The 138,053-nt window shown below is 35.8% G+C and overlaps 2 protein-coding genes and 1 pseudogene across 2 annotated transcripts in view; all 3 read left to right on the top strand.

Moving 5' to 3' along the window:
- The first annotated feature begins 16,075 nt into the window (after positions 1 to 16,075).
- Positions 16,076 to 47,751, top strand: LOC142866374 (uncharacterized; annotated as a pseudogene).
- A 27,778-nt stretch (positions 47,752 to 75,529) lies between these two features.
- On the top strand, positions 75,530 to 115,110 carry LOC142866373 (uncharacterized). Its single transcript, XM_075999746.1, is given in 2 exon segments — positions 75,530 to 76,968; positions 115,086 to 115,110. Coding segments are annotated over 2 exon segments (1,464 nt in total).
- Positions 115,111 to 136,970: 21,860 nt separating this feature from the next.
- Positions 136,971 to 138,053, top strand: part of LOC142866372 (uncharacterized) — a 5,492-nt gene continuing 4,409 nt past the window's right edge. The window contains 1 exon segment of the mRNA XM_075999745.1: positions 136,971 to 137,020. Coding sequence (XP_075855860.1) covers positions 136,971 to 137,020 — 50 coding nt within the window.

Genomic DNA, 138,053 nt, shown 5'->3' with positions numbered 1-138,053 from the left:
GAAAAGGAGTATTAATACATATAGGTGTAATTGATTCAGCTTATTCGAAAGAAATTTTAGTTATCAAGGAAAATAGCTCCCTATCCCACAATTTCCATCTGAAGATGGGATCCAAAGTTGAGTGAGTACCTAGCTTTAAGTTGCAAAATTATCTCCTCCTGTTTTAACTTCAGAAGCTTGTTTTTTATTGGAATTTAACCAATTATCAAAAAAAGAGAGTCTCACTAATTACCCAGTACGTTTATGGTGCACTGTTTAGGACAAATAGGGCTGTCTAGACTTCTTTCTTCAAAGCTAATTATTATTCATCTAGATAACATTTATGTAAAAGTTAGGATATGCTTAGTTATGTACAGGAACGACTTTATGTGTCCCTTTGCAATCTCTCAGTGTATTGGCACTGTGCACATCACATTGTGATTTGAGTAATAAAAGGGTTTCTTTTAATTCTCTTTTACCTTTGTGGAGTGGTTTTCTTAGTTGGATACTCTTTACTATTAATACTTCCTGAACACTTTCCAGAATTAAAACTGCAACATAAACATAAAATATGCCCACCACTTCTAAATTAGAAGGGCTTTGAACACTAGATTCCTTCTTGAGCTTCCAGTCTGTAACCAGCAAGTCTGAAGCAGAGAGCTTCACTGTCCCCACATCTGAACACAGTGAGTTCTCTAGACCTCTTTGGTGTCTACTGTTCCTCCGGAGTATAGTTAGACCAGATTCCTGTGAATACACTCCCATAGGATAATAATTAGTAGTTCTATCCTTTCTGTAAATGCATCTCACATTTTTAGAACTTATATGGATTCAGATACCATCGGCCTCAAACACAAATGGGAATAATATTATGCACACTGAATTGGACACATAAACTCCCTTTCTGCCTTCAATTCTTGCCCAAATGCAAGGAAATGGGCAGTGAGCCCTACTGAATTCATGCCTCTCTAGAGACCTAAATCTGCAGCTCTGAACTCTGAATCCAAGGTCTCAGTTTCCTCAGGATGCATTAGAGCAGCTTCCAAAGAGGAATTTCTCTTCCTGTTTTCCTTCCCCCTCTGTAAAAGCGAAGAATACACAAATTTGATCCAAACTAAACCTGGCCTCAACCTGGAATTTGCAAGACAGGGACACGCTTTGGACTGAGGATGGATCAAAATATCCGGGGAGAAATATGCTGCAGTGTAAGAGATCAACATGGACTTGTAAGCAGACATTGAAAAGACCTATTAGGGATAAGTGTAAACAATCTTCCAGATCTTGTGTAGTGTCATATTATAGTTGCAGGAGAAGAAAAGAAAGGCTGCCACCACATCTAAATGTTTCTGTAAATTATTGAACACTTATTACTCACCTTTTCTTGTATAATGAGGATTAAATCACACAATGTAAAGGCTTCTTCACAGTGCAACAAACCATACTTCTGAGCACATAGCACATGCTCAGTAGACATTGCATTATGCTGCTCTTCATATGGATATTAAGTATATGTTGTGATGAGTGTTGGGCAAAAGGCAGTATGCATGCTGTGCTTGCTGTCTCAACTGAGTGCTACCAATAATGGATCTATGTTGAGCAACAGCAGCACTAAAAGGGACATGGCTAAGAACCCAATTAATGTGCCCCTTCCACCCCAGCAGACCACAATTCGTAGAGTGAGGCCTACAGTACCACATGATTTATATTCACATTGATGTTTCAGACACAAATTTAAGGTAATTACCTTTCAGCTAGGCTTTCAATTAGGATAACCTGGCTAGATTGAAGAAACACCATCACCTGCCTGTTGGGCTGGATGGGAACATCCATGTGGTTTTAATTGTGCCCCAACTAATTCTAATTTGATAACAGGTCAAGCATTAGGATTCCTGCATATATTCATGAGAATTGGGTTTAGCTTTTGTTGTAGAGGAAAGTCACAGGTTCTGCTCTCTTGGGCTTGTTAGAGGCAGATCACTGTGGTCAGATTCCCATTCCTGTAGCAGAAACTCCTGGCACCTGTAGCAGGGGAAGGTAACCAGAATAAAAAACAGGAGAATCTCACATTTTGGTCTCCATGAATGAGCTTATCATAGCTGACTCTTTACTGTGAGCAAGAGTAATTGAGTGTAGCCCTTCTGCATTTTATGTTCCTCCTGCTTGTGAATGTGGTGGAAACAAGGGATGAAATTGTGCTCACTGCTTTAAGCGCAGTCTCAACATTTACTTCTAATTGTTCTACAAAATCTCAGCTGAAAAGAAATTTCAGAGTAGAAGAAGAGGAAGAAGAAATGGCTGGTTTTCAGGTAAGTGTGTCCCAGATTAGAGGTTGTGTCCACTGTTTCTCCTAGAAAGTCATGTAGAACTTCAGTTTTTTGAACTTGTAAACCTTTAATTTTTACTTTTGTTGTGTATGCCTAAGAAGTTTGTAAGTACATTTTTTTTTCTTTCTTCTTATTATAGTCAAGAAGCTCTGGAAAATCCTTCCTTCCTATATAACAGAGCCTGCTCTACATTCTCGCCCAGAAGCTTCCTAATACAATAACCAAATTTTATAAGAACTGTATGATATGTAATATGAAAATGTGCCCATTGTGACAGGTCAAGATAGAATAGTGTGGATGTCTGAAATTCCTGTTGGGCATTGGATATAGTCTTTGAATTTGAGTGAAGAGGGGAAACATGTACTCTCAAAGATTTATCTGGTTGCTTTATCAGCTATAAATAAAATATCATTAGGAGAATTCAGGAAGAGGATAGCATTGATTGTGTAGGATAACCAGAAAATTATGTAAAATAAAGAAAATAGAAGACTTGCTCTGTGTGATGCTAAAGTATTTACATACATTATTAAAGACAACAGAACATGGGAAACATCTGTGTCTGAAATGTGCATACAACTGATGATTTTTCATGGTTACATATTGTTGGCCACTACTATCCCAGCAGTGATTTTGTATTCTACTCTTTGCAATGATGCCTAACAACAATTTGTCCCACTACAATGATATTAATTACACTTACTTGCTTAAGATGCTGTCTGAGAGATTGTTCCCATATAAAGTTAATTGTTTTTTCCTCTTTATCATTAAGTGTCTCATGGAGATTTACTGAGTGATGTGCAGGAAGGATCATATTTAATCTGGAAGCTCCCCTTTCTTCTTATAGCTTGCTTTGAAAAATGAGGGCTATCATCTGTGTTCTGTTCTGATGAACTGAGATAAATTCTACCTTTTACTGGATGTTGACAACATACTCTTCTTAGGCAAGAAGCATTGATATCAGTCGTTATATCATGTGACATGCAGATATTCAGACCCCACCCCAGATCTCCTGAATCAGAATCTGTATTTTAACAAAATCTCTAGTTCTTCATTGTACTCGTAAAAATTAGGTGATACCTTCTAACTCACTATGTTTCTCTATGTGAGAAATATGCACAATTTATCAATGTTTTGTAAACATAACACCCATAAATTTATATTACTGTTGTAAGGCTCTTAATTTTGTATTCAGTGATTTATCATCCAAAGCATAATCATATGCACACTTTTTCATACATCTTTTGTGATCCTCATTCCAGCGGATAAGAGAATATGTTCAAGAATATCAATGTGCTAAAAATTATCTTATTGGACAATTGCAGTCACTCATATGTCAGAAACAGTTCTCATAACTCATTTCGCTTGCAGTCAAATTAAGAACTCTCTCTATGACCACTTGGGAAATATGTGTCTTTTTAAAGGAGCTGGTGACATTCAGGGATGTGGCTGTAGAATTCTCTCCAGAAGAGTGGGCATGCCTTGACAATGCTCAGCGGAATTTGTATAGGGATGTGATGTTAGAGAACTATGGAAACCTGGTCTCCCTTGGTGAGGATCACTTATGTACAGAATTCCTGTTTCACATTAAGGCTATTATTATTTTATTGATAGTTTCTTAAAGGTTTCTACTTTACATGAATGAATTTTATTTTTTTTTATTTTTATTTTAGTGTATTATGGGGGTACAAGTGTTAAGGTTACTTATATTGCCCATGCCCCCCTGCCCCCTTGAGTAAGAGCTTCAAGCATGTCCATCCCCCAAACATTGCACATCTTACCCCTTGCGGTTGTATACACCCATCCCCTCCTCCTCCCTCCCACCCTCCTGACACCTGAAAAATGTTACTCATATGTGTCCCCTTAGGTGTTGATCCGTTAATACTAATTTGCTGGTGAGTATATGTGGTGCTGGTTTTTCCATTCTTGAGATACTTCACTTAGTAGAATGGGTTCCAGCTGTTTCCAGGAATATATGAGAGGTGCTATATCACCATTGTTTCTTAAAGCTGAGTAGTATCCCATGGTATACATATACCACATTTTATTAATCCACTCATGAATTAATGGGATCTTGGGTTCTTTCCATAGCTTCACAATTGTGAATTGTGCTGCTATAAACATTGGAGTGCAGATGTCTTTTTCATAAAGTGACTTTTGATCTTATGGGTACATGCCCAGTAGTGGGATTGCTGGATCCAATGGTAGATCTACTTGTATCTCTTTGAGGTATCTCCATATTGCTTTCTACAGAGGCTGAACCAGTTTGCAGTCCCAATAGCAGTGTAGAAGTGTTCCTATCTCTCCACATCTGTGCCAATATTTATTGTTAGGGGACTTTTTACTGGAAGGTCATTCTTACTGGAGATAAGTGATATCTCATTGCAGTATGTTCAACATCTCTGATCATCAGGGAAATGCAAATTATTTTATTCTTTCTGTATTTTTAATTTCTGATCTGTTCTATGTCTATTTGGTATAATATTAGAATCCAAGGTTCAGAATAACATGGCAGCATTTTAATTTCTCTACATTCTCAACATATGTATGTATGTATGTATGTATATATATATTTACTTATTTAAAAGTTCTCAATGTAATCAAAAAGTCCCCAAACAGCAAATGCTGGCATGGATGCAGAGACAGAGGAACACTCCTACACTGCTGGTGGGACTGCAAGCTAGTTCAACCTCTGTGGAAAGCAACATGAATGAATTTTATATCCATGCTTTTAAAGAAAATTTGAAGATTTTGGTCCATAAAATAAAATCATTAGATGTCTCATGTTATCTTAAAACTTTCCCTTTTTTGGGATTTCACACTAGATCAGTGGTTACTCTAAATATCAGGGTATGTAATTGTTGTCTGCACCTTGGAATAGAATTTCCCACTCTTATTTATTGGTGCTAGTGGGAATTCGTGCTTTAGTCACAAATTAGAACAACTTTTTATCATTCTAAAGGGTCTGTGAGAAAGCAATATGTTGCAAAGGAATTTTCTACATTCTTCTCTAATGTTCTCTCTACTAAGGATAGTACTGCATTAGTAATTGGAAAGTCTTCCACAAGAGTCATGTGAAAGTTTTCTAATGAAACAGGTCTTGCTGAGTCAAAGCCAGAGCTGATCACATGCCTGGAGCAAAGTATGGAACCCTGGATTATGAAGAAAGAGGAAGCAACAGCTAAATATCCAGGTAGGTGAGATTCACTGAAGCAGATTAACAGATGTTAGAGAGCCAAAACTGAAGGAGGAAGGCAGATATTAAAAAGTGCGTTTGAATATTCTGCTCTTTAGTAAATGATTTTTAGAAGCCTGTGTCTCACAGAATTCTTTATCTCACAGAAGGACATCTTCTGTCCCACGCTCTTAAACTTTCTAAGAACTCTACCCATGCAGTGATCTTCCTTAGAATTCAGTGAGAGCCAAACTTCTTGTCATGGCTTATAAGGGACTACATTATCTATTAGCATTTCTATTGGTTAGGAGTTATGGGACTGTCTGTGCATATTTTGAAGACCATGACATTAAACCATCATTTGACAGCCTTTCGCTCTCCTGCCCTTTCTGGGGTACAGTAGCTGATCATAGCTCACTGCAACCTCAAATATAGGGGCTCCAGGGATCCTACTACCTCTGTCTTCCAAGTAGCTAGAACTATGGGCATGAGCTACCATGGCCAACCATTTTTTTATTATTATTATTTTCTTGTAAAAATGGAGTCTCCTTATGTTACTAGGGCTGGTATAAGATCCTGGCCTCAAGTGATCCTTCTTGCTTGGCCTCCAAAATTGCTGGGATTATAGGTGTGCTCCTCCATGCCCTGCTCCCTGTTTTAAGTTCCTATTGATGCCTCATTTCTTAAATGTATAAAGGGGAACAGTGGAGATATTTGGATTTTTTTCAGTAATACCAGAAACACTAGGGACAGATAGTCATATTTTATGCATCATGATTTCCAATTCTAAGTTTTCAGAGGCAATTCTACAGAAAGTCAGGCTCATTAATTTTGTACAAATGCATAGCCTCTGCCTAAATGTAAGAAAATCTAATGTTATTTCACTTCTAAGGAATCTTTTTCTAGTATAGAATAAGAGTAAATTTTCAACTTTGTTATACCGAAATACCAAAATTATAATATAGTTTATTTTCCCTGCTCACCTTATAGAAATCCTAAATATACTGTCTCATTCAGTGCTTCACATACATGAATATATTTATACTCCCAATTGATTAATAACATTTTGATAACTTATATTCCATAATTTACCCTATTTGGTAGCATCAGAATCATGTCATTTATATGTGTGTATGTGTGCATATATTTCTGTATGGGGGGTGTTTAATGGGTGGAAGTTTCCACAAATAAGAATTGTATCACTGTATATATTTATTGTATACACTGTAGTGATCTGATATGTGTATAAATGGTAAAACAATATAATTAAAGAAATAAACTGTTCCATCATCTCACATATTTACCATATAATTATAGTGAGAACATTTATTAATAGTGAGGTCTATGGTCTTAACCAATTTTAAGCATATACAATATTATTAATAACCCTAATCATGTTGCCATACAACAGATTTCCAAGATCTATTCATCTTATAACTAAAAGATTTTACCCTTAAACATCTCCTCATTTTTCCTGACTCTACACCCTGGTAACCACTGTTGTACTCTTTATTTTTGTAAATTCAACTCTTTAAAAATAATTATCCATAGCAATATTTATCTTTCTGGGAATGGCTGATTTTACTTAGCATAATGCCTACTATGTCCATCCATGTTGTTGAAATGGCAGGATATTTATCATTTTCATGGCTTAGTATTATTCTATGGTATATGTTTCTGCAGTCATTTTTTAATCTATTCATCAAATCAGGCATTTAGTTTGTTTCCATTTTCTTGGCAAATGTGCATAATGCTGCAATATATATGGCTGTGCAGAATCTTCTTAAGATACTGATTTTACATGGATATACTCATAGGTAGAATTGGTGAATGATTCACCAGTTGTGTTATTTATATTTTTAACAAATCTGTATGATGTCACTATCCATTTACAATCAATAACAGTGTACAGGGATTGCTTTCCTGCACACTCTTGTCCACACTTGTTATGTCTCTTCTTTTGGACATTAGCCATTTTAACAGTTGGGAGGTGAAACCTTACACTTTTCATTTATATTTACATGATGTTTTGGTGATGCTGAGTTACTCTTTGTGTTTCCTGTTGTAAACTGGTATGTTGTCTTTGAAAATAATCTCCATAAAATTTGCTTATTTTTAAGTGGGTGAAGACATTGTTTTGCATTTGAAAAATATGAGTTTCCTACATATTTTGTGTGTTAACGTATTATACAATATGAAATTGAAAATATTTTCTCCCATGCTATATGTTTTCTTATTTTGTTTTTCCCTTGCTGTGCAGAGGATTTTAAGTTTGATGCAGGCCAAATTGTTTATATTTTGTTCCAGTGCTTATTTAGTCATATAAAAAAAAAAAAGAAAAAAGAATATTGCCAGTCATATGTCAAGGTTTTCCCATATTTCTTCTTTTCTTTATACTTTTATGGTTTTTTTAGAAATATTACAGTTTTATGTCTCCCATTAAAATCTTTATTACATCTAGAGTTAGTTTTTGGGTATCATATAAGAAAAAATAGTCTGCTTTTATTCATTTGTTTTTAGGTATTTAGTTTTCCAGCACCAAGCATTTAAGAGCCAAACTTTCTGTATTGTGCATTGCTAGTGCCTAGATAAATGTTACTTGACCTTATATGTTTCGGTTTATTTCTGATGTCTCCATTATCTTCCACTGTTATTTCTTTTGGTTTTTAGGCACATATTTTGCTGTTTTTATTACTCCCGCCTTAAAATTTAGTTTGAAATCTGAATGTGTGATGCTGGTTTTCTTCTTTCTCATTATTGCATAGGGCTCCTCAAAGATATTTCTGATATCATAGAAATATTAGGAATTTTTTGGTTAATACTGTCAAGTAATGCCCATGGAATATTTATAGGAATTGCATTGAATTTATATATTGAAAGATATATTGCATAATATCTCTCTATTTACTCATGTCATCTTCAATTTCTTTTATTAAAATCTTATAGTACTCAGTGTAGAGTTTTGTTTTTTTTTTAACCTTTGGTTAAATTTTTTTCTTAGAAATCTGTTATCTTGATGGTATTGTACATGAGAATGTTTTCCTTTTTTATTGTTCACTTTATTGGTGTATAGAAAAGCAACTGATATCTGTATGTAAATTTTACATCCTGTGACTTAACTGGGGGGTTTTATTTCTTTATAAATCTTTCTTACTATCTTCTTTATGGGTTTTGATATATAAGATAATGTCATCTGCAAATGGTGTTATTTTTCCTTTTTGCTTTCTAATTTGAGTGGATCTTTTCATGTCCTTGCCAAACTTTTCTGCTTAGGTCTTGTAGTAATATGATAAAATAGTAGTATTTTCAGTGGTTGCACACTATGCTTATGGTGGTATGTGTGCATATGAAGGATTAAATACCTTTCTCAGTTTTTATATACTGGTTTAGAAAGGTAAAGACTTTTTTCTTTTGAGTACTTGGGCTAAAGGTATCTCTACAGAGTTTTCAATGAAGTTTCCGTAGCTAGGTCACAAGACTGCCGCTTGCTCTGCAGTGGAGTCTGCATCTGGTGGGCCAGTTCCAAAGGGCTTGGGTGGTTTTCAATCCTCTCTTGTTTCTGAGTAAACTGGTTGCCTTCAGGGTTTGGATGTGTATGACACATACTAGGGCATGGTTGTTCATTTCAGTCTGCATATTTTAGGGCCAATACCATAAGTGTGGGTGGGCGTGTCTCCCAATGAGTACCTTGGAAGTGTCCCTGCAGGTCACTGTGTGGATCTATGCCCTAAAAGAACTGGATATGGACTGTAGTTCAGACTGCTTTAGCAGAGTCCCACTCTGCTTTACAGATGATAGCAAGATCAAGTTATTCAGGTCTGCCTCCATGGCTGCAGATAGCTGTGTCTCTCCCAAAGTCTCTGGATGAGCAGCACCACTCCCACTTTGCCACAGGGAACCACTGGAGCCTCTGTGTATCCAAGATGGTTGACCCTAAGTTTGTCACCTAGATGGGAGCCTGAATATTCTAAATGACCTTTCCAGGTCTATGGTTCCACTAGAGTTTAATGCCCTCCATTTAAGTCTTCAAATTCAGATAATTGTAATTTTCCTTGGATGCCTGCCAAATTTTTGTTGCTCTTTGGGAAAGAAAAAAAAAAAACAAGTGGATCCTTCCCCTCCCACCATATAGCTGATTTGTTCTCCTTATATATTTTAAATTTGTGATCTATTATAATTTAATTTTTATAATTTTTAGAATCAAAAGTTCAGAATAACATAACAGCATTTCACTTTCTCTACATTCTCACCATATGTATGTGACGGCATATGGTTTTATTTATTTAAAAGTTCTCAATGTAATGAATATGAGGTGATATCTCATTGTGATTTTTTTTTTGCATTTTTCTAAAGATTAACAATTTTTATGATGCTTTCATTTTATGTTTGGCCATTAGTATATCTTATTTTAAGAAATGCCAGATCGGAGGGGGGCAGAGCAAGATGGCAGACGAATAACACCGCCAGACAGAGTGTCTCTGCAGAAAAGACAGATTCTAGCAGAAATTAGAGGAAAGAAGCAAGAAGACGAGCATACAGTGGACAAGGGCCAGAAGGAGGGGTACCTGAGAACCCGGGAGACTCCAAGGGTGGAGGCTGCGGAGGAGAACTGGAGGCTGAGACCACCGGAGCAGCCCGGAGACCAGCGGCAAGGGTAGGTGGATTTGCTGTTTCACCTCCCCTGCATTCGGGACTGCTGGTGGGCTCCCCAGCGGGTGGAGAGACCTGCGGACATGAGCCCAGAGACCACCGCCGCCTGCCAATGGTGAGCCTGTAGCAGACGTGGCACCAGGTTCCCAACTTCCTCCGGGCACCTGCGTGTGCACAGACCCGAGCCGCGTGTCAGGCGCCATATTGCCTCCTCCTCCCCTCCGCCAACCTTGGCTGCCCAGAGAGACAATACAGCCACCAGCCGGAGGCACCTCCAGGGAACGGGACCTTCCCGTTTGGGACCCCGCCCGCCCTCCCAGGTGCTGCTGGCACCGTGTTCCCAGGAATCGTGTTCCTAGGAAAACGGTGCTGACTCAGAGGCTGAGAGACATAGACCCAGCTTGGGCTTCCTGTGGGTGAATTAGGACCGGAAATCCTCTCCCTGGTGGGAATACAGTTTGAACTCTGGGACCCAGAGGTCGGACCTGCAGACCAGATCCCCTGCACCGAGGGCTAGCATTGCCCGGGGCACAGAAGGGTTATACGTGAACAGCCTACTGAGGGCTGTGTGCCTCCAGGGGTGGATCGGCGTCCTAGTGGGCAACCCTACTCCCAGGAGGAGGCCGTGCACCCAACCCAGGTGGCGTTCCTGTGCAGGGAACCTCCCCGCCGGAATCACAGTTCGGGGAGGCCTGGTGGCTTGTGGTCTGGCCTGCTGGCAGAGGCCCAGGAGTAGCTGCGGAGTTGGGTATGGTGGAAAGAAGCGAGGCCCACACCAGACTGCGGGTCTCAGACAGCCCCACCCCCACACACAGACTTTCTGGCTGAGTGGGACCATTCCAGCCCTGCCCTGACAGCTTTCCCTGGAAGCAGAGAAGAGAACTTTGACCCTTGCTAACGGCCTGAGGGCAGGCCTACCCAACCCAGCTCCGCCCAGAAAGAGAGCTGATAACAGGACTCAAAATCAACACCATAGCCTGTTCCTCCAAGCAAACACCACCTACTGACAGGGACGGCATCTTGCACAGCCTTTCCACAGCACCCACTGACTCAATATACAGGGAGTGGTCCAATTTCACCCACAGGCACCACCTAACGCCTCAGAAACTAAACAAGGTGTGTGAATACCCAAACAATAACTTAAGGAAAGAAACAACAACTGATCGACATGGGAAGAAATCAGCGAAAGAACTCAGGAAATATGAAGAACCAAATGGAAAACACACCCCCAAAGAGGAGCACCAGCCCCCTAGAAATGGACACCAACCAAAATCAGGCAACCAATATGATAGAAGAGGAATTTTGCATGTGGATCATAAGAACACTCACCCAGCTGCAACAACAACTCAATAACCAACACAACGAAACCACAAAAAGTCTCCAGGATATGGGAAAAGAAATAGACACATTGAAGAAAAGTGTAACTGAACTCCTGGAAATGAAGAATCAATTCAAGGAACTACAAAATACAGTGGAAAGTCTGAAGAACAGGGTAGATGAAACAGAAGAAAGAATCTCAGAGCTTGAAGATAACACCCTCCAATTAAATAAATCAGTCACAGAAATAGAGCAGAGAAACAAGAGAAAAGAGCAAAGCCTACAAGAGCTGTGGGAATAAAACTAGAAATCAACCCTAACAGAAACTCACATTTCTACACAAAAACATGGAAATTAAACAACCTCCTACTAAATGATTACTTCGTAAATGAAGAAATCAAGACGGAAATAAAAAAGTTCTATGAAGAAAACGACAATGGAGAGACAAGTTATCAACTCCTCTGGGACACAGCTAAAGCATTTCTGAGAGGAAAGTTTATCTCCATAAATGCCTATAACCAAAAGACAAGAAGATCACAAATAGACAATCTAATGAAATGACTCAAAGAGCTGGAAAAAGAAGAACAGACCAACCCCAAACCCAGCAGAAGAAGTGAAATCAACAAGATCAAATCAGAACTAAATGAAATTGAAAACAGGAAAGCTATTCAGGAGATTAATAAAACAAAAAGTTGGTTCTTTGAAAAAATAAACAAAATTGACACACCATTGGCTAAGCTAACGAAAAGCAGAAAAGAGAAATCTCTAATAAGCTCCACCAGGAATAAAAAAGGAGATATCACAACTGATCCCAAAGAGATACAAGATACAATTTATGAATACTACAAAAATCTTCATGCACACAAACTGGAAAATGTGGAGGAAATGGACAAATTTCTAGAAACACACAGCCTCCCTAGGCTCAACCAGGAAGAAATAGATTCCCTGAACAGACCAATCTCAACAGCTGAAATAGAAACAGCAATTAAAAATCTCCCTAAAAAGAAAAGTCCCGGTCCAGATGGCTTCACACCTGAATTTTACCATACTTACAAAGAAGAACTAATACCTATCATGCAGAAAGTATTCCACAACATCGAGAAGGACGGAAACCTCCCCGACACCTTTTATGAAGAGAATATTACTCTGATACGAAAACCAGGAAAAGATGCAACAAAAAAAGAAAACTACAGACCAATATCCCTAATGAATATAGATGCAAAAATTTTCAACAAAATCTTAGCTAACCGAATCCAGCCACTTAGCAAAAAAGTAATCCACCACGACCAAGTGGGCTTCATCCCAGGGATGCAGGGATGGTTCAACATATGTAAATCTATAAATGCAATTCACCACATAAACAGAAGCAAAAACAAAGACCACATGATTCTTTCAATAGATGCAGAAAAAGCTTTTGACAAAATTCAACACCCTTTCATGATACGAACACTTAAGAAAATAGGCATAGAAGGGACATACCTAAAAATGATACAAGCCATATATGACAGACCCATAGCCAACATCATACTGAATGGGGAAAAATTGAAATCATTCCCACTTAGAACTGGAACCAGACAAGGCTGCCCACTATCTCCACTTCTGTTCAACATAGTACTGGAAGTCTTGGCTACAGCAATCAGACAGGAAAATGGAATCAAAGGTATCCAAATAGGGGCAGAAGAGATCAAACTTTCACTGTTTGCTGATGATATGATATTGTATCTAGAAAACCCCAAGGATTCAACCAAGAAACTCCTGGAACTGATCAATGAATTTAGTAAAGTCTCAGGATACAAAATCAATACACAGAAATCAGAGGCATTCATATACGCCAACAACAATCTAATTGAGAACCAAATCAAAGACTCAATTCCCTTCACAATAGCAACAAAGAAATTAAAGTACCTAGGAATTTACTTAACAAAGGAGGTAAAAGACCTCTACAGGGAGAACTATGAAATACCGAGGAAGGAAATAGCAGAGGATGCAAACAGATGGAAATCCATACCATGCTCGTGGATCGGCAGACTCAATATCATCAAAATGTCTATACTACCCAAACTGATCTACAGATTCAATGCAATACCTATTAAAATCCCATCAGCATTCTTCACAGATATAGAAAAAATACTTTTACGCTTCGTATGGAACCAAAGAAGACCCCGAATATCAAGAGCAATTCTAGGCAACAAAAACAAAATGGGAGGCATTAATATGCCAGATATCAAACTATACTACAAAGCTGTAATAATTAAAACAATATGGTATTGGCACAAAAACAGGAATATTGACCAGTGGAACAGATGTGAGAATCCTGATATAAAACCATCCTCATATAGCCATCTAATCTTTGACAAAGCAGACAAAAACATATGCTGGGGATACGAATCCCTCTTCAATAAATGGTGCTGGGAAAACTGAATAGCCACCTGTAGAAGACTAAAACAGGACCCACACCTTTCACCTCTCACAAAAACCAACTCATGCTGGATAACAGACTTAAATCTAAGGTATGAAACTTATAGAACTCTAGAGGAAAAAGTTGGAAACACTCTCCTAGACATTGGCCTGGGCAAAGAGTTTATGAAGAAGTCCCCAAAGGCAATCACAGCAGCAACAAAAATAAATAAATGGACATGATCAAACTACAAAGCTTCTGCACAGCCAAAGAAATAGTCATGAAAGTAAACAGACAACCTACAGAATGGGAGAAAATTTTTGCATCCTATGCATCCGATAAGGGACTGATAACTAGAATATACTTAGAACTCACGAAAATTAGGAAGAAAAAATCAAATAACCCCATTAAAAAGTGGGCAAAGGACTTGAACAGAAATTTTTCTAAAGAAGACAGAAGAATGGCCAACAAACATATGAAGAAATGCTCAACATCTCTAATCATCAGGGAAATGCAAATCAAAACCACAATGAGATATCACTTAACCCCAGTGAGAATGGCCTTTATCAAAAAATCTCCAAACAATAAATGCTGGTGTGGTTGCGGAGAGAGAGGAACACTCCTACACTGCTGGTGGGACTGCAAACTAGTTCAACCTCTGTGGAAAGCAATATGGAGATACCTTAAAGTGATACAAGTGAATCTACCATTTGATCCAGCAATCCCATTGCTGGGTATCTACCCAAATCATCCAGTGACACTCTACAAAAAATACACCTGCACTCGAATGTTTATAGCAGCACAATTCATAATTGCAAGGACATCTTCACAACATTAGGTCTTCTTCCCTTGAAGAAGAACGTATTCAAGAGCGTGTTGTTTATTTTCCTATATTTGTGAATTTTTCTGTGTTTCTTCTATTATTTATTTTCAGTTTCATTCCATTCTAGTCAAAAATTAAAGTTAGTAAAATTTCAATTTTCTAAAATTGGTTAAGACTTGTGGCTGAACAGGTAGTTTTTTAGGAAGAACGTTTTATGAGCTATCAAGGAGATTGTGTATTCTACTATTATTCTGTAGAGTGTTTCCAATATATCTGTTAGATCTAACTGCTATGTAGTGTTTTCAAATCTTTTGTTTTCTTATTAATAATTTGACTGGTTTTATTATTATTGAAAGTGGAATAGAATATCAAAGTATCATATTATTTTGATGTCCATTTCTTGCTTCATTTCTGTCAATGCTTTTTAAAAATATATTTGAGAACCTTGATGTGAGATAAAGATAGATATTATATAAATGTATTATTTTCAAGGCCCTCCGTGAATGACCACTTTTTATATTTATTGCCCTTTTTGTCTCTTGTGAGAGTCTTGACTTAAAGTATATTTTAAAAATTATAATGTTTTTCACTTTAAAATAATGTGCCTAATATAATTTTGAACTCCACTGCTCTTTGATGCTATATGTTTTTCTGATATATCTTGCTATATCCTGCCAGTTGTAGACTATTGTTCTCACCAGGTATGAAGTCAAGTCACTTTAGATAGAATATAGTTGGATTTTTTTTAACTCTTTACTTAACTGTGCCTTCTGACTAGAAACAGTAGTACATAAATATTTCCATAATTTTCTCAAAGGAAGGACTCACAATTTCTCTTATGTTAATTATTTTATATAACTTTTTTCACTGTCTTTTCTTTCTTTCCTCTCCTTCTGTCCTGCATTGTGCCTCACTGATTTTTAGTGACATATTTTGTTTCTTTGCCTAGCTTTCTTTTTTCTCTATAAACCTTTTTTTCTGATGTTCACTGTGAGAACTATATAAAACCTTTTGAACTTGCAACTTATGTTAAATGAATAACTACTTCAGTTGCATATAAAAATTCTTAATCTTTACATCTGCCCTCACCTTTATGATATCGATGTCAATAATTATGTCTTTTTATATTGTATAGAAATTAACACATGGCAATGATCTTTTATTTATTTTGCCTTTCAAATTTTATAGCATAATTAAATATTTTGTACGATCATTATGATAATGCAGAATTTTATTCTTAATATGTGCATATTTTACTCAGAGAGTTATGTAGTTGTCAAGGGAGGTGGAAACCAGCCTTTGGAAAGGCCATAAAAAGCACATGTGTGGACATGTGCCCATAGTTTCATTCTCTTTTGAAAGGGAATCCAGGAGATGGGATTTTACTACTAAAGTGATAACTTAGTATCAGCATGAGCAAGGGCTTTGGTGGGTAAATGCAACAAAGTTTCCTTCCCCTTCCTGTAGTTCTTGGGGTTTTTCTCAGTTGGGGTGCTATGAACTATTACCAATTATGATTTCTAAAAAAATCATGGTTGCAAGTATATTTTTAAGGTCATACATCTAAGACCATGCTATTCTATTGTGCTTTCTTGCTAATGTGCTTTGTATAGTTTTATATATTCAAATTTTGAAGTATATTCACCTGAGTCTGGTTAGTGAGATACTTTGTTATTTTCATTTCTTTCAGAACTATCCCACTATTGCACCAAAGAATTATTACCAGAGCAGGGCACAAAAGACTCCTTTCAGAAATCAATAACGAGACTATATGGAAGCTGTGACCTTGAAAATATATACTTAAGAAGAGATGGGGAGTGTGTGGGTGAGTGTAAGAAGCAGAAAGTATGTTCTGATGGTCTTACCCAATGTTTGTCAACTTGCCGGAGAAAAATCTTCAAAAGTGACAAATGTATAAAAGTCTTTAGAAAATCATCAAATCTAAATAGACACAAGACAAGACATACTGGAGAGAAAAGTTTCAAACTTAAAGAATGTAGCAAAACATTTAACCACAGCTCTAATGTTTCTGGACATAGAAAAATTCATACCACACAGAAATCCTACAAGTGTGAAGAATGTGGAAAACCCTTTAACTGTTGCTCAAACCTTATTATACATAGGAGAATTCACACTGGAGAGAAACCCTACAAATGTGAAGAATGTGGTAAAGCCTTTACCCAGTCCATACACCTTACTCAACATAAAAGAATCCATACTGGAGAGAAACCCTACAAATGTGAAGAATGTGACAAAGCCTTTATCCAGTTCTCAATCCTTAGTCAACATAAAAGAATCCATACTGGAGAGAAACCTTACAAATGTGAAGAATGTGGCAAATCGTTTACCTGGTGTACAAGCCTTATTGTACATAAAAGAATTCATATAGGAGAGAAACCATACGAATGTGAAGAATGTGGCAAAGCTTTTACCCAGGTCACACACCTTACTCGACATAAAAGAATTCATACAGGAGAGAAACCCTACAAATGTGAGGAATGTGGTAAAGCCTTTACCCAGGTCACACACCTTACTCGACATAAAGGAATTCATACAGGAGAGAAACCCTACAAATGTGAAGAATGTGGCAAGGCCTTTACTCTGTGCACACACCTTACTCGACATAAAAGAATTCATACTGAAGAGAAACTCTAAAAATGTGTAGAATGTGGCAAAGCCATTATCCCGTTCAGAGACCTCACTCAACATAAATGAATCCATACAGGAGAGAAACCATACACATGTGAGGAATGTGGCAAAGCATTTTCCCAGTGCTCACACATTAATCTACATAAAAGAATTCATATCAGAGAAAAATTCTATGAATGTGAAAATTGTGACATAGTCTTTAATAACTGTTTACATCTTATTCTACATCAAAGAAATCAGACTAGATAAAAGTGAGATAAATGTAATGAGTATGTAAGTGCTTTACCAAAGGATTAGCCTTAAAATGCACAACAGTACTTATACTTAAAGCAAAACCAATAATGTAGACTGCTGACAATACCATTAGTTATAACAGATCTTATCGGACATGGGAGAACTTACACTGAAAATAATGCTCCAATATTTTCTCAAACATTGCTCATCATCACAAAAATTTAAGGAATAGAAACCTTACAAATATATGAAAAAATATTTATGCAAAAGATATACCTTAGAGAACAATGAACAATTGATACTTAAAATACTTTAATAAATTTCAGAATGCAATTAATCTAGAATCAAGTCTAAACATATATCAGAGGGCTCACTGTGCAATACAATAATGCACTAACACATTCACTCATTTCTTTAAACCAGGTTGTTGATTATAGAGAATGACCCAGTTAAAATATTTAGTTGATTTAATTGTATGTCAGCTTTAAAAAAGAGAGAGATTTTGTGAGAGTTATAATAACATGTAAAATATACTTTCTGGTCCGTGTGGGGTGAAAATGTAATAAAGTATAAATTTTTGCTATTTTTGGCAAGCAAGTACTGATATTATTCAACTTTAAATACCGTAATTAGCATGCCTTCATTCTTAGCGTGTATGTGAATGTGTGTTTAATGATAGCTACATCACATTTATTAGAAGTGTTTCTGTATTAAGCAGGCATTATTCATGTACTTTTCCATGGAAAATTAAAAACACTGAAATGTAAGATTTATGAAATGGATAGGTACTAAGGATTTTTCTTATAATAAACAGTATTTTAAGTGATATATGATGTAACTATACAAACTAATGTTCTTCTCATTATAATCAGAATGTAAAAATTATAATATTAAAAATAACTTGTTTTACTACTGCACGTTACGATAATAAAATAGAATATAATTTGGAATATTTTTAGATTACATGTAAACTTAATTTGTTTCATTAAATTAAAAATGTTTTTACTGTTTCCAACATGTTGTAGATTGAATAAAGTGTTATTATGCCACCAACATTAACCTATCCCATGTTACTCAAAGTTAATGGAAATCGATTGTAAAAATGTACTGTGGGGCTACACAATACAAAGACCTAATTTGTGATCCATTTTATCAGTGGCTGTACTTTAAAGAGTAAGTTTCTCAAAGATTTTTTTCATTATGTTTGTAATTACATTGTTACTGTAGTGCTTATAATAAAGATTTTGCACTTAATGAAAGCCATACATTTCTGAACACAGAATGACTAGATGTTACATTCTATCCTACAGTTTTCTTTCAACATGCAACCTGCCGGGCCAGTGAAACAGAAATAAGCATATGTTTTATTTATATTGAATCAGATATACAAATACATCATGGTTAACTTGAACTATAGTTGTAGTATATTTACAGACTAAGGAATTATATTTGTGTGAATGTGGATGTATGCCTATTTTGAACAGAAAAGAAATATTAGAAATAATGGGTAATTTCAAGTGTCGAGAATTTACTAGCAAACTAGAAACTTCAAAGATTCTGAAAGGAAATATTTTGTTTGCTTCATGTTTAATTAATTGTTTTAAACCCTAAAGCTTTTGAATGGGAACCTGCCCATTCCAATCCTCTGTTCTTACATACTTATTGCTCTTGATAGGCCTACTATGTTATTTTATTATTTCAAAGTTCATTACATATTGTTTATATGACCTGATCTGCAATTCCAACAAGGATTGTTATAAAACTTAATGGTGCTCATAAAATTATCTGAATGTATTAGTAATTGCACAGTGTGGTAATATCATTTCACTTAGTACATTCTATCTTTTCATTCTAATTTGGGAAGCATATTGAAAGCACTTTTTGGTTACTCCTTTTTTTACTTTTGGTCATCGAACTAATTGATTTATTGACTTTATCAGGCTACTTTGTTCAGGTAAACACTAAGAAGGATTTATAAATTATGGAGTTGATTTTATATTTAAATAGAAGAAATAAGTACAGGACAGTGTTAGATATGCAATAGATGCTTTATAATTGCCAGTTGATATTTCTGTGGAAGTGAACTTGTGGCTCCAGAGAAAAGATTGAAAATGCCTAGGGTAAAAAGTCACTGATTTTGCATGTAGAGCGAAGGAACTGGCAGAACAACCAACTCTTGGAATTTATAAGTGGAAATTCTGCTTCTTTCATTGCATAATTATCTCCAGTTTTTTGCCATTTTTTATCTTCATTCCGTTCTACAACTGTATTTAAGCCAGTCTTCTTTCCGCCTGTGCTTGGGCTACAATATTCTCACTGTCGTACTCAATGCATGTAATTCTACATATAAGATATACCATATAATAAGATGTTATTAATAGGAAGAAATATAAAAGAAACAGAATGTATTCTTGTTAAAATATATATCTTTGTATAATTCATGGGTTATTTAAAGAAAAATATGTAAGATATCAAAGAATTTAAAGTTTTATTTAGAAAGGTTAAAGAAAAGATAATGTAAAGAAAGGATCTTGCATAGAATTTTTTATCCTAAAATGATTCATTATGTAGGAAAAAGGAATTTTAGGACAAAACACAAAGTTTTATGGAAAGTGTTATAGATGCTGTGTGATATATGCATGATGAGATAAAGTTTATGAAAGGAAATTTATTAAGAAATTTTGACTAAAACAAAGATTTTGGTTAATATTAATATACTCTTAATAAAATGGCATAATATACTTATCCTAATTCTTTAACATGTTTGGTTTTTAATTTTAAAATTATGACTACATAAGGTTTTTCTTTAATTTTGGTAAATAACCTACAAAAACAGTAACAGACTAGAACAACTGAGTGGCCAAGATCCTGAATAAAGTATTATTCCCCTTATAATTCACAAGTTCAAAAGGCTCATCAGCAAAATCTGGATTGGCAATCACATATATCTGATTTTATAGAAACAATTGATAATCATTATCCAAAAAATAAATTATTCCAGTTTCTACATTTAACTCAATAGATATTACCTAAAATAGTAAAAAACATACTCATCAAGCCTTAAAATATGTTATTTAAACAAAAAGGGGAGGTATATGTTCCCCTAGAATAGAAAAAATTAAGCCTTATTTACTTTAAATTTTTTTGAGTTATCATAAAAAAGATGATTTAACAGCAGTAGAGAAGTATTGGAAAGGGAGCCATCCACCAGATCCTTTCCCTCACCAGCCTATCTGGTGGAAAGATGATATAGAAGAATAAATGGAAAGAAGGATGGGCAAAGGCGTGGGGGAGAGGCTTTTCCTTGTCTTTTGAGAGCTGATGGACAAATAGTCTGGATTCCAAGCAGAAGAATCAAACCCAGAGTGGAAACAGGAGGGGAAAAAATGGAGGAGACCACCAGAAGGGTACGAGACCCTGGTTGAGGGTTTTAAAATGATGAAAATAAAGAATAGGAAGTGCTGAAGCAAGAAAACGTGCCAGCCATTGATCCTGACATGTGGACAGCTGAAGAGGACCTATGAAGAAGCAGACAGAATAATGAAGTGGATGTCTGTATGTAAATCATCTGTAAACCTCTGTCTTGCCATGATCTGCATAGTGAGCATGGCCGTAAGAATGTCTGATAACCAGACTTATAATCACTGGGCCTATATTCCCAATTCACCTTTAAATAAGATTGTCAATTGGGCTGACTTTCCTTTCTTACTATTTAATAATGATTCTAATTGGTTACCAGGACCTAACAATTATTGTGGTCCAATGAAACTCAACAAGGAGGACACTATAATTAATAAATATGAAGTTGAAACAGAAGGCCCTCCCATATGTATTGGTGAAGGTATTCATTGTTTAAAACCTGGTACTCAAATCTGACTAGTCACCTGCAACTCTACCTGTGATAAAACTAAAGCCTGGTTATTTCTTTTAAATTGTCTCCTTTTTTTCTGCTTCTGGACATACTAAATTTGCACCTACAGATGTACTCATCTGTAAGGAGGTAGTAATTTCTGACCCTAAAACCTGGGCACAATGGAAAAATTGTAAAAGTCACATGGGACGCATTCTTACTGGGTCACCTTCTTGTGGTTATCTATTAGCCTGGAGTCCCCACGGACATCCTACCTCATGTTATAAACCTAAAAATCTTCGTTGGAACAAACTTGCCACCTCGATGTCTCTAAAAGACACTAACATTGAAAGTCATATTACATGGCTCAATTATGATATGAATGCTCTAGCTCCTCATATTTTAGAGGAGCAATCATGAGCAACTGTGGAAATTACTGCCTACTTTACACCCTTGCAGGCCTGGATTAGTACAGGCACATTGGATATAAACAGCATCAGAGAGTGGAATTTTTATCTAAAGTCTACTCATTATATTCCAGCTTGTGTAAAATTGCCTGACTTATTCATAATTGTACATTTTATCTATGCTGAACCTTCCTTCCTAATGACTTGTAACAATTGTTCTTATCATAGCAGTATTGATGATCTTATAAAATTCAATCGTCATAAAGAAACACTTTATATTCTTGAAGCCGGAACAGGGTTGTGGTTACCTGTTAAAATGAATAGAATTTGGCAGGAAACTCCAGCAATGTTTGTTTTAGATGAACTACTTACCCACATTCTTAAATGTACAAAAAGATTTATTGGTCTATTAATAGCAGCTATTTGGGGAATTATTGCTGTCACTGAATCTGCTGCCATGGCTGGTGTAGCATTACACCAAACAGCTCAAACTACTGAATTTGTTCAAAATTTGCATCACAAATCAATTATGGTCCACTCAGAATCAAATTGACAACAAATTGGCTACTTAACTGTCTGACTTACAACAAACAGATACCTTACTAGGAGACCAGGTCATAAGTCTGGAAAGAAACTTAGGCTCTGTTGTGATTGGAATATCACTCAATTTGTATTACTCCATATATATATATACATATATACACACACATATATATATATATACACACATAATCAAACTGTATTTCCTTGAGAAAACATTAAAAAAGATCTTTCCATCAAGAACGTCTGACTGAAGAGATAGGAAATTTACAACAAAAAATATTAAATACCCTCAGTCACAAACTGAATTTGCTCTCAAGGATAACATTTTTTATGGCATCTCATCTGGTTTGCAGTCAACTGATCCACTTTTTCATCTTAAAATCTATAAAAATTCTACCATAATAACTTTTGACATTATTTTAATCATTTACTTGTGCTTATTTATAGATTGTCAAAAATTAAAAAAAAAAAAAAAAATCAGAAGACCAACACATCACCATGATAGACATACAACTGCATCAACTCATTTCTAATAAAAATAAAAAGGGGGAATTTGTTGGAAAATTATGATTGAGGAATTAATGAGATGTAGCTAATAAGAACATGATTTTATTGTAATACCCTATGTTACTGTATTAAAGACAGAAACAGAAAGGTGCACCATTTTTCCCTGATGGAATGTGTGGACTCAATGGTTCACCTGTCAGAATCTGCTATCAAGGGAGGGCTCTCATGGCTCTGGTAGGGATGTTTTCCAGAAAGGCTTCCTGGTATCTCAAAACCTGAGAGCTTCCCTGTTTCCTTAAAAGACAAGTCAGGGCAAATATGACTCACAGGATGGGAGCCAGAGACAATGAGTGGCCTTTGCCCAGAGACATGCCCCTGTGTTCTAAACAACATTTTTAGAGAGATCAGTGACTTGCTCTCTCCTGACTGTCTCCCTTTAAGTCCACGACAACTAGATCAAAAAAATATGGGGTCATTGGTTATACCTATACATCTTTGGTTATACCTTTGTTAAGTGATGACTACTTCTTAGAACTTAGAAATTAGCCCTTGAAAGACTTTGTACCTATTTGTTCACCTAGATAGAATCGAAACTCTTTGAGAAGAATTTTCACCCCAACCCACTGCATGTCTCCCATAGTAACTGTGTCCCTGATATTTAAATATGTTACCCTGAAGACTGGTAATTGATATCTGTGATTATAAAAACCTATGTAAATCTAACCATATTGTTAGACATTCATGGGGATATGCCTTGTCTCCTGAGTAAGCCCACTGTTATGTGACCTTTTTATATAAAACTATAAAATATACCTTAGTCTCTGTATATTCTTTTATTCTATCTTCTATCAATTTTCTTATCCTCTGTGGTGATCCTTATCTAAGGGACCACACTTGGTGAAGAAAAGCAACTGATCGCATCACAGCTCTGCCTCAACTCTCCCCTATACTCTATTCCACCTGGGATATGAATCATCCCTTTGTCCAGCCTGTCCCCATTGTATATGCCACTTTTTTTATTAGTCACTGACTTGCTATCTCAGATATCAGATTGACTATTGTGGTACCGATGTCTGTGTTTTTAAGTAACACTTATTTTACATAATAATGAGCACAGAACACAACAGTAATAATGTTGGTATATTTCTGTAATTACTCTATTTTAATGTTAATTATTGTTAACATCTTACTGTGTGCGATTTATAAATTAAAATTTATAAAATGTATGTACATATAGAAAAAATTCAAAGTATACATGGGGTTTGGTATATATCTCCGGGTTCAATCATGCACTGAGAGTCTTAAAATATATCTCCCATGGAGAAAGGGGGACTCCAATACATGTTTAATAGGTGAACTAATAAGGTCATTGAACCCAGAGTGCTATACTCTAGAAAATGTTGTTACTGTCAAATTTGATTTTTATTTTTTTTTTTTATTATTTTTTTTTTGAGACAGAGTCTCACTTTGTTGCCCAGGCTAGAGTGAGTGCCGTGGCATTAGCCTGGCTCACAGCAACCTCAATCTCCGGGGCTCAGCGATCCTACTGCCTCAGCCTCCCGAGTAGCTGGGACTACAGGCATGCGCCACCATGCCCGGCTAATTTTTTGTATATATATTTTTAGTTGGTCAATTGATTTATTTCTATTTTTGGTAGAGACGGGGTCTTGCTCAGGCTGGTTTCGAACTCCTGACCTTGAGCAATCCGCCCGCCTCGGCCTCCAAAGTGCTAGGATTACAGGCGTGAGCCACCACGCCCGGCCTAAATTTGATTTTTAAACAATATAGAAGGCTATGCAGGTTTTCTATTTCTTGTTTTATGATTTCTGAAAATCTATATCTTTATGGAACTTATCCATTTGTCTTAAGCTGTCAAATTTATTGATGAGATTTTTATTTCCTGATAATAAATTTAAATCCATATGATTTTTAATGTTATTCCACCTTTATTCGTTATATTGGTCATTTGTGTTTTCTCTTTTTTTTTTTTTATCCGCTAGATTAATCTAGCTAGAAGTTTATCCAGGTTTTTGATATTTTCAATAAACCAGCCTTGACTTGATTGGTCTGTGTAGTCCTTGCTAGACAAAGAAACTCAGGTATGAGTTCCTGATATAACTCAGCCAGCATGTGATGAAATCTTTTTGTTTCTAAGTGATGCAATGGTTTATGTAATGATATAACCAAAATAATAAAAGTACAGTGCTGACTTATCACACACACAGTCAGCCAGTAAAAATTTACCCAACACACAGATATCCATACTGTGCCAGGCATTAGAAATGCAGAGATTGATTATATATATTTGTTGATTTTAAGTAACTTACATATAAAAATACATTTATAAAAATAATGTAAAAATACATTAATGTACCTATAGATTTCAGGTACAGCATAGCACAAATAAACATAAAACTGTGGGCCATAGAATCTGAAAAAAATTGTAAAAGATTACATGTAGCTCACTATAAATATTTGGTATATGTTGCCCAGACATATGGTTAAAATAGGAGGCACGAAGCCATCCAGGTCAAAGAGCAGGAGGTAATAAGAAAGAAATTACAGAATAGCCTGCTGGTCTCTGAAAACTGCAGAAATGTCTACAGAACTCATATGTTCAACACTAAGTTTTTCAGTCCTAGACACATTGTAGAACATATTGCTTCCTGAATGAAAGAATGAATGAATGAATAAAATATACAGTGGGGAAAATCATAGGCCTTAAAGTCAGTGTTTAGGTACTTCCTAAAACCAGGAGAGGCTTTATTTTCTCTGCTGGAGATACTTTTGTTTTTGTCTTTAGAAAAGAAACTACTATACAAAGTATCTAGAAGAATCAAATTCATAGAAACAAAAAGTAAAATGGTGGTGTCAGGGACTGGAAGAATGGAGAAATGGAGCTATGTTTACTGGGTATAAAAAAGTTCTGGAAATTTCTTTGAAATAGTGTGAATATACTTAACACTACTGTACTATATACCTAACAATGGGTAAGACGGTAAATAGTATATTGGGTGTAGTTTATCACAATTTCAAATTTTAAATTACCCATATAGTCACCAAGTGATTTATAATAGGACAGGGTTATTCTGTCTATATTATCACATTGGTGATATTGGCCACATTGGCCAGAATGTTTTCTCAGTCATGAACCCCCATTTTTGTTTTCATTTTTGCCTTTTGTCACATAGTCCTAGAGGGTTTTGATTCTATATACATGCTTAAATGTGGGAGAGGTTTTAGACCTTTTCCAAATCATCTTCAGAAAATACATATCCAAGCTGAGGTCCAATATTATGTCCATTACCTTGCTGGTTTGCCCTACACAGCAAGCCCTTTCCTGGCAGTATTCATTGGCAGTTCTAGTAACAAGGCAGGTCCTCAGAAACCAGGACATGTGAGTGGAGCAAGAAGAGTGTGGGGCATGAAATAAGATCCTGTGAGGTGAGAACATGGTGGAAGGGGTGTAGACAGGAAAATGGGCTACCTGAGTGAGATCTACCCCAGCAGGGGAGTAGCACAGGAATGATTTGTCTCAGGACGGCAGAAGACCCTGGACCAGGTCAGCTGCCAGAGAGTTCTGAGAGAGCCCTGGACTGGATCAAGCAGTGGCAAGGCCACCATGACGCACAAGAGGGAGAAGGTGATCTAAGATGATATTCATCAGAACTAAATTGATCACGTGTCGGGCGGAAAAGTGGGTGGAGCTGGAGACGTGTATATACACACCTAGTGGTTCCAGTGCTCACCATCTGGGGGATGGACATACTTGTAGGTCTGACTCAGGTGGGGCAAAGGCCATATACATAACCTAAACATTTTTATCCCTGTAATATGTTGAAATAAAAAAAATTTAAAAAGAACTAAATCTTGTGGAAAAGTACCACACGAAGATACCAACCTAGAAACTCTATACTCAGCATTACAGGAATCTTCTCCAAAAGTGAGAGATGTGGTGATTGCTACAATGGGCAAGAGTGGGGAGGGCACCCTAGGAAGGAGGAGTCAGGGGCTGAAGGATGGGGGTTGTGGGTGCCAGTGAAAGAGAAGATGCATTTTCACACACCCCAATCTCTTTCATGGACTTCAAGAATAATAAATTTGGAAGGGCTCTCATCCAACATTACATTAGACATATTAGCTATATTCCAATGTATCCACATCATGATTCAGTAATTTTGTTGTAGGAAAAGATCAGAATGGCTTTTAAGAATATTTATTTGGAAATAATTATATTTTGCAAGATTTTTATGTTTTGTGTGGTTTTTTTTTTTTTTTTTTTGTATTTTTCTTGTTTATAACCACTTCAGTATGGTGCTCACTGGCCCCGAAACCTTTCCCACAGCCAGCATGCATAGTCTGCATGACAGTTTGTGCTTTGCATTGACAATGAATCCATTTTGCTCCTGTATGATGAGGAAAGATTTAAAGCACTGAAATCTTGATTTACATTACAGGCAGCTTTAATTATAATGTAAATCAGACTAGGTAACATATACATATATGTTTTCATTAGGTTATTTTTAAATGTCCACAATTTTATTTTGATAAATGAAAAATTAGAGAAGTCATGTCACGGCTGTTGGTTTAGTTGATGCTTAGCTGTGCGCCTTCCTATCACGGCTGGTGGCTAAAGTCTCTGTGCATGTTCACCTGTAGCTATCGACTATCGTCGATGCTCAGCTGTGAGCGTTCATCTGTGGCTATCAACTATAGTTAACACTCATACCAAAGTGGTTAATAAGCTAGAGATTATATATCAGCCTTCTGATGTTGTCTTAGATCTTTCAAAGTTCAGAGATAGTAGCCTCTAATGCTGTGTTTGTCCCCTGATAAAACAACCTTACCCTCCACTCTTCACTGTGCACATGCCTTAAGCAGTTTTCCCTCATCCTGTCACATCAGCACCCCTAAATGCTACAAGTGCTAAAATGCAGCTTCAGATCCACACACCAAAGCACCTCTCAGCTGCCTGCCCTGGGCAACCCATAGGAAACTCACACTTACCAGGTAGAAAGCTAGGCTCACTCTGCAGCCTCTTTCACAACCCCCTGTGGTACTTCAGAACATACTGTCACAGCAAAAGACAGCACAATAATTCACCCTCTCAATTTGGAAGCCTAAGTGCCATTGTCAAGGCTTATCCTTCACTCCATATTCTTAAGTAGGCATAAGTCCCATGGATTCCTTAACATTTTTCTTACCTGACCCATCTGTTCCTACATCAGAAAAAGACACCATTGTGCACATGATCTCACCTCTAATATTACCTGAATCTACCTCTTTCCTTCCTCAATACCAAACCCTCAGCAGGGTTCTAGTCTGTGCCAGGTTGATTGGTCTGATGGGTTCCCAACTGTTCATTTTCCCTGCAAGTTGGCCCCTCCAACTCATCCCCTAAAACTCTACTAGCTAGAGGATTTCCAAAATGCCAGGCAATTTTATCACCTCAATTCCTCCATAAACTTCTTCAGAGGCCCTGGCAGTTTCTGGGCTATCAGAATCAGTGTATAAAGCTCATTTGGATCGGGCTCTGATTCCTGCATAGTATCCTCCCATGCTCCCCCCATCCCTCCACCTGTGTTATTTTCATAAATGTTTAAGTATCTATGATGCACCAGCCACTGCTGAAGGATCCTACACATGTCCCATTCTCTCTCACCATTTACAAATAAATGGATTTCCTATATGCACCATGCCATTTTCTACTACTTTACATATACAAACATTGGCTTTTTTTCTTCCTGAAATCTTTCCCCAGCTCCTGTGCCTAATAAACCACAGTCCATAGAAGCCTGTCCACAGAGATAAAATGTATGGTGTTTTCTTTACTTATAACTTACCTGGTGTTCCTTAGGAGCCCCCAGTCATTAAATTAAGGAAAACATTAAGTCCAATTCCCATTTAACAAATGAGAAATGTGAGAATCAGTAAGCATAACGAACTTGTTCAAAGTTGACCGGCAAGTAAAGGAGCTAGATTTACCCAAATGTGGTACTTATAACCATGCTATACAGCTTATTTCCAAATGGATCGGTTATGGATGTTTTTGAACTGCTTACAGGGGCTTTCTGCTGTGAAGAAGCTTTGCTATATGCTGAATAGCAAAAATTTGGTCCATGCAACCAATTTAATTAATCCCTTCTGGCAACTTTAAGACTTTATAAGGAAGCACAATCGCTCACTTAATGTCCCTTTGGCAAATAATACATTGGGTTAAAGTGAGAGAATAGTAGAACTTGTATTGATGTTTACTTTTATCCTTAAATGGAGTGATGATGCTTTGCTAATATACTGATACTAGTAAATAAAGATTCTCTATATGCATGAATTAGGGGTGCATGTCCCAAAAGTGTTTACTGGTAGGAGTGTGACAGAAACGGTATAGGGACCCCTGTTCTCTACTGACCTCTGCTCCTTTCTTTCTACTCTCCACACAGATCACTCCACTTGAGCCATAACTCACCAAGCTCACACTCAGGTTCTTCCCACATATCCTCACTCAGTGCACTCACTACCTTCATCCAGGCCCCTGATCAAATGGATCTCCCTAGGGGGACAACACCCACACCGCACCCCAGCATCAACTCATTCTCCACTTATCCTGCTTTACTACTCTCCATCATAGTTACATTGACCTGACATTATATATTTGTGTCCATCACCACAAACAGAATGAAAGTTCAGGTAGCCTGGGAGCCTTCTCTGTTTGGGTTTCAGCCTTTTCCCCAGTGCAGTAGGAATTATGACCTGAATGGATGATTGTAGATTTTGCTCTTGTGTTACCATGTACACTCCTCAGTGTAGATCATCCTTTGGTTAAGCTTGTTTGGCGTCCTTATGGGTTTGTCTTATGTATAGGCCAGTACTGTCTCTACCCGTGGCTGGTTTCTGCTTGGCATCCAAGAGATCACTCTTCAATACTGAAAATATTTGATATCTGTGCTATAGTATAAGCTGTAGCCTTTAACGGCATGTTGCTATATAGCTCTTGAAAAGTGTCTAGTGTAACTAAAATACTGAATTTTTTATTGTATTTAGTTCTTCAGAATGTTTACTGTAATTGTGAGAGGATTTCAATTTCTAGAACTCTAATTAAGGACAAAATATTTCAAAACTACATGTTCAAATGCAACACTGATTATGCTCTCTCTTCCAATGTGGCAAGTGACATATTCTAGAACTCTTGTATGATACCTTAGTAAATCCTTGTGAAATGCAAATGTAATTATTTACTAAAATTAAAAGAAGAAGGGCAGGGGAAAAATGAATTTCAAGTGCTGGAAAGTGCCTTGTGTTTGAATTTTGTGTAATTATATACAGATTTTGAACATAATGCTCTTTCAAACTGTCTTAAAAGTTAACAAATAAGGAACAAGCACGGCAGAACAACCAAACATCAAGGGTGATGTCATCCTTTAGGCCTGTTTCACAGCCCCCAGGATCCCTGGCTTCTTTTTGTCCTCACCATGCTGGAACTGCTGATCCTTTCTGGAAGCACCACAGTCATCCTCCTCATTTGGCCCTACCCACCTCTCCACTGCCCTATATGTTTTCTGCTCAGCAAGCCATCCCTCATGTAACAATTGTATATGTTCATGTTTATTCCTCAAATGGCCCTCAACTTTCCCTCTAGGCTTCATCACATCTTTCTCACTGACTGAGGCATTCAACTCTTCCTCCTCATCACCCTGTTGGCAGCAGAGTGTCTCATGCTCACAATCCTGGCTGAGGACTGCTACGTGGCCATCTGTCACCAATTGCCCTACCCTATCCACATTCCCCATGTCCTCTGTGTTCTCCCGGTGCTTGCATCTTGGCTGAGCGCAGTGCTGAATGCCTTGATCCATGTGCTCTGCTCTCTGACTTTCCATTACTTCACCTGCAGGGAAGGTCGTCATATTGTGCCTGAGATCCCAGCTGTATTTAAACTAGTCTCTGCTGAAACTTCCCTCTATATATCCATGTTATTGTATCCATGCTGTTATTTTTTCTTCCCTCCTATTTTAGCTATGGCCTCCTATATATTTATACTGTCCACTAGACTGCTGACAGTCTCAAGTCTGGGGCACATGGAAACCCTGGCTACTTACTTCTCTCACATGCCCCTGGAGTCTCTATTCTATGTGGCTGCCATTACAAAGTACCTTCTACAAAAGTCTCATTCCCCTGAGCAGGAGAAGTGGCCTCTGTCATCTACACCATCCTAACGCCAATGCTCAACCCTCTCATCTACAATCTGACAAACGGGGATGTCTTTGGAGCCCCGAGGAGTGTTCTCAGAAAATAGGGAACATAAAAAAATTAAAATTCCACTGAAAATCCAAATCTAAAGCAATGAAACATAAACATTGAAATGGTGGAATTTACCATATGTAGAGAGACATATTCATATGTATTTAACTATAAGGCGAGATATTTTGAGGAACAGACAATAGACAAAAAGAAATGATCCTGTCTTGAAAGTTGATATGTAAGTTGGTCATTTTCTTTTTTTATTTATTTCTGTATTTGTACTCCAACATGATATATTTGGAATGTGGCTTATTTGTGTACTATATCAAATATCCATTTCTTATTCCTGTGCAATCATCTTATTTGGTCATTGTTATTTTTTTGTTTTATTTATGTTTTTAATTGACAAATAATTGTATATGTATATCTTGTACGCAGTGTGATGATTTTATTAGGCATACTTTGGCAAAGATAAGATAAAACTAATTGACATTTCTCAAAAGACAGAAATGAATGTTCAACAGATATATGTCTAAATGCTGAACCTATCTAATCATCATGGAAATGAAAGTTAAAGCCACAATGAGCTATTACCTCACACCTGTGAGAATGCCTGTTCTTAATGATGAATGCTAAGTGCTTATGAGGATATGGAGAAAAGGAAACACATATTATTGCTGTGAATATAAGTTAGGACAGCCAAATGTATTTGTATTTCAATAAATTTAGGGGGTGCCAGTCGTGTATTTTTCTTTGATGTATGTATGAACTATATAGTGTTAAATTCAGGACATTTAGTGTATCATTCATTCAACAAATATAGGTTTCACCCAGTAGGTAAGATTTTATCCCTCACTGCCAATCACCCTTCTCCCTTCTGAGTCTTAAAAATCTATTTTCTCAATACAGCCATTGTAGAAAATAGTATAGAGATTCCTCAACAATGAAAATTGAATTACCATATGATTCATCACTCCCATTTCTTCATGCATATTCAATTGAAGCAAAACCAGTATGTAGAAGATATATCTGTCCTTCCATATTCATTACAACAATATTCATCCTAGCCCAGGTATAGAAGCAGCTTACCTGTCCATCAGCACATGAATGGATAAAGAAAATGAGGGGCATTTACACAATGAGCCTTCAAACAGAATGAAATTCTGTCATTTGTGACAACGTGTGTTTAATGGGAGGACATGATGCTAAGTAAAGTAAGCCAGGCACAGAAAGACAAATACAGTATGATCTCACTTATATGTGGAATCTAAAGAAAGCTGATTTCATAGTGGGAAGTGTGGTGGCCACAGAGAGTGGGATGGGGAAAGAGAAAACCAAAGGATACAAAGTATCAGTTTGTGCATTTTTAAAAATTCATAGACCTCTAAATAGAAGAACCATGATATCCTTAGCTAAATATTTCTATTAAAATGTAGTATTCTTCTAATGCTACCATTATAGATAATATAATAATTTATGTTTTTAATGTATAATTTTTCCTAAATTTTAAATTTTTCCTAAAGTAACCAGAACCCTAACTTATGGCATAAGATTACTAAATCAAAATTTATTGATACATTTATAATTTTTAAATAAACTTGACTTTTTGTTTAAGTTACTTTGCAATCATTACTTTATTGACCTCTATATTTGCTTTGTGCCTCAATATTTGCTATTTTTATAAAGTTTAGGAAAGATGTATGGTTTTAATTTTTATTTTTTTATTTCAAGAAAATATGAGAGTACAAACATTTTAGTCACATTTTATATCTTTGCCTCTCCCTAGCAAGGGTTAGAGTTATGACCTTCCCCTCCATGGTGATCAAGGCATCCCTCAGATGTGGGTCTACCCCCAAATCCCTGAATCCCTGGTGAACACCACCACCATTAGAACACCGTACTGTTAATCAGTCAGTACCAATTGGATGGCGAGTATATGTGGAGCCCTTTCTTCTGATCTTGTGTCAGTTTACTTCAGATAATGGACTCACTCAATCAGGGAGAATATAAGCAGTGCTATCTTAGTGTCATTTCTTAAAATTGAGTAATATTTCATAATAAACATATACCAAATATTAATAATCTATTCAGGAATTGACTGGCTCTTGGTGGTTTTTATTTTTTTACTTTAAAATTGTAACATGCTCATTAGTTTTATTTCATTAGAATTTGTATCTTTGGAGGTGTAGGTTATTATCAAATAATGAACAGGTGTCCTGAAAATTTCAGCACACTATAGGAGCTCCCTCTACGAAAGCCCATTGGGAAGGTGAACTGCAATGCAGATTAAGGCTAATGACATATTAATTACCCTTAGGATACCTAGGTCACTTTGTAAATCTTATGTCTTGTCTGGGAAACACTAGATTGATAAAGCATTCCCTCCTTCCTCAGGTGTAGAAGCGGTTCAGGGTAGAATTAAGGGTGGAGCAGCACCAAAATGGAATGGCAGCCTTATCCATCTCCCCAGGTGGAGCAACTGCTGGAAAGAGCCCCCAAAACTGGGCACCATTGTCCTGAGAAGAGCCAGAGATCCTAACTATCTGCCTAAGATTTGTAAATCCTTTTGAAATAGTTTTAAAAAGGTTTTTTTTTAAAGAAATGCTTTTTCTGAAACTGAGAAACATCTATTTAAATGAAATATCAAAGAAAATAGTTAACTATCCCACGATTTCCATATGAAGATGGGCTCCTAACTTCAGAGAGCATCTACCTTTGAGTTGCAAAATTATCTCCTCTTGCCTTGACTTGAAAGGCTTGTTTTTTATTGGAATTTCAACAATTACCAAAAAAGAGACTCTCGCTAATTACCAAGTAAGTTTACGGTGCACTGTTTATGACAAATAGGGCTGTCTAGTGTTCTTTCTTCTTTCTTAAAAGGTAATTATTATTTATGTAAATAACATGTATGTAAAAGTTAGGATTTGCTTAGTTATGTAGAGTAATGACTTTGTGTGTGCCTTTGAAATCTCTCAGTGGCTTGGCACTGTGCACATCACATTCTGCTTTGAGTAATAAAAGGGTTTTCTTTTAAATCTCTTTTAACTTTGTAGAGAGGTTTTCTGATTTGGATACCCTTTAATTTTAATATTTCCTAAACACTTTCCAGAATTAAAAATGCAACATAAACATGAAATGTGCCTACCACTTCTAAATTACAAGGGCTTTGAACACTAGATTCCTTCTTGAGCTTCCAGTCTGTAACCTGCAAGTCTGCAGCACAGAGCTTCACTGTCCCCACATCTGCACACAGTAAGTTCTCTAGGCCTCAGTGGTGTCTATTTTCCCTCTGAAGCATACTTAGACCAGATTCCTGTGACTACACTCCCAAAGGATAATAATCACTATTTCTATCCTTTCTCTAAACAAATGTCACATCTTTAGAAGTGAAATGGTGTCAGAGACTGTAGGGCTCAGACACAAATGGGAACAAGATAATGCACACTGGGTGCAACACATAAACTCCCTTTCTGCCTTCTCTTCTTGCCCAAATGCGAGGAAATGTACAGTGAGTGCTACGGAGTCTATGCCTCTCAAGGGACCTAAATCTGCAGCTCTGAATTCTGAATCCAAGGTATGAGGTTCCTCAGGATGCATTAGTTCAGGTTCCAAAGAGGAATTTCTCTTCCTGTTTTCCTTCCCTGTCTGTAAATGCAAAGAATACAAAAGTTCAATCCAAACTAGCCCTGGCTTCAACCTGGAATTCACAAGACAGGGACATACTTTGGACTAGGGATGTACCAAAATCTCAGGGGAGACACATGCTGCAGTGTAAGAGATCAACATGGGCCTTGTAAGTTGACTTTGAAAGACCTTTTTGGTGTGAGTGTAGACAATTTTCTAGATCATGTGTATTGTCATATTACAGTTGTGTGACAAGAATAGAAAGGCTGCGACTACATCTATATTTTCTATAAGTTATTGGACACTTACTCCTCACCTTTTCTGGTATAATAAGGATTAAATCACACAATGTAAAGGCTTCTTCACAGGGCAACAAACCATACTTCTGAGCATATAGCACATGCTCAGCATACATTGTATTATGCTGCTTTTCATATGGATATTAAGTATATGTTGTGATGAGTGTTGGGCAAAAGGCAGTATGTATGCTGTGCTTGCTGTCTCTACCTGAGTTCCAATAATAATGGATCTAGATTGAGCAACATCAGCACTAAAATGGACTTGACAAGCCAATTAATGTTTTTCATCTACAGCAGCTGGTCTGATTTCTTAGAGTGAGGACCACAACACCACATGATTTATATTCACATTGATGTTTCAGAGACAATTTCAAGGTAATTACCTCTCAGCCCAGGCTTTCAATTAGGATTACCTGGCTAGCTTGTAGAAACATCACACCTGTCGGTTGGGCTGGGTGGGAACATCCATGTGGTTTAAATTGTGCCCCACAAAATTCTAATTTGATACCACGGTCAAGCATTAGGACTTCTGCATATATTCATGTGAATTGAGTTTAGCCTTTGTTCTAGAGGGGAGTCACAGGTTCTGCTCTCTTGGGTTTGGTAGAGGCAGATCAGTTTGGTCCAGATTCCCATTCCTGTAGCAGAAACTCCTGGCACCTGTATCAGGAGAAGGTAACCAGAAGAAAAGATAGAAGAACCTCACTTTTTGGTCTCCATAAAGGAGCTGATCATAGCTGAATCTTTTCTATGACTAAGAACAAGTGAGTGTAGCCTTTCTGCATTTTATGTTCCTCCTGCTTGTGAATATTGTGGAAACAAGGGAACAAATTGTGCTGACTCCTTTAAGCGTAGTCTGAAGATTTAATTATAATTGTCCTACACAATCTCACCTGAAAAGGAATTTCAGAGTAGAAGAAGAGGGAGAAGAAATGGCTGGTTTTCAGGTAAGTGTGTCCCAATTAAGGGGTTGTGTCCACTCTTTCTCCTAGAAAGTCATGTAGAACCTCAATTTTTTGAACTTGTAAACCTTTACTTCTTTACTTCTGATGTATATGCCTAAAAAGTTTTGTAACTACATGTTTTTTCTTTCTTCTTATGATAGTCAGGGAGCTCTGGAAAATCCTTCCTCCCTATATAACAGAACCTGCTCTATATTGTCTCCTACAAGCTTCTTACGACAATAACCAAGTTTCATAAGAACTGTATGACATGTAATATTGAAAATGTTCCCATTGTGACAGGTCAAGATGGAATAGTGTGAATGTCTGAGATTCGTCCTGGGGATGGGATAGAGTCTTTGGATTTGAGTGAGGAAGGGAAACATATACTCTCAATGTATGATCTGGATGCTTCATTAGCTCTACATAAAATATCCTTAGGAAAATTTCGAAAGAAGATAGCATTGATTGAAAAGAATAACCACAAAATTATGGAGAAAAGCGAAAATAGAAGAGTTGCTCTGTATGAAGCTAAACTATTTAGATACATTATTAAAGACAACAAAATATAGGAAGTATCAGTATCTGAAATTTGTATAAATTGATGATTCTTCATGGTTACATATTGTTGGCCACTACCATCCCAGCAGTGATTTGTGTCCTCCTCTTTGCAACGATGCCTAACACCAATTTGTGCAGCTAAAGTTATGTTAATTTCATTCACTTGCTTAAGATGCTCTCTGACAGATTCATCCAATATAAAGTTAATTGTTTTTTTTTTTCTTTATTGTTAAGTGTCTTGTGGAGATTTACTGACTGATGTGCATGAGGCATCACATTAAATCCGGAAGCTCTAAATTATTCTTATACATTGCTTTGAAAAATGAGGGCTATTATCTGTGTTCTGTTCAGATGAACTGAGATAAATTCAAAGTCTACCACTTATTGGATATTGACAATATACTCTCCTTAGGCAAGCAGCATTGTTATCAGTAGTTATATTATGTGACAGGCAGAGATTCAGACTACACCTCAGATCTACTGAATCAGAGCCTGAATTAAAAAAAAAAATCTCCAGTTCTTTATTGTACTGATCAAAATTATGTGATACTTTCTAAATCTCTATGTTTCCCTATGTGAGAAATATGCACAATTTACTGATATGATGTAAATATAACAACCATAAATTTATATTACTGTACTGAGGCCTTTAATTTTTTATTAAATACTTTATCCTGTAAAGCAGAATCATATGCACACAGTTTCATACATCTTTTCTGATCCTCATTCGTGTGAATAAGAGAATATGTTCAAGAATATCAATATGCTAAAAAATATCTCATTGGATAATTCTAGTCACTCATATGTCACAAAGAGTTCTCATAACTTATTTTCCTTGTAGTCAAATGAATAACTCTCTTTATGGCCACTTGGGAAATATGTGTATTTTTACAGGAGATGGTGACATTTCAGGATGTGGCTGTAGAATTCTCTCCAGAGGAGTGGGCATGCCTTGACGATGTTCAACGGAATTTGTATAGGGATGTGATGTTAGAGAACTACAGAAACCTGGTCTCCCTTGGTGAGGATCACTTATATACAGAATTCCTATTCTACATTAAGGCTATTAGTATATTTTTGTAGATAGTTCCTTAAAAGAATCTACATGAATGAATTTTATATCCATGCTTTCACAGAAAATTTGAAGATTGTTGTTGTGTAAAATAAAATCATTCGATGTCTCATGTTATGATGAACCTTTCCCTTTGTTTGGCTGATATTTCACACTAGATTAGTGGTTACTCTAGAAATCAGGGTATATAATTGTTGCCTGTACCTTAGAATAGAATTTCCACCTTTTATTTATTTAGTGCTAGTGGGAATTGATGCTCTAGTCATAAATCACAAATAATTTTTTATCATTCTACAGGGTCTGTGAGAAAACAATATGTTGCACAGGAATTTTATAGAATCTTCTGTAATGTTGTGTCTACTAAGGATAGCACTGAATTAGTAATTGGAAAGTCTTCAGCAAGAGTCATGTGAAATTTTTCTAATGAAACAGGTCTTGCTGTCTCAAAGCCAGAGCTGATCACATGTCTGGAGCAAAGGATAGAGCCCTGGATTATGAAGAAAGAGGAACCAACAGCAAAATATCCAGGTAGGTGAGATTCAGCGAAGCACATAACAAATGTTAGAGAGGTAAATCTCAAAGAGGAAGGCAGATATTAAAAAGTGGCTTGGAATATTCTGTTCAGTTGGAAATGATTTTTAGAAGCCTGTGTATGTTACTCTTTATCTTCCAGAAGGACATCTGTTGTCCCAGGCTCTTGAACTCTCTAAGAATTCTACCCATGAAGTGATCATCCTTAGAAGTCAGTGAGAGCCATACTTCTTTTGATGGCTTATAAGGGACTACATTATCTATCAGCATTTCTATTGGTTAGGAGTTATGGGACTATCTGTGCCTATTTTGAAGACCACTACATTAAACCATCTTTTGACAGGGTTTTGCTCTCCTGCCATTTCTTGAGTACAGTGGCTGATCATAGCTCACTGCAAACTCAAATTCTGGGCTCCAGGGATCCTAAAACCTCTGTCTTCCAAGTAGCTAGAACTATGGGCATGAGCTACCATGAGCAGCCATTATTTTTCATTATTATTATTATCTGGTAAAAATGGAATCTCCTTATGTTGCTAGGGCTGGTATAAAATCCTGACCTCAAGTGATCCTTCTTGCTTGGCCTCCAAAAGTGCTGGGATTATACATGTGATCCTCCATGCCCAGCTCCCTGTTTTTTGTTTTTTGTTTTTTGTTTTTTTTTTTTGAGACAGAGTCTCACTTTGTTGCCCAGGCTAGAGTGAGTGCCGTGGCATCAGACTAGCTCACAGCCACCTCAAACTCCTGGGCTCAAGCAATTCTCCTGCCTCAGCCTCCCGAGTAGCTGGGACTACAGGCAGGTGCCACCATGCCCGGCTAATTTTTTCTGTATATATTAGTTGGCCAATTATTTTTTTTCCTATTTATAGTAGAGACGGGATCTCGCTCTTGCTCAGGTTGGTTTCGAACTCCTGAACTCAAACGATCCGCCCGCCTCGGCCTCCCAGAGAGCTAGGATTACAGGCGTGAGCCACCGCGCTCGGCCTCAGCTCCCTGTTTTAAGTTCCTTTTGATGTGTCATTTCTGAAATGTGTAAAGGGGAATAGTGGAGATATTTGGATTTGTTTCTGTAATACCAGAAACCTTAGGGACAGATAGTCATATTTTCTGCTTCATGATTTCCAATTCTAAGTTTTCAGAGGCAAGTCTACAGAAAGTGAGGCTCACTAACTTTGTACAAATGCATAGCCTCTGCCTAAATGTAAGAAAATCTAATGTTATTTCACTTCTAAGTAATCTTTTTCTAGTATAAATAAGAGTAAATTTTCAACTTTATTATAGCCAAATACCAAAACTATAATATAGTTTATTTTGCACTCTCACCCTATAGAATTCCAAAATAATTTTTCATTCAGTGCTTCACATACATGAATATATTTATATTCCCAATTGATTTACAATATTTTGATAACTTATATTCCATAATTTCCCTCTGTTTAGTAGCATCAGAATTGTGTCATTCATATGTGTGTATGTGTGCATATATTTCTGTGTATGGGGTGTTTAATGGGTGGAAGTTTCCACAAATAAGAACTGTATAACTGTGTATATTTATTGTACACACTGTAGTGATCAGATGTGTGTACAATGGTAAAACAATATAATAAAGGGCATAAATTATTTCATCATCTCACATATTTACCATTTAATTATACTGAGAAAATTTGTTAGTAGAGAGGTCTATGGTCTTAACAAATTTTAAGCATATAAAACATTATTAATAACCCTAATCATGTTGCCATACAATAGATCTCCAAGATCTATTCATCTTATAACTAAAAGATTTTACCCTTAAACATCTCCTCATTTTTTCTGACTCTACACCCTGGAAACCACTGTTGTACTCTTTATTTTTGTAAATTCAACTTTTTAAAACTAATTATCCATAGCAATATTCATCTTTCTGGGAATGGCTGATTTTACTTAGCATAATGCCTCCTACGTCCATCCATGTTGTTGAAATGGCAGGATATTTATCATTTTCATGGCTTAGTAATAGTATATGATATGTGTTTGTACAATCATTTTTTAGTCTATTCATCATAAGCAGGCATTTAGTTTGTTTCCATTTTCTTGGCAAATGTGCATAATGCTGCGATATATATGGAGGTGCAGAATCTTCTTAAGATACTGATTTTTCATGGTTATACTCATAGGTAGAAATGGTGAATGACAAGGCAGTTGTATTATTTACATTTTTTAACAAATCTCTATGGTGACACTGTCCATTTACAATCAATAACAGTGTACAGGGATTGCTTTCTTGCACACTCTTGTCCACACTTGTTATGTCTCTTCTTTTGGACATTAGCCATTTTAACAGTTGTGAGGTGATACCTTATCATAGTTTTCATTTGTGTTTACATGATGTTTTGGTAATGCTGAGTTACTCTTTGTGTTTCCTGTTGTAAACTGGTATGTTTTCTTTGAAAAAAATCTACATCAACTTTTGCTTATTTTGAAGTGGGTGATGACATTGTTTTGCATTTGAAAAATATGAGTTTTCTATGTATTTTGGGTGTTAACATATTATGCAATATAAAATTTGAAAATATTTTCTTCTGTCCTATATATTTTCTTATTTTGTTTTTTTCCTTGCTGTGCAGAGGATTTTTAAGTTTGATGCAGCCAAAATTGTTCAGATTTTGTTCTAGTGCTTATTTTATCATATACAAAAAAATAAATAAAATTGCAAGTCTTATGTCAGGTTTTCCCATATTTCTTCTTTTCATTTATACTTTTTTTTTTTAAAAAAAACATTACAGTTTTATGTATTCCATTTAAAATCTTTATTATATCTGGAGTTAGTTTGGGGTATCATGTAAGAAAAAATAGTTTGCTTTTATTCATTTGTTTTTGAGTATCCAGTTTTCCAGCACCAAGCATTGAAGAGCCATACTTTCTGCATCGTGCATTCCTAAAGCCTAGATAAATGTTAGTTGACCTTATATCTTTCGGTTTATTTCTGAGCTCTCCATTCTCTTCCATTGTTATTTGTGCCGGTTTTTATGTGCATATTTTGCTGTTTTTATTACTCTCACCTTAAAATTTACTTTGAAATCATAAAGTGTGATACTGAACCTTTTTTCTCCTTTTGCCTTATTGTTTAGGGCTCATCAATGGTATTTCTGATATCATACAAATATTAGGATTTTTTTGTTAATACTGTCAAGTAATGCCCCTGGAATTTTGATAGGGAGTACATTGAATGTATACATTGCTTTGGATAATATCTTCCTATTTTCTCATGTCATCTTCAATTTCTTTTATTAATATCTTATAGTACTCAGTGTGAAGGGTTTTTTTTAAACAACTTTGGTTAAATATATTTCTTAGGAATCTATTATCTTGATGGTATTTTACATGAGAGTGTTTGTTTTCCTTTTTTATTTTCTACTTTATTAGTGTGTAGAAAAGCAACTGATATCTGTATGTAAATTTTACATCCTGTGACTTAACTGAGAAGTTTTATTACTTTTAAAGCTTTCTTCCTATCCTCTTTATGGTTTTTGATATATAAGATAATGTCATCTGCAAATAGTGTAATTTTTACTTTTTTCTTTCTAACATGATTGGATTCTTGTCATGTTCTTGCCTAATTTTTGTACTTACGTCTTGTAGTGTTATGATAGTATAGAAGCATTAGAGAAGTTGCACATTATTTTTATATTGGTATCTGTGCAAGTGAAGAATTAAATACATTTCTCAGATTTTATAAACTGGTTTTGGAGGGTAAAGATTTTTTTCTTTTGAGTACTAAGGCTAAAGGTCTCTCCACTAGGTTTTCAATGAAGAGTTGCTGTGGCTAGGTCACAAGACTGCCGCTTGCTCTTCAGTGGAGTCTGCATCTGGTGGGCCCGTTCCAAAGGGCTTGGGTGATTTTCAATCCTCTCTTGTTGCTGGGTATACTGGTTGCCTTCAGGATTTTGATGTGTATGACACATACTAGGGCATGGTTGTGCATTTCAGTCTGCATATTTTGGGGCTAAACCCATATATGTGGGTGGGTGTGGCTCCCAAGGAATACCTTGGAAGAGTCCCTGCAGTTCACTGTGTGGATCTATGCACTGAAAGAACTGGACATGGACTATAGTTGAGACTGCTGTACCAGAGTCACAGTTCTGCTTTACAGATGATAGCAAGACCAAGTTATTGAGGTCTGCTTTGAAGGCTGCATATACGCCTGTCTCTCCCAAAGTCTCTGGATGAGCAGCACCACTCCTACTTTGTCACAGGGAACCATTGGAGACTCTGTGTATCCAAGATGGTTGACCCATGTTACAGTCTGTATTAAGGACAATGGGTCCTTAAGTTTCAGGATGAGAGCCTGAATACTCAAAATGACCATCCCAGATCTATGGTTCCACTAGAGTTTAATAACCTTCCATTTAAGTCCTCAAATTCAGATAATTGTAATTGTCCTTCAATGGCTGCCAAATTTTTGTTGTTCTTTGGGAAAAAAAACCAAACAAGTGGATCCTTCCCCTCTCACGATATAGCTGATTTGCTCTCCTAATGTATTTTAAATTTGTGATCTATTATATTTCAATTTTTATAATATTTAGAATCAAAGATTCAGAATAACATAGTAGCATTTCAATTTGTCTACATTCTCACCATATGTATGTATCTGCATATGCTTTTATTTACTTAAAAGTTCTCAATGTAATGGGTGTGGGGTGATATCTCATTGTCATTTTGTTTTGCATTTCTCTAAAGATTAACAATTTCTAGAATGCTTTCAAATTACGTTTGGCCATAAGTATATGTTCTTTGCAGAAATGCCAGATCAATCTATTGTCCATTTCTTAGTAACATTATTCACCTTTGTTTTTGAATTTTGATCATTGTTTACTGATTCACGATGTTAACTTCTATCAAATATGTGGTTTGCATCTATTTTTACCCATTTTTTAGGAGGCCTTTTTACTCCACTAAGTTTTTCCTTTGTGCAGAAAATTTGGTTTGTATACAATCCCATTTTTTTTCTCTTCCTTTTTCTTGATTATGCATTTGATGTTACATCTACTAAAACAGTGCCAGGACCAATATCATGATGTTTCCCTTACATTTTCTCTAAGAGTTTTATACATGTATTTCTTATGTTTTAATATTTAATTTATTTAAGATATATTCTATATAGTGCAAGGGAAGGTACCAACATCATTTTTTTCCATCAGAAATATTCAGTTTTCTACAACATTTGTTGAAGTGACTCTTCTTTTTCATTGCATGGTCATTGTAATCTTGAGGAACCTAAGTTTGGTCATGGACAAAAAGGTTTATTTCTGAGTTCTCCATTCTGTTATCTCATCTCATTACTTGTCTTTGGGCCAGTAACACATTTTTTTATTCCTGCAGATTTGTTTTCAAATCAAGAAGTGCTATGCCTCCTTGTTTGTATTTCTAAAACAGTCTGACAATCTTTTGTTCCAACACACTTTAGAATTTATTTTTATATATCTTCAAAATAAGTATGATAGGACCATTATAGACATTGAATTAAATTTGTGGATATTATTGACATCTTCACAGTTTTAAATCATCTCACCTTTGAGCATGAATGTATTAAAGAGTGTGTTTAATTTCGACATATTTTTGTATTAGTCAGTTTGTGTTGTGCTTTTGATTTCTAGTCCCAATTCAATTTTGTCAAAAAATATATGTTGTATAATTTTAGGTTTCTTCAACTTGATAATACTTAAGTGTCCAAATAGCATTTATCATGTATGATTGAAACCATAGTGTATTCTGCTGCCTTTGACTGAAGAGCTCTGTAAATGTCGTTTACATCTAACTAGTCTATAATGTCTTTCCCATTATCTGTTTTCTTATTTATCTTCTGTCAATATTTGTATTCATCATTGAAATCATATATATCAGGCATAGCCTTATATATTCATCATTGAAATCATCATATACCATGCAAAGCCCTGATAAATAATATATATTTTAAAATATCTAAGCTAAAATGTGTACATTACATGTATATTATCTGTCTATGTGTATTCTGTGCCATAGATTTCTCCTAAATGACCCATTTTGTCATTATAAAAGTCTTTGTCTCTTCTGATGGCTTTTGACTTAAAGTGTATTTTCTTTAGTTATGCCCACAATATCCTCCTCTTATTATTTATGTAGAATTTTTTTACATTACTTTCAACCATTTGTCTTTTTAGAGCTAAAGGAAGGATTTTGTAGGTGGCATATACTATGGTTCTGTTTGTTTTTTATCCATACATTCATCTGATTTTTCATTGGAGAGACTAAACCATTTACATTTAATGAAACTTCTGAAGGAAGAGTTTGCTGTTTCTATTATTCAAAAACTGAAATTGAGAATTTGAAAGGAATTGCATTTAATCTGTAGATTAATCTGGACATCTTCACAACATTACATCTTCTTCTCTTGAAGAAGAACGTATTCAAGAGTGTGTTGTTTATTTTCCTATATTTGTGAATTTTTCTGTGTTTCTTCTATTATTTATTTTCAGTTTCATTCCATTCTAGTCAAAAATTAAAGTGAGTAAAATTTCAATTTTCTAAAATTGGTTAAGACTTGTGGCTGAACAGGTAGTTTTTTAGGAAGAACGTTTTATGAGCTATCAAGGAGATTGTATATTCTACTATTATTTTGTAGAGTGTTTCCAATGTATCTGTTAGGTCTAAGTGCTCTGTAGTGTTTTCAAATCTTTTGTTTTCTTATTAATAATTTGACTGGTTTTATTATTATTGAAAGTGGAATAGAATATCAAAGTATCGTATTATTTTGTTCATTTCTGTCAATGCTTTTTAAAAATGTATTTGATAACCTTGATTGGAGATAAAGATAGATATCATACAAATGTATTATTTTCATAGGCCCTCCGTGAATGACCACTTTTTATATTTATTGCCCTTTTGGTCTCTTGTGACAGTTTTGACTTAAAGTATATTTTAAAAATTATAACGTCAAAATTATAACGTCAATTATACTTCAAAATAATGTGCCTAATATAATTTTGAACTCCACTGCTCTTTGATGCGAAATGTTTTTCTGATATATCTTGCTATATCCTGCCATTTGTAGTCTATTGTTCTCACCAGGAATGAAGTCAAGTCACTTTAGATAGAATATAGTTGGGTATTTTTTAACTCTTTATTTAACTGTGCCTTCTGACTGGAAACAGTGATACATAAATATTTTCATAATTTTCTCAAAGGAAGGACTTACAATTTCTCTTATGTTAATTGCTTTATATAACTTTTGTCACTGTCTTTTCTTTCTTTCCTCTTCTTCTGTCCTGCATTGTGCCTCACTGATTTTTACTGACATATTTTGTTTGTTTCTTTGCCTAGCCTTCTTTTTTATCTCTATAAACATTTTTTTTCTGATGTTCACTGTGAGAACTATGTAAAATCTTTTGAACTTGCAACTCTTGTTAAATGAATGACTACTTAACTTTGGTTGCATATAAAAGTTCTTAATCTTTACATCTGCCCTCCCCTTTATGATATTGATGTGAATAATTATGTCTTTTTATAATGTATACAAATTAAAACATGGGAATGATAATTTCTTTATTTTGTCTTTCAAATTTTATAGCATAATTAAATATTTTGCACCATCATTATGATAATGCAGAATTCTATTCTTAATATGTGCATATTTTTCTCAGAGAGTTATGTAGTTGTCAAGGGAGGTGGAAACCAGCCTTTGGAAAGGCCACAAAAAACACATGTGTGGATATATGCCCATAGTTTCATTCTCTTTTGAAAGGGAATCCAGGAGATAGGATTTTACTACTAAAGTGATAACTCAGTATCAGCATGGAGGAAGGGCTTTGGTGGGTAAATGCAACAAAGTTTCCTTCCCTTTTCGTGTAGTTCCTGGTGTTTTTTTCTCATCTATGAACAATTAGCAGTTATAATTTCTAAAAGAATCATGGTTGTAATTATATTATTAAGTTCATACATCTATGATGGAAGTAAGGCCATGGTATTCTATTGTGCTTTCTTTCTAATGTACTTTCTATAGTTTTATATATTCAAATTTTTAAGTATATTCACCAGAGTCTGCTTAGTGAGATACTTTGTTATTTTCATCACTTTCAGAACTCTCTTCCCATTGCAACAAAGACCTGTTGCCTGAGCAGGGTATAAAAGACCCCTTTCAGAAATCAATAATGAGATTATATGGAAGAAATGGCCTTGAAAATATACACTTAAGAAGAGACTGGGAGTGTGTGGGTGAGTATAAGAGGCAGAAAGCATGTTATGATGGTCCTACCCAATGTTTGTCAACTTGCCACAGAAAATTATTCAAATGTTATAAATGTATAAATGTCTTTAGCAAATCATCACATCTAAATAGACACAAGACAAGACATACTGGAGAGAAATGTTTCAAACTTAATGAAAGTGGCAAAACTTATAACCACAGCTCTAATGTTTCTGGACATAGAAAAAATCATACAAGAGAGAAATTCTACAAGTGTGAAGAATGTGGAAAACCCTTCAACTGTTGCTCAAAACTTATTATACATAGGAGAATTCACACTGGAGAGAAACCCTACAAATGTGAAGAATGTGGCAAAGCCTTTATGTGTTGCACAAAACTTACTCTACATAAAAAAATTCATATGGGAGAGAAACCATACAAATCTGAAGAATGTGGCAAAGCCTTTACCCAGTTCACATCCCTTACTCAACATAAAAGAATTCATACTGGAGAGAAATCCTACAAATGTGAAGAATGTGGCAAAGCCTTTACCCTGTGCACAAACCTTACTGGACATAAAAGAATTCATACTGGAGAGAAACCCTACAAATGTGAAGAATGTGGCAAAGCCTTTAACCAGTCCTCAGTCCTTACTCGACATAAAAGAATCCATACTGGAGAAAAACCCTACAAATGTGAAGAATGTGGAAAAGCCTTTAGCCTGTGCACAAACCTTACTGGACATAAAACAATCCATACTGGAGAGAAATCCTACAAATGTGAAGAATGTGGAAAAGCCTTTACCCTGTGCACAAACCTTACTCGACATAAAAGAATTCATACTGGAGAGAAACCTTACAAATGTGAAGAATGTGGCAAAGCCTTTAACCAGTCCTCAGTCCTTACTCGACATAAAAGAATCCATACTGGAGAGAAACCCTACAAATGTGAAGAATGTGGCAAAACTTTTACCCGCTGCACACACCTTACTCAACATAAAAGAAATCATACAGGAGAAAAACCCTACAAATGTGAGGAATGTGGTAAATCCTTTACCCAGGTCACACACTTTTCTCGACATAAAAGAATTCATACTGGAGAGAAACCCTACAAAGGTGAAATATGTGGCAAAGCCTTTAACCAGTCCTCAGTCCTTACTCGACATAAAAGAATCCATACTAGAGAGAAACTCTAAAAATGTGTAGAATGTGGCAAAGCCATTATCCCGTTCAGAGACCTCACTCAACATAAATGAATCCATACAGGAGAGAAAACATACAAATGTGAGGAATGTGGCAAAGCATTTTCCCAGTGCTCACACATTAATCTACATAAAAGAATTCATATCAGAGAAAAATTCTATGAATGTGAAAATTGTGACATAGTCTTTAATAATTGTTTACATCTTATTCCACATCAAAGAAATCAGACTAGATAAGAGTGATATAAATGTAATGAGTATATAAGTGCTTTACCAAAGGATTAGCCTTAAAATGCACAACAGTACTTATACTTAAAGCAAAACTAATAATATAGACTACTGACAATACCATTAGTTATAACAGATCTTATCTGACATGGGAGAACTTACACTGAAAATAATGCTCCAATATTTTCTCAAATATTGCTCCTCATCACAAAAATTTTAAGGAATAGAAACCTTACAAATATAATGAATGTCAAAAAATATTTATGCAAAAGATATACCTTAGAGAACAATGAACAATTGATACTTAAAATTCTTTAATAAATTTTAGAATGCAATTAATCTAGAATCAAGTCTAAACATATATCAGAGGACTCACAGTGCAATACACTAATGCACTAACACATTCACTCATTTCTTTAAACCAAGTTGTTGATTATAGAGAACCACCCAGTTAAAATAGTTAGTTGATTTAATTGTATGTCAGCTTTAAAAAAGAGAGAGATTTTGTGAGAGTTATAATTCCATGTAAAATATACTTTCTGGTCCGTGTGGGGTGAAAATGTAATAAAGTATAAATTTTTGCTATTTTTGGCAAGCAAGTACTGATATTATTCAACCTTAAATACCGTAGTTGGTATGCTTTCATTCTTAGTGTGTATGTGAATGTGTGTTTAATGATAGCTACATCACATTTAATAGAAGTCTTTTGTATTAAGCAGGCATTATTCATGTACGTTTCCATGGAAAATTAAAAACACTGAAATGTAAGATTTATGAAATGGATAGGTACTAAGGATTTTTCTTTTTTTTCTTTTTTTTGATTTTTCTTATAATAAACAGTATTTTAAGGGATATATGATGTAAGTATACAAACTAATATTCTTCTCATTATAATCAGAATGTAAAAATTACAATATTAAAAATAACTTGTTTTACTACTGCACGTTACGATAATAAAATAGAATGTAATTTGGAATATTTTTAGATTACATGTAAACTTAATTTGTTTCATTAAATTAAAAATGCTTTTACTGTTTCCAACATGTTGTAGATTGAATAAAGTGTTATTATGCCACCAACATTAACCTATCCCATGTTACTCAAAGTTGGAGGAAATCAATTATAAAAATGTACTGTCAGGCTACACAATACAAAGACCTAATTTGTGATCCATTTTATCAGTGGCTGTACTTTAAAGAGTAAGGTTCCCAAAGCTTTTTTTCATTATGTTTGTAATTACATTGTTACTGTAATGCTTATAATAAAGATTTTGCACTTAATGAAAGCCATACATTTCTGAACACGGAATGACTAGATGTTACATTCTATACTGCGGTTTTCTTTCAACATGCAACCTGCCTGGCCAGTGAAACAGAAATAAGCATATTTTTTATTTATATTGAATCAGATATACAAACACATCATGGTTAAGTTGAACTATAGTTGTAGTATATTTACAGACTAAGGAATTATATTTGTGTTTGTGGATGTATGCCTATTTTGAACAGAAAAGAAGACATATTAGACAAAATGGGTAATTTCAAGTGTCGAGAATTTACTAGCAAACTAGAAACTTCAAAGATTCTGAAAGGAAATATTTTATTTGCTTCAAGTTTAACTTATTGTTTTAAGCCCTAAAGCTTCTGAATGGGAACCTGCCCATCCCAATCCTCTGTTCTTACATACTTATTGCTCTTGCTAGGCCTACTATGTTATTTTATTATTTCAAAGTTCATTTATATGACCTGATCTGCAATTCCAACAAGGATTGTTATAAAACTTAATGGTGCTCATAAAATTATCTGAATGTATTAGTAATTACACAGTGTGGTAATATCATTTCACTTAGTACATTCTATCTTTTCATTCTAATTTGGGAAGCATATTGAAAGCACTTTTTGGTTACTCCTTATTTTACTTTTGGTCATTTAACTAATTGATTTATTGACTTTATCAGGCTACTTTGTTCAGGTAAACACTAAGAAGGATTTATAAATTATGGAGTTGATTTTATATTTAAATAGAAGAAATAAGTACAGGACAGTGTTAGATAGGCAATAGATGCTTTATAATTACCTGTCAATATTTCTGTGGAAGTGAACTTGTGGCTCCAGAGAAGAGATTGAAAATGCCCAGGGTAAAAAGTCACTGATTTTGCATGTAGAGTGAAGGAACTGGCAGAACAACCAACTCTTGGAATGTATAAGTGGAAATTCTGCTTCTTTCATTGCATAATTATCTCCAGTTTTTTGCCATTTTTTATCTTCATTCCGTTCTACAACTGTATTTAAGCCAGTCTTCTTTCCACCTGTGCTTGGGCTACAATATTCTCACTGTCGTACTCAATGCATGTAATTCTACATATAAGATATAACATATAATAAGATGGTATTAATAGGAAGAAATATAAAAGAAACAGAATGTATTCTTGTTAAAATATATATCTTTGTATAATTCGTGGGTTATTTAAAGAAAAAGATGTAAGATATCAAAGAATTTAAAGTTTTATTTAGAAAGGTTAAAGAAAAGATAATGTAAAGAAAGGATCTTGCATAGAATTTTTTATCCTAAAATGATTCATTATGTAGGAAAAAGGAATTTTAGGACAAAACACAAAGTTTTATGGAAAGTGTTATAGATGCTGTGTGATATATGCATGATGAGATAAAGTTTATGAAAGGACATTTATTAAGAAATTTTGACTAAAACAAAGATTTGGGTTAATATTAATATACTCTTAATAAAATGGCATAATATACTTATCCTAATTCTTTAACATGTTTTGTTTTTAATTTTAAAATTATGACTACATAAGTTTTTTCTTTAATTTTGGTAAATAACCTACAAAAACAGCAACAGACTAGAACAACTGAGTGGCCAAGATCCTGAATAAAGTATTATTCCCCTTACTAATTCACAAATTCAAAAGGCTTATCAGCAAAATCTGGATTGGCAATCACATATATCTGATTTTATAGAAACAATTGATAATCATTATCCACAAAATAAATTATTCCAGTTTCTACATTTAACTCAATAGATATTACCTAAAATAGTAAAAAACATACTCATCAAGCCTTAAAATATGTTATTTAAACAAAAAGGGGAGGTATATGTTCCCCCAGAATAGAAAAAATTAAGCCTTATTTACTTTAAATTTTTTTGAGTTATCATAAAAAAGATGATTTAACAGCAGTAGAGAAGTATTGGAAAGGGAGCCATCCACCAGATCCTTTCCCTCACCAGCCTATCTGGTAGAAAGATGATATAGAAGAATAAATGGAAAGAAGGATGGGCAAAGGTGTGGGGGAGAGGCATTTCCTTGTCTTTTGAGAGCTGATGGACAAATAATCTGGATTCCAAGCAGAAGAATCAAACCCAGAGTGGAAACAGGAGGGGAAAAAATGGAGGAGACCACCAGAAGGGAAGGAGGCCCTGGTTGAGGGCTTTAAAAGGATGAAAATAAAGAATAGGAAGTGCTGAAGCAAGAAAACATGCCAGCCACTGATCATGACATGTGGACAGCTGTGGAGGACCTATGAAGAAGCAGACAGCATACTGAAGTCTATGTCTGCATCTAAAACATCTGTAAACCTCTTTCTTGCCATGATCTGCATAGTGAGCATGGTGGTAAGAATGTCTGATAACCACACTTATCATTACTGGGCCTATATTCCCAATGCACCTTTAAATAAGATTGTCAACTGGGCTGACATTCCTTTCTTAGTATTTAATAATGATTCTAATTGGCTACCAGGACCTTATGATTATTGTGGTCCAATGAAAGTCAATGAGGCCATAACTATAATTAATAAATACGAAGTTGAAACAGATGGCCTGCCCATATGTATTGGTAAAGGTATTCATTGTTTAAAACCTGCTACTCAAATCTGGCTAGTCACCTGCAACTCTATCAGTGATAAATCTAAAGCCTGGTTATTTCTTTTAACTGCATCCTTTTTTTCTGCTTCTAGACATACTAAATTTGCACCTACAGATGTACCCATCTGTAAGGAGGTAGTAATTTCTGACCCTAAAATCTGGGTACAATGGAAAAATTGTAAAAGTCACATGGGACGCATACTTACTGGCTCACCTTCTTGAGGTTATGTATTAATTAGACTGGAGTCCCTATGGGCATCCTGCCTCATCTTATAAAGTTAAAAAACTTCGTTATAAAAAACCTGTCACCTCGATGTCTATAACAGACACTAACTTTGAAAGTCATGTTACATGGCTCAATTATGGTATGAGCACTCCAGGTACTCATAGTTTAGATGGCCCTATTCATCAGCAACTGTGGAAATTATTGGCAGCTTCACACCCTTTGCAGGCCTGGATTACCACAAACACATTAGATATAAACAGCATCTGAGAGTGGAATTTTTACGTAAACTCTACTCATTATACTCAACCTTGTGTTAAATTGCCCTACTTATTCATGATTGAATATGCTATCTATGATGCACCTTCCTTCCTAGTGACTTATACCAACTGTTCTTATTTTTCCTGTATCGATTAATCCATAAAATTCAATCCTCATAAAGAAGCACTTTATATTCTTAAAGCCAGAGCAGGGCTGTAGTTACCTGTTAAAATGAATAGAATTTGTCAGGAAACCCCAGCAAAGTTTGCTTTGCATAAACTGCTTACTCAGATTCTTAAATGTACCAAACGATTGATTGGTCTATTAATAGCAGCTATTTTGGGAATTATTGCAATCACTGCAACTGCCACCAAGGCCAGTGTAGCATTACACCAAACAGCTCAAACCACTGAATTTGTTCAAAATTTGCATCACAAATCAAATCAATTATGGTCCACTCAGAATCAAATTGACAGCAAATTGGCTACCTAAGTGGTTGCCTTACAACAAGCAGTCACCTTACTGGGAGACCAGGTCATAAGTCTGCAAAAGCAACTTAGGCTCTGTTGTGATTGGAATATTACTCATTTGTATTTCTCTCTCTTTCTCTTTCTGTATATATAAAATCAAACTGTATTTCCTTGTGAAAACATTAAAAAAAAATCTACTCAATCAAGAACATCTGACTGAACAGATTGGAAATTTACAACAAAAAAATACTAAATACCTTCAGTCACAAACTGAATTTACTCTCTAAGGCTGACACTATTATTGGCATCTCATCTTGTTTGGAGTCAGCTGATCCACTTTCTCATCTTAAAATCTACAAAAATTCCACCATAATAACTTGTAATATTATTTTACTCATTTACCTGTGCTTATTTATAGTCTGGAGAAAACTCTAAAAAAACCAAAAAAAAACAGCAGAGGACCGACGCATCACCATGATGGTCATACAACTGCATCAACTCATGTCTAATAAAAATAAAAAAAAAGGGGCAATTTGTTGGAAAAATATGATTGAGGAATTAATGAAGTGTAGCTCATAAGACTATTATAGTATCACCCTATGTTACTATATTAAACACAGAAACAGGAGTGTGCAGGGTTTAGCCCTGAAAGAATGTGTGAACTCAATGGTTCACTTATCAGAAGCTGCTATCAAGGGTGGGCTCTCATGGCTCCCATAGGGATGTTTTCCAGAAAGGCTTCCTGGTATCTCAAAATCTGTGAGGTTCCTTGTTTCCTTAGAAGACAAGAAAGGGCAAATATGACTCACAGGATGGGAGCCAGAGACAATGAGTGCCCTTTGCCCAGAGAGATGCCCCTGTGTTCTAAACAACCTGTTCATAGAGATCATTTTCCTGCTCTCTCCTCACTGTTTACCTTTAAGTCCACAACAACTAGAGCAAAAAATATAATGTCACTATGCCTCTTTTGTTATACCTTTGTTAAATGATGACTATGTCTTAGAACTTAGAATTTAGCCCTTGAAAGACTCTGTACCTATTTGTTCACCTAGATAGAATAGAAACCCTATGAAAAGACTTTTGACCCCAACCAACTGCCTGTCTCCCATAGCAACTGCATGGCCTGATATTTAAATATGTTACCCTGAAAACTGGTAATTGATATCTGTGATTATAAGAACCTATGTAAGTCTAACCATACTTTTAGACATTCACGGTGATATGTCTAGTCTCCTGAATAAGCCCACTGTTATATCTGATCTTTTTATATAAAACTATAAACTATACCTTAGTCTCTGTATATTCTTTTATTCTATTTCCTATCAATTTTCTTATCCTCTGTGGTGACCACTATCTAAGGGACCAGGCTTCACGGGGAAAAGCAACTGATCTTCCCACAGCTCTGCCTCAACTCTTCCCCATCCTCTATTCCACCTGGGATGTGAATCATCCCTTTGTCCAGCCTGTCCACACTATATATGCCACTATTTTTTATTAGTCATTGAGTTGCTATCACAGATATTAGACTGACTATCGTGCTACCAACATGTGTGTTTTCAAGTAACACTTATTTTACTTAATAACGAACACAGAACACAAGAGTAATAATGTTGGTATGTTGCTGTAATTGCTCTATTTTAATGTTAATTATTGTTAATCTCTTACTGTGTATGATTTATAAATTAAAATTTATAAAAGGTATGTACATATAGAAAAAAATTCAAAGTATACATTGGTTTGGTGTATATCTGTAGCTTCAATCATTCACAGAGAGTCTTAAAATATATGTCCTATGAAGAAGGGTGACTCCTGTATATGTTGAAAAGATTAACTAATAAGGTCATTTGAACCCAGAGGGTCATACTGTAGAAAATGTTTTTAGTGTCAAATTGGATTTCTTAAACTAGATACAAGGCTATTCAGGTTTTCTTTTCTTTCTTTCTTTCTTTCTTTCTTTCTTTCTTTCTTTCTTTCTTTCTTTCTTTCTTTCTTTCTTTCTTTCTTTCTTCTTTCTTTCTTTCTTTCTTTCCTTCTTTCTTTCTTTCTTTCTTTCTTTCTTTCTTTCTTTCTTTCTTTCTTTCTTTCTTTCTTTCTTTCCTTTCTCTTTCTTTCTTTCTTTTTTTTTTTTTTTTGGAAAAGGAGTCTCACTTTGTTGCCCAGGCTAGAGTGAGTGCCGTGGCATCAGCCTAGCTCACAAAAACCTCAAACTCCAGGGCTCAAGCAATCCTCCTTCCTCAGCCTCCTGAGTAGCTGGGACTATAGGCATGTGCCACCATGCCTGGCTAATTTGTTCTATATATATTAGTTGGCCAATTAATTTATTTGTATTTATAGTAGACATGGTGTCTCGCTCTTGCTCAGGCTGGTTTCAAACTCCTGACATTTAGCAATTTGCCTGCCTTCGCATCCCAGAGAACTAGGATTATAGGTGTAAGCCACAACGCCTGGCCTATATAGGTTTTCTATTTCTTATTTTATAATTTCTGAAAATTTATATCTTTACAGAACTTACCCATTTGTCTTAAGCTGTCAAATGTATTGATCAAATTGTTAGTGCTATTTCTTTATAATAAATTTAAATCTGTATGATTTTTAATGAAGTTCCACCTTCATTCATTATATTGGTCATTTGTGTTTTCTTTTATCCCCTAGATTGATCTAGCTAGAAGTTTATCCAGGGTGTTGATATTTTCAATAAACCAGCCTTTACTTGATTGGTCTGTGTAGTCCGTGCTAGGTAAGGATACTCAGACATGAGTTTCTTCACTAGCTCAGCCAGCATGTGATGAGAGCTGTTTGTTTCTGTATGATGCAATGGTTTATGCAATGATATAAGCAGAAGAATAAAATTATAGTGCTGACTTGTCACACTCCCAGGCAGCCAGCAGGGTAGTAGCACAGGAATGTTTTTGTCTCAGGACAACAGAAGATCCTGGACCAGGCCAAGTGCCAGAGAGTACTGAGAGAGCCCTGGACTAGATGAAGCAGTGGCAAGGCCACCATGGCACACCAGAGGGAGAAAGTGATCTAAGATGATAGTCATCAGAACTAAATTGATCGTATATTGGAAGGATGAGAGGGTGCAGAAGGAGATGGTTATATACACACCCAATGATTACAGTGCTCACCATCTGGGAGATGGACACACTTGAAGCTCTGACTCTTTTGAGGCAATACATAACCTAATCATCTTTACCCCTGTAATATGCTGAAATAAAAAAAAATTAAAAAGAACTAAATCTTGTGGGAAGAGTACCACAAGGAGCTACTAATGCAGAAAGTCTCTACTCAGCATTACAGAAATCCCCTCCAAAATTGAGAGATGTGGTGATTGGTACAATGGGCAAGCATGGGGAGGGCACCCCAGGAAGGAGGTGTCAGGGGCTGGGGGGTGGGGGTTGCAGGTGCCAGTGAAAGAAAAGATGCCCCAACCTCTTTCATAGACTTCAAAAAAAAAAGTTTGAAGGGCTCTCATTCCACACTACATTACACATATTAGCTATATGAAAATTCATCCACAATATGATTCAATAATGTTGTAGGGAAAAAACAGAATGGCTTTTGATAATATCTCCTTGCAAATAATTATTTTGCAAGGTTTTCATGTTTTCTTTTTGTTTGTATTTTGATTTGTTTTTAACAAGCTAGAGGTTTTACATCAGGCTTCTGATATTGTTTTAGACCTTTGAAAGTTCACAGGTAGTAGCTTTTAGGCCTGTGTTGCTCCCCTGATAAAACAACCCTACCCTCCACTCTTCACTGTGCACACTGCTTGGGCAGTTTTATCTAGTCCTGTCACATCAGCTCCCCCTAAATGCTACAAGTGCTAAAATGCAGCTTCAGGTCCACACGACAAACCACCACCCAGAGGTGGTTGCCTTCCCTGGACAACCCATACTCACACTTAGCTGGGTGGAAGCTAGGCTCACACTGTACCTTCTTTCACAACCACCTAGGTACTTCAGATCATCTTGTCTCAGCAGAAGACACCACAATCATTCATCCTCTGAATTTGTAAGTCCAAGAGTCGTTATCAAGGCCTATCCTTCACTCCATATTCTTAACCACTTTGGTACTCGCTCACCAGCTGTGGAACCTTGCCTGGAGCTGGTACTGATAGTCCACAGGATAGTTTGTGCTGTACATTGGTGATGAATCTGTTTTGCTCTTGTGTGATGAGGAAAGCTTTAAAGCACTGAAAGCTTGTTTTACTTTACAGGCAGCTTTAGGAAAACAACTATAATAACTCATACTAAGGACTTGTTAAAAGGTCACAGATTGGTAGTAACTTATATGCTGAACATACACACTGCAACTACAGACATAAAAGCTGTAAAAGTAAAAGCTTTTGCTTGTTGCCTAAAGTCTACCTCAGCTGTGCACCTTCATATCATGGCTGTTGGCTAAAGTCAATACTCAGCTGTCCGTTTTCATCTGTGGCTGTCGACTATAGTCAATGCTCCTATAGAAGTGGTAAGTAGGCTTAAGTCCCATTGATTCCTTAATATTTCTGTTACCTGACTCATATGATCCTACCTCAGTAAAAAAAATACCATTGTGCACTTCATCTCACCTCTAATATTACCTGAATCTACCTCTCTCCTTCCTCATGCCAAAGCCTCAGCTGGGCCCCAGTCACTGCCACCTTGCTTGGTCTGATGGGTTCCCAACATGCCTTTCCCCTGAAAGTTGGCCACTCCAACCCATCTCCTACACTCTACTAGGTAGAGGGATGCTAAAAGGCCAGTTTTATCACATCAATCACTCAATAAAATTCTTCAGAGGCAGCCACAGTTTCTGAGCTCTCAGAATCAGTATATAAAGCGCTTTTGTATGGACTCCAATTCCTGATAGTTTCTTCCCATGCTCTCCTCCATCACTCTGCCTGTGTTATTTTCATAAATGGTTAAGTATCTGCTATGCACCAGCCACTGCTGAAGGATCTTATACATGTCCCATGCTGTCTCACCATTTACAAATAAATGGATGTTCTAAATACACCATGTCATTTTCTACTACTTTACCCATACAAACATTGTGGTTTTATTTTTCCTGAACTCCTTCCCCAACTCCTATGTCTAATTAGCTACAATCCATAGAAATGTTACTACAGACATAAAATGTAGTGTGTTTTCTTTACTTAAAACTTACCTGGTTTTCTTTAGGAGCCCCCAGTCACAAATTTCAGGAAGAAAAAATTAAGTCCAACTCTCATTTCACAAATAAGAACACTGAGATTCAGTAAGCATAAAGAACTTGTTCAAAGTTATACAGGAAGTAGAGGAGCTTGATTTACCCAACGTGGTACTTAGAGTATGCTATACAGCTTCTTTCCAAATGGCTCGGTTATAGAAGTGTTTGCACTGCTCACAGGAGCTTTCTGCTGTGAAGAAGCTTTGCTATGTGCTGAGTGGCTAAAATTTGGTCCATTCATTCAATTTAATTAATCCCTTCTGGCAACTTTCAGACTTAATAAGGAAAGAAAAACTCTCACTTAATGTCCCTTAGGCAAATGATACATTGGGGTAAATTGAAAGAATACTAGAACTTGTATTGATGTTTACTTTTACCTTTAAATGTAGTGATGATGCTTTGCTAATATACAGATGATAATAAATAAAGACTGTCATATGCATGAATTAGGGTTGCATGCCCCCAAGTTTTAGATAAACAGTAGGGACCCCTGTTCTCTACTGACCTCAGCTCATTTCCTTCTACTCTCCACCCATCTCATTCCACTTGAGCCACAATGCACCAAGCTCATACTCATTTGGCCCAACCCACCTGTCCACTGCCCTATATATTTTCTGATCAGCAAGCCATCCCTCATGTGTCAGTTCTCTAAGTCTATGTTTGTTACTCAAATGGCCCTCAACTTTCTCTCTAGGGATCATCCCATCTCTGTCACTGACTGTGGCATTCATCTCTTCCTCCACATCACCCTGTTGGCAGCAGAGTGTCAGATGCTGGCCTTCCTTGCTTAGAACTGCTACCTGGCCATCTGTCACCCATTGTGCTACCCCATCCACATTCCCCATGTTCTCTGTGTTCTCCTGGTGCTTCCATCTTTGCTGGGGACAATGTTCAATGCCATGATCCATGTGCTCTGGCCTCTGACTTTCCATTACTTCACCTCCATGGAAGGTCACCATTTAGTTTCTGAGATCCCAGCTGTATTTAAACTAGTCTCTGCTGACACTTCCCTCTATATAAGGATCTTTTTATCCATGGTGTTATTTTTCTCTTCCCTCCTGTCTTAGCTATTACAGCCTCATATGTATATATACTGTCCACTCGACTGGTGACAGTCTCAAGCGTGGGGCACATGGAAACCCTGGCTACTTACTTCTCTCACATGCCCCTGGAGTCTCTATTCTATGTGGCTTCCATTACCAAGTACCTTCTACAAAAGTCTCATTCCCCTGGGCAGAAAAAGTGGTCTCTGTCATCTACACCATCCTAATTCCAATACTTAACCCTCTTATCTACAATCTGACAAATGGGGATGTCTTTGGAACCCCAAGAACAGTTCTCAGAAAATAGGGAATATGACATACTTAACTTTCCACCGAAAATCCAAATCTAAAACAGTGAAACATATACATTGAAACTGTGGAATTTACCATATGTAGAGATACATATTCATATGCATTGAACTATAAAGCCAGATATTTTTAAGAACGGATAATAGACAATCAGAAATTATCCTGTCTTCAAAGTTGATATGTAAATTGGTCATTTTCTTCCTTTTATATATTTCTGTATTTGTACTCCAATATAATACATTTGGAATGTAGCTTATTTGTGTACTATGTCAAATATCCATTTCTTATACCTGTGTAATCATCTTATTTGGTCATTGTTATTTATTTTGCTATATTTTTGTTTTTATTTGAGAAATAATTGTATATGTACATGTTGGACACAGTGTGATGATTTTATCTAGGCATACTTTGGGAAAGATGTGATAAAACTAATTGACATTTCTCAAAAAGCAGAAATGAATTTTCCACAGCTATATGTCAAAAAGCTCAACCAATCTAATCATCATGGAAATGAAAGTTAAAGCCACAGTGAGCTATTACCTCATACCTGTGAGAATGCCTGTTCTCAATATGATGAATGCTAAGTTCTGGTGAGGATGTGGAGAAAAGGAAACACTTGCATATTGTTGCTGTGAAAATAAATTAGGACAGCCAAATTTATTTGTATTTCAATAAATTAAGAGGGTATCAGTTGTGTTTTTTTCTTTTATGTCTACTCCCCAGCCCTGAATCCCTGGTGAGCACCACCACCATTTGAGCACTGTAGTGTTAATCAGTCAGTACCAATTTGATGGCAAGTATATGTGAAGCCCATTCTTCTGATTTTGTGTCACTAAAATTTGGATATTGGGCTCACTCAATTCAGGAAAATATAAGCAGTTCTAGCTAACTGTCATTTCTTAAAATTGAGTAATATTTCATTGTAAACATATGCCAAGTATTAATAATCCACTCATGGATTGATGGACTCTTGGGTGGTTATTTTTATTACTTTAAAATTGTAACATGCTCATTAATTTTATTTCATCAGATTTTGTATCTTCGGAGGTGTAGGTGCTTATCAAATAATCAACTGGTGTCTTGAAAGTTTCATCAAACTATAGGAGCTCCCTCTAAGAAAGCCCACAGGGATGTTGAACTGCAATGCAGATTAAGGGTAATGACATATTGATTACCCTTAGGATAACCTAGTTCACTTTGCAAATCTTATTATGTCTTGATGGGGAAATGCTATATTGATAAAACTTTCCCTCCTTCCTCAGGTGTAAAAGTGGCTCAGGGTAGAATTAAGGGTGGAGCAGCACCAAATTGGAATGGCAGCCTTATCCATCTCCCCAGCTGGAGCAATTGCTGGAAACAGCACCAAAACAGGGCACCATTGTCCCAAGAAGGACCAGAGATACTAACTATCTTCTTAAGATTTGTAAATCCTTTTGAAAGATTTCTAAAAGGTTTTTATTAAAGAAATGCTTTTTCTGAAACTGAGAAACATCACTTTCAAATGAAATATCAAGTAACATAGCTCCCTATCCCACAATTTCCATGTGATGATGGGATCCAAACTTCAGTGAGCACCTAGCTTTAATTTGCAAAATTATCTCCTCCTGCATTAACTTTGAAGCTTGTTTTTTATTGGAATTTAACCAATTATCAAAAAAATAGAGTCTCACTAATTACCCAGTAAGTTTATGGTGCACTGTTCAGGACAAATAGGGCTGTCTAGACCTCTTTCTTCAAAGCTAATTATTATTTATCTAGATAACATGTATGTAAAAGTTAGGATATGCTTAGTTATATACAGGAAGGACTTTATGTGTCCCTTTGCAGTCTCTCAGTGGATTGGCACTGTGCACATCACATTGTGATTTGAGTAATAAAAGGGTTTCTTTTAATTCTCTTTTACCTTTTTGGAGTGGTTTTCTTAGTTGGATACTCTATACTATTAATATTTCCTGATCACTTTCCAGAATTAAAACTGCAACATAAACATAAAATGTGCCCACCACTTCTAAAATACAAGGGCTTTGAACACCAGATTCCTTCTTGAGCTTCTACTCTGTAACCAGCAAGTCTGCAGCACAGAGCTTCTCTGTCCCCACATCTGCACACAGTAAGTTCTCTAGGCCTCTTTGGTGTCTACTCTCCCTCCCAAGTATACTTAGACCAGATTCTTGTGAATACACTCTCATAATAATCAGTAGTTCTATCTTTTCTCTAAATGCATCTCACATCTTTAGCACTGAAATGGATTCAGAGACCATGGGGCTCAGACACAAATGGGAACAAGATAATGCACTCTGGGTTGGACACATAAACTCCCGTTCTGCCTTCTCTTCTTGCCCAAATGCCAGGAAATGGGCAGTGAGCCCAACTGAATTCATGGCTCTCTAGAGACCTAAATCTGCAGCTCTGAATTCTGAATCCAGGTTCTGAGGTTCCTCATGATGCATTAGAGCAGCTTCCAAAGAGGAATTTCTCTTCCTGTTTTCATTTCCTCTCTGTACAAGCAAAGTATACAAAAGTTCAATCCAAACTAGACCTGGCCTGAACCTGGAATTCACAAGACAGTGACATTCTATGGACTGAGGAAGGACCAAAATCTCAGGGGAGACATATGCTTCAGTGTAAGAGATCAACATGGACTTGTAAATTGACTTTCAAAGGACCTATTTGGAGTGAGTGTAAAGAATTTTCTAGATCTTATGTAGTGTCATATTATAGTTGTGTGAGAAGAATAGAAAGAATGGCACCACATCTAAATTTTTCTGTAAATTATTGCACACTTACTATTCACCTTTCTGGTATAACAAGGATTAAATCACACAATGTAAATGCTCTTCACAGTGCAACAAACCATACTTCTGAGCACATAGCACATGTTCAGTAGACATTGCATTATGCTGCTCTTCACTTTGGAAATTAAGTATATGTTGTGATGAGTTTTGGGCAAAAGGCAGTATGTATGCTGTGCTTGCTGTCTCTACCTGAGTGCTACTAATAATGGATCTAGGTTGAGAGACATCAGCACCAAAGGGGGACCTGACAAAGAACCCAATGAATGTACCCCTTCGACACCAGCAAACCACATTTCTTTGAGTGAGGCCCACAGTACCACATGATTTATATTCACAGTAATGTTTCAGAGACGATTTTAAGGTAACTACCTCTCAGCCCAGGATTTCAATTAGGATAACCTGGCTAGATTGAAGAAACACCATCACCTGCCTGCTGGGCTGGGTGGGAACATCCATGTGGTTGTAATTGTGCTCCAAATAATTCTAATTTGATACCAGGGTCAAGCAGTAGGACTCCTGCATATATTAATGAGAATTAAGTTTAACCTTTGTTCCCGAGGGAAGTCACAGGTTCTGCTCTCTGGGGTTTGGTATAGGCAGATCAGTGTGGTCCAGACTCCAATTCCTGTAGCAGAAACTCCTGGCACCTGTAGCAGGAGAAGGTAACCAGAAGAAAAGACAGGAGAATCTCACATTTTGGTCTCCATGAATGAGCTGATCATAGCAGACTCTTTCCTGTGACTAAAAACAAGTGATTGTAGCCTTTCTGCATTTTATGTTCCTCCTGCTTGTGAATGTTGTGGAAACAAGGGGATAAATTGTGCTGACTCCTTTAAGGGCAGTCTGAAGATTTAATTGTAATTGTTCTACACAATCTCACCTGAAAAGAAATTTCAGAGTAGGAGAAGAAGGAGAAGAAATGGCTGGTTTTCAGGTAAGTGTGTCCCAGATTAGGGGGTGTGTCCACTATTTCTTCCAGATAGTCATGTAGAATGTCAATTTTTCGAACTTGTAAACCTTTACTTCTGATGTGTATGCCTAATAAGTTTTGTAACTACATTTTTTTAAATTTCTTCTTATGGTAGTCAAGGTTCTCTGGGAAATCGTTCCTTCCTATATAACAAGCCTGCTGTACATTCTCTCCCACAACCTTGTTACCACAATAACCATGTTTTCTATGAAATATATGGCATATAATATTAAAAATGTTCCCATCGTGACACGTCAAGATACAGTAGTGTGAATGTTTGAGATTCCCATTGGGGATAGGATAGAGTCTTTGGATTTGAGTGAGGAAGGGAAACAAGTACTCTCAAAGTTTGATCTAGATGCTTCATCATCTCTACATAATATATTATTAGGAAAGTTCAGAAAGAAGAAAGCATTGATTGCCTAGGATAACCAGAAAATTATGGAAAAACTAGAAAATAAAAGGCTTGCTCCGTATGATGCTAAAGTATTTACATACATTATTAAAGATAACAAAACATGGGAAGTATCTACATCTGAAATTTGCATAAATATGATGATTCTTCATGGTTACATACTGTTGGCCACTACCATTCCAGCAGTGATTTTGTATCCTCCTCTTTGCAAGGATGCCTAACACCAATTTGTTTGACTAAAGTTATATTAATTTCATTCATTTGCTTAAGATGCTTTCTGATAGTCATCCAATACAAAGTTAATTGTTTTTTTTTCTTTATCGATAAGTGTCTTGTAGAGATTTATTGACTAATGTGCATGAGCCATCACATTTAATCTGGAAGCTCTAATTTTTTCTTCTAGCTTGCTTTGAAAAATGAGGGCTATTATCTGTGTTCTGTTCAGGTGAACTGAGATAAATTCAAAGTCTACCACTTATTAGATAATGACAAAATACGCTCCTTAGGCAAGAAGCATTGTTATCAGTAGTTATATCATGTGACATGCAGACATTCAGACCTCACCCAAGATCTACTGAATCAGAGTCTGTCTTTTAACAAAATCTCCAATTCTTTATTGTACTCGTAAAAATTAGGTGACACTTTCTAACTCTCTTTGTATCTCTATGTGAGAAATATGCACAATTTATTGACATGATGAAAATGTAACACTCATAAACTTATATTACTGTTGTAAGGGCCATAATTTTGTATTAAATACTTTATCATCCAAAGCAGAATCATATGCACATAGTTTCATACATCTTTTGTGATCCTCATTGCTATGAATAAGAGAATATATGCTAGAATATGAATGTGCTAAATAATATCTTATGGGTTAATTCCAGTCCCTCATATGTCAGAAAAAGTTCTCATAACCATTTTCCTTGTAGTCAAATTGAGAACTCTCAATTTGGCCACTTGGGAAATATGTGTCTTTTTACAGGAGATGGTGACATTCCAGGATGTGGCCGTAGAATTCTCTCCAGAAGAGTGGGCATGCCTTGACAATGCTCAGCGGAATTTGTATAGGGATGTGATGTTAGAGAACTATGGAAACCTGGTCTCCCTTGGTGAGGATCACTTATATACAGAATTCCTATTCCACATTAAGGCCATTATTTTATTTTTGTAGATAGTTTCTTAAAAGTTTCTTCTTTACATGAATGAATTTTATAGCAATTCTTTTAAAGAAAATTTGAAGCTTTTTGTTGTATAAAATAAAATCAGTAGATGTTTCATATTATCTTGAACCTTTACCTTTTTTGGGCTGATATGTATATTTCACAGTAGACTAGTGGTTACTCTAGACATCAGGGTATATAATTGTTGCCTGCACCTTAGAATAGAATTCACACCTCTTATTTATTTGGTGCTACTGGGGATTGGTGCTATAGTCATAAATTAGAAATAATTTTTTTGACATTCTACAGGGTCTGTGAGAAAACAATATGTTGCAAAAGAAGTTTCTAGAATATTCTATAATGTTCTCTCTACTAGGGATAGTACTGCATTAGTAATTGGAAAGACTTCAGCAAGAGTCATGTGAACTTTTTTCTTACAAAACAGGTCTTGCTGTCTCAAAGCCAGAGCTGATCACATGTCTTGAGCAAAGGATAGAGCCCTGGATTATGAAGAAAGAGGAAACAACAGCTAAATATCCAGGTAGGTGAGATTCAGGGAAGCAGATAACAAATGTTAGAGAGGTAAACTCTAGGAAGAAGGCAGATAGTAAAAAGTGGTTTGGAATATTCTGCTGTGTTGTAAATGATTTTTAGAAGCCTGTGTATGTTTCTCCTTAACTTACAGATGGACTTCTTCTATCTCGTGCTCTTAAGCTCTCTAAAAATCTACCCATGCAGTGATTTTCCTTAGAATTCAGTAAGAGCCAATCTTCTTGTCATGGCTTATAAGGGACTCTGTTATGTGTCAGTATTTGTATGGTTTGGGGGGATATGAGAATATATGTAAATATTTTGAAGACCTTTACATTAACCATCTTTTGACAGAATTTTGCTCTGCTGCCCCTTCCAGAGTGCGGTGGCTGATCATAGCTCACTGCAACCTCAAACTTCTATGCTCCAGTGATCCTACTACCTTAGTCTTCTAAGTAGCTAGGACTAACTATGGGCATGAAATATCATTGCAAGCTAATTTTTTATATTAATATTTTTTGAAAAAAAATGGAGTCTCCTTATGTTGCTGGTGCTGGATTCAAGATTCTGGCCTCAAGTGATCCAAGGCCTCCCAAAGTGCTGGGATTTTAAGTGTGATCCACCATATCCAGCTCTATGTTTAATGTTCCTTTTGTTGCCTCATTGCTGTAATTTGTAAAGGGGGATATTAGAGATATTAAGATTTGTTTCAGTGATGCTAGAAACACTAGGGACAGATGTTCATATTGTGTGCATCATAAATTCCAATTCGAAGGTTTCAGAGGCAATCCTACAGAAATTCAGACTTATTAATTTTGTATAAATGTATAGCCTCTTCCTAAACATCAGAAAATCTAATCTTATTTTACTTCTAAATATCCTTTTATCTAGTACAAAATAAGAGTAAATTTGCAACTTAATTATACCCAAATCCCCAAACAGTAATATAGTTCATTTTGCATACTCACCTTATAGAATTCTTAAATATACTATCTCATTGAGTGCTTCAAATTGCTGAATATATTTATAATCACAATAGATACATAATATTTTGATAACTTATATTTCATAATTTTCCCCTAATTGGTACTATCAGGAATGTGTCATTCCTATGTGTGTGTGTGTGTTTGTATGTGTGTGTATCTGTGATAGGTGAACTTTTCCACAAATAAGAATTGTATAATTGTATACATTTATTGTTTATGCTGTAATGATTTGATGTGTGTATACATTGTAAAAGAGTTAAAGTAATAAACATATCCATCACCTCACACGTTTATCATTTATTTATAGTGAGAACATTTACTTATAGTGAGGTCAACGGTCTTAACAAATTTCAGGCATATAAATCATTATTAATAACTGTAATCATGATACCATGCATTAGATCTCCAAGATTTATTTATCTTATAACTAAAAGTTTTTTCCATAAAACATTTCCCAACTTTTCTTGCCTCCACACTCTGGAAACCACTGTTGTACTATTTATTTTTAAAAGTTCTTCTTTTTTATATTACCCATAGCATTATTTATCTTTCTAGGAATGGCTTATAACTTAGCACAATGCCTACCATGTCCATCCATGTTGTTGAAATGGCAGGATATTTATACTTTTTATGGCTTAATAATATTCTATGGTATGTGTTTGTATACTCATTTTTTACTCTATTGATTATAAACAGTCATTTAGTTTGCTTCAATTTTACTGGCAAATGTGCATAGTGCTGCGAAATACATGGGGCTGCAGAATCTTCTTAACATACAGTTTTTACAACTTTAGTAATACCCATAAGTAGACTTGATGAATGATAAGGCAGTTCTATTTTTTACAATTGTTAATGAATCTCTATGATGACACTACCAATTTACAATCAATAACTGTATACAGGGATTGCTTTCCTTCACACTCTTGCCCACACTTGTTATGGCTCTTTTTTGGACATTAGCCATTGAAACAGTTGGAAGGGGATACCCAACAAAAAATTTGATTTGTATTTCCATGGTGTTGTAGTGATGTTGAGTTTCTCTTCATGTTACTTGTTGTAAACTTGTATGATTTTTTTGAAAAAAATCCACACAAAGTTTTGCTTATTTTTGATTGTGTGATGATGATGATGATAATATTGTTTCTGCTTTTGAACAGTAGGAATTTCCTATATATTTTGAGTATTAATATATTATACAATGTAAAGTTTGAAAATATTTTCTCATTCTATATTTTCTTATTATTTTTGTTTCCTTGTTGTACAGAGCATTTGAAATTTGATGCAGCTCACATTTTTTTTATATTTTGTTCCAGTGCTTACTTTGTCAAATACAAAAAAAAAGCAAAGAAAAGAAAATTTCAAGACTTATATCAAGGTTTACCCATATTTCTTCTTTTCATTTATACTTTTTTTAAAAGAAATATTACACTTTTAAGTCTACTGTTTAAATCTTTAATACATCTCAAGTCAGTTTTGGTGTGTCATGTAAGAAAATATAGTCTACTTTTATTAATTTGTTCATGGGTATCTAGTTTTCCAGCACCAAGCTTTGAAGAGACCATACTTCCTGCATTCGCATTGCTAGTGCCTTAGGTTAGTTACCTTATATGCTTCAGTTAATTTCTGAGCTCTCCATTCTCTTCCTTTGCTTTTTATGGTAGTTTTTGTACACATATTTTGTTGTTTTTTATTACTATCATATTGATATACAGTTAAAAATCAAAAAGTGTGATGCCAGAACCTTTTCTCTTCTTTCTCAACATTGTTTTGGCTCATTAACATTATTTGTGCTATGATACAAATATTAGGATATTTTTGTTAATACTGTGAGTAATACCCCTAGAATTTTGATAGGGAGTGCATTGAACGTATGCATTGTTTTGGATAGTATCATTCTATTTACTGATGTCATTTTCAATTTCTTTTATTAATATCTTATAGTACTCAGTGCAAAGGATTTTTTACCACTTTGGTTTAATTTATTTCTTAGAAATCTATTATCTTGATGCTGTGGTAAATGACAGTGAATTATTTTCTTATTGGATAGCTTATTAGTGTATAGAAAAACAACTGATATTTGTATGTAAATTTTATATCCTGTGATTAGCTGAGTGGTTTTACTACTATATAATTTTTTTCCTATCTTCTTTATGGTTTTTGATATATAAGATAACGTCATCTGCAAATAGTGTTATTTATACTTTTCTGTTTCTAGTTTCAGTAGATTCTTGTTATGTTCTTGCCTAACATGTCTGATTAGATCTTGTGGTAATATGATAAAATAGAAGCATTACAAGTGGTTGCACATTATCCTTATGTTGGTGTCTGTGCATGTGAAGGATTCAATACTTTTCCAGTTTTTATAAACTGATTTGGAAGGTAAAGATATTTGCTTTAGTGTTCTGGGTTTTCAATGGATAGTTGCTATAGCTAGGTAACAAGGCTCCCCCTTGCTCTGCAGTGGAGTCTGCATTTGGTAGGCCAGTTCTGAAGTACTCGGGCGATTTTCAATGCTCTCTTGTGTCTGGGTAAACTGGTTTCCTTCAGGATTTTGATCTGTAGGACACCGACTAGGGCATGCTTGTATAGTGAGTCTGCATATAGTGGGGCTGATATTAGCTGTGTGGATGGGTGTGGCTCCGAATGAGTGCATTGGAAGTTTCCCTTCAGGTCACCATGTGGATCTATGCACTGAAAGAACTGGACATGGACTGTAGTTGAGACTGCTGTAGCAGAGTCACAGGTCTGCTTTACAGATGATAGCAAGACCAAGTTATACAGGCCTGCCTTCATGGCTTCACATAGGTGTGTCTCTCCCAAAGTCACTGGATGAGCAGCACCACTCCAACTTTGTCACAGGGAACCACTGGAGACTCTGTGTATCCCAGATGGTTGACCCATGTTATAGTGTGTAGTGAGGTCAAGGAGTCCTTAATTTTGCCACTAGATGAGAGCCTGAATATTCAAAATGACCTTCCTATTTCTGTGGTCCCTCTAGCATTTAATGACCATCAATTTAAGTCCCCCAATTCAGATAATTGTAATTTTCTGTTGATGGCTGCCAAATTTTTGTTGTTTGGGATAAAACTAGTGGATAGTTCCCCTCCGACCATATTGCTCATTTTACTCTTTTTATAATTTCAGCATATTATAGGGGTACAAAAGTTAAGGTTATATATATTGCCCATCCCCCCCCTCCTCCCACCTGCCCAACACCCGATAAATGAAATTCCTATTTGTCCATTTAAGTGTTGATCTGTTAATATCAATTTGCAGGTGAATACATGTGGTGCTTGTTTTTCCATTCTTGAGATACATCACTTAGTAGAATGAGTTTCAGCTCTATCCAGGAAAATACAAGAGGTGCTACATCACCATTGTTTCTTAATACTTAATAGTATGCCATTGTATACATATACCACATTTTATTGATCCACTCATGTATTCATGGGCACCTAGGTTTTTTCCACACCTTTTCACGATTTTGAACTCTTCTGCAATAAATATTTGAGTGCAGGTGTCCCATTTGTAGAGTGCCTTTAATCTTTTGGGTAGATGCCCAGTAGCGGAATTTTTGGGTCATATGGTAGATCTACTTGTATTGCTCTAAGGTATCTCGATATTGCTTTCCACAGAGGCTGAACCAGTTTGCAGTCCCACCAGCAGTTTAGGAGTGTTCCTATCTCCAAATCTATGCCAATATTTATTGTTAGGGCCTTTTGATAAAGGCCATTTTACTGGAGATAAGTGCTATCTCATTGCAGTATGCTTAACATCTCTAATAATCAGGGAAATGCAAATCATTTTACTCTTTATGTATTTTAAATTTCTGATCACTTCTATATCTATTTTTTATAATATTAGAATTCAAGATTCAGAATGACATGGCAGCTTTTCAATTTCTCTACATTCTTACCATATATATTTATGTATATAGGTATATATATTTACTTATTTAAAAATTCTCAATGTAATGGATATGAGGTAATATTGCATTGTGATTTTGCTTTGCATTTCTCAAAACATTAATAATTTTGAGGACCGTTTCAAATTCCATTTGGCCATTTGTAGACCTGCTTTGCAGAAATGCCAGATCAATCCATTGTCCATTTAACTATCAAGCCATTCACTTTTTGTTGCTGAACTGTAGTCTTTTTTTATATATTCAGGATATTAAGTCTTATGAAATACGTAATTTCCGTCTATTTTTCCCAGTCTGCAGGAAGCATTTTTACTCTACTAAGTTTTGTCTTTGTGCAGAAATTTTGAAGTTTGATGCAATCTCATTTTTTCTTCATTTTTATTGCATATTCATGTGATGTTACCTCTACTAAAACAGCATCAGTACCAATATCATGATCTTTCCTTTATATTTTACTCTAAGAGTTTTATATTGTATTTCTTATGTTTAAGCATTTAATTCAATTAAAATATATTCTACATATAGTGGAAGGAAAGGGCCCAACATCATTATATTCTTTCATAGATATTCAGTTTCTACAATATTTGTAGAAAGGACTCTTCTTTTTCATTGTGTGGTCATTGTAATCTTGAGGAATGTAATTTGATCATGGACACAAAGGTTTATTTCAGGGTTCTCCACTGTGTTCTTTTATCTCATTATTTGTCTTTGTGCCAGGACCATGTTGCTTTTATTCCTGTAGATTTGTTTTCAAATCAAGAAGTGCAATGCTCCATGTTTGTATTTTCTAAAACTGTCTTGGTATTTATTGTTCCAACACACTTTAGAATTTATTTTTATATACCTCCAAAACAAGTATTAAGCATACCATTGTCATAGATAGGCAGAATCAACATTGTTAAAATATCTATACTACCCCCCCCAAAAAAAGTGATCTACAAATACAATACAATTCGTGTTAAAGTAATAGCATCATATTTTACACATTTAGAAAAAGGAATTCTATACTTCATATGGTACAAGAGAAGACCCCATAACATAAAAACAACCTCAAGGAAAATGAACATATTGAGAGGCATCTGTTTACCAGACTTTAAGCAATAGTACAAGACTATCTCAACCAAAACAGCATGGCACAGTCACAAGAACTGGACATAGAACAAAGGAACAGAACTGAGATCCCAGACATAAAACCATCCTCATGTAGGCATGTAATAGCAGACGAGAACATGTACTGGGGAAAGGAATCCCTTTTGTATAAATGGTCCAGTGAAATTGGATAGCCATATGTAGAAGAGTGAAACAGGATTCACACCTCTAATCTGTCACAAAAATCAATTCAAAATAGATGGCATGAAATCATAAGAATTCTAGAAGAAAATGTTGAAAATACTCTTACATACTTCAGCCTAGACAAAGAATTTACGAAGAACACCCAAAAGCAATCACACCACCAACAAAAATAAATAAATCAGCCCTCATCAAACTAAAAAGCTTCTACACAGCCATTAAAGGTATAACTAGAGCAAATAGACAACCTACAGAATGGGAGAAACTATTTGCATGCTATATATCCAATAAATTGCTAATAACTAGAATTTATACATAACTCAAGAAAATCAGTAAGAAGAAGTCAAACAACCTGATTGAAAGTGTGCCAATATATGAACACAAAGTCTTAAAAAGGACATGTACTATGGCCAAGAAACACATGAAGAAAGTGTGTACATCTCTAATCATCAGGGAAATGCAAATGAAAACCATAGGGAGGTATCCCTTAACTCTAGCGAAAATAGCTTTTATCAATAAGCCCAAAATAAGTGTAGCTGTGGATGTAGAGAGGTAGGAACACTTATAAACTACTAGTGGGGCTGCAAACTGCTACAATCTTCCTGGAAAGTTATATGGAGACACATCAAAATACTAAAAGTAGAACTACCATTTGATACAGAAATCCCACTAATTGGTATCTAACCTATGTAAAAATATCATCCTATAATAAAGACATCTGCACTTGAATGTTTATAGCATCAAAATTTACAATTGCAAAGAGGTGAAAACAACCTTGGCACGTAAAAATGCATTTATATAAATATATCTATAAATACATATAATATGTGATATATGTATTCCTTGGAGTCCTACTGAGCCTCAAATTCAGTGGCTAAATAACACCTTTTGTATTATCCTTTATTGTGCTGGAGTCCATTCTTTGAAGTGAAGTATCACAAAAATGGATAAACAAGCACCAAAAATAGTTACTATCAAGTTGTTACCAATCGATCAACACATATGTGGACAAAGGGAAGTAAAATTCAGTGGATATTGGGCAGTAGGAAGGGTGTGAAGGTTTTGGGAAAATTCACTCATAATGGGTGTGATGCACACTATCTGTGGATGGGCACAGTTGTAGCTCTGATTGGTCAGTGCAAAAGCAAGATACATAATCTAAATGATTTACTCCCATAATATTTTGAAATTAAAAAGACAGTTTTGTAATATGTAATATTTAAGAAAGTTTTGAAAAGTTGATCACTGTATCTCTTTAAGATATTATTTTTATTTTAATTATTGTAAAATCACAAAAATTGCAATGGTAATTACTTTTAGTTATTCACATCAGTCATGTTAGCTACATTTACATCATCATGCAATATATGTCTAGAATGTATGTTTTAAGTAAAAGTAAAATTCAGTACACATGAGAAAACTACCCATTATGCCCATTGCCTAACTGCTGACAAAAAGCATTATTTTCTTTTGCTAGGAGTGTAACAGCTTAGAAATATTCTATAAATATAATCAACATACATCTGACTTACTGTGACTGACATTTCATTAAGCATGAAGTCATCAAGGTTTACCTATACTGTGGATGTTACCAGAGAATCTGTTTTATTAAGCTGAGAAATCATCCATTATTTCTACATTTCAAATTGTATTTATCTGTTCATTTGGCAAAGGCAGTTTATGTTGCTTTCATCTACTGACTTTTGTAAACGATGGTGAAATAAATATGCATATGAAGATAATTATTTATTTTACAATATATGCAAGAGTTTATTTGTGTTTCTTTCTCTTTCATTGGTCCAGTAGTCTGTCTTTCTGCCATTAGATAACTTCATTGACTACTATATCATCTTTTTTCTATTTTTATTTCAGCATATCATGGGGGTAGAAATGTTTAGGTTATGTGTGTTGCCTTCATCCCAGAGTCAGAGTTTTAAAGGTGTCCATGCCCTGATGGTGCACATCGCACTCATTATGTTTGTATATACCCATCCCCTCCTCCCCCTCCCACCTGCCCGACACCCGATAAATGTTATTCCTATATGCCCACTTAGGTGTCGATCAGTGAAACCAATTTGCTGGCAAGTACATGTGGTGCTTATTTTTCCATTCTTGGGATATTTCACTTAGGATAATGGGGTTCAGCTCTATTCAGGATATTACAAGAGGTGCTATATCACTGTTATTTCTTATAGCTGAATAATACTCCAAAGTATACATTTTTAATGTTTTAAAATGGGTAAGCATGGGACCTATAGCATTGCTTCTCTTTGTGATGACTGTTCACATCTTTGTGGTCTCTTGAGATTTCATATTATTTTAGGGTTTGCTATTTCTATTTTTGAAAAAATGAAATTGAAAATTTGAAAGGAATTGTATTTAATCTGTAGATCACTTTGGACATCTTCACAATATTAGGTCTTCTTCGCTTGAACAAGAAAGTGTTCAAGAGTGTGTTGTTTATTTTCCTATGCTTTTGAATTTCTCTGTGTTTTTTTGTGTCACTTATCTACAGTTTCATTTCATTCTGATCAGAAATTGTGTAAAATTTCAATTTTCAAAAATTGGTTAAGACATGATTTGTGTCTGAACAGATGGATTTTGTAGGAAGAATTTTTATGAGCTATCGAGAATATTGTATATTCTGTTATTATTTAGCAGAGTGTTCTCTGTATATGTCTGAGGTCTTGTTGCTCTCTAGTGTTTTCAAATCTCCTATTTTATTACTAGTAATTTGACTATCTTTATTAGTATTGAGAGTGGAATACCATGCTATCCTATTATTTTTATGTCCATTTCTTGCTTCAATTGTGTCAATTATTTTTATATATTTGAGAACCTTTATGTGAGATATAGATAAATATCAGATATATCTATTATACTTAAAGAGTTCTCAGTGAATGACCTCTTTTTATATTAAATGTCCTTGTTTATCTCTTATGGCAGTTTTGACTTAAAGTATATTTTATAAACTATAACATTTTGCACTTCTAAAGTCATGTGCCTAATATAATTTTGAACTCCACTGCTCTTGCCTGCTGAGCATTTTCATGGTATGTCTTGTTATTTCCTGTCACTTTTTGTCTATTGCTTTCACCAGGTATGAAGTCAAGTCTCTTTAGAGAGAACAGAGTTGGATTTTTTAATTTCTTTATTTAACTGTGTCTTCTGACTAGAAATACTATTACATAAATATTTGCATAATTGTTTAAAAGGGAAGGATTCAAAATTGCCCTAATATTAATTGTTTATATAACTTTTGTCACGATTTAGTCTTTCTTTCCACTCCTTTTCTCCTCATTCCACCTCACTGACTTTTAGTGATATATTTTGTTTCTGTGGCCACCTTCATTTATGTATTGCTTTAAAGATTTTTCTGGTGTTCACTGTGAGAATTACCTAAAATCTTTAGAAGCTGCAACTTATGTTAAACTGATAACTACTTAACTTCAATTGTACATAAAAATTCATAATATTTATATCTGCCCTCAACTTCATGATATAGATGTCAATAATTATGTGTCTTTATATTATGTCAATTAACATGTGGGAATAATCATTTTTATTTTGTCTTTCAAATTTGATAGCATAATTAAATGTTTTTGCACCATCAATATAATACTGCAGATTTATATTTTTCATATGTGCATATCTTTCCCAGAATGTTATGTAGTTGTCTTGGGAGATAGAAACCAGACATTCAAAGGCCATCAAAAACCAGATGTATGGGCACATGTGCCATTGATTTGAATCTCTTTTGAAAGGGAATCAAGGAAATAGAATTTTACTGCTAAAGTAATACCTCTGTATCAGTGGGGAGGAAGTGTTTTGCCGGGTAAATTAACAAATGTTCCTTCCCCTTCCATATGGTTCTTGGTGTCATACTCATCTGGGGTACCATGAAATATTACCACTTATGATTTCTCAATGAATCATGTTTGCAAATATATTTTGGAGGTCATATATCTATGATGGAAGTAAGACTATGGTATTCTATTGCACTTTCTTGCTAATGTGCTTGGTATAGTTTTGTATATTCAAATTATGAAGTATATTTACCTAAGTATAATTAGTGAGATACTTTATTATTTTCATTTCTTTCAGAACTCTCTTCCCATTGCACTGAAGACCCAATGCCAGAGCAGGGCATAAAACATTCATTCCAGAAATCAATAATAAGACCATACGGAAGCTCTGACCAAAAAAATGTACTTTTAAGAAAAGACTGGGAGTGTGTTGATGAGTGTAAGAGGCAGAAAGTATGTTATGATGGTCTTACCCAATGTTTGTCAGGTAACCATAGGAAAATCTTGAAAGGTTATAAATGTATAAAAATGTTTAGCAAGTCCTCAAATCTAAGTAAACCTAAGATAAGGCACACTGGAGAGAAAGGTTTCAAAGATAATGAATGTGGCAAACCTTTTATGCACAGCTCAAAAGTTCTTGGACATAGGAAATTTCACACTGTAGACAAACCCTCCAAGTGTGAAGAATGTGGAAAACCCTTTAACTGCTACACAAATCTCACTATACATAGGAGAATTCACACAGGAGAGAAACCCTACAAATGTGAAGAATGTGGCAAAGCTTTTACCCATTACTCAATCCTTACTCAAAATAAAAGAATTCATAATGGAGAGAAAACATACAAATGTGAAGAATGTGGCAAAGCCTTTACCCAGAGCACACACCTTACTCAACATAAAAGAATTCATAGTGGAGAGAAACCTTACAAATATGAAGAATGTGGCAAAGCCTTTACGCAGTGCAGAAAACTTACACAACATAAAAGAATTCATAGTGAAGAGAAACCCTACAAATGTGAAGAATGTGGCAAAGCCTTTACCCAGGGCACACACCTTACTGAACATAAAAGAATTCATAGTGGAGAGAAAGCCTACAAATGTGAAGAATGTGGCAAAGCCTTTACCCAGAGCACACACCTTAATGAACATAAAAGAATTCACAGTGGAGAGAAACCCTACAAATGTGAAGAATGTGGCAAAGCCTTTAACAAGATTGGACATGTCAATCGACATAAACGAATTCATACAGGAGAGAAACCCTACAAATGTGAAGAATGTGGCAAAGCCTTTACCTGGTGCTCAAGCCTAACTGTACATAAAATAATTCATACTGGAGAGAAACCATACAAATGTGAAGAATGTGGCAAAGCCTTTACCCAGTGCAGAAAACTTACACAACATAAAAGAATTCATAGTGGAGAGAAACCCTACAAATGTGAAGAATGTGGCAAGGCCTTTACCCAGAGCACATACCTTACTGAACATAAAAGAATTCATAATGGAGAGAAAGCCTACAAATGTGAAGAATGTGGCAAAGCCTTTATCAAGATTGGAGACCTCAATCGACATAAACGAATTCATACAGGAGAGAAACCCTACAAATGTGAGGAATGTGGCAAAGCCTTTACCTGGTGCTCAAGCCTAACTGTACATAAAATAATTCATACTGGAGAGAAACCATACAAATGTGAAGAATGTGGCAAAGCCTTTACCCAGTGCAGAAAACTTACACAACATAAAAGAATTCATAGTGGAGAGAAACCCTACAAATGTGAAGAATGTGGCAAGGCCTTTACCCAGAGCACATACCTTACTGAACATAAAAGAATTCATAATGGAGAGAAAGCCTACAAATGTGAAGAATGTGGCAAAGCCTTTAACAAGATTGGACATGTCAATTGACATAAACGAATTCATACAGGAGAGAAACCCTACAAATGTGAGGAATGTGGCAAAGCCTTTACCGGGTGCTCAACACTTACTCTTCATAAAAGAAATCATAATGGAGAGAAACCATACAAATTTGAGGAATGTGGCAAAGCTTTTATCCAGTGCTCACACCTTAATCTATATGAAAGAGTTCATAACAGAAAAAAATTGTATAAATGTGAAAATTGTGACAAAGTCTTTAATAACTGCTCCAATCTTACTCATCATCAAAGAAATCATACTAGATATAAGTGAGATCAATGCAATGACTTTGGAGGTACTTTCCCAAAATATTAGCTTTAAAATGCACAACAGTACTTATACTTATGTAAACAATAATAATGTAGAGTGCTGACAATATCTTGAGTTATGACAGAGATTTTATTGGACATGGGAGAACTTTCACTGAAAGTAATTCTCTAATATTTTCTGAAACACTGATCAACATCACAAAAATTTTCATAGATAGAGACCTTACAAATATAATGAATGTGAACAAATATTTATGAAAAAGGTATACCTTAGAGAACAACAAAGAATTGATACTTAAAACTCCTTTACAGATATAATAAATTTCAGAACAGATTTAATCAACATTAAGTCTAAACAGATATCAGAGGACTCACAGGAAAATGTGCTGAGGCACTAACACATTTAAACATTTCTTTAAACCATATTGTTGAGTATAGAGAATAACCCTGTTAAAATAGTTAGATCACTTATTTGTATGTCAGTTTTAAAAACGAGATTTTTTGAAAATTATAATGATGTGTAAAATATACTTTCTCGTCAGGGTGGGATGCAAATGCAATAAAGTATATTTTTTTTTGCAACCTTTGACAAGGAAATACTGATGTTATTCAATTTTAAAAACAGTAGATGCTATGCTTTCATTTTTAGTGTGTATGTGAATGTCTATGGTTAATGATAGCTGTGTCACAGTTATTAGAAGTCTTTGTGTATTAAGTACACATCATTCATGTACTTTTCCATAGAAAACTAAAATCACTGAAATGTAAGATGTATGAAATGGAGAGGTGCTGTGTGGTAGACTTCTAAAAAACAGTATTTCAAGTGATATATGATGTAGGTATACAGACTAATATCCTTCTCATTAAAATCAGAATGAAATGATGACAATATTACCAATAATTTGATTTACTAATTGCACATTAGAATAATGAAACAATGAATTTTTAAATATTTTTAAATTACATGTAAACTTAATTTGTTTTATTAAATTAAAAAATGTTTTTATTGTGTCAAACGTGTTTTAGATTGAATGAACTGTTATTTTGCTTCAACATTCACCTATTCCATGTTACTCAAAGTTGGAGGCAATGAGTTATAAAAATGTATTATTGGGTTACACAGTAAAATTAAATCATTTGTGATCCTTTTTTCAGTGGCTTCAAATTTCTAATTCTTTGAAGAATAATGTTCCCACAAGTTTTATTTTTATTATTTTTATAATTCCATTGTAACTGTAATGCTTATAATAAAGTTTGTGCATTTAATGAAAAGCCATATATTTCTGAATACTGAATGAGTACTACATTTTTCTTTCAACATGCAACCCGTCAGGCCAGTGAAACAGAAATAAACACACTTTTTTATTTATACTGAATCAAATATACAAATACATCACGTATAAGATGAACTTTGGTTGCAGATTTATAGAGTAAGTAATTATGTTTGTGTGAATATGGATGTATACTTATTTTGAAAAGAAAAGAAGAAATATTGAAAAAAATAGGTAATTTCATAAATGTTCATAATTTACTAGCAAACTAGAAATTCCACAGATTCTGAGAGCAAATTTGTTTTTTGCTTTATGTTGAATGAATTTGCTTAAAATTCTAAAGTCTCTAATTCAGAACCTGCCCATGCATATCTTCTGTTCTTACATGGTTATTACTTCTGCTAGGCTTAATATATCATTTTATTATTTCAAAGTTCGTTATGTATTGTATATATGACCTGCTCTGCAATTATAAGAATGCTTTTTATAAAATTTAATTGTGGCTCCAGGTAATAGATTGAAATGTCCAGGGTGGAAAAATGTCACTGATTTGCATGTGGAGTGATGAGACCTGCAGAGAAAACAACTCTGAGAATTTATAAGTGAGAATTCTGTTTCTTTCATTTCATATTTATTTCCAGTGTTTTTTTTCTATCTTTTTGTCTTCATTCTCTTCTACAAATGTATCTAAGCCATTTTTCTTTCTGCCTGCACTTTGGCTACAATATTCTCACTGTTGTACTCACCCCCTGTGAGTTCACATAATACTTTAAAAGTTTTAATGAGAATTGTAGAATTATTTATTTTGGTGAAAAAAAGTTTAACTAGAGAGTTTGAGGTCATTTATAGGCTATACATGCAGCATTCTGATTACTTAATTAAGATTCGAGAGATTCAGAATCCTAAGCTTAAAGTAAGAGCCTTAAGTACAAAGACAGATAAATAATTCAGAATGCCAGAGGATTAAATCTGGAACTCAGTATTGTTTGCTTTGTAAAAGCAAACTGTTATTAGATCCTACCATATAATGCCATAGATATGAAAATAATTACAATAAGTAAAGCATTAATAAGTGTGTGATGCATATGGTAAGTACTATATAAAGAAACATGAGAATCTGGCAATCTCTTAATAGAGAGTTTAGGTATATAAAGAAGTTTTAATTTAATGTTCTATGAAGTATTTGTAGTACAACATATGCATCCATCTAGAATGTACTTATGAGTGTGTATTTTCATGTTAGAATATAATAGAATGATTTCTGTGCATTTAAAATATTTGGAATAATATTTCTTCATCTGATATTTTAATCTGGAGAAGTCATTTTACATGACTTTATCTTCCTTTATTTTACTGGGTGCAGTGCGCAGTGCACAGTTCTCATTTTTAGTCATGTAACTGTGGCCAACAATTTGGTCATTCTTTCTAGAGGAATCTGAGGGATCATGGCTGCTTTTTGATTGAAAATTTCATTAGTGATTTTGGATGCAATCCTGTTTTCTATGCTCACAGTGGCCAGAAGTGAGACAGTGAGTACCACATACATCTTTAGTCTCTTCCATAACATAATCATCAGCACCAGGAAGTCCAGGTGTCTTTAGCTTCAAATAAAATTATTAAAGCCCCTTTCATGTTCTGTGCTGGATTATGAACCTGCTGGTAAATATCAGAGTTCCCTTGCTTACGACTGACAAATGGAATGACAAAAACAGCACTCTCACTCTGTTGCCTGGGCTAGAGTGCCCTGGCATCAGCCTAGCTCACAGCAACCTCACACTCTTGCGCTCAAGCAATCCTTCCACCTCAGCCTACCTGGTTGATGGGACTATAGGCATATGCTACAATGCCCTGCGTATTTTTCTATATATTTTTATTTGGCCAGTTAATTTCTTTTTATTTTTAGTAGAGACACAGTCTCATTCTTTCTCAGGCTGGTTTCAAACTCCTGACCTTGAGCGATCTTCCTGCTTTGGCCTCCCAGAGTGCCAGGATTACAGGTATGAGCCACTGCTCCCAGCCAACACAAACTGTCATTACACAAAGAGTCCGATTAAAGAATTGGCTCAATTAGAAATGTTAATCCCTTGAGATTGGAAATCTTTTGTGCAAACAGTTATATCTTCGCCTAAAGTTTTATAGTTTGCCACTTGGTGCAGGGAAAACATGCATCAACAACCCTAGCTAAATGGGTCTATGGACCCACCAATAAAAATTTCTGACTCAAATTATGGGCCATAAATATTGGTTTGATATTAATGCACAATTAAAATATGATCAGGCTATTTCTCAAATTCAACAGTGCTGTATCAATGTATGGAAAAAGATAGCTTCTCTTAGACTGTAGCTTCCTAAAAAAATGTTAAATATAATGTTAATAAAACTCATGTAGATTTTATTGCTAGATTGCAAGAAAGATATGGTGCAAGACATGTTTAGTCTTTCTAATTTAGGAAATATGCTTTTACATATATTGGCTTTTAATAATGTTAATTCTAAATGCCAGCAGCTTTATGCCCAGCAAAATTAAACAGCATGGTGCCACCACTGCCATGGCTGCTGGGCCACCCAGGCTGTGGCTCTCCTCATCCAGGAAGCCCAGCACAAGCTCCCCACCACCGCACCCCAATGGCACCTTATGGCCAAAGGGAAGCACCTGGCTATGGAAAGAACTTTGAAATTGCTACAAGGTCTGATCAGACATTTAAAATGCAACTTTGGCTGAGACTCTTGGCCCAAAGGGTAATTTCAGAGAACAAAGATCATCTTGTGACAATGGACTCTTCACACCATCTACTGAGATATGTATACCTATAGATATATTTGGCCTGATCTTACAAGCACATTAATATTAGTTAATAATTTGGTCACATTACTGTTACATTAAAAAGAGTAATAATACATTTAGGTATAATTGATTCAGCTTATTTGAATGAAGTTTCCGTTATGATGAGTTTCACTTCTGATTGTTATTCAGGTTAGAGACTGTATTGCACAACTTCTGCTATTAATATGCAAATTTAAAAATCTAATGTTTTAAGACAAGGAGGTTTTAGAAGCACTGGAACAAAAGTATATTGGCAAACTTTATTAATGACCAAATACCTCAATTAGAAATTAAGCTAAATGACAAATCTTTTCTTGGATTTATAAATACTGGAACTGATATTAAAATTTATCCAAAGTTTTTTTGGCTAAGGATTGGCATATTATAATAATAGGTTTAAAAGACTGTTTTTACTATCCTTTTGCAAATATCTGATAGAAAAATATTTGCCTTCACCATACCTGCTTTAAACCATCAACAGCCAACTAAACAGTATCAATGGAATGAAAGGGAAACAATTCTATACAAAAATTTTTAATAAAAATGTTTTAAAACAAAAGTATTAGTTTTATTAAAAGATAATTTTGTTTATTGATTTTTTTAAACCACTTGGTTTATGTAATGATATAAGCAGAAGAATAAAAGTACAGTTCTGACTTGTCACACACACAGTCAGTCAGCAAACATTTACCCAACACACACATCTCCATACTGTGTCAGGCATTAGTGATGCAGAGATTGATCAGATATATTTGTTGATTTTAAGTAACTTACATATAAAAATACATTTAGGGGCCGGGCGCTGTGGCTCACGCCTGTAATCCTAGCTCTTGGGAGGCCGAGGCGGGCGGATTGCTCAAGGTCAGGAGTTCAAAACCAGCCTGAGCAAGAGTGAGACCCCGTCTCTACTATAAATACAAAGAAATTAATTGGCCAACTGATATATATATATAAAAATTAGCCGGGCATGGTGGCGCATGCCTGTAGTCCCAGCTACCCGGGAGGCTGAGGCAGAAGGATCACTCGAGCCCAGGAGTTTGAGGTTGCTGTGAGCTAGGCTGACGCCACGGCACTCACTCTAGCCTGGGCAACAAAGTGAGACTCTGTCTCAAAAAAAAAAAAAACAAAAACAAAAATAAAAATACATTTAGTAAAGTACCTATAGATTTCAGGTAGAGCATAGCACAAATAAACATAAAAATGTGGGCCATAAAGTCTGGAAACAATTGTTGTATGTTCTCCAGACAGATGTTAAAAATGAGAGTGAGGAAGCCTTCAGGTAAAACAGCAGGAGGTAATAAGGGAGGAATTATGGAATAGATTGTTGGACTCTTAAAACTGCAGAAATGTCTACAGAGCTCATATGTTCAACACTGTGTTTTTCAGTCCTAAACACATTGTAGATCACATTGCTTCCTGAATTAATAAATGAATGAATAAAAATACAGTGAGGAAAATCACAGGCATTAAAGTCAGTATTTAGGTACTTACTAAATCCAGGGGTTCCTTCTTTCTCTCTGCTGGAGATACGTTTGTTATTGTCTGTTTAAAAAAATTATCTATGTTATACAAAGTATCTAGAAGAATCAAATTCATAGAAGCAAAAAGTAAAATTGTTGTGCCAGGGACTGGAAGAATGGAGAAATGGAGTTATGTTTAATCGGTGTTCAGGAAAAAAAGTTCTTGAAATTTCTTTCACATAGTGTGAATATGCTTACAACTACTGTACTGCATACCTAACATGTGTAAGATGGTGAATATTATATTGGGTGTATTTTACCACAATTTCAAAATTTAAATTACCTATATAGTCACCAAGTGATTCAGAATAGGACAGGGTTATTCTGTCTATATGATCACATTGGTGATATTGGCCACATTGGCCACAATGTTTTCTCAGTCATGAACCCCCATCATTGTTTTAATTTTTGCTTTTTGTCAGATAGTCCTAGAGGTTTTTTATTCTATGTATGTACTTAAAAGTGGGAGAGGTTTTAGACCTCTTCAAAATCTTTTTTAGAAAATAGATATCCAGGCTGAGGTCCAATATTATTTCCATTACCTTGTGGGTTTGCCCTCCACAGCAAGCCCTTTCCTGGCAGTATCTATGGGCAGCTCTAGTAACAAGGCAGGTCCTCAGAAGCCAGGGCATGTGAGTGGAGCAAGAAGAGATTGGAGCATGAAATAAGCTCCTGAGAGGTGAGAACATGGTGGAATGGATGCAGACAGGAAAATGGGTTGCCTGAGTGAGCTCTAGCCCAGCAGGGGAGTAGTACAGGAATGCTTTTTTCTCAGGACAGCAAAAGAACCTGGACCAGGCCAACTGCCAGAGAGTACTGAGAGAGCCCTGGACTGGATCAAGCAGTGGCAAGGCCACCATGGCACCCCAGAGGGAGAAGGTGATCTAAGATGATATTCATCAGAACTAAATTGATCACATGTTGGGAGGATGAGAGGATGGAGGAGGGGATGGGTATATACACACCTAATGGTTGCAGTGCTCACTGTCTGGGGGATGCACACACTTGAAGCTCTGACTCATGTGGGGCAAAGGCCATATACATAACCTAAACACTTTTACACCTGTAATATGCTGAAAAAATATTAAAAGATAACTAAATCTTGTGGGACAAGTACCACAAGGAGCTACTTGTGGTTTCTAACCCAGAAAATCTATACTCAGCATTACAGAAATCACCTCCCAAAGTGAGAGATGTGGTGACTGGTACAATGGGTGAGAGTGGGGAGGGCACCCCAGGAAGGAGGCGTCAGGGGCTGAGGGATGGGGTTGCAGGTGACAGTGAAAGAGAAGACACCTTTTTGCACACCTCAAGCTCTTTCATAGACTTCAAAAATAATATTAAGAAAAGCAGCACTTGGTAAAAAAAAAAATAATAGATTTGGAGGGGCCTCATTCCACATTACATTACACACATTAGCATTATTAAAATTCATCCACAATGTGATTCAATAATATTGTTGTAGGAAAAAAACAGAATGGCTTTGATACTATTTCTTTGCAAATAATTATATTTTGCAAGGTTTTTGTTTTTTTGTGTGTGTATTTTGGTTTCTTTTTAACAACCTAGAGGTTTTACATCAGGCTTCTGATATTGTTTTAGATCTTTGAAAGTTCACAGGTAGTAACTTTTTGAGGTGCATTGCTCCCCAGATTAAAAAAAAAAAACAACTTACCCTCCACTCTTCACTGTGCACACTCATTGGGCAATTTTATCTAGTCCTGTCACTTCAGCTTCCCCTAAATGCTACAAGTGCTAAAATGCAGCTTCAGGTCCACATGCTAAACTACCACCCAAAGGTGGTTGCCTTCCCTGGGCAACCCATACTCACACTTAGCAGGTGGAAAGCTAGGCTCACTCTGTTCCTTCTTTCACAACTCCATGTGGTACTTCAGAACATCTTGTCTCAGGAGAAGACACCACAATCATTCATCCTCTGAATTTGTAAGCCCAAGAGTCATTATGAAGCCATATCCTTCACTTGATATTCTTAACCACTTCGGTACTGTGCTTACTGGCCCTTAAACCTTGGCCTCTGCCAACACTCATACTCTGCCCGATAGTTTGTGCTATACATTGATGACAAATCCGTTTTGCTCTTGTGTGATGAGGAAAGATTTAAAGCACTCAAAGCTTGCTTTACATTATAGGCAGCTTTAGGAAAATAACTATAATAACTCATAGTAAGTACTTGTTAAAAGGTCACAGATTTGTAGTAACTTATTTGCTGAACATACACACTGCAACTACAGAGATAAAAGCTGTAAAAGTAAAAGCTTTTGGCTGTCGCCTAAAGTCTACCTCAGCTGTGCACCTTCATATCAGTGCTGTTGGCTAAAGTCAATACTCAGCTGTCCGTTTTCCTCTGTGACTGTTGACTATAGTCGATGCTCCTATAGAAGTGGTAAGTAGGCTTAAGTCTCATTGATTTCTTAATATTTCTCTTACCTGCTTCATATGTTCCTACCTCAGTAAAAAATACCATCGTGCACTTCATCTCACCTCTAATAGTACCTGAAACTATCTCTCTCCTTCATCAATGCCAAAGCCTCAGCAGAGCCCTAGTCACTGCCACCTTGATTGGTCTGATGGGTTCCCAACTATGCTTTCCCCCTGAAAGTTGGCCCCTCCAACCCATCTTCTACACCTCTACTAGCTAGAGGGATGCTAAAGGCCAGTTTTATCACATCAATCCCTCCGCAAAATTCTTCAGAGCCCCCACAGTTTCTGCGCTATCAGAATCAGTATATAAAGCTCCTTTGTATTGAACTCTAATTCCTGATAGTTTCCTTCCATGCTCTCCTTCATCATTCCACCTGTGTTATTTTCATAAATGTTTAAGTATCTACTATGCACCAGCCACTGCTGAAGCATCCTACACATGTCCCATGCTCTCTCACCATTTACAAATAAATTGAATTTCTAATTACACCATGCCATTTTCTACCACTTTACCTATGCAAACATTGTTTTTTCTCTTCCTGAACTCCTTCTCCAACTCCTCCTGTGCCTAATTAATAACAGTCCATATATGCCTGAATACAGAGATAAAATGTAGTGTGTTTTCTTTACTTATAACATACCTGGTTTTCTCTAGGAGCCCACAGTCACAAATTTCAGGAAAAAAATTAAGTCCAATTCCCATTTTACAAACGAGAAAACTGAGAGTCAGTAAGCATAAATAAATTGCTCAAAGTTATATACAGCAAGTAGAGGAGCTTGATTTGCCCAAAGTCGTACTTAGAAGTATGCTATACAGCTTCTTTCCAAATGACATGGTTATAGAAGTTTTTGCACTGCTTACAGGAGCTTTTTGCTGTGAAGAAGCTTTGCTATATGCTGAGTGGCTAAAATTTGGTCCATTCATTCAATTTAATTAATCTCTTCTGGCAACTTTCAGACTTTATAAGGAAAGAAAAACTCTCACTTAATGTCCCTTAGGCAAATGATACATTGGGGTAAATTGAAAGAATACTAGAACTTGTATTGATGTTTACCTTTACCTTTAAATGTAGTGATGATGCTTTGCTAATATACAGATAATAATAAATAAAGACTCTCATATGCATGAATTAGGGTTGCATGCCCCCAAGTTTTAGATAAACAGTAGGGACCCCTGTTCTCTACTGACCTCAGCTCATTTCCTTCTACTCTCCACCCAGCTCATTCCACTTGAGCCACAACTCACCAAGCTCACACTCATTCGGCCCAACCCACCTGTCCACTGCCCTATATATTTTCTGATCAGCAAGCCATCCCTCATGTGCCGGTTCTCTAAGTCTATGTTTGTTTCTCAAATGGCCCTCAACTTTCTCTCTAGGGATCATCCCATCTCTCTCACTGACTGAGGCATTCATCTCTTCCTCCACATCACCTTGTTGGCAGCAGAGTGTCAGACACTGTCCATCCTGGCTTAGGACTGCTACATGGCCATCTGTTACCCATTGTGCTAACCCAACCACATTCCCCATGTTCTCCTGGTGTTTCCATCTTCGCTGAGGACAGTGCTCAATGCATTGATCTATGTGCTCTATCCTCTGACTTTCCATTAATTCACCTCCACGGAAGGTTATCATTTACTTTCTGAGATCCCAGCTGTATTTAAACAAGTCTCTGCTGACACTTCCCTCTATATAAGGGTCTTTTTATCCATGGTGTTATTTTTCTCTTCCCTCCTATCTTAGCTATTACGGCCTCCTATGTATATATACTGTCCACTCAACTGGTGACAGTCTCAAGCCTGGGGCACATGGAAACCCTGGCTACTTACTTCTCTCACATGCCCCTGGAGTCTCTATTCTATGTGGCTTCCATTAGCAAGTATCTTCTACAAAAGTCTCATTCCCCTGGGCAGAAAAAGTGGTCTCTGTCATCTACATCATCGTAATTCCAATACTTAACCCTCTCATCTACAATCTGACAAATGGGGATGTCTTGGAACCCCCAGAAGAGTTCTCAGAAAATAGGAACTATGCTATATTTAACTGTCCACTGAAAATCCAAATCTAAAACAATGAAACATATACATTGAAATGGTGGGATTTACCATATGTAGAGAGACATATTCATATGCATTGAACTATAAAGCCAGATATTTTGAAGAACAGATAATAGACAAAAAGAAATCATCCTATCTTGAAAGTTGATATGTAAATTGGTCATTTTCTTCCTTTTATTCATTTCTGTATTTGTACTCCAATATAATATATTTGGAATGTGGCTTATTTGTGTACTATATCAAATATCCATTTCTTATTCCTGTGCAATCATCTTATTTGGTCATTGTTATTTATTTTGCTATATTTTTGTTTTTATTTGAGAAATAATTGTGTATGTACATGTTGGACACAGTGTGATGATTTTATCTAGGCATACTTTGGGAAAGATGTGATAAAACTAATGACATTTCTCAAAATACAGAAATGAATGTTTCACAGCTATATGTCAAAATGTTCAACCGATCTAATCATCATGGAAATGAAAGTTAAAGCCACAGTGTGCTATTACCTCACAACTGTGAGAAGGTCTGTTCTCAATATAATGAATGCTAAGTGCTTGTAAGGATGTGGGGAAAAGGAAACACTTACATATTGTTGCTGTGAATATAAATTAGGTCAGCCAAATTTATTTGTATTTCAGTAAATTAAGGGGGTACCCATGGTGTTTTTTACTTTGATGTCTACCACCCAAGCCCTGAATCCTTGGGGAACACCACCACCATCTGAGCACTGTACTGTTAATCAGTAAGTACCAATTTGATGGCAAGTACATGTGGAGCCCATTCTTCTGATCTTGTGTCACTTCACTTCGGATAATGGGTTCACTCAATTCAGGAAAATATAAGCAGTGCTAGCTTACTGTCCTTTCTTAAAATTGAGTAATATTTCACTGTAAACATGCCAAATATTAATAATCCACTCATGAATTGACTGGCTCTTGGGTGGTTTTTATTTTTTTTTTACTTTAAAATTGTAACCTGCTCATTAATTTTATTTCATCAGAATTTGTATCTTCAGAGGTGTAGGTGCTTATTAAATAATCAACAGGTGTCTTCAAAGTTTCATCAAACTATAGCAGCTTCCTCTAATAAAGCCCATTGGGGAGGGTGAACAGCAATACAGACTAAGGGTAATGAGATATTAATTACCCTTAGGATACCCTAGGTCACTTTGCGAATCTTATTATGCCTTGGCTGGGAAAAAGCTAGATTGATAAAGCATTCCCTCCTTCCTCAGGTGTAGAAGTGGCTCAGGGTAGAATTAAGGGTGGAGCAGCACCAAAATGGAATGGCAGCCTTATCCATCTCCCCAGGTGGAGCAATTGCTGGAAACAGCACCAAAACAGGGCACCATTGTCCTGAGAAGAACCAGAGATACTATCTGCCTAAGATTTGTAGATCCTTTTGAAATATTTTTAAAAAGGTTTTTTTTTTTTTTTTTAAGAAATGCTTTTTCTGAAACTGAGAAACATCTCTTTGAAATGAAATATCAAGGAAAATAGTTCCCTATCCCACAATTTCTATGTGAAGATGGGATCCTAAATTCAGTGAGCACCTAGCTTTAAGTTGCAATATTATCTCCTCCAGCATTGACTTCAGAAGCTTGTTTTTTTATTTGAATTTAACCAATTACCAAAAATATACAGTCTCACTAATTACCAATTAAGTTTATGAGGCACTCTTTATGACAAATAGGGCTGCCAAGTCTTCTTTCTTCTTTCTTCAAAGCTAATTATTTTTTATCCAGATAACATGTATGTAAAAGTTAGTTACATACATTTTGTACATACATACAATTGTACATACATGCAATTTGCTTAGTTATATAAAGTAAAGACTTTTTGTGTGCCTTTGAAATCTCTCAGTGAATTGGCAGTGTGCACATCATATTCTGCTTTAATTGAGTAATAAAAGGGATTTATTTCGATTCTCTTTTAACTTTGTGGAGAGGTTTTCTTATTTGGAGACTCTTGAGTTTTAATATTTCCTGAACACTTCCCATAATCAAAAATGCAACATAAACATAAAATGTGCCCACCACTTCTAAATTAGAAGGGCTTTGAACACTAGATTCCTTCTTGAGCTTCCACTCTGTAACCTGCAATTCTGCAGCACAGAGTTTCACTGTCCCCACATATGCACACAGTAAGTTCTCTAGGCCTCTTTAGTGTCTACTGTCCCTCCAGAGCATACTTTGACCAGATTCCTGTGAATACACTCTCATAGGATAATAAGTAGTTCTACCCTTTCTCTAAACAAATCTCACATCTTTAGCGCTGAAATGGGCTCAGAGACCATGGGGCCCAGACACAAACTAGAACAAGATATTGCGCAATGGGTTGGACACTTAAACTCCATTTCTGCCTTGTCTTCTTTCCCAAATGTCAGGAAATGTGCAGTGAGTGCTACTGAATCTATGCCTCTCTAGAGACCTAAATCTGAAGCTCTGAATTCTGAATCCAAGGTCTGAGGTTCCTCAGGGTGCATTAGAGCAGGTTCCAAAGAGGAATTTCTCTTTCTGTTTTCCTTGTCTCTCTGTATAAGCAAAGACTACACAAGTTTGATCGAAAATATACATGGCCATGGACTCTACCTGGAATTTGCAAGACAGGGACAGACTTTAGACTGAGGATGTACCAAAATCTCAGGGAGACATATGCGGCAGTGTAAGAGATCATCATGGACTTGTAAGTTGACTTTGAAAGGACCTTTTTACAGTGAGTGAAAACAATTTTCTAGGTCTTGTGTAGTGTCATATTTTAGTTGTGTGGGAAGAATAGAAAGGCTGGCACCACATCTAAATTTTTCAGTAAATTATTGGACACTTACTACTCACCTTCTCTTGTATAATAAGGATTAAATCAAATAATGTAAAGGCTTCTTCACAGTGCAACAAACCATACTTCTGAACACATAGCACATGCTATGTGCTCAGGAGACACATGCTCAGGAGACATTGCATTATGCTGCTCTTCACTTTGGTATTAAGTATATGTTGTGATGACTATTGGGCAAAAGGCAGTATGTATGCTGTGCTTGCTGTCTCTACCTGAGTGCTACTAATAATGGATCTAGGTTGAGCAAAATCAGCACTAAAAGGGGACAAGACAAAGAACCCAATTAATGTACCCCTTCCACACAGCAGACCACATTTCTTAGAGTGAGGCCCACAGTACCACGTGATTTATATTCACATTGACGTTTCAGAGACAATTTTAAGGTAATTACCACTCATCACAGGCTTTCAATTAGGATAATCTGGCTAGCTTGAAGAAACACCATCACCCGCCTGTTGTCTGGGTGGGAACATCCATGTGGTTTTAATTGTGCCCCAAATAATTCTAATTTGATACCAGGGTTAAGCATTAGTACTCCTGCATACATTCATGAGAATCGAGTTTAGCCTTTGTTCTACAGGGAAGTCACAAGTTCTGCTCTATTGAGTTTGGTAGAGGCAGATCTGTGGGGTCCAGATTCGCATTCCTGTTGCAGAAACTCCTGGCACCTGTTGCAGGGGGAGGTAACTGGAAGAAAAGACAGGATATCCTCACATTTTGGTCTCCATGAAGGATCTGATCATAGCTGAATCTTTCCTGTGACTAAGAATAAGTGAGTGTAGCCTTTCTGCATTTTATGTTACTCCTGCTTGTGAATCTTGTGGAAACAAGGGAAGAAATTCTGCTGACTCCTTTAAGAGCACTCTGAAGATTTAATTCTAATTGTTCTACAAAATCTCACCTGAAAAGAAATTTCAGCGTAGGAGAAGAGGAAGAAGAAATGGCTGGTTTTCAGGTAAGACTGTCTCAGAATAGCGGTTGTGTCCACTATTTCTTCCAGAAGGTCATGTAGAAAGTCAATTATTTGAAGTTGTAAACCTTTACTTCTGATGTATATACCTAATAAGTTTTGTAACTACATTTTTTTATTTCTTCTTATGATAGTCAAGGTTCTCTGGGAAATCTGTCTTCCCTATATAACAGAGCCTGCTGTACATTCTCTCCCACAAGCTTGTTACTACAATAACCAAGTTTCATAAGAAATGTATGACATGTAATATTAAAAATGTTCCCATCTTGACAGGTCAAGATAAAATAGTGTGATGTTTTAGATTCCCATTGGGGATGGGATAGTCTTTGGATTTGAGTGAAGAAGGGAAACATATACTCTGAAAGTTTGATCTGGATGCTTCATCATCTCTATGTAATATTATCAGGAAAGTTCAGAAAGAGATAACATTGATTGCTTAGGATAACCAGAAAATTACGGAAAAAAAATAAAAGACTTGCTCTGTATGATGCTGAAGTATTTACATACATTATTAAATATAACAAAACATGGGAAGTATCTACATCTGAAATTTGCATAAATATGATGATTCTTCATGGTTACATACTGTTGACCACTACCATCCCAGCTGTGATTTTGTATCCTCCTCTTTGCAACAGTGACTACCACCAGTTTTTTCCACTAAAGTTATGTTCATTTCATTCATTAGCTTAAGATGTTTTCTGATAGAGTCATCCAATACAAAGTTAATTGTTGTTTTTCTTTATCAATAAGTGTCTTGTGGAGATTTACTGACTTATGTGCATGAGCCATCACATTGAATCTGGAAGCTCTTATATCTTTTTATAGATTGCTTTGAAAAATGAGGGCTATTATCTGTGTTCTGTTCAGATGAACTGAGATAAATTCAAAGTCTACCACTTACTAGATATTGACAAAATACTCTCCTTAGGCAAGAAGCATTGTTAGCAGTAGTTATATCATGTGACATGCAGACATTCAGACCTCACCCCAGATCTACTGAATCAGAGTCTGTCTTTTAACAAAATCTCCAGTTCTTTATTGTACTCGTAAAAATTAGGTGAAACTTTCTAACTCTCTTTCTTTCTCTATGTGAGAAATATGCACAATTTATTGATATGATGTAAGTATAACACCCATAAACTTATATTACTGTTGTAAGGCCCTTAATTTTGTATTAAACACTTTATTATCCAAAGCAGAATCATATGCACACAATTTGATACGTCTTTAGTGATCCTCATTCCTGTAAATAAGAGAATATGTGAAAGAATATCAATGTGCTAAAAAATATCTTATTGGATAATTCCAGTCTCTCATATGTCAGAAACAGTTCTCATAACTCATTTTCCTTGTAGTCAAATGAATAACACTCTCTGTGGCCACTTGGGAAATATGTGTCTTTTTACAGGAGATGGTGACATTCCAGGATGTGGCTGTAGAATTTTCTGCAGAGGAGTGGGCATGCCTTGACAACGCTCAGCGGAATTTATATAGGGATGTGATGTTAGAGAACTATGGAAACCTGGTCTCCCTTGGTGAGGATCACTTATACACAGAATTCCTATTCCACATTAAGGTCATTATTTTATTTTTGTAAATAGTTTCTTAGAAGTTTCTACTTTACATGAATGAATTTTATATCAATGATTTTTAAGAAAATTTGAAGATTTTTGGTGTATAACATAAAATCATTAGATGTCTCATATTATCTTGAACCTTTCCCTTTCTTGGGCTGATATGTATATTTCACACTAGATTAGTAGTTACTCTAGAAATCAGGGTATATATTTATTGCCTGCACCTTAGAATAGAATTTCCACCTCCTATTTATGTGGTGCTAGTGGGAATTGGTGCTCTAGTCATAAATTAGAAATAATTTTTTATCATTCTAGAGGATCTATGAGAAAACAATATATTTCAAAGGAATTTTCTAGAATATTCTATAATGTTCTCTCTACTAAGGATAGTACTGAATTAGTAATTGGAAAGACTTCAGCAAGAGTCATGTGAACTTTTTTCTTACAAAACAGGTCTTGTTGTCCCAAAGCCAGAGCTGATCAGATGTTTGGAGCAAAGGATAGAGCCCTGGATTATGAAGAAAGAGGAAACAACAGCTAAATATCCAGGTAGGTGAGATTCAGTGAAGCAGATAACAAATGTTAGAGAGATAAACTCAAGGAGGAAGGCAGATATTAAAAAGTGCTTTGGAATATTCTGCTCGGTTGGAAATGATTTTTAGAAGCCTGTTTCTCTTTACCTTATAGAAGGACATCTTCTGTCCCATGCTCTTAAACTCTCTTAATATCTACCCGTTCACTGATTATTTTTAGAATTCAATAAGAGCCAATCTTCTTGTCATGGATTATAAGGGACTCTATTATCTGTCAGTATTTCTATGGTTTGGTGGGATATGAGAATATCTGTAGGTATTTAGAAGACCTCTACATTAAGCATCTTTTGACAGAATTTTGCTCTGCTGCCACTTCCAGAGTGCCGGCTGATCATAGCTCACTGCAACCTCAAACTTCTATGCTCCAGTGATCCTACTGCCTTAGTCTTCTAAATAGCTAAGACTATCTATGGGCGTGAAATACCATTGCAAGCTAATTTTTGATATTAATATTTTTAGAAAAAAAGGTATCTCCTTATGTTGCTGGGGCTGGTTTCATGATTCTGGCCTCAAGTGATCCAAGGCCTCCCAAAGTGCTGGGATTATAAGTGTGATCCACCATGCTCAGCTCCATTTTTTAATTTCCTATTGTTGCCTCATTGCTGTAATTTATAAAGGGGGATACTAGAGATATTAGGATTTGTTTCAGTAATGCTAGAAACACTAGGGACAGATGTTCATATTGTCTGCATAATAATTTCCAATTCGTAGGTTTCAGAGGCAATCCTACAGAAATTCAGACTGTTTCTGCTATAACAATATATCTTAATCTCATAACAACTTCACTTCAATTGAATACTAAACCCACATGTCTTAGAGTGCCACATTTTGTTATTAATGTCACAAATGACATGTTTTTTTTTAATTTTATATATGAGAACAGATTTTTTCACACTTGTGCTTTTGGTTATTTTTAATTCTATAGAATAATTATGAGGGTTTATGAGCCATCATGATCATATAGAATTCTATATCTGTTTATAGATTTATATTTAACCCAGAGGTTTATGTTTTTAAGTGTTTATTATGGTACCCAACATCATTTTATTTTTCATCACAGTGGACTCCCTTTACTTTCTTGTGGGCTATTCTAGTGGAGATGAACACCATTGGATTTTGCTTGAGTTGGAAAATATTTAATTTTTGTATTGGTTTTGAAAAAAATTTCTAGGTGAGGTATTCTTAGTTGGTATTATATTTTTTATCACTATGAAATTTAGAAAATTGTCTGCTGATTTATTATCCAAATAATCTTTATTCCATTTTCCCACTACATTCTTCTTCTAGGAGTCTTTCTTAAATATATTGATCTATTTGACTGTGTCCAATAAATCCCTTTATCCATCTTTACTTGTCTCCCTTTTAAAATTTTGCTTCTATGACTCAATATTTATACATGAAATGTCTTCAACTTTCTGATTCTTCTGTTTCATTAAGTGTGCTTCTGTGCTTGTCCAGTGAATTTCTCAACTCACTAATTGTATACTTAAGCTCTACAATTTTTATTGGGCTCTTGTTATACTTTTTATGTTTTGTTAATATCTCACTTTCTTCAGGCATCATTTTTCAGATTGTGTTGGCAGTGTTCTGTAATTTCTTGTAGAGCATGTTTCAGTTGATTATTTTTAATTGTTTTCAGATACAGTAAACATCTCTATTTCTTAAGAGTTGATTCCTGGAGATTTGTATTTTTTGTGGATGTGGGACAAGTTTTCTGAATCATCTGCATGGCCTGAAATCTTGTGATAAGTTCAGTTAATTTTGTCTTTGTTTTTAACTCTATGTTGTAATTTTGTGTGACGATACTGAATTCTGCTCACATTAACACTTTATGGGTTAATATTTTAAAAAGAAATAGCCATTCATCCATTGCCAAAATAATTCTCTATGTATTGGGGTGCCCATATGAGTAAAAATGATGTATATTTTGCTTGAAATTTACATATTTGTTTTCTTGGTTTCCAGTCAATAGTTGTTTTATCTTCACTAGGTCATTAGTCATGACAATTGTAATTTCCGCAGCTCTTTATATGTGAAAGTGTATTATATTTCTGTGAGAGAAATAATTGTGTAAGGAGACTTCAAAATGACTGATGATAATCAAGGCTTGTTGGACCTTCCAAGTAGAACAGTTGAGGATTGAACATAGGGGAGTGGGAGATGATTCCTGATCAGCAGGGGACAGTAGGGAAAGAAATAAGTGGAGTCCAGGACACTAACAGCAGGTAGTGAGCAGTTGAGAGAGAGGAAGATAGAAGCTCAAAACTCACATAAACAAAATCAGAGGACTTCTAGAGCCCAGCGAAAGAGTAAGGGATTTTGACCTCCCCCACCCAGTTGCCTCAGGCGTACAATGGGATGCAGGTCTCTCATCCCATGGGAGTGTGCTAAGAGCAACACGAGAGCCAGAATCATTACACCTGGACACCCCTTCCTCTGTATCTACTACACTCCATGCATCTCAGATACTAATTTTGGTTCAAGGTTCTCATAGATGTGTGACCACACTCACCTCATAGCAACTGCCAAAGCACGTTGTACTGAGTGACTGAGCCTGCCGTGGGCAATGGGTAGCACACTTCCAGCAAAAGCTGGACTGAGTGACAGAGCCTGCCTTGGGCAATGGGGTGCAACATGCCAGCCATTGCTGCCTTTGAAAGTATAGCTGGTGCTACACTCAAAGTGGAGGAGGGTGGTTTGGCACACAAACAACAGTTTCATAGTACTACAGGAAGACCATGACACCTTTTCGCCACTATAGTCAACGATGGAATTGTCTGTGCTGAGATGCCCCCCTTTCAGTGCCAGGGGTGCATTTTCACCCAGCTCCAGCAGGATGGCCTTAGCTTGTGATCTTCCCATTGACAGGTATTTGGTGCTATTTCTATTTTTGAAAACATGAAATTGAGAATTTGAAAGGAATTGCATTTAATCTGTAGATCACTTTGGACATCTTCACAACATTAGGTCTTCTTCCCTTGAACAAGAATGTGTTCAAGAGTGTGTTGTTTATTTTCCTATACTTTTGAATTTTTCTTTTTTTTATTTTTTGTTATTTATTTACAGTTTCATTCCTTTCTGGTCAGAAATTAAAGTGTGTAAAATTTCAGTTTTCTACAATTGGTTAAGACATGTTTTGTGTCTGAAAAGGGAGTTTTGTAGGAAGAAAGTTTTCTGAGCTATCAAGAATATTGTATATTCTACTATTATTCAACAGAGTGTTCTCTATATATCTGTGAGGTCTAATTGCTCTCTAGTGTTTTCAAATTCCTGTTTTCTTATTAGTAACTTGACTGGCTTTATTATTATTAAAAGTGGAATACAATGGTATCCTATTATTTTTCTCTCCGTTTCTTGCTTCAATTGTGTCCGTGGTTTTTTATATATTTGACAACCTTTATGTGAGGTATAGACAGATATCAGACATATCTATTATATTTAAAGGGTTCTCAGTGAATGACCTCTTTTTATATTAAATGTCCTTGTTTATCTCTTGTAGCAATTTTGACTTGAAGTATATTTTATAAGCTATACCATTTTGCACTTCAAACGTAATGTGCCTAATATAATTTTGAACTCCACTGCTCTTGTATGCTTAACATTTTCTTGGTATATCTTGTTATTTCCTGCCACTTCTTGTCTATACTTTCAGCAGGTATGAAGTCAAGTCTCTTTAGAGAGAATATAGTTGGATTTTTAAATTCCTTTATTTACCCATGTCTTCTGACTAGAAATACTAGTATATAACTTTGCATAATTTTCTCAAAGGAACGGATTTATAATTTCCCTATTATTTATTGTTTTATATAACTATTGTCACTATTTTTTCTTTCTTTTCTCTCCTTTTCTTCTCGTTGCACCTTACTGATTTTTAGTGATATATTTTGTTCCTGGGCCACCTTCCTTTGTGTATCTCTTTAAACATTCTTCTGCTCTTCACTGTGAGAATTACCTAAAATCTTTTGAAGTTGCAACTTATGTTAAACTGATAACTACTTAACTTCAATTGAATACAAAAATTCATAATCTTTACATCTGCCCTCAATTTTATGAAATTGATGTCAATAATTATGTCTTTTTACATTGTAAGTCAATGAACATATGGGAATGAGAATTTTTATTTTGACTTTCAAATTTGATAGCATAATTAAATGTTTTTGTACCATCAATATTATACTGCAGAATTTTATTTTTGATATGTGCATATATTTCCCAGAGAGTTGTCATGGAAGATAGAAACCAGCCATTCAAAGGCCATCAAAAACCAGATGTATGGACACATGTGCTATTGGTTTGAATCTCTTTAGAAAGGGCATATAGGAAATTGAATTTTACTGATAAAGTGATAACTCTGTATCAGTGGGGAGGAGGGGTTTTGCTGGATAAATGTAAAAATATTCCTTCTCCTTACATATGGTTCTTGGTGTCATACTCATCTGGGGTGCCATGATATATTACCACTTATGATTTCTCAATGAATCATGTTTGCAAGTATATTTTGAAGTTCATTCATCTATGATGGAAGTAGGACTATGGTATTCTATTGCACTTTCTTGCTAATGTGCTTGGTATAGTTTTGTATATTCAAATTGTGAATTATATTTATCTAAGTATAAATAGTAAGATACTTTGTTATTTTCATTTCTTTCAGAAATGTCTTCCCATTGCACTGAAGACCCATTGCCAGAGCAGGTCACAAAAGATTCATTCCAGAAATCAATAATGAGACTATATGGAAGCTGTGACCTTGAAAATGTACAGTTAAGAAAAGACTGGGAATGTGTTGGTGAGTGTAAGAGGCAGAAAGGATGTTATAATTGTCTTACCCAATGTTTGTCAAGTAACCGTAGGGAAATCTTCAAATATTATAAATGTATACAAATCTTTAGCAAATCCTCAAATCTAAATAAACCTAAGAGAAGACATACTGAATCGAAAAGTTTCAAACATAAAGAATGTGGCAAACCTCATAGCCACAGTTCAAACGTTCTTGGACATAGGAAATTTCACACTGTAGAGAAACCCTACAAGTGTGAAGAATGTGGAAAACTCTTTAACTGCTACCCAAAACTGACTATACATAGGAGAATTCACACAGGAGAGAAACCCTACAAATGTGAAGAATGTGGCAAAGCTTTTATCCATTGCTCAAACCTTACTCAACATAAAAGAATTCATAGTGGAGAAAAACCATACAAATGTGAAGAATGTGGCAAAGGCTTTACCCAGTGCACACAACTTACTCAACATAAAAGAATTCATAGTGGAGAGAAACCATATAAATGTGAAGAATGTGGCAAAGCTTTTACCCATTGCTCAAGCCTTACTCAACATAAAAGAATTCATAGTGGAGAAAAACCATACAAATGTGAAGAATGTGGGAAAGGCTTTACCCAGCGCACACAACTTACTCAACATAAAAGAATTCATAGTGGAGAGAAACCATATAAATGTGAAGAATGTGGCAAAGCTTTTACCCATTGCTCAAGCCTTACTCAACATAAAAGAATTCATAGTGGAGAAAAACCATACAAATGTGAAGAATGTGGGAAAGGCTTTACCCAGCACACACACATTACTCAACATAAAAGAATTCATAGTGGAGAGAAACCATATAAATGTGAAGAATGTGGCAAAGCTTTTACCCATTGCTCAAACCTTACTCAACATAAAAGAATTCATAGTGGAGAAAAACCATACAAATGTGAAGAATGTGGGAAAGGCTTTACCCAGCGCACACACCTTACTCAACATAAAAGAATTCATAGTGGAAAGAAACCATACAAATGTGAAGAATGTGGCAAAGCCTTTACATGGTACACACACCTCTCTCTACATAAACGATTTCATAGTGGAGAGAAACCATACAAATGTGAAGGATGTGGCAAAGCCTTTATCCAGATTGGAGACCTGAATCGACATAAAAGAATTCATACTGGAGAGAAACCCTACAAATGTGAAGAATGTGGCAAAGCCTTTACCCAGTGCACAAACCTCACTCTACATAAAAGAATTCATACAGGAGAGAAAGCCTACAAATGTGAGGAATGTGGCAAAGCCTTTACCCACTGCTCAAACCTTACACATCATAAAAGAATTCATAGTAGAGAGAAACCTTACAAATGTGAGATATGTGGCAAAGCCTTTACCCTGTGCACACACCTTACTTCTCATAAGAGAATCCATACTGGAGAGAAACCCTAGAAATGTGAACAATGTTGAAAAGCCTTTTCCCAGCGCTCAATCCTTACACTACATAAAAGAATTCACAGTGGAGAGAAACCATACAAATGTGAAGAATGTGGCAAATCCTATATCTAGTGTAGAGACCTCACTCTACATAAAACAATTCATACCGGAAAGAAATCATACATATGTGAAAAATGTCACAAAGCCTTTATCTGGTTCAGAGACCTCACTCTACATAAACGAATTCATACAGAAGAGATACCATACAAAGGTGAGGAATGTGGCAAAGCTTTTGCCCAGTGCTCACACCTTAATCTAAATGAAAGAATTAATAACAGAGAAAAATTCTACAAATGTGAAAATTGTGACAGTCTTTAATAATTCTTTACATCTTTCTCATCAAAGAATTCATATTAGATAAAAGTGAGATAAATGTAAGGACTTTGGAAGTACTTTCCCAAAATGTCAGCTTTAAAATGCACAACAGTACTTATACTTAAGTAAACAGTAATAATGTAGAGTGCTGACAATACCTTGAGTTATAACAGAGATCTTATTGGATATGGGAGAACTTACACTGAAAGTAATGCTCCAATACTTTCTGAAACATTGTTCAATATCACAAAATTTTTTATAGATAGAAACCTTACAAATATAATGAATGTGAACAAATATTTATGCAAAAGGTATACCTTAGAGAACAACAAAGAATTGATACTTAACTCTACTTTACAGGTATAATAAATTTCAGAACACATTGAATCAAGAATCAAGTCTAAATAGATACCAGAGGACTCACAGGGCAATGCACTGAGGCACTAACACATTCACACATTTCTTTAAACCAGGTTGTTGAGTACAGAGAATAACCCTGTTAAAATAGATAATTCATTTGTATGTCAGTTTTAAAAAAGAGATTTTTGAGGGTTATAATGACATGTAAAATATAGTTTCTGGTCAAAGTGGGATGCAAATGTAATAAAGTATAATTTTTGCAGCTTTTGACAAGGAAATACTGATGTTTTTGAACTTTAAAAACAGTAGATGCTATGCTTTCATTTTTAGTGTGTATTTGAATGTCTATGGTTAATGATAGTTACATCACAGTTAATAGAAGTCTTTGTGTATTAAGTACACATCATTCATGTACTTTTTCATGGAAAATTAAAATCACTGAAATGGAAGATGTATGATATGGAAAGGTGCTTTGTGCTAGACTTCTGACAGTATTTCAAGTGATATATAATACAGGTATACAGGTTAATGTCCTCATTATAATCAGAATGAGGCAATGACAATATTACAAATAACTTGTTTTACTAATTTCACATTAGAATAATGAAACAGTGAATTTTGAAATATTTTTAGATTACATGTAAACTTTGTTTTATTAAATTAAAGAATGTTTTTATTGTGTCAAACGTGTTGTAGATTGAATGAACTGTTATTTTGCCACCAACATCAGCCTATTCCATGTTACTCAAAGTTGGAGGCAATGGATTGTAAAAATGTACTATTGGGTGACACAGCAAAATTAAATCATTTGTGATCCTGTTTTCAGTGGCTTCAAATTTATAATTCTTTGAAAAATAATGTCCCCAAAAGTTTTATTTTATATTATTTTTATAATACCATTGTAACTGTAATGCTTATAATAAAGTTTGTCCACTTAATGAAAAGCCATACATTTCTGAACACTGAATGAGTACTTGTTACATTTTATCCTACATTTTTCTTTCAACATGAAACCTGTCTGGCCAGTAAAACAGAAATAAACACATTTTTTAAAAATTTATACTGAATCAAATATACAAATACATCACGTATAAGATGAACTTTAGCAGTAGTAGATTTACAGAGTAAGTAATTGTTTTCTTTTTGTGAATGTGGATGTATACTTATTTTGAAAAGAAAAGAAAAAATATCAAAAAAATATAAGTAATTTCATAATTGTTGAGAATTTACTAGCAAACTAGAAACTCCAAATATTCTGAAAGCCAATTTTTTTGGCCTTTATGTTGAATTAATTTGTTTAAAATTGTAAAGTTTCTAGTTCACAACCTGACCATGCCAATCCTCTGTTCTCACATGCTTATTACTCATGCTAGGCCTATTATACTATTTCATTATTTCAAAGTTTGTTATATATTGTATATATGACATACTCTGCAATTATAAGAATGATTTTTATAAAATTTAATTGTGGCTCCAGGTAAGATAATGAAATGTCCAGGGTGAAAAATGTCACTGATTTTCATGTGGAGTGATGAGACCTGCAGAACAAACAACTCTCAGAATTTATCAGTGGGAATTCAGTTTCTTTCATTTCTTAATTATTTCCAGTGGTTTTTTTTTTTTTTGGTCTCTTTTTCTCTTCATTCCTTTCTACAAATGTATCTATGCCACTCTTTTTTCTGCCTGCACTTGGGCTACAATATTCTCACTGTTGTACTCACCTGCTGAGAGTTCACATAATGACTTTAAAAGTTCTGATGAGAATTGTAGAATTAATTTAATTTGGTGAAAAACATTTAACTATAGAATTTGAGGGAAATTATTGGCTATACATGCAGTATTCTGATTACTTAATTAAGATTAGAGAGATTCAGAATCCTAAGCTTAAAGTAAGAGCCTTAAGAACAAAGACAGATATACAATTCTGAATGCCAGAGGATTAGATCAAGAACTCATTATTGTTTGCTTTGTAAAAGCAAACTGTTATTACATCTTAACATATAATGCCATAAATATGAAAATAATTTCAATAAGTAAAGCATAAATAAGTGTGTGATGCATACAGTAAGTACTATATAAAGAAACATGAGAATCTGGCAATCTCTTAATAGAGAGAGTGGATAAATAAAGAAGTTTGAATTTAATTTTCTATAAAGTACTTATAGTACAACATATGCATCCATCTAGAATCTACTTATGAGTGTGTATTTTCAGTGTTAGAATATAATAGAATTATTTCTGTGTATTTAAAATATTTGGAATAATATTTATCTGATATTTCAATCTAGAGAATTTATTTTACATGACTTTATCTTCCTTTATTTTAGTGGGTGTAGTACACAGTGCAGTTTTCATTTTTAGTCATCTAACTTTGACAAACGATTCGGTCATTCTCTCTAGAGGAATCTCATGGATCATAGCTGCTTTTTGATTGAAAATTTCATTAGTGATTTTGGATGCAATCCTGCTTTCTATGTTCACAGTGGCCAGAGGGGAGACAGTGAGCACCACATACATCTTTAGTCTCTTTCATAATATAATCATCAGCACCAGGAAGTCCAGCTGTCTTTAGCTTCAAATGAAATTGTTAAAGCCCCTTTCGTGTTCTGTGCTGCATTATTAATCTGATGGTAAATATCAGAGTTCCCTTGTTTATGAATGACAGGTGGAATGACAAAAACAGCACTCTCACTCTGTTGCCCAGGCTAGAGTGCCATGGCATCAGCCTAGCTCACAGCAACCTCAAACTCTTGGGCTCAAGCAATCCTTCTGCCTCAGCTTCCCTAGTAGCTGGGATTACAACCATATGCCACAATGCCCTGCTGATTTATCTATATATTTTTATTTGGCTGATTAATTTCTTTCTATTTTTAGTACAGACACAGTCTTGCTCTTGCTCAGGCTGGTTTCAAACTCCTGACCTTGAGTGATCCTCCTGCCTTAGCTTCCCAGAGTGCTAGGATTACAGGTGTGAGCCACTGCACCCGGTCAGCACAAATTCTCTTTACACCAATAACACGTTTAAAGAATTGGCTCAAATGGAAAGATTAATTCCTTGGGTTTGGAAATCTCTTGTGTGAACCATTATATCTCCGTGTAAATTTTTAAAGTTCACCACTTAGTGCAGGGATTAGATGTGTCAGAAACCCTAGCTAAATGAGTCCACGGACTCACCAGTAAAAATTGATGGCACAAATGATGGGACAGGAAATTTGGTTTGATATTAATGCTTAACTAAAATATGGTGATCAAGCTATTTCTCAAATTCAACAGTGCTGTATTAAGGAATGGAAAAAGATAGCTTCTCTTAGACTGTAGCTTCCTATATAAATGTTAAACAAAATGTTAATGAAACTCATGTAGATTTTATTGCTAGATTGTAAGAAAGATATGGTGCAAGAAATGGTTAGTCCTCCTAATTTAAGAAATATGGTTTTACATATATTGGCTTTTAATAATGTTAAATATAAATGCCACTGGCTTTATGCCCAGCAAAATTAAAGTGCAAGGTGCCACCGCTGCCATGGCTGCTGAGCCACTAATGCTGTGGCTGTGCTCAGCCAGGCAGCCCAGAACCAGCTCCGCACCACCGCACCCCAATGGCACCTTATGGAGGAAGGGGATCACCTGGCTGCTGAAAAAACTTTTAAGAATTTGCCATTATTTGTCCTGGTCCAACAAGCACATTAATATTAATAATTTGGTCATATTTTTGTTACATGAAAAGGAGTATTAATACATTTAGGTGTAATTGATTCAGCTTATTCAAAAGAAATTTTAGTTATCAAGGAAAATAGCTCCCTATCCCACAATATCCATCTGAAGATGGGATCCAAAGTTCAGTGAGCACCTAGCTTTAAGTTGCAAAATTATCTCCTCCTGTATTAACTTCAGAAGCTTGTTTTTTATTGGAATTTAACCAATTATCCAAAAAAGAGAGTCTCACTAATTACCCAGTAAGTTTATGGTGCACTGTTTAGGACAAATAGGGCTGTCTAGACTTCTTACTTCAAAGCTAATTATTATTCATCTAGATAACATTTATGTAAAAGTTAGGATATGCTTAGTTATGTACAGGAACGACTTTATGTGTCCCTTTGCAATCTCTCAGTGTATTGGCACTGTGCACATCACATTGTGATTTGAGTAATAAAAGGGTTTCTTTTAATTCTCTTTTAACTTTGTGGAGTGGTTTTCTTAGTTTGATACTCTTTACTATTAATACTTCCCGAACACTTTCCAGAATTAAAACTGCAACATAAACATAAAATGTGCCCACCACTTCTAAATTAGAAGGGCTTTGAACACTAGATTCCTTCTTGAGCTTCCAGTCTGTAACCAGCAAGTCTGAAGTAGAGAGCTTCACTGTCCCCACATCTGAACACAGTGAGTTCTCTAGACCTCTTTGGTGTCTACTGTTCCTCTGGAGTATAGTTAGACCAGATTCCTGTGAATACACTCCCATAGGATAATAATTAGTAGTTCTATCCTTTCTGTAAATGCATCTCACATCTTTAGATCTTTTATGGATTCAGATACCATCGGCCTCAAACACAAATGGGAACAATATTATGCACACTGAATTGGACACATAAACTTCCTTTCTGCCTTCAATTCTTGCCCAAATGCAAGGAAATGGGCAGTGAGCCCTACTGAATTCATGCCTCTCTAGAGACCTAAATCTGCAGCTCTGAACTCTGAATCCAAGGTCTGAGTTTCCTCAGGATGCATTAGAGCAGCTTCCAAAGAGGAATTTCTCTTCCTGTTTTCTTTCCCTCTCTGTAAAAGTGAAGAATACACAAATTTGATCCAAACTAAACCTGGCCTCACCTGGAATTTGCAAGACAGGGACACGCTTTGGACTGAGGATGGATCAAAATCTCCGGGATGAAATATGCTGCAGTGTAAGAGATCAACATGGACTTGTAATCGGACACTGAAAAGACCTATTAGGGATAAGTGTAAACAATCTTCCAGATCTTGTGTAGTGTCATATTATAGTTGCATGAGAAGAAAAGAAAGGCTGGCACCACATCTAAATTTTTCCGTAAATTATTGAACACTTATTACTCACCTTTTCTTGTATAATAAGAATTAAATCACACAATGTAAAGGCTTCTTCACAGTGCAACCAACCATACTTCTGAGCACATAGCACATGCTCAGTAGACATTGCATTATGCTGCTCTTCATATGGAAATTAAGTATATGTTGTGATGAGTGTTGGGCAAAAGGCAGTATGCATGCTGTTCTTGCTGTCTCTACTGAGTGCCATCAATAATGGATCTATGTTGAGCAACATCAGCACTAAAAGGGACATGGCTAAGAACCCAATTAATGTGCCCCTTCCACCCCAGCAGACCACAATTCTTAGAGTGAGGCCTACAGTACCACATGATTTATATTCACATTGATGTTTCAGATACACATTTAAGGTAATTACCTTTCAGCTAGGCTTTCAATTAGGATAACCTGGCTAGATTGAAGAAACACCATCACCTGCCTGTTGGGCTGATGGGAAAATCCATGTGGTTTTAATTGTGCCCCAACTAATTCTAATTTGATAACAGGTCAAGCATTAGGATTCCTGCATATATTCGTGAGAATTGGGTTTAGCCTTGTTGTAGAGGAAAGTCACAGGTTCTGCTCTCTTGGGCTTGTTAGAGGCAGATCACTGTGGTCAGATTCCCATTCCTGTAGCAGAAACTCCTGGCACCTGTAGCAGGGGAAGGTAACCAGAATAAAAAACAGGAGAACCTCACATTTTGGTCTCCATGTATGAGCTGATCATAGCTGACTCTTTACTGTGAGCAAGAGTAATTGAGTGTAGCCCTTCTGCATTTTATGTTCCTCCTGCTTGTCAATGTGGTGGAAACAAGGGATGAAATTGTGCTCACTGCTTTAAGCGCAGTCTCAACATTTAATTGTAATTGTTCTCCAAAATCTCAGCTGAAAAGAAATTTCAGAGTAGGAGAAGAGGAAGAAGAAATGGCTGGTTTTCAGGTAAGTGTGTCCCAGATTAGAGGTTGTGTCCACTGTTTCTCCTAGAAAGTCATGTAGAACTTCAGTTTTTTGAACTTGTAAACCTTTAATTTTTTACTTTTGTTGTTTATGCCTAAGAAGTTTGTAAGTACATTTTTTTTCCTTTCTTCTTATGATAGTCAAGAAGCTCTGGAAAATCCTTCCTTCCTAAATAACAGAGCCTGCTCTACATTCTCGCCCAGAAGCTTCCTAATACAATAACCAAATTTTATAAGAACTGTATGATATGTAATATGAAAATGTGCCCATTGTGACAGGTCAAGATAGAATAGTGTGGATGTCTGAAATTCCTGTTGGGCATTGGATATAGTCTTTGAATTTGAGTGAAGAGGGGAAACATGTACTCTCAAAGATTTATCTGGTTGCTTTATCAGCTATACATAAAATATCATTAGGAGAATTCAGGAAGAGGATAGCATTGATTGTGTAGGATAACCAGAAAATTATGGAAAATAAGGAAAATAGAAGACTTGCTCTGTGTGATGCTGAAGTATTTACATACATTATTAAAGACAACAAAACATGGGAAACATCTGTGTCTGAAATTTGCATACAACTGATGATTTTTCATGGTTACATATTGTTGGCCACTACTATCCCAGCAGTGATTTTATATTCTACTCTTTGCAATGATGCCTAACAACAATTTGTCCCACTAAAATGATATTAATTACACTTGCTTGCTTAAGATGCTCTCTGAGAGATTGTTCCCATATAAAGTTAATTGTTTTTTTCTCTTTAACATTAAGTGTCTCATGGAGATTTACTGAGTGATGTGCATGAAGGATCATATTTAATCTGGAAGCTCCCCTTTCTTCTTATAGCTTGCTTTGAAAAATGAGGGCTATCATCTGTGTTCTGTTCTGATGAACTGAGATAAAGTCTACCTTTTACTGGATGTTGACAACATACTCTCCTTAGGCAAGAAGCATTGATATCAGTAGTTATATCATGTGACATGCAGAGATTCAGACCCCACCCCAGATCTCCTGAATCAGAATCTGTATTTTAACAAAATCTCTACTTCTTCATTGTACTCGTAAAAATTAGGTGATACCTTCTAACTCACTATGTTTCTCTATGTGAGAAATATGCACAATTTATCAATGTTTTGTAAGTATAACACTCATAAATTTATATTACTGTTGTAAGGCTCTTAATTTTGTATTCAGTGATTTATCATCCAAAGCATAATCATATGCACACTTTTTCATACATCTTTTGTGATCCTCATTCCAGCGGATAAGAGAATATGTTCAAGAATATCAATGTGCTAAAAATTATCTTATTGGACAATTGCAGTCACTCATATGTCAGAAACAGTTCTCATAACTCATTTCGCTTGCAGTCAGATTAAGAACTCTCTCTATGACCACTTGGGAAATATGTGTCTTTTTACAGGAGCTGGTGACATTCAGGGATGTGGCTGTAGAATTCTCTCCAGAAGAGTGGGCATGCCTTGACAATGCTCAGCGGAATTTGTATAGGGATGTGATGTTAGAGAACTACAGAAACCTGGTCTCCCTTGGTGAGGATCACTTATGTACAGAATTCCTGTTTCACATTATGGCTATTATTATTTTATTGATAGTTTCTTAAAGGTTTCTACTTTACATGAATGAATTTTATTTTTTTAATTTTTATTTTAGTGTATTATGGGGGTACAAGTGTTAAGGTTACTTATATTGCCCATGCCCCCCTGCCCCCTTGAGTAAGAGCTTCAAGCATGTCCATCCCCCAAACATTGCACATCTTACTCCTTGTGGTTGTATACACCCATCCCCTCCTCCTCCCTCCCACCCTCCTGACACCTGATAAATGTTACTCATATGTGTCCCCTTAGGTGTTGATCCGTTAATACTAATTTGCTGGTGAGTATATGTGGTGCTGGTTTTTCCATTCTTGAGATACTTCACTTAGTAGAATGGGTTCCAGCTGTATCCAGGAATATATGAGAGGTGCTATATCACCATTGTTTCTTAAAGCTGAGTAGTATCCCATGGTATACATATACCACATTTTATTAATCCACTCATGAATTAATGGGCTCTTGGGTTCTTTCCATAGCTTCACAATTGTGAATTGTGCTGCTATAAACATTGGAGTGCAGATGTCTTTTTCATAAAGTGACTTTTGATCTTATGGGTACATGCCCAGTAGTGGGATTGCTGGATCCAATGGTAGATCTACTTGTATCTCTTTGAGGTATCTCCATATTGCTTTCTACAGAGGCTGAACCAGTTTGCAGTCCCAATAGCAGTGTAGAAGTGTTCCTATCTCTCCACATCTGTGCCAATATTTTTTGTTAGGGGACTTTTTACTGGAAGGTCATTCTTACTGGAGATAAGTGATATCTCATTGCAGTATGTTCAACATCTCTGATCATCAGGGAAATGCAAATTATTTTATTCTTTCTGTATTTTTAATTTCTGATCTGTTCTATGTCTATTTTGTATAATATTAGAATCCAAGGTTCAGAATAACATTACAGCATTTCAATTCCTCTACATTCTCAACATATGTATGTATGTATGTATGTGTATATATATTTACTTATTTAAAAGTTCTCAATGTAATCAAAAAGTCCCCAAACAGCAAATGCTGGCATGGATGCAGAGACAGAGGAACACTCCTACACTGCTGGTGGGACTGCAAACTAGTTCAAACTCTGTGGAAAGCAACATGAATGAATTTTATATCCATGCTTTTAAAGAAAATTTGAAGATTTTGGTGCATAAAATAAAATCATTAGATGTCTCATTTTATCTTGAAACTTTCCCTTTTTTGGGATTTCACACTAGATCAGTGGTTACTCTAAAAATCAGGATATGTAATTGTTGTCTGCACCTTGGAATAGAATTTCCCACTCTTATTTATTGGTGCTAGTGGGAATTCGTGCTTTAGTCACAAATTAGATCAATTTTTTAGCATTCTAAAGGGTCTGTGAGAAAGGAATATGTTGCAAAGGAATTTTCTACATTCTTCTCTAATGTTCTCTCTACTAAGGATAGTACTGCATTAGTAATTGGAAAGTCTTCCGCAAGAGTCATGTGAAATTTTTCCAATGAAACAGGTCTTGCTGAGTCAAAGCCAGAGCTGATCACATGCCTGGAGCAAAGTATGGAACCCTGGATTATGAAGAAAGAGGAAGCAACAGCTAAATATCCAGGTAGGTGAGATTCACTGAAGCAGATTAACAGATGTTAGAGAGCCAAAACTCAATGAGGAAGGCAGATATTAAAAAGTGCGTTTGAATATTCTGCTCTTTTGGAAATGATTTTTAGAAGCCTGTGTCTCACAGAATTATTTATCTCACAGAAGGACATCTTCTGTCCCACCCTCTTAAACTCTCTAAGAACTCTACCCATGCAGTGATCTTCCTTAGAATTCAGTGAGAGCCAAACTTCTTGTCATGGCTTATAAGGGACTACATTATCTATTAGCATTTCTATTGGTTAGGAGTTATGGGACTGTCTGTGCATATTTTGAAGACCATGACATTAAACCATCATTTGACAGCCTTTCGCTCTCCTGCCCTTTCTGGGGTACAGTAGCTGATCATAGCTCACTGCAACCTCAAATATAGGGGCTCCAGGGATCCTACTACCTCTGTCTTCCAAGTAGCTAGAACTATGGGCATGAGCTACCATGGCCAACCATTTTTTTATTATTATTATTTTCTTGTAAAAATGGAGTCTCCTTATGTTGCTAGGGCTGGTATAAGATCCTGGCCTCAAGTGATCCTTCTTGCTTGGCCTCCAAAAGTGCTGGGATTATAGGTGTGCTCCTCCATGCCCTGCTCCCTGTTTTAAGTTCCTATTGATGCCTCATTTCTGAAATGTATAAAGGGGAACAGTGGAGATATTTGGATTTTTTTCAGTAATACCAGAAACACTAGGGATAGATAGTCATATTTTATGCATCATGATTTCCAATTCTGTTTTCAGAGGCAATTCTACAGAAAGTCAGGCTCATTAATTTTGTACAAATGCATAGCCTCTGCCTAAATGTAAGAAAATCTAATGTTATTTCACTTCTAAGGAATCTTTTTCTAGTATAGAATAAGAGTAAATTTTCAACTTTGTTATACCGAAATACCAAAATTATAATATAGTTTATTTTCCCTGCTCACCTTATAGAAATCCTAAATATACTGTCTCATTCAGTGCTTCACATACATGAATATATTTATACTCCCAATTGATTAATAATATTTTGATAACTTATATTCCATAATTTCCCCTATTTGGTAGCATCAGAATCATGTCATTTTTATGTGTGTATGTGTGCATATATTTCTGTATGGGGGGTGTTTAATGGGTGGAAGTTTCCACAAATAAGAATTGTATCACTGTATATATTTATTGTATACACTGTAGTGATCTGATATGTGTATAAATGGTAAAACAATATAATTAAAGAAATAAACTGTTCCATCATCTCACATATTTACCATATGATTATAGTGAGAACATTTATTAATAGTAAGGTCTATGGGCCGGGCGCGGTGGCTCACGCCTGTAATCCTAGCTCTTGGGAGGCCGAGGCGGGCGGATTGCTCAAGGTCAGGAGTTCAAAACCAGCCTGAGCAAGAGCGAGACCCCGTCTCTACTATAAACAGAAAGAAATTAATTGGCCAACTGATATATATATATAAAAAATTAGCCGGGCATAGTGGCACATGCCTGTAGTCCCAGCTACTCGGGAGGCTGAGGCAGAAGGATCACTCGAGCCCAGGAGTTTGAGGTTGCTGTGAGCTAGGCTGACGCCATGGCACTCACTCTAGCCTGGGCAACAAAGCGAGACTCTGTCTCAAAAAAAAAAAAAAAAAAAAATAGTAAGGTCTATGGTCTTAACCAATTTTAAGCATATACAATATTATTAATAACCCTAATCATGTTGCCAACAACAGATCTCCAAGATCTATTCATCTTACACCTAAAAAATTTTACCCTTAAACATCTCCTCATTTTTCCTGACTCTACACCCTGGTAACCACTGTTGTACTCTTTATTTTTGTAAATTCAACTCTTTAAAAATAATTATCCATAGCAATATTTATCTTTCTGGGAATGGCTGATTTTACTTAGCATAATGCCTACTATGTCCATCCATGTTGTTGAAATGGCAGGATATTCATCATTTTCATGGCTTAGTAATATTCTATGGTATATGTTTCTGCAGTCATTTTTTAATCTATTCATCAAATCAGGCATTTAGTTTGTTTCCATTTTCTTGGCATATGTGCATAATGCTGCAATATATATGGCTGTGCAGAATCTTCTTAAGATACTGATTTTACATGGATATACTCATAGGTAGAATTGGTGAATGATTCACCAGTTGTGTTATTTATATTTTTAACAAATCTCTATGATGAAACTATCCATTTACAATCAATAACAGTGTACAGGGATTGCTTTCCTGCACACTCTTGTCCACACTTGTTATGTCTCTTCTTTTGGACATTGGCCATTTTAACAGTTGGGAGGTGAAACCTTACACTTTTCATTTATATTTACATGATGTTTTGGTGATGCTGAGTTACTCTTTGTGTTTCCTGTTGTAAACTGGTATGTTGTCTTTGAAAATAATCTCCATAAAATTTGCTTATTTTTAAGTGGGTGAAGACATTGTTTTGCATTTGAAAAATATGAGTTTCCTACATATTTTGTGTGTTAACGTATTATATAATATGAAATTGAAAATATTTTCTCCCATGCTATATGTTTTCTTATTTTGTTTTTCCCTTGCTGTGCAGAGGATTTTAAGTTTGATGCAGGCCAAATTGTTTATATTTTGTTCCAGTGCTTATTTAGTCATATAAAAAAAAAAAAAGAAAAAAGAATATTGCCAGTCGTAGGTCAAGGTTTTCCCATATTTCTTCTTTTCTTTATACTTTTATGGTTTTTTTAGAAATATTACAGTTTTATGTCTCCCATTTAAATCCTTATTACATCTAGAGTTAGTTTTTGGGTATCATATAAGAAAAAATAGTCTGCTTTTATTCATTTGTTTTTGGGTATTTAGTTTTCCAGCACCAAGCATTGAAGAGCCACACTTTCTGTATTGTGCATTGCTAGTGCCTAGATAAATGTTACTTGACCTTATATGTTTCGGTTTATTTCTGATGTCTCCATTATCTTCCACTGTTATTTCTTTTGGTTTTTAGGCACATATTTTGCTGTTTTTATTACTCCTGCCTTAAAATTTACTTTGAAATCTGAATGTGTGATGCTGGTTTTCTTCTTTCTCATTATTGCATAGGGCTCCTCAAAGATATTTCTGATATCATAGAAATATTAGGAATTTTTTGGTTAATACTGTCAAGTAATGCCCATGGAATATTTATAGGAATTGCATTGAATGTATATATTTTTTGGATAATATCTTTCTATTTACTCATGTCATCTTCAATTTCTTTTATTAATATATTATAGTACTCAGTGTAGAGGTTTTTTTTTTAACGTTTGGTTAAATTTTTTTCTTAGAAATCTGTTATCTTGATGGTATTGTACATGAGAATGTTTTCCTTTTTTATTGTCTACTTTATTGGTGTATAGAAAAGCAACTGATATCTGTATGTAAATTTTACATCCTGTGACTTAACTGGGGGGTTTTATTACTTTATAAAGCTTTCTTCCTATCTTCTTTATGGGTTTTGATATATAAGATAATGTCATCTGCAAATGGTGTTATTTTTACTTTTTGCTTTCTAATTTGAGTGGATCTTGTCATGTTCTTGCCAAAGTTTTCTCCTTAGGTCTTGTAGTAATATGATAAAATACTAGTATTTTCAGTGGTTGCACATTATGCTTATGGTGGTATGTGTGCATATGAAGGATTAAATACCTTTCTCAGTTTTTATAAACTGGTTTAGAAAGGTAAAGATTTTTTTTTCTTTTGAGTAGTTGGGCTAAAGGTATCTCTACTGAGTTTTCAATGAAGTTTCCGTAGCTAGGTCACAAGACTGCCGCTTGCTCTGCAGTGGAGTCTGCATCTGGTGGGCAAGTTCCAAAGGGCTTGGATGGTTTCCAATCCTCTCTTGTTTCTGGGTAAACTGGTTGCCTTCAGGGTTTGCATGTGTATGACACATACTAGGCCATGGTTGTTCATTTCAGTCTGCATATTTTAGGGCCAATACCATAAGTGTGTGTGGGCGTGTCTCCCAATGAGTACCTTGGAAGTGTCCCTGCAGGTCACTGTGTGGATCTATGCCCTAAAAGAACTGGATATGGACTGTAGTTCAGACTGCTTTAGCAGTCACAGTCTGCTTTACAGATGATAGCAAGACCAAGGTATTCAGGTCTGCCTCCATGGCTGCAGATAGCTGTGTCTCTCCCAAAGTCTCTGGATGAGCAGCACCACTCCCACTTTGCCAAAGGGAACCACTGGAGACTCTGTGTATCCAAGATAATGACCCATGTTGCAGTCTGTATTCAGGACAATGGGTCCTTAAGTTTGTCACCTAGATGGGAGCCTGAATATTCTAAATGACCCTTCCAGAACTATGGTTCCACTAGAGTTTAATGCCCTCCATTTAATTCTTCAAATTCAGATAATTGTAATTTTCCTTGGATGCCTGCCAAATTTTTGTTGTTCTTTGGGAAAGAAAAAAAAAAAAAAAACAAGTGGATCCTTCCCCTCCCACCATATAGCTGATTTGTTCTCCTTATATATTTTAAATTTGTGATCTGTTATAATTTAATTTTTATAAATTTTAGACTCAAAAGTTCAGAATAACATAACAGCATTTCAAATTCTCTACATTCTCACCATATGTATGTGACGGCTTATGGTTTTATTTATTTAAAAGTTCTCAATGTAATGGATATGAGGTGATATCTCATTGTGATTTTTTTTTGCATTTTTCTAAAGATTAACAATTTTTATGATGCTTTCATTTTATGTTTGGCCATTAGCATATCTTATTTTAAGAAATGCCGGATCAATCTATTGTCCATTTGTTAGTCAAGTTGTTCACATTTGTTTTTGAATTTTAATCATTGTTCATATATTCACGATTTTAAATTCTAACAAATATGTGATTTGCATCTATTTTTACCCATTTTGTAGGAGGCATTTTTACTCCACTAAGTTTTCATTTCTGCAAAACATTTGAAGTGTGATACATTCCCATTTTTCTTCTCTTCCTTTTTCTTGATTATGCATTTGATGTTACATCTACTAAAACAGTGCCAGGACCAATATCATGATGTTTCCCTTATATTTTTTCTAAGACTTTTATACATGTATTTCTTATGTTTTAATATTTAATTTACTTGAGGTATATTCTAAATAGTGCAAGGGAAGGTACCAACATCATTTTTTTTCTATCACAAATATTCAGTTTTCTACAACATTTGTTGAAGTGACTCTTCTTTTTCATTGCATGGTCATTGCAATCTTGATTAACATAATTTTGGTTATGGACACAAAGGTTTATTTCTGGGATCTCCATTCTGTTGTTTCATCTCATTGTTTGTTATTGTGCCAGTAGATTGTTTTGTTATTCCTGTAGATTTGTTTTGAAATCAAGAAGTGCTATGCCTCCTTGTTTGTATTTCTAAAACAGTCTGGCTATTTATTGTTCCAATACGCTTTAGAATTTAGTTTTATATATCTTCAAAAGAAGTATGATAGGACTATTATAGACATTGATTCAATTTGTATATCACTGTGGAGTATTGACATCTTAATTTTTTAAATCATCTGACCATTGAGCTGAATGCATTAAAAAGTGTGTTTAATTTTGACTTATTTTTGTATTAGCAAGTTTGTGTTGTGCTTTTGATTTCTAGTTCCATTTCATTCATGTCAAAAAATATATGTTGTATGTTTTTAGGATTCTTCGACTTGATAAGACTTAAGTGTCCTAACAGCATTTATCATTTATGATTGAAACCATAGTGTATTCTGCTGCTTTTGACTGAAGAGCTCTGTAAATATCTTTTACGTTCAACTGGTCTATAATGTCTTACCCATTTTCTGTTTTCTTATTTATGTCCTGTCAAATTTTTGTATTCATCATTGAATGTGAGGTCTTACAGTCTCCTATAACTAGTGTGTTGCTAGGTATTTCTTGCAATACTTCTGTCCATAATTTTGTGCATATTTTCTTAATATGTTTAGAAACCCAGTTATATAATATATATTTAAAAATATATATGCAACAATATGTACATTACATGTATATCATCTATGTGTATTCTGTGCCATAGATTTCTCCTAAATGACCCATTTTTTCATTATAAAAGTCTTTGTGTCTTCTGATGGTTTTTGACTTAAAGTATATTTTCTTTAATTATGGCCACAATATCGTCCTCTTATTATTTATGTAGATTTTTTTTTACAATTACTTCCAACCAGTTTGACTTTTTAGAGCTAAAGGAAGGCTTTTGTAGGTGGCATATTGTAGGGTTCTCTTTGTTTTTTATTCATACATTTATCTTATTTTTCATTAGAGAATCTAAACCATTTATATTTAATGAAACTCCTGAAGGAAGAGTGTGTTGTTTCCATTATTCAAAAACTGAAATTGAGAATTTGAAAGAATTGCATTTAATCTGTAGACCAATCTGGACATCTTCACAACATTAGGTCTTCTTCCCTTGAAGAAGAATGTATTCAAGAGTGTGTTGTTTATTTTCCTATATTTGTGAATTTTTCTGTGTTTCTTCTATTATTTATTTTCAGTTTCATTCCATTCTAGTCAAAAATTAAAGTTAGTAAAATTTCAATTTTCTAAAATTGGTTAAGACTTGTGGCTGAACAGGTAGTTTTTTAGGAAGAATGTTTTATGAGCTATCAAGGAGATTGTGTGTTCTACTATTATTCTGTAGAGTGTTTCTAATATATCTGTTAGATCTAACTGCTATGTAGTGTTTTCAAATCTTTTGTTTTCTTATTAATAATTTGACTGGTTGTATTATTATTGAAAGTGGAATAGAATATCAAAGTATCGTATTATTTTGATGTCCATTTCTTGCTTCATTTCTGTCAATGCTTTTTAAAAATATATTTGAGAACCTTGATGTGAGATAAAGATAGATATAATATAAATGTATTATTTTCAAGGCCCTCCGTGAATGACCACTTTTTATATTTATTGCCCTTTTTGTCTCTTGTGACAGTTTTGACTTAAAGTATATTTTAAAAATTATAACGTTTTTCACTTTAAAATGATGTGCCTAATATAATTTTGAACTCCACTGCTCTTTGATGCTAAATGTTTTTCTGATATATCTTGCTATATCCTGCCAGTTGTAGTCTATTGTTCTCACCAGGTTTGAAGTCAAGTCGCTTTAGATAGAATATAGTTGGATTTTTTTTAACTATTTAACTGTGCCTTCTGACTGGAAACAGTAGTACATAAATATTTCCATAATTTTCTCAAAGGAAGGAGTTACAATTTCTCTTATGTTAATTATTTTATATAACTTTTGTCACTGTATTTTCTTTCTTTCTTCTCCTTCTGTCCTGCATTGTGCCTCACTGATTTTTAGTGACATATTTTGATTCTTTGCCTACCTTTATTTTATCTCTATAAACATTTTTTTTCTGATGTTCACTGTGAGAACTACATAAAATCTTTGAACTTACCACTTATGTTAAATGAATAACTACTTCAGTTGCATATAAAAATTCTTAATCTTTACATCTGCCCTCACCTTTATGATATCGATGTCAATAATTATGTCTTTTTATATTGTATAGAAATTAACACATGGCAATGATCCTTTTTTTATTTTGCTTTTCAAATTTTATAGCATAATTAAATATTTTGCACCATCATTATGATAATGCAGAATTTTATTCTTAATGTGTGCATATTTTTCTCAGAGAGTTATGTAGTTGTCAAGGGAGGTGGAAACCAGCCTTTGGAAAGGCCACAAAAAACACATGTGGGGACATATGCCCATAGTTTCATTCTCTTTTGAAAGGGAATCCAGGAGATGGGATTTTACTACTAAAGTGATAACTCAGTGTCAGCATGGAGGAAGGGCTATGGTGGGTAAATGCAACAAAGTTTCCTTCCCCTTCCTGTGCTTCTTGGTATTTTTCTCAATTGGGGTGCTATGAACTATTAGCAGTTATGATTTGTAAAAGAATCATGGTTGCAAGTATATTTTTAAGATCATACATCTATGATGCAAGTAAGACCATGGTATTCTATTGTGCTTTCTTGCTAATGTGCTTTCTATAGTTTTATATATTCAAATTGTGAGGTATATTCACCTGAATCTGGTTAGTGAGATACATTGTTATTTTCATTTCTTTCAGAACTATCTCACTATTGCACCAAAGACCTATTACCAGAGCAGGGCACAAAAGACCCCTTTCAGAAATCAATAACGAGACTATATGGAAGCTGTGTCCTTGAAAATATATACTTAAGAAGAGATGGGGAGTGTGTGGCTGAGTGTAAAAAGCAGAAAGTATGTTCTGATGGTCGTACCCAAAGTTTGTCAACTTGCCGTAGAAAAATCTTCAAAAGTGACAAATGTATAAAAGTCTTTAGCAAATCATCAAGTCTAAATAGACACAAGACAAGACATACTGGAGAGAAAAGTTTCAAACTTAAAGAATGTAGCAAAACATTTAACCACAGCTCTAATGTTTCTGGACATAGGAAAATACATACCACACAGAAATCCTACAAGTGTGAAGAATGTGGAAAACCCTTTAACTGTTGCTCAAAACTTATTATACATAGGAGAATTCACACTGGAAAGAAACCCTACAAATGTGAAGAATGTGGCAAACCCTTTACCCAGTGCATACACCTTACTCAACATAAAAGAATCCATAGTGGAGAGAAACCCTACAAATGTGAAGAATGTGGCAAGGCCTTTACCTGTTGCACAAACCTTACTCTACATAAAAGAATTCATAAGGGAGTGAAACCCTACAAATGTGAAGAATGTGACAAAGCCTTTAACCGGTCCTCAATCCTTACTCAACATAAAAGAATTCATACTGGAGAGAAACCCTACAAATGTGAAGAATGTGGCAAGGCCTTTACCTGTTGCACAAACCTTACTCTACATAAAAGAATTCATAAGGGAGTGAAACCCTACAAATGTGAAGAATGTGACAAAGCCTTTAACCGGTCCTCAATCCTTACTCAACATAAAAGAATTCATACTGGAGAGAAACCCTACAAATGTAGAGAATGTGGCAAAGCCTTTACCTGGTGCACAAACCTTACTGTACATAAAAGAATTCATACTGGAGAGAAACCCTACAAATGTGAAGAATGTGGCAAAGCCTTTAACCAGTCCTCAATCCTTACTCGACATAAAAAAATTTATACTGGAGAGAAACCCTACAAATGTGAAGAATTTGGCAAAGCCTTTAACCAGTCCTCAGTCCTTACTCTACATAAAATAATTCATACTGGAGAGAAACCCTACAAATGTGAAGAATGTGGCAAAGCCTTTACCCAGTGGTCAAGCCTTACTCAACATAAAAGAATTCATGCTGAAGGTAAACCCTAAAATGTTGTAGTATGTGGCAAAGTCTTTTACCAGCTCAGAGATGTCACTCTACATAAATGAATCCATACAGGAGAGAAACCATACAAATGTGAGGAATGTGGCAAAGCATTTTCCCAGTGCTCACACCTTAATATTCATAAAACAATGCATAACAGAGAAAAATTCTATGAATGTGAGAATTGTGGCAAAGTCTTTAATAACTGCTCGCATTTTATTCAACACCAAATACATTATACTATATAAAAGTGAGATAAATATAATGAGTATGGAAGTGCTTTCCCTAAGTATTAGCTTTAAAATGCACAACAGTACTTAAACTTAAAGTAAACAATCATAATGTAGAGTGCTGACAATACCTTTAGTTACAACAGAGATCTTACTGGACATGGGAGAACTTACATTGAAAAAAATGCTCCAATATATTCTCCAATATTGCTCAACATCACAAAAATTTTAAGAGACAGACACCTTACAAATATAATGAATGTGAAAAAATATTTATGCAAAAGATATACCTTAGAGAACCACACAGAATTGATAGTTAAAATTACTCTACAGATATAATGAATTTCAGAACACATTTCATGAAGAATCAAGTCTAAGCAAATATCAGAGGACTAACAGTGTAATACACTAATGCACTAAGACATTCACAAATTTCTTTAAACAAGGTTGTTGATTATAGAGTACCACCCACTTAAAATAGTTAGTTGATTTACTTGTATGTCAGCTTTAAAAAGAGAGAGATTTTGTGAGAGTTATAATTACATGTAAAATATACTTTCTGGTCAGGTTAGGGTAAAAATATAAAAGGTATAATTTTTTTTTTCCTTTTTGACAAGCAAATACTAATGTTATTCAACTTTAAATACAGTAGATGGTATGTTTTCATTCTAAGCGTGTATGTGAATGTGTGTGGTTAATGATAGCTACATCTCATTTATTAGTAGTCTTTGTGTATTCAGTAGGCATTATTCATGTACTTTTCCATGGGAAATTAAAATCACTGAAATGTAAGATTTATGAAATGGAGAGGTACTATGGATATTTTTTATAATAAACAGTATTTCAAGTGATGTATGATGTAGGTATACAGACTAATATTCCTCTCATTATAATCAGAATGAAAAATTAGAATATTATAAATAACTTGTTTTAATATTGTATATTATGATAGATAATAAACTCAAATGAAATTTGGAATATTTTTAGATTACATGTAAACTTAATTTGTTTCATTAGATTAAAAATAATTTTAATGTGTCAAACATGTTGTAGATTGAACAAAGTGTTATTTTTGCACCAACTTTAACCTATCCAATGTAACTCAGAGTTGGAGATAATGTGTTGTAAAAATGTACTGTGGGGTTACAGAGTAAAAAGACATCACTTCTGATCCATTTTATCAGTGTCTCTACTTTGAAGAATAATGTTTCCAAAGCGATTTTTCATTATATGTATAATTACATTGTTACTATAATGCTTATAATAAAGATTTTGTACTTAATGAAAAGCCATACATTTCTTAACACACCATGACTACTTTTTACATTCTATCCTGCATTTTTCTTTAAGTTGCAAAATTATCTCCTCCTGCAATAACTTCACACCCATGTATTTTATTTGAAATTAACCAATTACCAAAAAAAGAAAGTCTCACTGATAACCAAGTAAGTTTAGGGTGCATCGTTTATGACAAATAGGGCTGTCCAGTCTTCTTTCTTCTTTGTTCACAGAAAATTATTATCTAGATAACATGTATGTAAAAGGATTTGCCTAGCTATGTCCAGTAACAACTTTATGTTGTGCCTTTGAAATGTCTCAGTGGATTGATACTGTGCACATCACATTCTGCTTTAATTGAGAGATAACAGGGTTTTCTTTCAATTCTCTTTTAACTTTGTGGATAGGTTTTCTGAGTTGGAGACTCTTTACTTTTAATATTTCCTGAACACTTTCCAGAATTAAAAATGCAACATAAACATAAAATGTGCCCACCACTTCTAAATTAGAAGGACTTTGAACACTAGATTCCTTCTTGAGCTTCCAGTCTGTAACCTGCAACTCTGCAGCACAGAGCTTCACTGTCCCCACATCTGCACACAGTAAGTACTCTAGGCCTCTTTGGTGTCTACTGTCCCTCCGGAGCATACTTAGACCAGATTCCTGTGAATACACTCTCATAGGATAAAAATCAGTAGTTTCGTCCTTTCTCTAAATGCATCTCACATCTTTAGAACTGAAATGGATTCAGAGACCATGGGGCTCAGACAGAAATGGGAACAAGATACTGTGCACTGTGTGTGACACATAAACTCCCTTTCTGCTTTCTGTTTTGCCCAAATTCCAGGAAGTGTGTATGAGTGCTACTGAATCCATGCCTCTTTAGAGACCTAAATCTGCAGATTTGAATTCTGAATGAAAGGTCTAAGGTTCCTCAAGATGCATTACACAGGTTGCAAAGAGGAATTTCTCTTCCTGTTTTCCTTCCCTCTCTGTAAAAGCAAAGGATACACAAGTGTATACACATGTATACACACATTGTATACACATGTTGTGTATCCTTTGCTTTTACAGAGAGGGAAGGAAACTAGACCTGGCCTCAACCTAGAATTCGCAAGACAGGGACATACTCTGGAATAAGGATGTACCAAAAACTCAGGGGAGACATATGCTGCAGTGTTAGAGATCAACATGGACTTGTAAGTTGAGTTTGAAAAAACCTTTTTGGGGTGAGTGTCGACAATTTTCTAGATCTTCTGTAAGGTCGTATTATAATGTCTTATAATGTCTTGTATTATAATGTCTTGTGTAATGTCGTATTATAATTGTGTTAGAAGAATAGAAAGGCTGACACCACATCTAAAATTTTCTGTAAATTATTGGACACTTAGTACTCACCTTTTCTGGCACAGCACGGATTAAATCACACAATGTAAAGGCTTCGTTACAGTGCAACATACTATACTTCTGAGCACATAGCACATGCTCAGTAGACATTGCATTATGCTGCTCTTCACTTTGGAAATTAAGTATATGTTGTGATGAGTGTAGGGCAAAAGGCAGTATGTATGCTGTGCTTGCTGCCTTTACCTGAGTTCCAATAATAATGGATCTAGATTGAACAACATCACCACTAAAAGAGGACATGTCAAAGAACCCAATTAATGTCCGTCTTCCACACCACCAGACCACATTTCTTAGAGTGAGGCCCACTGTACCACATGATTTATATTCACAGTGATGTGTCAGAGACAATTTTAAGATAATTACCTCTCAGCCCAGGCTTTCAGTTAGGATAACCTGGCTAGATTGAAGAAACACCATCACCTGCCTGTTGGGCTGGGTGGGAACATCCATGTGGTATTAATTGTGCCCCACAAAATTCTAATTTGATACCAGCGTCAAGCATTAGGACTTCTGCATATATTCATGTGAATTGAGTTTAGCCTTTATTTTAGAGGGAAGTCACAGGTTCTGCTCTCTGGGTTTGGTAGAGGCAGATCAGTTTGGTCCAGATTCCCATTCCTGTAGCAGAATCTCCTGGCACCTGTAGCAGGGGGAGGTAACCAGAAGAAAAGACAGAAGAACCTTGTCGCGCCCGCCTCGCCAGCAAGGAAGACGCGGCAACTGGAGTTCTTCTGACCGTGCTTTAATGGGGTTCCCTTTAAACTTACATGATGCGGAAGACCCAGCCCGGCAGCGTGCAGGCCGCTATATACCCCAGAAGTACAACCCCTAAGCTGTGATAGGCCGCTCAACTGTCGAGCCACCAAAGCATTAGTCCATATCAGGACCCTTTGTTTGCATTCTCGCGCCACAGGGCAACCGACAATTATGCGTGCGCTGAACTTGTTAGCTGCTCTAGGCAAAGCCGGAAACAGGCGCCAACTTGTAATGGCGTTGACACCGCACCCCACATCTCCCCCTGTTTTATTAATTTAATGAGAGCTGAGCAACCGTTCAGCACCATCCTTCGACCGTGCGATCAAGGTTGCAGAGCCTCACTTTCACCAGCAACCACCTATCCTCGTGCAATGAGCACAACTCGGAGGTGTGCAAAGGCTGGCTGTGGGATAGGAGACATGCCTTATTTGGTGCAATGGGAGAGACCCCTCAGAGTGCAAAGGCCATGTCTGCTAAAATACCTGGGGGTAGGAGCGGGTGCAACCCAAAACTAGGCTAACCTTTTAGCATGGTCAACCACACCTGTGCAGACTGTCTCAGTTCAAGCGCAGCAAATGTCTGTGCCAATACCACATGGTCCGTGGCTGCAAGACCGAAACAAAGTCATAGAGCTAGGAGCTTCAACAGGAACAGGAATGTATCTAGGCAAGCAAGTAACAATGGCAGAGGGGTGAGACGTGGCATTTTAACACAATGTATAATTGCACGTATTAGAGGAACAGTTCACATGTGTACCAGAGGGTTTTTCCGTGGATACCACCCAGATAAACGGGGGCCAAACCCAGACAGGTGTAGGGGCAAAGGTCACGTTTTGCCCTCCCGCAATCACCCTCACAGAACCTTTAAAAGAGTCGCTAAGATTCCATGCGAAACTAGCATTTTTTGCCATACCCCCAGCCACCAATGGACAGGGGGGGCCAAGTCCGTGCAGCTTCCGTTAACCCCACACAAAACACAAAGTCCCCTTCAAGGAGAAGGATCTATTTTCCTCCAGTCTACTACTCTGCGTGTCCAACTGCATGTACGCAGTGTCCAAGGAAACATTAGTAGAAGAGAAGCGAGGGAAAATTGGTGAGTTATGTGTCACAGGCATCGGCAGGGGAGGCACTGACAGGATCCTCCAGCGTGGCTCCGCTGCCATCTTCGCGATCATCCATGCTGTCGTCAGGAGGAGTAGCCACTGGGTCCCCATGCTGCTCTGGAAGCTGCTGCACCGTTCTGGTCAGCCGCGTGGGCACCCAGATGGGATTGTCCTGGTCCTGTGGAAAAATACAAATAGCTCCCCTGGATCTCATTAACACTGGATCCAGGCCTTTCCATAGATTAGACAACACATCTTTCCACTTCACTAATTCTTTCTGTGGCGGAGCAGGCGTGACATGCCTGTCTGCTGCCGAACGTCCCTTGACATCTAAATTTAAAAAATTTAAAGTAAAGAGAGCAAAGGAAAGGCGTCCTTTGGGTGATAGCCCTAGCTGTAGGGCATCTCCCCCTTTTTGTTTTTGTAAGTACATTTTGAGCGTGCCGTGAGCACGTTCCACGATGCCTTGCGCTTGAGGGTTGTAGGGAAGACCGGTACGGTGCTCCACACCCAAGCGAGTGCAAAACTGCTGAAAAGATTTTGTGGTATAAGCCGAGCCATTATCTGTCTTAATAACCCGGGGCTTGCCCCAGGCTGCCCAAGCTTCTAGGCAGTGAATGATAGCATAACTTGCCTTTTCTCCAGCCAGAGGCGTGGCATGAAGGACGCCTGAGCACGTGTCAACAGACACATGAACATACTGAAGCTTTCCAAAGGATGGGACATGAGTTACATCCATTTGCCACATATGTAGAGGACGCAAACCCCTAGGATTTACGCCTGTATGAACAATAGTGCGATAAGGAGCACAATTTGGACATTGCAGTACAATCTCACGAGCATCTGCACGTGTGATGTTGAACTTAAGTCGTAAGGTTTCAGCTGGCACATGATAAAGTTTATGAAAGTCTATGGCGGCGGCGTGGCCATCAGACACCCAGAGGGCGCGAGTGGCGCGATCTGCCATAGCATTTCCCGCAGCCATAGGTCCAGGTAACAAGGAATGAGCTCTGATATGCTGAATGGAAAATGGGTTTTTTCTATTTTGAATAGTATTCCTAATTTCTGTAAATACAGAAAAGACTGTACTCTTGGCAAGAATGTGAAAGGAGTTCTCTAACTGTTTAACTGCGTTGACCACATAAAAGGAATCTGAGATGATGTTGATAGGTTCAGTGATGGTACTGAGAACCAGACCGACTACGGCACACTCTACTAGCTGAGGAGAAGAATAGTTAAACTGTTTGGTATACACCTTGTTCTGAATGACATAGCTCCCAATACCTGTCTTAGAGCCATCGGTATACACATTCAAGGCATCAACCAAAGGTAGCAGTGAAGTTACTCTTGGGAAAATAAGCTCGTTCCGCATTGCAAACTGCAACAAGGCATGTTTGGGATAATGGTTATCAATGCTCCCTGGGAAGGTGCATTTCAATATGGCCCATGCATCAAGATTGGCACATAAGGTGTTTACCTGATTGGCAGTATATGGACAAATCAGGCTATCAGGGTGACGTCCAAAATGGGACACAGCCAAACTAATACCCTTTAAACCTATCTCGGCCACACAGGTAGGATAATGGCTAATCACCTTTCCTGGAGAGGCTTGAGGATGCACCCATAAAAGGGGACCATCCTGCCAAAGCACTGCCGTAGGGAGCGTAGGAGAAGGGAGTACACAGAGGGAGAAAGGATCATGGTGTTGAATGCGCACTAGTTGCGCCTTTTGAATGGCTTCTTCTACCTTATGAAGAGCCTTTAGGGCCTCAGGAGTCAAAGTTCTAGGAGACGTGATGTGTGAGTCTCCCTCTAGAATCTGAAATAATGGCTTCAGTTCTGCTGTGGTAAGACATAAAAAAGGTCGAAGCCAATTAATATCCCCTAGCAGTTTTTGAAAATCATTTAATGTTTTTAAGGCATCTCTTCGGATGGACAGTCTTTGAGGCACAATTTTGTCAGGGAGAATGCTACTACCAAGAAACGCGCCTACTTCTCCCTCTTGCACCTTTTCTGGAGCGACCAGCAAGCCCTTTTCCCTTAAGTGAGCCTGGAGAGACGCATAAGCTTGGCGAAGTACGCCATTATCACAATGACACAAGAGAATATCATCCATATAGTGTATAATTCTTACCTTTGAAAACTTCTGCCTAACCGGCTGGATAGCTGAGGCCACAAAATGTTGGCACATAGTGGGACTGTTAGCCATGCCCTGAGGCAAAACCTGCCATTGATATCTTGCATCAGGCTGCTCATGGTTTATGGAAGGAAGCGTGAATGCAAATCTGCTTTTATCTTGTGGATGCAAGGGAATAGAGAAAAAACAGTCTTTAATGTCCAAGATAATTAGACTCCAATGTTTAGGCAAAGCTGAGAGAAGGGGCAGTCCTCTTTGAACAGGCCCCATAAGCTGCATCTGGGCATTAATTGCTCTAAGGTCATGCAACAGTCTCCATTTACCAGACCTTTTCTTAATCACAAAAATAGGAGTATTCCAAGGAGAATGAGAGGGTTCAAGATGCCCAAGAGTAAGCTGCTCTTGCACTAGATTATGGGCCGCAAGTAACTTTTCAGAGGGTAAGGGCCACTGGGGCACCCACACTGGCTCCTCTGTATTCCAGGGTATGGACAGAGGATCCCCAGCGGCGGCGGCCCCTAAGAAAAACCCAGCCCTTCCCAAGGCGGGGCATGCGGAGGTGGGCGGTACCGCTCACAACCTGCCGCTTCCAGAAAAACCGGTTCCTCTTTCTTTTCTAGTTCCTCCTCTGAGTCTAGCTCCTCCCCCGCCTCCTCCCCTGAACTTGAGGAAGTAAGAGAAGAGGAAGAAGAGGAATCATCCTTAGAAATATTTAATTTCTTAAATTCTGACAGAAAAAGGCTATCTCCTCTGTCTTCTGTCCTGTCCTTTCCTTTGTTATTTTTATTCCTGGTACCTTTACATTTCTTTCTCTCCCTTTTCTTCTTTCTCTCCCTTTTCTTCTACCTCTCCCTTTTCTTCTACCTCTCCCTTTTCTCCTTTCTTCTTTCTCTCCCTTTTCTCCTTTCTTCTTTCTCTCCCTTTTCTCCTTTCTTCTTTCTCTCCCCTTTTCTCCTTCTTTCTCTCCCTTTTTCTCCTTCTTTCTCTCCCTTTTTCTCCTTTCTTTCTCTCCCTTTTTCTCCTTCTTTCTCTCCCTTTTTCTCCTTTCTTTCTCTCCCCTTTCTTCTTTCTTTCTCTCCCCTTTCTTCTTTCTTTCTCCCTTTTCTTCTTTCTCTCCCTTTGCAGGTCGGGCTGCGCTTTCCCTCCCTGCATTTTCCTTTTTTGAGCTCTATATTCCTTTTTTCCACCTTTTACCGCGGTTTTTCCCTTACTGCTTCTCTCTGAGCTTGCTTCTTGCAAGTCACTCAGTGCACTTTGGCTAGCTGCTACGCGCGGGCCTGAAGTCTCATCATACAGGCATTTTATGATAATAGGCCACAAAAAGCGCCGCAGCAGAATATTACCCATTTTTTGGAAGCAGGGGAGTTTTGGCCGTCCCACACGTCAGTTCTGAACTCACCTCTGTCGAGGTCGTCTCCGCTGGTGCTTCAAAGTTGTACGAGTTCCCGGGTTTCGGCACCACTTGTCGCGCCCGCCTCGCCAGCAAGGAAGACGCGGCAACTGGAGTTCTTCTGACCGTGCTTTAATGGGGTTCCCTTTAAACTTACATGATGCGGAAGACCCAGCCCGGCAGCGTGCAGGCCGCTATATACCCCAGAAGTACAACCCCTAAGCTGTGATAGGCCGCTCAACTGTCGAGCCACCAAAGCATTAGTCCATATCAGGACCCTTTGTTTGCATTCTCGCGCCACAGGGCAACCGACAATTATGCGTGCGCTGAACTTGTTAGCTGCTCTAGGCAAAGCCGGAAACAGGCGCCAACTTGTAATGGCGTTGACACCGCGCCCCACAGAACCTCACTTTTTGGTCTCCATAAAGGAGCTGATCATAGCTGAATCTTTTTTCTGTCTAAGAACAAGTGAGTGTAGCCGTTCTGCATTTTATGTTCCTCGTGCTTGTGAATATTGTGGAAACAAGGGAAAAAATTGTGCTGACTCCCTTAAGTGTAGTCTGAAGATTTAATTATAATTGTTCTACACAATCTCACCTGAAAAGGAATTTCAGAGTAGGAGAAGAGGGAGAAGAAATGGCTGATTTTCAGGTAAGTGTGTCCTAATTTAGGGGTTGTGTCTACTCTTTCTCCTAGAAAGTCATGTAGAACTTTAGTTTTTTGAACTTGTAAAATTTACTTCTTTACTTCTGATGTATATGCCTAAAAAGTTTTGTAACTACATGTTTTTCTTTATTCTTATGATAGTCAAGGAGCTCTGGAAAATCCTTCCTCCCTATACAACAGAACCTGCTCTATATTCTCTCCCACAAGCTTCTTACTACAATAACCAAATTTCATAAGAACTGTATGACATGTAATATTGAAAATGTTCCCATTGTGACAGGTCAAGATAGAATAGTGTGAATGTCTGAGATTTGTCCTGGGGATGGGATAGAGTCTTTGGATTTGAGTGAGGAAGAGAAACATGTACTCTCAATGTTTGATCTGGATGCTTCATTAGCTCTACATAAAATATCATTAGGACAATTTAGAAAGAGGATAGCATTGATTGAAAAGAATAATTATGGAGAAAAGAGAAAATAGAAGAGTTGCTCCGTATGATGCTAAAGTATTTACATACATTATTAAAGATAACAAAATATAGGAAGTATCTGTATCTGAAATTTGCATAAATTGATGATTCTTCATGGTTACATATTGTTGGCGACTACCATCCCAGCAGTGATTTGTGTCCTCCTCTTTGCAACGATGCCTAACACCAATCTGTGCAGCTAAAGTTATGTTAATTTCATTCACTTGCTTAAGATGCTCTCTGACAGATTCATCCAATATAAAGTTAATTGTTTTTTTTTTCTTTATTGTTAAGTGTCTTGTGGAGATTTATTGACTGATGTGCATGAGCCATCATATTAAATCCGGAAGCTCTAATTTCTTCTTATAGCTTTCTTTGAAAAATGAGGGCTATTATCTGTGTTCTGTTCAGATGAACTGAGATAAATTCAAAGTCTACCACTTACAGGATATTGACAAAATACTCTTTTTAGGCAAGAAGCATTGTAATCAGTAGTTATATTATGTGACATGCTGAGATTCAGACCACACACCATATCTACTGAATCAGAGTCTGTATTTAAAAAAAAAATCTCCACTTCTTTATTGTACTGATCAAAATTATGTGATGCTTTCTAAATCTCTGTTTCCCTATATGAGAAATATGCACAATTTATTGATATGATGTAAATGTAGCACCCATAAATTTATATTACTGTAGTGAGGCCCTTAATTTTGTATTAAATACTTTATCATCCAAATCAATCATATGCACACAGTTTCATACATCTTTTCTGATCCTCTTTCCTGTGAATAAGAGAATATGTTCAAGAATATCAATATGCTATAAAATATCTTATTGGATAAGTGTAGTCACTCATATGTCAGAAACAGTTCTCATAACTTATTTTCCTCGTAGTCAAATTAAGAACTCTCTCTATGGCCACTTGGGAAATATGTGTCTTTTTACAGGAGATGGTGACATTCCAGGATGTGGCTGTAGAATTCTCTCCAGAGGAGTGGGCATGCCTTGACAATGCTCAGCGGAATTTGTATAGGGATGTGATGTTGGAGAACTATGGAAACCTGGTCTCCCTTGGTGAGGATCACTTATGTACAGAATTCCTATTCCACATTAAGGTCATTAATTTATTTTTGTAGGTAGTTTCTTAAAAGTTTCTACTTTATATGAATGAATTGTATATCCCTGCTTGTAAAGAAAATTTGAAGTTTTGGGTGTACAAAATGAAATCATTAGATGTCTCATGTTATCTTGACATTTCCTTTTCATGGGCTGATATGTATATTTCATACTAGATTAGTAGTTACTCTAGAAATCAGGGTATATAGTTCTTGCCTGCAAGTTAGATTAGAATTTCCACCTCTTATTTATTTGGTGCTAGTGGGAATTGGTGCTCTAGTCATAAATTAGAAATAAATTTTTATCATTCTACAAGGTCTGTGAGAAAACAATATCTTGCAAAGAAATTTGTAGAATATTCTATAGTGTTCTCTTTGCTAAGGATAGTACTGCATTAGTAATTGGAAAGACTTCAGCAAGACTCATGTGAATTTTTTTTTTTTTTTTTATAAAACAGGTCTTGTTGTCTCAAAGCCAGAGCTGATCACATGTCTGGAGCAAAGGATAGAGCCCTGGATTATGAAGAAAGAGGAAACAACAGCCAAATATCCAGGTAGGTGTGATTCAGTGAAGCAGATAACAAATGTTTGAGAGGTAAAGCTCAAGGAGGAAGGCAGATATTAAAAAGTGGCTTGGAATATTCTGCTGTGTTGGCAATGATTTTTAGAAGCCTGTGTATGTTTCTCTTTAACTTACAGAAGGACATCTTCTGTCCTTTGCTCTTAAACTCTCTACAAAGTCTACCCATGCACTGATTTTCCTTAGAATTCAGTAAGAGCCAAACTTCTTGTCATGGCTTATAAGGGACTCTATTATCTGTCTCTATTTCTATTGCATGTGGGGATATGAGAATATCTGTACATATTTTGAAGACCTCTACATTAAACCATCTTTTGACAGAGTTTTGCTCTGCTGCCCCTTCTGGAGTATAGTGGCTGATCATAGCTCACTGCAACCTCAAACTTCTGTGCTCCAGGGATCCTACTACCTCAGTTTTCTAAGTAGCTAGGACTAACTATGTTCAGGAGTTACCATTGCAAGCTATTTTTTGTTATTAATATTTTTTTGAAAAAATGGAATCTCCTTATGTTGCTTGGGCTGGTTTCAAGATTCTGGCCTCAAGCGTTCCTCTTTCCTTGGCCTCCCAAAGTGCTGGGATTATAAGTGTGATCCACCATACCCAGCTCCATGTTTTAAGTTCCTTTGGTTGCCTCATAACTGTAATTTATAAAGTGGGATATTAGAGATATTAGGATTTGTTTCAGTCATGCTAGAAACACTAGGGACAGATGTTCATATTGTCTGCATCATAATTTCCAATACCAAGGTTTCAGAGGCAATCCTACAGAAATTCAGACTCATTAATTTTATATAAATACATAGCCTCTTCCTAAACATAAGAAAATCTAATGTTATTTCACTTCTAAATATCCTTTTTTCTAGTAGAAAATAAGAGTAAAATTACAACTTTTTTAGACCATAGTTTCCAAGCAGTAATATAGTTTATTTTGCATACTCACCTCATAGAATTCTTAAACATACTGTCCCATTGAGTGCTTCAAATTGCTAAATATGTTTATAATCACAATTGATACATAGTATTTTGATAACTTATATTTTGTAATTTTCCCCTAATTAGTACCATCAGGAATGTATGATTCCTATGTGCATATGTGTGCGTATATATGTGTCTGTGTGTGTGTTTATTTGTGTGTGTGGTGTGTGTGTGTCTAACAGGTGTACTTTTACACAAATAAGAATTGTATAACTGTATACATTTATTTTTTATGCAGTAATGATTTGATGTGTGTATACATTGTAAAATAATAGAGTTAAAGTGATAAACATATCCATCATCTCTCACATTTATAATTTATTTATAGTGAGAACATTTACTTATAGTGAGGTCTATGTTCTTAACAAGTTTCATGTATATAAATTATTTTTAATAACTGTAACCATGATGCTGTGCATTAGTTCTCCAAGAATTATAACTAAAAGTTATTTCCCTTAAACATCTGCCCACTTTTCTTGCCTCTGCACTCTGGAAACCAATGTTGTACTATTTATTTTTATAAGTTCAACTTTTTTATATTACCTATAGCAGTATTTATGTTTCTGGGAATGGCTTATTTTACTTAGCATAATCCCTACCATGTCCATACATGTTGTTGAAATGGCAGGATATTTATCATTTTTATGACTTAATAATATTCTATTGTATGTGTTTGTATACTCATTTTTTAGTCTTTTCATCATAAACAGTCATTTAGTTTGTTTCCATTTTATTGGCACATGTGCATAATGCTGTGATATACATGGAGGTGCAGAATCTTCCTAAGATACTGATTTTACATCTTTGGTTATACTCATAAGTAGAATTGATGGATGATAAGGCTATTCTCTTTTTTACAATTGTTAATGAATCTCTATGATGACAGTACCAATTTACAATCAATAACAGTGTACAGGGATTGCTTTCCTGCACACTCTTGCCCACACTTGTTATGTCTCTTCTTTTGGACATTACCCATATTAACAGTTGGGAGGGGATACCTTAACAAAATTTTGATTTGTGTTTGCATGACGTTGTAGTGATGCTGAGTTTTTCTTCATGTTGCTTGTTGTAAACTTATAGGTTTTCTGTGAGAAAAATCTACACAATATTTTTCTTGTTTTTGATTGGGTAATGATGTTGAAGATAATATTGTTTTTGCTTTTGATTAATAGGAGTTTCCTTTATATTTTGGGCATTAACATATTATAGAATATAAAGTGTGAAAATATTTTCTCCTATCTTAAGTTTTCTTATTTTTTTTCTTTTCCTTGCTGTACAGAGGACTTGAACTTTTATGCAGCTCATATTTTTTATATTTTTTCCAGTGCTTATTTTGTCATATATATCCCCCCCAAAGAAAAACAAAAAACAAAAAACAAAATTTCAAGACATATATCATGGTTGTCCCACATTTCTTCTTTTCACTTATGCTTTTTTTTAAAGAAACATTACAGTTTTAAGTGTACCATTGAAATATTTAATACATCTCAAGTTAGTTTTGGTGTATCATGTAAGAAAAAATAGTCTACTTTTATTAATTTGTTTGTGGGTATCCAGTTTTCCAGCACCAAGCATTGAAGACACCATACTTCCTACATTCACATTGCTAGTGCCATAGATAAAGATTAGTTACCTTATATGTTTCCATTAATTTCTGAGCTCTCCATTCTCTTCCTTTTTGTGCTTTTTTAATACTCATATTTTGTTGTTTTTATTACTGTCATCTTGACATACACTTAAAAATCATAAAGTGTGATGCCAGAACCTTTTCTCTTCTTTCTAAACATTGTTTTGGCTCATCAAAGTATTTGTGATATGGTACAAATATTAGGAATTTTTTTGTTGATACTATGTGTAATACCACTAGAATTTTGATAGGGAGTAGATTGAATGTATGCATTGTTTTGGATAATATCTTTCTATTTACTCATGTCTTATTCAATTTCCTTTATTAATATCTTCTAGTAGTGAGTGCAAAGGATCTTTTTTACCACTTGGTTAAATTTATATCTTAGAAATCTATTATCTTGATGCTATTGTAATTGACAGTGTTTTCTTTACTTAATGGATAGTTTGCTAGTGTATAGAAAAACAACTGATATTTGTATGTAAATTTTATGTCCTGTGAATAGCTGAGTTGTTTTACTACTTTATAATTTTTTTTCTATCTTCTTTATGGTTTTTGATATATAAGATAATGTCATCTGCAAACAGTGTTAGTTTTACTCTTCTGTTTATAATTTGAGTGGATTCTTCTTCTGTTGTTGCCTAAAATTTCTGATTAGATCTTGTAGTAATATGATAAAATAGATGTGTTAAGAGTCGTTGCATATTATCTTTATATTGGTATCTGTGCATGTGAAGGATTACTTTTCCAGTTTTTATAAAGTGATTTTGGAAAGTAAAGATGTTTTCTTTAGGGTTCTGGGTTTTCAATGGATAGTTGCTGTAGCTCGGTAACAAGACTGCCCCTTGCTCTGCAGTGGAGTCTGCGTTTGGTGTGCTAGTTCTGAAGCACTTGGGCCACTTTCAATCCTCTCTTGTTTCTGGGTAAACTGCATTCCTTCAGGAGTTTGATCTGTATGACACCAATTAGGGCCTGGTTGTATAGTGACTCTGCATATGGTGGGGCTGATACCAGCTGTGTGGGTGGGTGTGGCTACTAATGAGTACCTTGGAAGTTACCCTTCAGTTCACCATGTGGATCTACATACTAAGAAAACTGGACATGGACTGTAGTTGAGACTGCTGTAGCAGAGTCACAGGTCTGCTTCACAGATGATAGCAAGACCAAGTAATACAGGCCTGCCTTCATGGCTGCACATAGGTGTGTCTCTCCTAAAGTCACTGGATGAGCAGTACCACTCCAACTTTGTCACAGGGAACCATTGGAACCTCTGCGCATTCCTGTTGGTTGACTCATGTTATAGACTGTAGTGAGGACAAGGAGTCCTTAATTTTGCCAACTGGATGAGAACCTGAATATTGAAAATGACTTCCTAGATCTGTGGTACCTCTATGGTTTAATGACCATCCATTTAAGTCCCCAAATTCACATAAATGTAATTTTCCGTGGATAGCTGCCAAATTTTTGTTTTTTGGGATAAAACAACTGGATATTTTCCACCCGACCATATTGCTCATTTGATTCTTTTTTTTTTTTATTTTGGCATATTATGGGGGTACAGATTTTAAGGTTTCAATAAATGCCCATTTCCCCCCTCCCCCCAAAAGTCTGAATCTCCATCATGACCATCCCCCAGATGGTGCACATCTCACTCATTATGTATGTATATACCCGCCCCCCTCCCCCCTCCCACCTGCCCAATACCCTATTACTGTAGTACCTATGTGTCCACTTAGGTGCTACTCAGTTAATACCAGTTTGCTGGAGAATATATCTGGTGCTTGTTTTTCCATTCTTGAGATACTTCACTTAGTAGTATGGGTTCCAGCTCTAACCAGGAAAATATAAGATGTGCTATATCACCATTGTTTCTTAGAGCTGAATAGTACTCCATGATATACATATACCACATTTTATTAATCCATTCTTGGATTGATGGGCACTTGGGCTGTTTCCACAGCCTTGCAATTATGAATTGTGCTGCTATAAACATTCAAGTGCAGGTGTCTTTTTTGTAGAGTGTCATTGGATCATTTGGGTCGATGCCCAGCAATGGGATTGCTGGATCAAATGGTAGATTCACTTGTATCGCTTTAAGGTATCTCCATATTGCTTTCCACAGAGGTTGAACTAGTTTGCAGTCCCACCAGCAGTGTAGGAGTGTTCCTCTCTCTCCGCAACCACGCCAGCATTTATTGTTTGGAGATTTTTTGATAAAGGCCATTCTCACTGGGGTTAAGTGATATCTCATTGTGGTTTTAATTTGCATTTCCCTAATGATTAGGGATGTTGAGCATTTTTTCATATGTTTGTTAGCCATTCTTCTATCTTCTTTAGAAAAGTTTCTGTTCAAGTCCTTTGCCCACTTTTTAATGGGGTTATTTGATTTTTCCTTCCTGATTTTCATGAGTTCTAAGTATATTCTAGTTATCAGTCCCTTATCGGATGCATAGGATGCAAAAATTTTCTCCCATTCTGTAGGTTGTCTGTTTACTTTCATGATTCTTTATGTATTTTTAAGTTTTGATCTGTTCCATGTCTATGTCTTATAATATTAGAATCCAAGGTTGAGAAAAAAATGGGAGCATTTCAATTTCTCTACATTGTCAACCTATGTATGTATGTGTATATATATTTACTTATTTAAAACTTCTCAATGTAATGGATGTGAGGTAATATCCCATTGTGATGTTGCTTGCATTTCTCTAAAGATTAATAATTTTGAGGACCATTTCAAATTCTGTTTGGCCATTTGTATATCTGCTTTTCAGAAATGCCAGATCAATCCATTGTCCATTATTTAATCAAGTCATTCATTTTTGTTGTTGAGTTGTAGTCATTTTTATATATTGAGGATGTAATCTATTATGGTTAAGTGGGCTTCATCCGAGAGATGTAGGCATGGTTAAACATAGGCAAATCCATAAATGTAATTATATACATAAAAGGAAAGTAAAAACAAAGACCATATAATATTCTCAAGAGACCCAGAAAAAGCATTTAACAAAATCAGGCCTCTTTGGTGTAAGAATGCTTAACAAGATAGGCATTGAGGGGACTTACCTCAAAATGATAAAGGTCGTATATGACAAACCCCCAGTCAATCTCACACTGAACAGAGAAAATGTGAAAGCATTCCTGCTTATAAACAGATAATATATCCCTTTAAGTTATTGTAAACATAGTACTTGAAATCATTGCCAGAGCTTCTGGCAAGGGAAAGAAACTAAGGGAGTCTCAATCAGAGCAGAAGAGGTCAAACCATCACACTTTACAGATTAATGGTCTCAGAAAACACCAAAGAGTCTGCCAAAAGCTACTGGAGTTGATAAATAAGTTCAGCAAAGTCTCAGGTTACAAAGTCAATGTACACAAATCAGGAACTTTCTCATAGGCCAACAACTGTGAAACTGAGAACCAAATCAAAGATGCTTTCATAATTGAAACAAAGCAAATGAAATACTTAGGAATATATTTACTAAGGATGAGAAGGACTTCTACAGGGAGAATTATAAAACACTGAGGAAGGAAATAGAAGAGAATAGAAACATACGGAAAAGCATCCCATGGTCAAAGATAGGCAAAATCAACATTGTTAGAATATCTATACTACCCAAAGTAATCTACAGATTGAATACAATTTGTGTTAAACTAATAACATCATTGTTTACAGATTTAGAAATGTAATTCTATACTTCATATGGTACAAGAGAAAGCCCCATAAAACAAAAACGACACTGAGGAACATGAACAAATTGAGAGGCATCCGTTTACTAGACTTTCAGCTATAGTACAAGCTATCGTAACCAAAACAGCATGGCATTGTCACAAGAACAGGAAATAGAACAAAGGAACAGAACTGAGATCACAGATATAAAACCATCCTCATATAGCCATGGAATAGCAGACAAGAGCGTGTACAGGGGAAAGAAATCCCTTTTGAATAAATGGTCCAGTGAAAATTGGATAGCCACATGTAGAAGAGTGAAACAGGATCCACACCTCTCATCTCTCACAAAAATCAACTCACAATGGATGAAAGACTTTATCCTATGGCATAAAACCATAGAATTTTAGAAGAAACTGTTGAAAATGCTCTTACATACTTAAGCCTAGACAAAAAATTTAGGAAGAATACCCCCAAATCAATCACACCACCAACAAAAATAAATAAATCAGGCCTCACCATACTAAAAAGTTCCTACACAGCCATTAAAAGTATAACTAGAGCAAGCAGACAACCTAGAGAATGGGAGAAAATATTTGCATGCTATATATTCAATATATTGCTAATAGCTAGAATTTATACATAAGTCCAGGAACTCAGTAAGATATAATCAAACAACCTGATTAAAAGCGTGCCAATATATGAACAGAAAGTTTGAAAAAGGACATGTACTATGGCCAAGAAGCATATGAAAAAAGTGTGTATATCTCTATTCATCAAGGAAATGCAAATGAAAACCAAAGCGAGATATCTCTCTACTCCAGTGAAAATGGCTTTTATCAATAAGCCCAAAGTAAGTGTAGGTGTGGATATAGAGAGGTAGGAAGACTTATATACTACTAGTGGGACTGCAAACTGGTACAATCTCTCTGGAAAGTTATATGGAGACACAGGAAAGTACTAAATTTAGAACATCCATTTGATCCAGAAATCCCACTACTTGCTATCTAACCAATGAAAAAACATCATCCTATAATAAATACATCTGCACTTGAATGTTTATAACATCAAAATTTACAATTGCAAAGAGGTAGAAACATCCTTAGTACTTATAAATACATTAATATAAATATATCTATAAATAAATATAAAATGTGATATATGTATACCATGGAGTACTACGGAGCCTCAAATTCAGTGGCTAAATGACACCCTTCTATATTATCCTTCATTGTGCTGGAGGCCTATCTTTAAAGTAAACTATCACAAGAATGGAAAAACAAGCACCCCAAATAGTCCCTATCAAATTGTTACCAATCGATCAACACATATGTGAACAAATGGAAGTAAATTTCAGTGGGTATTGGGCTGTTGAAAGGGGGAGAAGGTGTTGGGAAAATCCACTCCTAATGAGTGTGGTACACACGATCTGTGGATGGGCACAGTTGTAGCTCTGATCAGTCGATGCAAAAGCAACCTACATATTCTAAATGATTCACTCCCATAATATTTTGAAATTAAAAAAACAATTTTGTAATATGTAAGAAAGTTTTGAAAAGTTCATCTCTGTATCTCTTTAAGATATTCTTTTTATTTTAATTATTGTAAAATCACAAAAATGAAAGCTTAATTACTTTTAGTTGTTAACATCAGTCATGTGAGCTATATTTACATCATCATGTACTATATTGTCTGGAATGTATGTACTAAGTAAATTTGAATTTCAGTACACATGAGAAAACTACCTGTTTTGCCCATTGCCTAACTGCTGACAAAAAGCATTATGTTTTCTGTTCCTAGCAGTGTAACAGCTTAGAAATATCCTATCCATACAATCAAAATACATCTGTCTTATTGTGACTGAGGTTTCATTAAGCATATTGTCATCGAGGTTTATCTATATTGTGGATGT

Source organism: Microcebus murinus, unplaced genomic scaffold (genome assembly GCF_040939455.1).
Source record: "Microcebus murinus isolate Inina unplaced genomic scaffold, M.murinus_Inina_mat1.0 scaf004_hap2_Mmur4.0, whole genome shotgun sequence".
NCBI classification, from domain to species: Eukaryota; Metazoa; Chordata; class Mammalia; order Primates; family Cheirogaleidae; genus Microcebus; species Microcebus murinus.
This window is presented reverse-complemented; position numbering and strand designations above follow the sequence as displayed.